At 52.6% G+C, this 127,365-nt stretch overlaps 2 protein-coding genes across 5 annotated transcripts; one reads left to right on the forward strand and one right to left on the reverse strand.

Annotated features, from left to right (window-relative positions):
• Positions 1-1,691: 1,691 nt before the first annotated feature.
• On the reverse strand, positions 1,692-79,076 carry CLIP2 (CAP-Gly domain containing linker protein 2). 4 transcript variants are annotated; one of them, XM_082432300.1, is made up of 18 exons: positions 78,726-79,075; positions 68,415-68,562; positions 59,924-60,114; positions 44,219-44,769; positions 31,714-31,838; positions 30,017-30,230; positions 29,178-29,375; positions 28,155-28,258; positions 26,101-26,161; positions 19,778-19,882; positions 17,183-18,118; positions 14,845-14,902; positions 11,879-11,962; positions 10,758-10,914; positions 9,053-9,212; positions 7,147-7,338; positions 6,798-6,860; positions 1,692-3,777 (listed from the first exon to the last, which is right to left on the reverse strand). In XM_082432300.1, the coding sequence occupies exons 3-18, from the start codon at positions 60,045-60,047 to the stop codon at positions 3,766-3,768; spliced, it is 3,144 nt and encodes a 1,047-aa protein (XP_082288426.1). In that variant the 5' UTR covers positions 60,048-60,114; positions 68,415-68,562; positions 78,726-79,075; the 3' UTR covers positions 1,692-3,765. The 4 variants fall into 4 exon arrangements, with proteins under 4 accessions (XP_082288426.1, XP_082288425.1, XP_082288427.1 ...); XM_082432299.1 differs by lacking the exon at positions 68,415-68,562; XM_082432301.1 differs by lacking the exons at positions 6,798-6,860; positions 68,415-68,562 and having other exon boundaries at positions 78,726-79,076.
• A 25,797-nt stretch (positions 79,077-104,873) lies between these two features.
• On the forward strand, positions 104,874-126,277 carry RFC2 (replication factor C subunit 2). Its single transcript, XM_082432396.1, has 11 exons — positions 104,874-105,030; positions 107,696-107,765; positions 109,926-109,967; positions 110,278-110,384; positions 113,949-114,050; positions 115,124-115,224; positions 121,853-122,010; positions 122,260-122,325; positions 123,089-123,169; positions 124,368-124,481; positions 125,854-126,277. The coding sequence occupies exons 1-11, from the start codon at positions 104,924-104,926 to the stop codon at positions 125,962-125,964; spliced, it is 1,059 nt and encodes a 352-aa protein (XP_082288522.1). The 5' UTR covers positions 104,874-104,923; the 3' UTR covers positions 125,965-126,277.
• The last annotated feature ends 1,088 nt before the right edge of the window (positions 126,278-127,365 follow it).

Genomic DNA, 127,365 nt, shown 5'->3' on the forward strand with positions numbered 1-127,365 from the left:
GTCAGAGACGCCCCCCCAAGGGGTACAGCTCTGAAGGGCTCAAGGCTGCCCTCCAGGTCTTTGACTTTGCACACACCTCCCTGAGTCCCCACCCCTGGGCCTCCTGCCCCCAGGCTTTGAGCCCCTGTGAGAAGGAGTCTCTGTGGCAGGCTGTCGCCACCACTTCACCCCTGGCGGACGGCCGCCCTCACCCTCATCCTCCTTCAGGTGTCCTCCTTTCATCCCGCACCTCCTGGATGCCAAGCCCTGGACAGATAAGGACTCAGGAAGCTCCTTCCGTGAGATTCAAGCCCCCCTTCTCCATCTGGCCTCAGGTCGCATGCACCCTCAGCCCCGCGGCTGTAAGGGCCAGAGACACCAGGCCCCTCGCCCTCCCCTTGACAGTCCCTGCCTGCCCACACTTCCTTCCTCCCTGCCCCCGCCCCCAGCAACCTCTCCTTCACGGCAGCTAACACAGGGTTACGTCGACTGCTGGCCTGGGAGCCATGAGCGGGTGGGGGGGGGTCTCTCTCTTCTCCGACCACGAGCCCCCAGCGTGGAGTTCCCACCGAAGGTTAAACTGGTCCCGGAAACGCTTTACCTCGGGGAGGGTGGCCCACTAAGCGCCATCGCCTGGTGGGTGACTGGCCTAACACGGTGCCTCGGGTAAAACGGAAAAAAAAAACCAATAAGTCACAGCGGTGTTTGGTAAGCCTCAGAGGAAAGGATCTTTGCAGAAGCTCTCTGAATTTCAGAACACTGGGCTGATGAGTTCTGGAAAGATAGAGACCATTGATATTTGAGGCGGCAGAAACCTAAGAATTGGCTGCCGTTTCAATCTATCCCAGATCTGTCCCCACCTCCAGACCTACTGTGCACCCCCCTCTCCATCCTGGCTGTGCCCCAGGAGCTGACCTCTACGGCCTCCAATAGGCTCCCTTGCCTTGGCTTCTGCTTGTGTCCAGCCAATGGGAGGGGCTGGCAAGAGCGGCGGGGGGTGGGGGGGTAGTAGAGACCCTCATAGGTTTCCTTTGCCCTGTCCACACCTGCGCACACAGCCCCTCCTTAAACTCTTATTCCCCCTCGCACGGTCCCACTGCTTCCTCCAGGACTCTGCTGATACAGTGCCTGAGAGAGAGCACAAAGCTTCTGGGTACATTCAGCTGTTAACCTCGAGAGCCTTGTTCAGTCTCCATGGGGGGAGCGGGGTAGGACCCTCAACTGCACAGCCTGCAAAATGACCATAAAGCTTGCAAAACGTTGACCATTTGATCCATGACGTCTTGCTGCAGGAGACAGGATTAGCTCACTGAAGTCTTAAGTGCTCACCGAACGCATCGAATTTGCGTTAGCTGATCCATCACTATTTTGTACATACCATTTTGTATTTTCGATTGTTCCTTGTGGGCCCACTTATACCTCCAACAGATTCAAATCCAGCCCCCCAGACCTCTCTGGCAACCTTGCCTGGCCTCTGCTGCTGCCCCCCATCTCTGGTTCTCTGCCTGTTCTTGCTGAGCTCCCTCTCCTCGGACATGGCAGCCACACCAGGCCCTCTGAGGCTCTCATCAGCCATTCACACCTGAGTAAGAATTAGCTGGCAGTCCACCAGGCACAGGATCAAGACACACTCCTGGCACCAGGGTGCCAGTGAGCTGAGAGAGGATGGGGGAGCCCAGGGAACCCACAGAGAGAAGCAGAAACTGCAGGGGTCCTGGACCTCAGTCACAAGCTTTATTGTCTCGAGCACGGACTCGCCACACTTCAACAATTCCACTTTGGGGAAGGGAAGGGTGCGGGAGGACTTGGGGAGGGGGCATGGCTGAGCGCACACTGGGCAGGCGCAGATGCTCACAGGGAAAGCGCTTGCCACCTGCCAGCCCGCCCTGGGGGCTCAGCCCCTCCCAGTGTGGGCTTTTGGCTGTTAGTAGACTAATCTCCAGTGGGCAGGGCGGCTGCCTGACTTTGCTGGAAAGAGTAGAATTTGACTCTGGGTTAAGCCACTACAGCGTTGCTTCTAGACCGTTGTTAATAAAACCGCATGCAAGAGCTACCGAAAGCCAACGGGGAGAGGGGAGGGGGCCGATGGGACTAACTGGCCACCCCCAGGATGGGCTGCTTTGGGGCAGGGACGTGAACACCACCCACCTGTACCCAGGAGCACTCAGAGGCTACCTGGGCTGCTGCCAGGGCACCAACTGCATACCTGTCCTGGTGCAATTCAGGAACGCCGTGATGGGCCATCAGACCCCCCCCCCTCTAGCCCCTAGTGGGAGAGGCCCCTGTGAACACTCTCCCTGAGCTGGGGGAGGAGGGGCAGGCCCTCCACGGAGACGCCGCAGGGTACAAGGCAGTCACCCGTGGGCCCTCCAGCTCTAAAAGTGGGGGCTTTGGGCAGACGCTGTCTTTTCCCACCACGCATGAGGCTGGAGTAACTTGGCAGGGCTTGAGAGGAAGCGGGGGAGGCGGGGAGATTTTTCTTGTCCCAATCATCCTCGGGTTCCTTTCTTGGTTACAGAAGACAGGGCTTAAAAAGCCCAAGGCAGGTGCCTTGTACCACTGAAAGGGGGCTGTTGGGATGTGTGCTCCTGTGCGTGTGTGGCCACGCGCCCTTGAAGGCTCACCCATGTGTACCCGGCTGTGTATGTGCACGGTGAGGTCGCAGGAGCATTTGCAACTTGTGCGGTCACGGCCCTGCCAGGCCTGGGGCTTGGTCCTGGAACCCGAGGGTGAGCGTCCACAGGTCTGAGTGTGGCTGACTGCCAAAGTCCCACCTACACGGCACGTGTGCACGCGTGACCCCTCTGAGTGTGTGTGTGCCAAGGGTCAGTGGGTGTATATGTCGGGGTCTGCATGGGTGAATCTGCAGGTGGCAGGCCCGGTTTCGGAACATCAAGTCAACCAGGGGACAGCATATTATTGACCAGTCAAAACATACCCAGAGCCCTAGTCCTGGGCCCCCCTGGGGCCGCCCTGCCCCAGCTCCAAGCCAGGTCACTGGGGGTAGGGGGTGCAGGAAGGAGAGGGGCTTCCAGACTTTCCTAATACTGTGGCTCCTGGCCTTGATGACTACCCTCCGGCCAGCAGCTCGGAGCTGTGTGTGCGTTGGGGTCAGGGTGGGAACGAAGGGCCTCACCTCCCAGCACTTTGAACCTGGGGCCTCACTGGGCAGATGGGCTGAAGGGAACTTGTACCACTGCATGAAAGAGGCTCAGTATGCGGGGACAAGAAGCCCTGGGGACTGCCTTGGCCTGGAAGCAGAAAAGGGGGTCCCCCACCTGGCTCCTAAGGGCTGGACTTCCCTCCTTGGTGCCTGAAGGAGAAGCTGGAGCCCTCCTCTGGCCCCTTCCCGGGACAATGGCTCTGGGGTCCGAGAGGGACCCAGGAGAAGAAGGGGAAGAAAGGGAGGGCAGGGACGTGCCCAGAGGGCCAAGATGGTCCTCAGGGCAGCTCCTTCTGGGGAGGGGGCCTGGCCGGATCACCTCGGCCTCCCCAAACCAACTCCAGAAACTGCCGGGGTGTCCAGGGTGTCCAGGGCGTCCAGGCTGAAGGTCCCGGGGGCCAGGCCGGGGCTGTACCGCCTTCTGTGGAAGGTCGTGCTTGAAGAAGCCTCCTGGTCCGGCAGGGGGGTCGGGGTGGGGGATTGTCCGCGGCGGTGGGTACGTTATTGTTACACTGTTCTCTTCTCCAAAGCGACAGTCCTGGCCCCTGCCTGGAGGTGGCGCCGCTGGGGCAGGCTGGAGGGGCTCTGGTGTGGACTGGGCAGTTCCACAGTGTCCCTCAGGGTCAGTGCTTGTCCTGGAGAGAGAAAGGGCTTGGTCAGCAAGTGTCTCAGTGGGCATAGGGACAAGCGGCAGAGGGGGTGGGGTGGGGCTGGGGGAGGAGACCCACCTGGGCCATGTAAAGGGTACAGCATGTGCAAAGGCCCTGAGGAAGGAGCAGTCTCTTTGCTGTGTGTTTGGGGCATGGTGAGACAGGAGGCAGGGTGGGAGCAGTTTATGAGAATTGAGGGGAAGAGGCGAGAGCAGGTGGGTTTTACAGACAGCTCTGAGGGCCTGCACGGAGGCTGGATCCGAGGAAAGGAAAACTGGTGCTGAGACCCCAAGCCTCAGTTTTCACGTCTGTAAACCAGGATGACCCCCATGTGCCTTGCAGGACAAAGCCGCACAAGGTCTGGACATCAACTCCCAGGGTGCCTGGTACAGGCAGCTCCTCTGCAGACACAACCCCACCACGTCCCACTACAGCTCCGTGCCTCCACTCTGCTCTCAGGTCCTGTGCAGGGTCCCCTCCTCCCCACACCCATCTCTCTCTCTGCTTCTCACCCACAGGGCCAGGCCCTCGGCAGATGCTGTGGCCAGGGTTCTCCTGTCTCTACGTGAGCGCCTGCGGCCGTGGCCCCACTGGCCAAGTTGGAAGGACAAGCCTTCCTTCCTGTGCTCCAGCCTCACTGGCCCAAAGGTCACACAGCGAGCCAGGGACAGAGCCTAATCGGGCTAGCACCTGGGCCCCAGGTGGGCTCTCTAACACTGTGGGTGAGTGTCAGTGGCTAACTGTGGGGTGGAGGCCACCAGCCACCCGCTTAAAACACAACACAGCAAAGACATTCCCAGCAAGGGAGTCAGGCCCATGAAGTTTCAGGAAACAAATTTTCCACCCACAATTTTATAAAACATAGACTTTACAAAGACTGCTTAAGGAAGAGAGAAAATATTCAGTGAAAAAAACCAAGAGGTGAAATTGAATATAGAGCACACTACCTACTCCATTAAAATAATTTAGGGAATTCGCTGGTGGTCCAGGTGTTAGGACTCCGTGCTTCCACTGCAGGGGGCCCAGGTTTGATCCCTGGTGGAGGAACTAAGATCCCACAAGCTGCGCGGCGTGTCCAAAAAAATAATAATAATACAATACGATACAGTACAATAATTTATGTGTTACTTTGCAACCATCACAGTAAAGACCAGCTCAGGCAAGATTCATGAATGGATGATGAATCCAGGGGACATCTGGGTGAGGAGCAGAGGATTCACAAGGTCTTCCGGGGTCTCCGCTGAATGCTCGTTAGGAAAGAACCAGCAACTATACAGCGGAGGAGTCATACAACACCTTGACCAGGTGATCAAGATTCACATGAGGAATGAAGGGCAGATGGACATCACACACCGCAGTCGTGATGCCCGGAGAAGAACATGGCACTGACTATGTATTCCAGCCTCAATCGTAGAACCTGGCTCTAATCAGCAGGAGCCATCAGACAAACCCCAAAGGAGGAATCTTCTATTAAAAAAGGAAGGAGGACTGTATTTCAAAAATGTCAATGTCGGGACTTCCCTGGTGGCGCAGTGGTTAAGATTCCACCTGCCAATGCAGGGGACGCGGGTTCGAGCCCTGGTCTGGGAAGATCCCACATGCCGCGGAGCAACTAGGCCCATGAGCCACAACTACTGAGCCTGCGCGTCTGGAGCCTGTGCTCCACAACAAGAGAGGCCGCGATAGTGAGAGGCCCGTGCACCGCGATGAAGAGTGGCCCCCACTTGCCGCAACTAGAGAAAGCCCTCGCACAGAAACGAAGACCCAACACAGCCATAAATAAATAAAATTAAAAAAAAAAATCTATATAAAAAAAAAAGTTAATGTGTACACACATCTGCAGACATATACATACACACATAACAATTCTCGTTATTTGCAGGAGTTCTGTTCTACAGAATCACACAGATGCTGAATCAGCAAATACTGAACCATCGCTCCCAGTGGAAATACAAAGTTCCTGCGAACCTCTGGTCTGACATTTTCGTTGATGGATCAATACGTAACCATGTTTCATGTGTGCTTCTGTTTAAAGACACCTCACTGAATATATATTGTTGACTCATTAATAACGAACTCAAGGCCAGCAGCACCATAACTCATGGCTGAACGAAGCTTCTCTAAAGTACTTTCTGGAAGGCACATTGCAGCCTTCTTGCACTTAGGAACACTAGACAGCTCTTCAGCAAGACTATTGGGGACCATTTTAAATGGCGGAAATCACCAAGAAAAAAGCATGAAAATGTGAAAACCATGTCACTAAATAGACCGTGAAAAGGACACTTGTTTGCAGAATGGGCTAAACAAGAAGGCAGCATGGTGTTCTGTATGAGCTCAGCTGGGAACATGCATGTCTGGTGGTTAAATTTTTTCTCCACTCTGCACGGGTGTCCAGGAATGACCAGGAAAGTGCCATGAGTATTGACTTTGGGGTTACAAATAAACGTTACCAAGTAGGTAAGTCTGCAAATACAGAATAGTGAGGATTGACTGTACATGCTTAGCAAAGTTCAGGAAGGACATCACTTAAAAATGTTAACCTTGGTCATCTCTGGGTAGAAGGGCTACTGGTAAGTATTTTTTTTTTTTGGCTTCACTGCGTGTCTTGTGGGATCTCAGTTCCCCAAGCAGGGATTGAACCCAGGCCCATGGCAGTGAAAGCATGGAGTCCTAACCACTGGACTGCCAGGGAATTCCCAGTATTTTCTTCTTTATATATTTTTAATTTTTTTCCCCAAAGGTTGCCCAGTAGGCATGTATTACTTTATAATAAAAGGTTTTCTTTTTTTTTGAAAGAGAAACAAGGTTAAAACAGCAGGATGGTAATTGAATCAAGTTTGACTACATTGGCCCCACTCTGTGAGTAACCCTATTGTAAAGCCTCTTGCACAATGTATCTTTGTATTTTTGGTGGCTTTTCAAAGTTTCTTCTCCAGAGAAGTCGGCCTGTACAGGAGGGCCGTGGGAGTGGCAGAGCATCTCCCCGGGGCCAGGGTGCCCCTTACCTCTTGTATTTGGGCCTTGTCTTGCTGGTGGATGCCATTTGCAGAACCGGAATTGCCGGTGGCCTGTAAGAGTCGAGGGCAAGATGCTGAGCAAGGTTTACCAGGCAGCATTTCCTGGTTTGTCCACTAGATGGCGAGGTCTTCCCAACAGGACCATCTCAGGATCCAAACTCTGAGCAGAGCCCATCAGAATAGGGGTCCCAGGACCCACCCTAGGAAACACAGGCCTCAGGGCATCTCCGCCCTTAGTCTGAGCTCCTCAGGAAAAAGCCATGTACCCCTTGGGCTGGGACTCCCAGGGCGCAGGGCGGAGTCTCTCCCCTCAGGACCTGGCTGAGATCCAGCTCACCTGGGACTTATCGGGGCAGCTCCTCATAGCCTCCATGAGCCTCTCCACCTGCTGAGCCTGGTCCAGCGCGTCCCGCAGGGCATCCTCTGTGCTCATCAGCTGGTGCTGCAGCCGCAGGAGCTCCGGTGACGAGGACGAGGACGGCTCAATGAGGGAGTAGCGCCTCTGATCCGACAGGGACTTCTCTTTGTCCTGGAAGCAGCAGGAGAGAGGAAGAGCGTGTGCACGCGTGTACGTGCTGCAGGAGGGTGGTCTCTCCTTTAGGCCGGAAACTCATCTGTCCCACCTCATCTCTGCGTCAGGCCTGAGAATCACCAGGATGCCCCTCAGGCCTCCCTCCCTCACCTAAGGGTCCTCTCTGAAGCATCTTCCTTGGCCCCCGTCCTCAATTCCCAGGCTCTGTCAGATGCTCCATATTCTTCAGGCCCCGAAACCCAGGACCCCTCCTCCCCCTCTTTCCTTCTTGCACCCCCCCGACTCCCTCCACACTGTTTATGCGGGTCCCCCCTCTTCACCTCTAGACCTACAGCCTCATCCCCGAACCTCTCCTCAGAACCCTGCCCTGCCCCAACCGGACAGGCCTTCCCTTCCCTTCCAAGTGCTCCGCAGCTGACCCCGCCCACCGTGGTACCTGGAGATGCACCTGCCTTGTGGGCAGACCAGCCTCCTCACTCCCACACGAAGCTTCCCTGCACTGCCCTCCCCGGGCCGGTGCTTCCAGGGCCCTTCTGCTCTGCTCTGACCCTCTCCCCAAACCTCCCTCCCCACCCAGACCTTCCTCACTCCAGGAGGTTTTCTAACAACCAAGCCCGTCCCTAGTTCTCCCAGGGGGGCAGCTCCGTGGCACTGAGGACAGTGCAGGGGGACATGGGAGAGGCTCTCCTAGGGCAAGGGGCAGCCAGTCACGTGTAAATTTGACCAGCCTGTGGCCCATGGAGACAGTCAGCGCAGCTCTGCCCCCTCCACGCGGCTCTGGGAAAGCCTTGGAATCAGAGCTCCTAAATCCACACCAGCCTCGGGGCCTTGGCTTCTGAGTTACGCCCAGGCTCACAGCACCACGAGGACCACAGAGGGCTCTGTAACCAACCCCCTGCTGGCCAGACCTGCCAGGACTGAAAGGCCGCAGGGCGGCTGGGCCTGGTGGTCCCCACACACACAGTTGGGTGCAGCCAGAGTGATACCCTTCTCCCTTAACCCTGTAGGCCCAGGGCTGCTTCCATGGCTGCAGGCCCCTCTTGTCCTTCCATCTCCTCCAGCGTGGCTGAGCCTGTGTGGCTGGGTGGGAGGGCAGCTGGGGGCTTTGGAGCAGCTTCCCCTGACAGCAGTCCTGTCCTCCCAGACCCTATCTTGTCAACGCTCTGGAGTTGACCAGGCCCAGGAACCGGCCACAGGCTCGTCCTGAATGCTTACCACAGGGGGATGGAGTGGGATGGTTCCCTCCTGTGCTACCAGCATCACTCGCCTACCCCACCGCCACCTCTGGAGACTGCTCAGTCAGGCCCCTGTTCCCCTCTCCTTCCTGAGATGGATGCATGAATCGCCACTGTCGGACCCTGAACAAGGAGCTGGTTTCTGGTTGATTACTCCTCTGGATGGTGAGCTCACCACCTGATGGTAGCCCATCCCACCTCTGGATTGGTGAGATTCTTAGGAAGTCTTCCTCTGCACTGCATCACCCAGACGGACACATAGCCGGCCACAATATCTACAAAAGGGGCCGCCCACAGCCCCTCCACCAGGTACCTTGCTGACCCTGCCTGTGGTTCTAGGGGATTTTGAACGCTCCCTGTGACTTGGCTATCCCTGGGGTGGCTCCAGGAGGTCATCAGTCTCCATGGCTGACAGCAGAGAGCCCCAGCCCCTCCCTGGTGTCCGCCATCCCCAGGCCGCCCCCTTCCCCACGTACCAGCCCGGTCAGCTGTTCCCGCAGGCCCCGGATGTCATCCTTGAGTTTCTGCTCCTTGATCCGCCACTCGGCCTTGTGGACCTCACGGCTCAGGTCCCTCTCAGGCCCCGGGGAGTGGCGATTGGCCTCCAGAAGCAACACGCGCAGTTCGTTCAGGCTCCTGAAGGGGGTGGGGGGCACACAGAACACCTGCACTCAGATGGGCCCCTCCCCTCCCGCGCTCCGCAATTTGCCAAGTGCCTGGAGACTGGCCACCCTGAGGGGGGACGCTGGCTACTAAGACAGCATCTGTGCCAGGAGGGGCCAGAGAGGAAATACAAGGCCTGAAACCATCTAACCACAACCCGAGAGGGGCCAGGATTCGGGGGTGGTACAGTCAAGAGGACTTAGCCTTTCTTAGAATGATTTTGAAGTTTTTTTTAAAAAAGAGAATATTTGGAAGTTTGGGATTAGCAGATGCAAACTATTATATAGAGAATATATAAACAACAAGGTCCTACTGTAGAGCACAGGGAACTATATTCAATATCCTGTGATAAACCATAATAGAAAAGAATATGAAAAAGAATGTATATGCATGTATAACTGAATCACTTGGCTGTACAGCAGAAATTAACACAACATTGTAAATCAACTATACTTCAATAAAATAAATTTTAAAAAGAGAATATAGTATTTGTTTAATTAAAAACTAAATAATAGAGAAGTAGAAATATGTTGTACATATGAAACTTACATAATGTTATAAATCAATGTTATCTCAAATTAAAAAATAATAATAAAGTTAAATTAAAAAAACAAAACATTTATCCAAGAGAGCTCATGTGGCAAGACATTTTAAATGCCTGATGTCAAATAAGTTTTATTTCCTATGTCAACTCTTAATCAACTGGCAGTAGCTGCCTGGAGTACTGTACTGTGGTGAGAATGATTCTGGGCTTTGCAGAAAAAGAGTGCAGTGATCAAGTAGGAATGTCTTCCATGGGCACGGCACGGGAGAAAAGGACACACACCTTCTAAGCTCTTTCCTTTGCTTGCATCTACTATAGAGGAGGGGAAAACTCCCTCTCTAGGTGGCCATGGGTAGTTGAGAACAAAGTGGAAGTCTGCTGGCACTGACCCTTTCCCTTTCCTCCTTCTTCCTGCTAGGAATGATGGCTCCTGATGGCTGGAGCTTCAGCAGCCACCCTGCAACCACGAGGGAGAGTCTAACAGAACCCAAGAGAACAAAGGTGTTGGCACTGATATCTTGAGCCACTGAACCAAATGCCAGCTACAGCTACCTCCAGATTTCTTGTTATGTGAGGAAAATAAATCTCTACTTGTTAATCTGCTGATCTCCCACTCCCATCCTAAGTACCACAGAAGCATGGAGGAGCTCACGGTGGCCTACATCAATCAAGAAGAGCTTCAAGGAAGAGGTGGTGGGAATCCTCAATAATTTTTAAGGGTTTCAAGGAGTCCCTGGGCCCAAGATGCTTGGGAACCACTAACCTTTCCTATAAGCTCTGCTTGGAGAACTGTGTTAAGAAGGATTCTAAGGCTTCATCGGAGCTTAGCAGTGCACAGTATGGTGATCATCAGTGATGCCAGCCATCTGTCCACCGGGTCTATCCCTGCCCCGCCTCTGGAGAAGACTGGCTAATATTAACTGGGTGGAGTGAGGGTCAGGCAGGTCTGACCACACAGCCCACGGCTGACTCACCGCTCCTTCCTGAGCAGCTCCTGGCTGATGAGGACCAGCTGGCCCGAGGCATCATGGGTCTTCCGGGACATGGCCTCCAGCTCCACCTCCAAGCGCCGCTTCTCCTTCTGGAGGGTGTCCACCTTCTTCTCTCCTGACCTGCACTTGCTCTCCAGTGCTGAGGGCCAGCCGGCAGGGCAAGGAGGGAGACCGTTGGGATCACCGTGGGAATCTATCCCACCTGGGGGCCAAGGCCCGGGCAGGGAGCAGGTTTCCCAGGGGTCACAGGGACAGACTCCACTGGGTGGGCCTCTCTCGTCCTGTAGGGCCAGGCAGCGAGGGGCCGAGAAGAGCTACTACGAAAAGCAGACCAAAGCTCCCACACAGTAGCCGGGCCCTCTGGTGTCAGGAAAGCAGTCCACCCTTCCCGAGACAGGGCCCGGGCATTTACACTGTTGCCTGGACAAGGAAAAGCTAACACTTCACCTTGGCCCCGGAGGAATCTGAGGTCAACTGACCTTTGTCGGGACCAATTATGCCACGTGAACGTGATGGGAACTGGATAGGAGTGGGGGTGGGAACCATTTCCCAGGATGGGGGCCGTCTCATGGACACCACCAATGGCATTCTGGCGGACAAGAAGCAGGGCCAGTTTGTCACCAAGTCACAAATTCCAGACCCCCCCGTCTCTCCCCAGTCTCCCCTCTGGCCTCATTCTCCCTGTGCCTTGCTTTTTGCTGTGGCCAAAGTCCTTCCCCCTGATTCTGAAATCCTGGTATTTCTTCTAGGGGCTGGTGCACAAATACTGTATCAAAAGGTAGAGAGACTGAAACCCAAGGGTCTTCAAGCCCAGAAAGTGAGAACTTGTGATGCAATGTCAGAACACAGAGAACACAGACCTGGCTCTGAGGAGAGAAGCTGGCTGGGGTCCCCAATTATATTATGGACCGAGTGTGGGCTACTGCTCCCCATTCACTGCTGTCCAGGTGGAAGCCCAGTGCATGTGAACGGGGCCAGGCCGCCTTCTCAAGGCAGAGTGGGGGAGGGCACCCTGACGCAGTACCACCCACCCCCTGCTGGACTGGCACACGGCATGGCCCAAAGAAAGCTCCCCGCATCTGCCTTGAAGGAGGGAGACTTACCACTTACTTGGGCCCTGAGCATCTCGGTCTGGGATGTTAAGGCTGTCACCTCTTTGTCCCTCTTGTTCAGCTTGTCCTGCAGGCCTGGGGTGAAGGGAGAGATGAGGGGCCATCAATACTCCAGGGCCAACACTGCGGTCCAGTGGGTGACGGGGTGGCCCTTCCATCAAAACCCTAAAATGGGGTCACACTTGGCCTCAAGAGTCCAAGTTCTTCCTCATTCCAGTGGTCCCTCTGGGTAACCCACCCTGAAGAAGAGGCACCGATACTGTGTGGTCTTGGGCAACTTAACTCTCAGAGTCTCAGTTTCCTCAAGTGAAGAATGGGGATAGTAATGGTGCCCATGTCACTTGGCCATGTGCATTCAATACTGGACAGCCTCAGAACAGTCATGAAAAAGATTCATGGAAAGTGCTAGAAAGGTATTAACTTTCTGTAAGTTAATTTATAAATTTGACATGATACCAATAAAAATACCAGCCAGATTGTAATTTTTGTGGAACTAGATAAACTGATTCTAAAATCGCTTGGAAAAAATAAGCAAGACTAGCCAAGAGAATCTGGCAAAAAACTTCTTCAAAGAGTTAAACACACAATTACTATATGACTTAACAATTCCGCTCCTAAGTATACACCCCAAAGAGCTGAAAACAGGTACTCAACAAGTACCTGCACATGCAGCACTATTCACAATAGCCAAAAGGTGGAAGCAACCCAAATGTCCATCGACAGGTGAATGGATAAGCAAAATGTGGTGATGCAAACGATGCAATGTTACTCAGCCATAAACAGGAATGAAACACTGACATGTGCTATAGCACAGATGAATCTTGAATATATTATGCTAAGTGAAATAAACCAGACATAAAAGGCCACATATTGTATGGTTCTTTCTATATGAAACATCAAGAATGGGCAAATCCACAGAGACAGAAAGCAGATTAGTAGTTGTCAGCAGCTGCAGTGAGGGGAAAATAGACAGTGACTGATAATGCATATGGGGCTTCCTTTTGGAGTGATGAAAATGTTTTGGAACTAGATAGAGGAGTGGTTGCACAATATTGTGAATGTATTAATGCCCCTGAATTGTCTGCTTTGAAATGGTTAATTTTATTTTAAGTTAATTTTGTCTCGATTAAAAACAAAAAAATGGCTGAGAGAATTTTGGAAAAGCAGAGCAGGAAGACTAGCCCTGCCAGTAATTGAAATATAAACAAAGCTTCAAAACACTGTAGAAATGGCACACGAAGAGACAGACAAGTCATTGGAAAGGAATCGAAAGTCTAGAAATAGAGCCAATTACCTGATGGAATTTAAAGATGGTAAATTTGGTTAATTCAAATCAGTGGAGGCAGGAGATGAGGCTTTCAAAAATGGTACTGGCAGGGCTTCCCTGGTGGCGCAGTGGTTGAGAATCTGCCTGCCAATGCAGGGGACACGGGTTCGAACCCTGGTCTGGGAAGATCCCATGTGCCGCGGAGCGGCTGGGCCCGTGAGCCACAATTACTGAGCCTGCGCGTCTGGAGCCTGTGCCCCGCAGCAAGAGAGGCCGCGATCGTGAGAGGCCCGCGCACCGCGATGAAGAGTGGCCCCCACTTGCCGCAACTAGAGAAAGCCCTCGCACAGAAACGAAGACCCAACACAGCCAAAAAAAAAAAAAAAAATGGTACTGGCATAAGTGGGTACTCTTGGGAAAAAAATAAAAATGGATCCTTACCTCACACCTTATAGAAGGGAGAATTCTAGATGGATCAGAGATTTAAACATAGAAAATGGAACTTAAAAGGTACTGGAGGAAACCACGGAATACATTAAAAAAATAATAAACCCAGGATCCCAGAAAGAAAAGACTGATTTTTAAAAATCTGCACGGCAACCACCACCCAAAAAAGAGTCAAAAGACAAACCACAAATGGGGCGAAAATGTTTGCAAAGTCATATATAAGTAGTTTCTAAAAATCAACAAAAAGATCAATAACCCAACAGGGAAAAAAATGGGCAAAGGATGCAAGGAGAAATGGCACGGGAGTGTCACTCACAGTAAGAGAAAGGCAAGTTGAAGCTACATCGGGTAACATCTTTTACAGTTGAGATTGGCAAAGATCAAAGAGTTTGATGAAATATTATGTTGGTGAAGCTTGTGGGGAAACATACTTTCAACCAGAGCCGGTGGGAGTTACAATGAGTTGAGCCAGGGAATTCCCTGGCAGTCCAGTGGTTAGGACTCTGCGCTTTCACTGCTGAGGGCCCGGGTTGAGCCTAATGGAGGGCAAGGTAATTTCCTACAGCAGGGTTTGTAACAGACAAAAACTGGAAACAACCCGTGAGCCATCAGCTAAATACACGATGGTAGCTCCACATGATGGAATATTCTGGACCATATAAAAGAATGTAGTGACAGGGAGCAGTCTCCAAGATACATTATTAAATGGGAAAAAAGAAGTAAGGGGCCCGAAGGAGTTCCCTCGTGGTCTAGTGGTTAGGATTCCACACTTTCACTGCCGTGGCCCGGGGTTCAATCCCTGGTCAGGGAACTGAGATCCCGCAAGCCACAGGGCGTGGCCAAAAAAAAAAGTAAGGGGCCTGAACAGTGTGGGAGGTGTGGCACCACCTGTGTTACCTCTGTGCTTGTATGTGCATAAACCATCTCTGGAAAAGAGACATGAGTTGGCCAACATTGTGCCTTTGTGGAGGGAACTAGGGGACAGAGAATGCTTCACCATACGCCCTTTGAACAATCTGAAGTTTATACCTCTTTTAAAAATAACAAAACCAAACATACAATCAGGTTCTCAATAAACTGAGCCTCCGCCCTCCTCACCTGGTGGGTGAGTGGCTGGTGCACGCAGTAGGCGGCTCTCACCAAACGGCAGATGATGCAAAACAAAGCGGGACCCAGCTCAGAGGCAGAACCGACCAGCCTTTCCCCATAGCCCCGCATCTCATCCGGCCCCGCGGCCACTCACCCTCCACAGTCTCCTTCATCCTCATCTTCTCCCCTGAAATGTCGTTGGACTCAATCATCTGAAAGGAGAGCCTGGTAAGGGGGACACTCGCCTCCCCCTCCCGGCCCTCAGCCCCAGCCAGCCCACCTCTCCCCAATTCAAGGAGACTTTCAGGGACTCGAGGAAGCAGGGGGCACAGATGTCCTTGGGCTGGCTTCCCTGACAAGAGGACCCCCTCTGCTCCCAGGGCCCCGGAAGGCTGTTTATGTAGCTTCCACGTGATCACCTCCTACCCTTTCCTTCGTGCAAACGCCTATTATATTAAACAGATGTCTCCTTCCCTGGGATGCCTACAGAGATTGGTCCTGGGACTCTGTGTCCACCATCATCCAGAGGCAAGACTCCCGGCCTTGGTTTCCCATCCATAAAGCAAGAATTGACCGCCATGGGGCAGCGTGTGCAGGGCACGCACTGGGGTCGGCTCCCGGAGGGACTTCAAGAAATGCTACTTCTTTTCTAACACGTCTTTTAAAAAAAATAAATCCAGAAGCCAAAGAAGAAAAGATCAACCAAGGAAAAAAAAAATATCTGCGTGGCAAAACATCAACAGGCTCCTTGCTGCCTTTTGGTAGAAGTTTTTGGTCCCCTGCCCAAGCTGGCTGTCCCCTGAGCCTGCAGTTTGCCAGATTCTAGCACTGCATACCAGGGCAGCACAGAGCTGAGCAGGCAGTCACCTCCATCCACCTGCCCCTCATACTCCTGCTTATACATCCCAAGCCCTGCTTTAGTCTCAGTCTGTTGTGATTAACTAAGCTTCCTAGATCTTTACTTACACACACTGCAGGGAAAATGAGGCACGCACTAAAATTTTTCCAAATTCCCATACTTACTACATGAGACCAAAAATTGAGTTGTCCCTGGACTTAAACCTTTGAATCTGGGAGGCATGTGGGTCCAGACCAAGTCCCCACGTGTGTGGAAATCAAGAGATGGGCATTCCTGAGATCACCACCCACTCCTTGGCCTGAGGTCTGTGACTGAGGGGCAGCAGGCCATCCTGTGGAACCACAGCAGCCCCAAACCTCCCCTGCTGAGGAGTCCAGGTCCTGGGGTCCCAGGCCTGACCCTCCTTGCCTGAGCAGCCAATCAGGTCATGTGTACACAGCTAACCTGAGGATCTTCCTTTTCTCTCTGCCCAGCATCCTGGGAGAGCACTTGCTGGTCCCTCCCTGGGAGAAGGGGGCAGAAAGGCCGATGCAGTGGGACCTTAAGGTGTGACACGGGCAGAGCTCCTTTTACAAAAAAGGCACCCCCTGTACGTGGAACTCCTGAATACTTGTTGCTCAATCGTTGAATACTGGTTTAAGTGTACAAAGGGAACCAGAAGCTCAGGAACCCCCATGGCTAATAAAAAGGCAACGATCTTGCTGCTAGCTGTCCTATCGTATAAGATTTGACTTTGTCATCCCGGGCACCCTCTGCTGGCCCTTAGACAGTGGGGCTGGACACAAGCTCTGCCACTGATGGACAAGAAAACCTGGGAAAGGTACTCTGCCTCGGAATCTCAGTTTGCTCATCTATGAAACGAAGCCTATATGGACATTGAAGGAGTCCAGGTGAGATAGGGCATCATAGAGCCTGCACCAGGTGTGGCGCCCAGAGCCACTCATAAGGCCCTTCCTGCCCCCGCTGGAGCACACGCCCAGGCTACCCGGGGTCTTGGCCTCCCCAGCATGCTCAGCTGGGACTTCTACATTTGGAGCAAAGCTGATCCCAATGGCAGCAGCCTCTCCAGGGTCCCGCTAGCCTTCCAGAGCCCGCTCCAGGGACCACCCCACTCTTGGGAAAGCGGCTGCTGAACTGTTGCTCAGTCTCATCAGGACTAGCAGGTAGGGGGCCGCCCTCGGGTCCCCTAGGTCGGTGCTCGCATTGGAGATGGGCAGGGTTTGCCCTCCACATCTCTGCCAGCCCAGTGCCAGAGCATCTGGTACTGGTGCCTTGGGGAGGCCCAGGAGCCTGCACAGGGGGACGTGTCTGGTGACTGGGAAGAAGGCTGTTCCCTGTGCCTAGATACACATCTCTCCAGGCCTGGCCTGTGGGGACCCAGCCAGGTCAGCTCAGACCGCCTCGGGGCCCCACGGTCACCCGGGCCTGCTGCCTTTCTAACAGAAGGACCTCCTCCTCCGAGCCAGGTGCCCTCCGATCTCGCACAGCGTGCTCCTGGGGGCAACAAGGACGCTTCCCTGGACTGGAAATAAAAGGTCAGTAGACGCCTAGACCCTCCCCAGCCAGGCCCTCGAGCCTGGACCGCTGCCGTCCACGGTCCCCGCACAGCCAGGCAGGAGGGGTGGCCGCCTACGTTGGTGTGCTGGGCCGAACACAGGGACTCGACAGCCTGGAGTCTGTTTTCAGTGGCCAGAAGCTTCTCCCGCAGCCGCTCGGCCTCCTGCTTGCTCTGGGCCTCCGAGCGCTGCAGCAGCTCGTAGTCTAGCATCTTCTGCTCGGCCAGGGAGATCTGCTCCTTGAGGAACGCAATGGCCTGCGCCTGGGCCCGGTACTCCACGTCCAGCTTCTCCAGCTCACGCACCCGCAGCTCGGCGCCGCGGCCCTGGTCCCGGGCCTCCTGCAGCTCCAGCCGGTGCTGGCCGGCCTGCACCTCCAGCTGGGCCCGCCAGTGTTGCTGCAGCCCGGCCAGCTCCTCCTGGGCCTCTTGCAGCTTCTGCCGCAGGCCCTCTTTCTCCTTCACGTGCATGGCCGTCTCAAGGTCGTGCTTGGCCCGCAAGTTGCCCAGCTCCAGCTGGTGCTCCATCTTGATGCCCTCCATCACGGCCTTCAGCTCCCCGATCTCCTTCTGCTGGGCACCCGGGCTCGAGTTCAGGGTGGCCTTGAGGTCCTCCAGGGACTTCTGGTGGTCCAGGGCCAGCGAGTCCAGCTTGGACTTCCAGTTGTCCATGAGCCCCATGTTCTCGCTGGTGGCCTGCTGGACCTTGGCCTTGAGGTCCGCCACCTCCTGCGCGTACTTCTCGTTGGCCGCCCGCAGCTTCTCCACCTCTGCCTGGTAGGCCCTCAGTGCCTTCTCGTACTTGTCCCTCAACATGCCGCTCTCCCTCTGGTGCTCCTTGCTGGCGGACAGCAGCCGCTCCCGCAGCCGCAGGGTCTCGGCGGCCTCGGGGTGGTCGGCGGGCGGCGGGCCGCAGTGTAGCAGGCACTGCTGCAGCTCCTCGATCTCCCCGCGCCGCAGGCTCAGCTCCTCCTCCAGCTGCAGCACCCGCGACTTCTCGGCCACTGTGGTCAGCTACCGGGAGAGAGGGAGACCGGGGTCAGCGGGCCGGCTGCAGGGCACGGGGGAAGGTCATGAGAAGGGAAGGACGCCCCGCTCCACCTGAGTGCCGCCCTGGCCACTGCAGCTCCCAGGGAGGCTTCCCCTGGCTTGTGTCCCAGTGACTCGGGGACTCCCTGGTCCCCGCTGCTCTAGGCGGTTTGGGAGAAATCAGTGGCTAAAGGAAACCATCTATTTGAGGTTATGGCTTTCTTCAAGTTCATGTTATTTTTAAAGGGCACACACAACAGAGGGAATTTCGCACTATCCTGCTCTAGAAAAGTTCCAGCCGGAATGAGTTGATTCACAGAGAGGCCTTTTGGAGGGGGTGGCCAAAGAAGGGTCCAGTTTAATGTTTAACGCAGAAAAAATAAATAAATAAAGAATGCTCTCAGACCCTCCTTCTGATGGAAAACTCTGAGATCAGAGGCTCCATCCACCAAAAACCTACTTCGACCGTGTCAGTGATCACAGATTTGGGTGCAATATATTTGAAAGTTTTAAATCTTTTACAAGCTTAAGAAATTTGTTTCTGAAGGTGAACTTTTTAGTTCAATAAACCTGCTTTTGTCTTTCTAATCAGGTTGAACCCTAGAGGAAGATGCCTTGGTGTGGAAGGCTCCAGCCTGTCAACCGTGACTGGGTCGGTTTCTTCAAGCAGACTCCGTGTACATGCATGTGTACTGCACACGCAGTCACCTGGCAATGGCCAGTGTGTGGACAGGGACCCGTGTGTGTCTCCAGACGCTCACGGACACACACATGCTCACTCGTGTACTGAGGCCGACCTGCAGAAACCAATGGTCACCCACCCTTCACCCACAGTCCATGTATGGTGGTTTTCCCCAATCTCTGCTCTGTGGCTGCTTAACTCCATGGCCAGGGGAACTGCAGCTGGGCTGTCCGCTGGGCTGACCAGCTGTTTGGATGTGTGCCTGCACGGGGGCCCAGCCCCCGGGGCACGCATGGTGGGCGTGGAGGGGCTAGCAGGGTCTGGAGACTGGACTCAGAACCATGCCCTGGGAATCAGGGGGGACTTCACTCCCACGCAGAGCTTTCCCTGGTCTAGGAACCACTCACATCCTGGGGCTGACACAGAGTCTCATGCCCTGGGGACACCCCACTCCCTCAAAGGCCCACCACTGCCCCAGCCCCAGGTCCTTCAGGTTGGCCCCTCATGCCATTCTATTTAAGACCCTCCAGGCTAAAGAAACCTGGATCCACAGTCTCCCAACCTCTGCCTTCCCCAGCCTGGGGAGAAGGGAGGCATGGATAGGTTGGCCACAGAAGGGGCAGAACGTTCCCAAGAGCCCCCGATTTCTGAACATGACAAAGCATGGTCACGGCAATGCAATGTCGGGGGGGCGGGGGGAGGCTCTCACAGAACATTCCCAGCCAGTGGGACCACGAGCTGGGGAGCAAAGTCCCAGAGAGCCAAGACCCCCTCCTCTCAACAAGCATCACATGGCCACGGAGCATAAAAGCACGTTCCTAAACCTCCCTAGAAGGGGCGCAAAAGGAAAAAAAAAAAAAAGTGAGGAGAGCGGCCAGAGAGAGAGAAAATAATAAAAACAGGGAAGCTGAAGGGGGCGTCAGCAGGCGAAGGCGCTGGTGGCAGGAGGTGGCGGCGGTTACCCTGTTGTCGGCTAATTCTCGGAGCAGCCGCTCGGCCTGCGCCTTCTCCAGTAGCAGGTTTTTCTCCAGCTCGCCAATGCGCGCGTGCTCCAGCTGCGTCTGGGTCTGGTCCACCCGGGGCGGGTGGCGAGGTGGGGACAGGAGAGAGGGGCACAGGGACAGGAAGCCGGAGAAAGAGAGAAAAAGAGAGAGAGAGGCAGGTCATCTTCTGTGCACAAGACAGGAGAGCAGGTCAAGGAAAGAGAGGCGGTCTGGGGAGGCGGGGCGGGGTGGGCCTGCTGCCCGCCCCTCACTGTGTCCCAGCTGGGTTCGTTTAAGGGCAGAGCACAGACTGCAGCAACCCTGCCCAAGCCGGCCCCTGGAAGGGGCGACAATGGGCACCCGGATCCCTTCTGTCACCCCCAGGTGGCCCTTCCCCTTGCAGCTCCGGGGGAGGAGGCAAAGCCTACTCCCCCCGCCCCATCGGGGAGCCTAGGGCTGTTTCTCATTTTAGGCACAGAATCCTGCACACAGGAAGCCCCCGTAAATGACCCCAGGATTCCTGGCCCCCAGGCCTGTCTTAAAGGTCAAAGAACCGACTGAATGGGAGGTTTTCAAATATACCCACACCATCAGGATGCTCCCGGCCAGGCCTCCTTAGTGGAGGCTGGACTGTGCTTCCCACCGCCCTGCCCCAAACCCGGCCCCAGCACTGCCCACTCCCCAGGCCCCGCCGAGGGCGCCTGGTCTCCCGAAAGCACAAGAGCACTTTTGTCTCCGCTTCACAACACCCGCTTCACACACTAACAAAGCCCGACATTCTCAGGGCATCCAGACTGGCATTTGGATTTCCCGTAACAGATCTGCGAGGGCAGCAGGAGGCTGAAGGCCCAGGGCATCCAGAGGGGTCTGGACACCAGGTTCTCCATAGGGAGAAGCCAGGGTCCTCCGTCTGCAGCCTCCCGCTCATCCCGTCATCACCAAGGAGAGACGAGGTGAAAGCATATCTGAGCGGCAGTTCAGGGGAGGCAGGGCTTAGCACTGTAGCATACCGTGTAAAAAGCAAGAATACACCCGACACGGGCAAGGGCAATGGTAACAGTGTAGACTCACAGTATCGTCCCAGAAATACTCGTGCAATTCATCAAGAGCTATAGAGACCTTTATGTCCTCTGGCCCATGATCTTATTCCTGTGAATTTTCCTAAAGGAACAAATGCCTCTTCTCTCTCTCCCCCCAAGAGGGCAGCATGCCCCAGTGCTAAAAAACAGCCCTGCTCAGTCTCTTCCAGAAAATTACAGGCTGAAGATGGTGCCTCAACCCCAGCCTTGCAGGGGCCATGTCACCCCGCTCCTCTCCTCTGATGATAGGCACAGCAATCCTGCCCGGGACCCACGCTAGACAGAGTCTGATCACAGATACCATACCTGTGGCCCCAAGGGCAAGAAAAGCCTCCAGCTTCACAATTTCATGGGCAACTTCATTTGGTAGCCCCTACAAAAGGACCCTTCACTGTCACTTTCAGAACTCCCAGCCTCCTAGTCCATGGGGGCACGGGAGAACCCAGAGGAGCTGCTTCAGGTAAATTCACCCATGGGAGCTTGGGGTGGGGGGAGAGCCCCTGAAGCCTAGATTTTAGGTGAGATGGATGACCTGGGCTTCAGTCTGCTCCAGGGATGCTGCCCAAGGCGTGAGCGGTGGGAGCTGCCACGCTTACACGCTGACACTCAGGGCGGTGTAAGGGAGGATGCAATTTCTGTCTCACGTGCCAACTTTAGAACCCAAGCCCCGCCCCCCTCCCACACACACACACACACGGGGTATCTCGGTTTTCCCCCTATCTCACAGCGGCCACTCCAGGGGGAAAACCTCAGGCTCAGAATCATCCAGCAACTTGGGGCAGCAGGAGGCCTAAACCTCAGACTTCCAGGTTCTAGAACCAGGGTCTCCCCAACCCCAAACCAGCCTGACTCCACGGAGAGGAAACATAGACTTCCAGCAGCAACACGGAGCAGTGACGGAAGCTCCTGAAGCGGGGGACTCCCTGTGTCCCTGCCCCCCGTCCAAATCCCGGAAGCTCGGTGAAGCCTGGCCTGAGCCCTTGACCTACAGCTTTCCCCCTTCTCCTTGCATGCACAGTGTCTACCCCACTCCAAAGCACAAAGTTACTGCCTTGGGACACCCCTCGGATAACAGAAGGCTGCTATTATTAATTGGGGAGGAGTTTCCCCAACTGCACCAGTGGCTCCTGAAGGTCAGAGGCACGTCGCCCCTCTTAATCTCCCTCCAGGCCTTGAGCTGCACAGCCAGTTCTCAACAAATAGCTGATTCTGAGTTCTGGCTCTTCCCCTTACAATGGGTGTTCCCATGCCAAGGAAAAATAACACCGAGGCGCTATTTAATTCACAAAACACTAACACAAAACCCCTGGATGATAAAACAACAGCAAAACCCCAATATCTTCAAGTCTCAGGTAGCCACCTGACATCCCCACCAGGGAGGCAGCAGGGAATGGCACACGTTTTCATGAGGCAACATGTTGCCACGCCCATTCAAGAACCACAAAACATGTCCCCAGCCTGTTTTCCAGAAGCATCTCACCATGCTGTGCCCTGCTCTGGCATCGGGGACAGGAAAGAGCACAAGACAGACAGGGGCCCCCCCAAGGGGCTTACATCCTGGGGAGGGATGCAAACAATATATGACCAGTGAGGATCATTTCAGACTGTGACTTGGCCTAGGAACAGAGCAAGAAGGATGAGGCAAAAGCAAGGAGGCAGAGAAGGCCTCTCTGAGAAATACAATTTAAGGGGAGACCTGCAGGAAAAGCAGGAACCGGCTGACCAGGGCAGGGGTGGAGGAGAAACGAGTGTTTCAGGCAGAGGAACCAGCATGTGCAGAAGCTCAGACAGAGCGTGGGGTGTTCTAGCTCAGACAGGAGCCCCACATACCTGGAGCAGGGCTGGGTCCCCAGGGTCGTCCCTGGGCTACAGAGCCCGGCTTTTATCTAGAGTAGCGTCACCAGATGTGTGAGCAGGGAAGGGGCAGGATCTGATTTATGTTTTCAAGAGATCTGGTCATATGATGTCTGCAGTTTGCTTCAGAATAACCTGAGAGAGGGCTGTGGATGGCGGTGAAACAGGAGTGGTCAGGAGTTGATCATCGTTGAAGCTGGGCGATGGGTAAATGGAAGTGCATCATACCATCCTCTCTACTTATGTTAAAAATTTTTCCAACGTTAAAACATTTTGAAGATTCTTTTTGAAGGCTATCTGGCTTCAGTGTGGAACAAGAGAGGAAACAGAGGGGCCAAACAGAGGGGTAACTTGTCTCAGGTCACCCACTGTGACCGGGTCCAGAAAGATGGCGGCGGGGATGAAGACAATTTTGGAGGCAAGGTCAAGTGGGTTTCTGATGGAAGGAGGAGGGAAAGAGAAGGTTCAAGATGAATTTTAGCTGCGGGGCCTGAGCAACCGTGTGGATTGTGGGGCTAATAACTGAGATGGGAAGGATAAGGGGGGCACGGGGTGAAGGGGAGGCAGGAACAAATGGAGAGACCTGTTTGGGACACGTTACATGTCGGGGGTGCTGTCCTGGGCTGAAGAGCATCTCCCCAAATTTCATGTCCACCTGGAACCTCAGAATGTGACCTCGTTTTGAATAGGGTCTTTGCACATGTAAGTAGTTACGATGAAGTCATACTGGGTTAAGGTGGGTCTGATGACTAGTGTCCTTATAAGAAGGTCACGTGAAGAGACACAGGAACACACAGGGAGGAAGGCCACATCACGACAGAGGGAGTGATGTGGCGGCAAGCCGAGGAACACCAGTGGCTGCCAGCCATCCTACCAGAGCTGGGAGAGAGGCATGGAACTGACCCTGTCCACACCTTGATTTCAGACTTCTGGCCTCCAGCACTGTGAGAGCATAAATGTGTGCTGTTTGAAGCCACTGAATTGTGGTAGTTTTTTCCTGAAGCCCCAGGAACTATTACAAGTAGCTGTCACTTGCTCTTCCTGGTGCAGATGTCCGGTGGGTATACTGGCACGGAGCTCAGGGGAGGACCAAGGGAATCATGGGCTTATAAAGGGCATTTAATGCCACAGACTGGACGCTCTCAGGGAGAGTGTAGACTGAGACTGAGCCCCTGGACAGGCCAACATTCAAGGTCAGGAAGGAGGTGAGAGGTTGGAATGGGGCACCTTGGGTAGCTGGGGGAGGACAGGAGAAGGACAAGCAGAGAACTGGGGCGACATAGCTGGAGGGGGACCAGAAGCTCAAGGATGTATTCTGGGTTTTATTTTTGACTTTTAAGACGGGTGAGGATGAGAGGGACTTTTGCCTTCTGGTCACCATGAATATAGTCACAATAAAAACAGCAGCAACGGGGCTCCACTGCCCTTGGACTGAATTAGCTGTCTGTCACTGTCTGTCCCACCCCCACGCCTCTCCCAGCCAGGGCTGATTGGATCTGGGCTGGACACCTGATCCAAAGCCAGCCAGCCCATTGGCTAGCCTGGGGCCAATCAGATTCTCCCAAGAGGACAGCTGGGAGACAGCGGGTGCTGGAGCCTGGGCGGATCCAGGAGGATGGGTGTTGGGGAGAAGGGAGCAGATGTACCAAGAGACTTGCAGACACGGTGACAGACAGACAGACTGACCATGAGTCATGAGAAGAGGGAGGCCCCTCAGTGGAGGAGAATAGGCTCCATTTCTGCTGCTGTTCCTCTTTCCGGTTCCCTGAACTGCCTGCCACTGGGGCTGTGAGACTTCCCTGCAGCCTTTCAGTAACCCCCGGATGACTGGAGTTAGCAGGAGGGGTCTCTGTTCTTTGCAACCCAGAAGCCCCCCCGCCCCCGCCCAGCCTCTGCAGGAGGGCCTGCTAAACATAACCACATGACCTGCCCCCTTGGCTAAGACGGAAACTTACACTGGAACACCCTGATACCAGGCTGGGGTTCCTACACCAGGTTGTGCCCCACTATCCATCCTTTAAGTTCAGGCGGCAAAACCTGCCCCAACAGGGACAGCTGTCAGTGACCCTAGATCACACATGTCCCTCCCCGAGCTGTGGTCATCCAGGGACAGGACAGCCATATGCACAATTTTGCTGGACGATGGAAGTCATAGGGGTCTTAACACGGCTTTTTCACAAAATCAGAAACCGTAATTACCCATTGGAGCTCAGACATGATCTAGTGCAGTGATTCCCAAAGCATGGTCCCCAGACTAGCATCACCGGCAACTTGTTAGAAATGCAGATTCTCGGGGCCCAGCCAGACCTACCGAACGGCCACTCAGGCCAGGGCCCAGCATTTCGTGTCTGAACACACCCTCTAGGTGATGAATTCTCAAGTTTGAGAATCACTGACCTAGTTCAACCTCCTCATTTTACAGAGGAGCAAACAGAGGCCCAGGGAAAGGAAGAGGCTGCCCAAGGCCAGTTAGGGCCAGGACCAGAGTGTGGAGAATGACTGAACTGACTGCCCCCTGCCCCATCTGATGATTCTGGGAGTCCTTGTCTTTTGTCACCTCCCAGGGAGCAGGAAGGGTCTCAGTGGAAAGGCACTCCTGCCCACCCAACTGTGAGAAGGCCTAGTGAGCCCCGTGGCCTCCAAATGATTTGCTGAGGAGGGCTGGTGTTTGTCTTGGGGGGCAGGGATCCTTAAGTGCTTTACTAATTGATGTCAGCATCCTGCATCCCTCAGCTCAGAAAGGGTGGCTGGATTGGAGAGTGAGAGTGAAAGGTCCAGACCCCTCGTCCAGGTGCTGTAACTGAGGAGGCGCTGTAACTGGCCATTCTTACGGGCTGGATGCAGGAGCCAGGAGTCCTGGGCCCTGGTCCCACTGGCTGCTGACTTGCTCCATGACTGGGAGGGTCCCTTTGCCTTTCTGAGCCTGTCTTCCCATCTATAAATTCTGTGACTCAACCACAAGCTACTTCCAGCCAAAATTTTATGTGGAATTCAAGACGAACAAAGGGCCCAGGGAACACCTTTAGGGCTACTGCCCAAGAAGGAAGGGACAGGGGAGCCTGGCCACTATGTCCTCAGGCCCAGCTCTGTGGATGCCTTGGGTCCATTCCACCCAGCTGCTGACACAGGAAGTGTGGCCCCTCTGGGGCTCCTGGAGCTGAGCCATTCCCACTTCTGACACCTGAGTCTCTCATGACCGCCACCCACCCCCACCCAGGGTATGATCTTTGACCCTTCCCCATTTCTCCCTTGTAATACCCCCTGCCCCCTCCCAGGGGCCCAGAGTTGCTGCCTAGACCTCATGGCCATTTGCCCTTCGAGGGCTGGGCCTGGGGTGCAAGCCTGGGGTAGGGGGCCTTTGACCATTACCTCCAGGTCTCCCTTGGTGATGGACTCCTCCTCCACTCGGAACTGCAGGTCCTCCACCTTCCTGCAGGGGGAGAGGGGGCTGAGTGAGCTTCACCCAGAAGGGTGGGCTTTGCCAAGTCAGCCATGGCAGAGAGAGCCAAGGCCACAGGTGGCCCAAAGTCCACACTCAGATTATGCAGAAGACACTGCCCAGAGCCCCAAGTTCCTGGAAACATCCAGCCCTCCCAATTTCCTGATCCATGCTCTACACAGAGAACACTGGTTTCTCTAAAATAGACACTGTTTTGGGAAAGATCCCCAGTGTTCTCCTTATTTGCTGCAAGAAATAAATCCTTCCTTCTGCAAAAAAAAAAAATATATATATATACACACACACACACACACATATATATGTATATATAAAATAGGAATGTTTAATGCAGCATCCTTCCCCCCTAGGGTGGTTGTGGAAATAAATGACAGAATGCATAGTAAATGGAAGCACTAACAGCTCTGTTTTCATCACAGCAGGGAACAGACATGCCACATGGAACAGTCTGTGGGGAAGGAGGCAAGGTGGGCTTCTTGCCCTACTGACCCCATTCTCATTCCCTCCCCTCAAAATCAGGGCCCAGAGTCCCAGCCCCCACTGCTTGGGCTGCTCCCTGATGTGGAGGGCTCCCAACGCCCTGCTGCAGGTGTGGGGCCCACCCTCAAGGAGACACACCCACCCACCCCCGAGAGAGCACAGGGAAGAGACACAGGCACATTACAGCTCACAAAGCTGCTACTCCTGGGGCCTCGTGACAGCTCCCAGCACACAGAGGATGAAACTAAGGCCCAGAAAGGGCCAGTGACCTGCCCAAGGTCACACAGCAAGTGCAGGGCAATGCTGGGACTTGCACCCAGGCCTTCCTGAACACAACTCCCACGACGTCTCAAAGATCTGTTTTTTGTTTGTTGGCATCAGGCACGTTGTCATGGGAACCAGATGCGTGGGCCCCACCGACCCTCTCAGGCAGATATAAATAAGCCCTCCTGTCTCCAAGTCAGACAGTAACAACAGCCCGTGGAGCACATGCCTCAGCTGAAAGCCCAAAACCAGACCCAAGCTGGGGGAGGTGGAGGGCTGGGTCTGGGAGGTGCTACTGTGCAGGGGAGCAGAGGAAGCTGCAGAAATCTGTGTGTCAGCAGCTAGGAGACAAAGACAGGCTTCTGGGCAGAGGGAAGCCCTTGTCAGGCCCTAGTCAGCTCTGAGCCCCACCAGGTGACCCAGGACCAAGTCAGGCCAGAGTCCCCACACAGAGGGAACACAACTCCCACTTGCCACTGGCAGGACAGAAAGAGCCAGTGGCACCATTAACAGGCTGGTGACCTCAGGCAAGTCCCTTCCCTGCTCTGAGCCTCAGTTTTCTCATCTGTGACCCGGGGGGCAATACCTGCCTCCTGGGCTAATTGTAAGACAGAGGGAGACAGAGCAGGTAAAGCTCCCAGCCCTGGGGCTGAGCCCCAGGGGCAAGGTGTTTCCAGGGGCCTTTTCCTGCTGCTTCTCTGAGCCTCGGTTTCCTGACACATGAAACGGGAATGAAGCTTCAGGACACGGGCTGTGAGCTCCACGCGAGGGACCTGATGCAGAAGGGGTGTTCCCTGTGCTGAACTGGGTCACGGGGTGGGGACATCGGATGCACGTCTCCCTAGTGAGAGGTCCCCCCGCCCATCTGGGCGTTCTCATGATGCTGCATGAGCCGGGCAGGGCAGGAACGGTGAACCCCATGTCAGGAAGGAAAACAGTGACGTATGTAGTGTCTCCCATGTGCTCAGTGTCATGCTGGGTGCTGTACTGGAGTTATCTTGTAAGTCCTCCCAACAGCCTGCAGAGATGGGGATCATCACCCCACTTTGCAGATGAGAGGACTAAGGCCCGCAGAGCTCATGTCACCAGCCCAGGTGACACAGCCAGTACGTGGTGGAGGCGGGGTTTGTGCCTGCTGGTCCTGAGCCTTGCTTTTCCTGGTCATCCTTAACGAGGCTCCGGGAAAGTGTCCCCCCAGGACCAGGACAGGAGTGGCACCTACCTCCTCTCCTCCTCCAGCTGGTTGGACAGGTCCACCTTCTCTTTCCGCACGCTCTCCACCAGCAGCCGGGCCCGCTGCAGCTTCTCCTCTGCCTCTGCAACATACTGGGCCCCGAGCAAGGGCCAGGACAGGGTCAGCCTCCGCCTGGGGACCGGGAGCCAGGTGGGGGAGGGGTGGGTGTGGAGGTGGTGCGAGGAGCCAGGCCTGGAACCCAGCCACCCCTACTCCCGTGCCAGCCCTAGTCTGACCGGAACCGTGGACCTAGATGTGAGGGAAGAGGGCCGGCTGAGTGCCAGGAACGGGAACCTCAGGTCCACCTGCCCCCAGTACCTGCCACCTCCCTCAGCCCTTGAGGGCCTAAGACCTATTGTCTTGTCAAGGCCCCTGTCACGGCACACACGTGAGCTTGGCCTTAAAAATTCCAGAACCCAAGGGAAGAGTGAGCCAGGCTCCAAATGGGGACAGGGGCCTAGGAGGGAGCTCCCATGTGGGGAACAAGCATCAGGGAAGAGTAGACACATGACAGCAGCAGAGTCAAGGCTATGGGCAAGGACTTCCTTCCCTGAAACCCAACCCAGGAATCTGCTCGAAAGCATGATCTGAAATGTGGACAGATGTACCCCAAAAATGTTTACATCAGTATTATTTAGAAAAAGTGAGGAATTGGAAAACAACCTAAACACCAGCAGGGGACAGGCCACGTCAGTAAGGACACAGCCCGTGACAGACGGCAATGCAGTCGTTCAAACGGGGAAGAATTTTCCATGACCTAGAAATCATGCTCGCACTATAGGAGGTAGGAAAAAGCAGGATACGCAAGTTTGTATCGAGGTTCTGGAGGTAGAATGTGGACCTACCATTGGAAGGAAATTCACCAGGAGGATGAGGGGTGTGTGTAACATGCATCTCAGTTTTCTCTGCACACCCCAAGTTCTCCTCACTGAGCGTGACTGAGGGACAAGACTGGCCCGAGGAGACCGCTGGTGCCCTCTGGGTGCTCCATGGCCCTGCCTGCCCACCCACCTGCTCATGCTGTGCCTTGAGCAGGGCGATCTCCTTCTCCACCTCACAGATGTGGCTCGTGGCCTTGGCCACCTCGGCCCGCTCCAGGTCCCGTTCAGCCAGCAACTGCTCGATGTGCTGCTGTTTCTCCTTCAGCGCCTCTTGCAAGGCAGTCGTGCCCGAGATCTTGCGGGCGTAGCGCGAAGAGGTCTCCGTGAGCTGCAGGAAGGCGTGGGTGCAGGCAGGACTCAGGGATGTGGATCACCGTCCAGGCAACCCACCACTACCCAGCAAGTGGCGGGCCGAAGTGCCTCAACTGCTGGGGTTTGCTTCCTCCCCCTCCCAGGGCCCTAGACACTCTGCCTAGGTATGTAAAGGGAATCATGATGTTTGCAACCCAGGGAACTCCCTGCTCCCAGGAGAGTCACAGCCCCTGGGGGTCTGCCTCATGGTGGGCTCCTTCACCTGGGCCACCTTCTCCTGGACTAGGAGGAACCTCCCGTGTAGACAGAGCTCTGCTGAAAGGGCAACCTCACCTTCCCTCCTCACCCAAGGTGGCTGTGCCAGCCTTTCTAAAGCACCTGCCCTGCACCTGTATAACCTGCGTGCACCTGTATTACCTGCCCTGCCTCTGTATGACCCTCTTTAACTCCCAGGGAAGGGCTTAAGCTACTGACAAATCGGTAATATAAAAATAACAATAAATGTAAATGGGTCAATTTCTCTGTTAAAAAATATGCACTTTCATCTTTGTTCAAAAACTCCAAACTGACTGATGCCTGGAATCAGAGCAAGTCAGGGGACAAATGGGTCTCTCTGTCCCCGCCCCACCCCCATACACACACCAGGGTATCCCTCACCAGGCCACTGCGGCTGGGCCGGCCCCCCACAGAGGAGGCCACAGAGCTGACGGAGCTGATGGAGGAACTGCTGGGACTGTGGGTCAGTGCCGAGACTCCCATGGCCATGCGCTTGGTCTTCTTGGCCTTGGCTGGGCTGGTGGATGGGAAGCCGATGCGGATTACCTTGTGGATGGGCGCGAAGAGACCAAATTTGGGCGGGCACTGGAAGTACCTGGAGAGGTAGGAGAGACCATGCTGCTGTCACGGCCCCACAGCTTGGAGCCTGGCCTGCCTCCCCTACCTCTTCAGAGCCCAGCAAAGAGAGGCTTCTCCTGAGGGACCCATCACCCACACCCTAAGACCGATAGACAGGACTCCCAGAAAGGGAATAGAGGTGAGCAGGGCCTGATATTCTGCATAGCCATGAACAGCGGTTGGGCATATTTCTGGGGGATGGGGGAATAACAATTACCGAGCACCTGCTCTATGCCAGTCCCTTTACATAAATGCTCATTTCGATCCCCCAACCACTCTATTGTTATCCATAGTTCACAGATGAGATTTAGGCTCAGAGAGGTTAAGTAACCTGCCCACAGTCACACAGCTGGTTAAATGGCAAAGCTGAGACTGGACCCAGTGGACTCCAAAGCCCACTATGCTTTGGCTCCCACACATCAGTCAGAGGCCCCCAGCCATATCTGCAGCCCCACTCTCATGGCTGCCCCTGGACCACCCCCAACCCCAAGGCTCTCTGCCCATGAAGCCCCCGAATGGAGAAGCAGAAGCCGGAAGGAGGCACCTTAGGGGTGGGGTGAGGATGCTGCTCAACCTGCCCCTGGATTCTGAAAGCAAGAGTAAGTTGAGAGAAACATCCGTCTTGAAAACAGGAAGGCAAGTGTTGCCACGGAACTCTGGATCATCTTCTCTCAAAACCTCTAGCCATGGATTCCACGTGGGACCAGGGACCTAGTTCTGTCCAGTTTCCCGCTCACCTTGAAACTGCCACCCCACCCTGCCTCTTCCCACATTCAGGTCTTTGTGCAGCCTGACCCCCAGCCTAGCACACCTTCCTTCTTAGAGCTGTCACAGCCTCACCTGGACGACAGAATCTAGCCCAGGGACAGCCAACACAGGCTCGCGGGCCACCTTGCCTTAGCCCCACATCCCTGACGCTGCTCAGCCATAGCATCAGCCCCCCCACCCTCAAAGGGCCCAGGCATGGCCTTAGACCCTCTCGACCCAGCATTCCTGGCAGTCAATTCCCTTTTATCAGAGATGCTGAGAAACCTGGGACCCAGCTGTGACCCTAACCTTGGCTGTACAGCACCAGGCAATGTCTGATTATTTCCTGTGTCACCCAGGGCAACTCTCAGAAGACAGGACCCCTGTCTCTCCTTTTCTGGTGCTCCCACCTCACTTAGTCACGGGTGGCAGGGGGAGGGGAACCCAGGGACAGATGACTCTCCTAGTGCTTACTCGTGACTGTGACCTTGAGCAATGACCTCTCTGGCCTTGGTTCTCTGATCTGTAAAATGGGGTGATATCCCACCACCTGCTTCTGTGAGCTGCTATGACAGAAGGGAGGTGGTAGCATCTATACATGGTGTCTGGCACAGTCACCCAGATGCTCAACACTGGCATTCTCAGATGCCCCAGCCCCGACCCCTGCACCCACCCCAGGAGAAGAGGACTCCCTTCCTCCCTCCCCACCATACCTGGTGCCCGCCACTGCCCCATCGTTCTTCCCAAGGGGCTCGTCCAGCTCCACACCACACCACTCGCCCTTGGCAAAGTCTGTCTCCCCGACGTACCGTACCACGCCAGTCTTCGTCCCACCAACCTATAGGCACACAGAGAGACTCAGGTCCAGAGGATGCAGTGGGAACTGTAGAGATGGCACAGGCACCCAGGTGCCTGGGCTCATCCCACCCCTCCCTTGCAGTGTGCAAGGGCCAGGGGAGATGAGGGGGAGGCCCAAGGACAGTTGGGAGGGGTACAGGTATAAACAGTGCTTCCCAGGGCTGTCCCGAGCAAGAGCTCTGGAGTCAGAAAGACAGACCTGCATTCAAACCCTGCCACTTACAAGCTGTGTGAGCTTGGGCAAGTTACCTAACCTCTCTGAGCTCCAGCATCTTCATCTGTCAAAATGGCTTTTGTGAGGATTAAGTACTAAATGTGCAGTGTCTGGAGCATACTAGAGTCTCAATAAATGTTATCCTTAAAAATGGTTTGGGGGTGGGAGGGAGACGCAAGAGGGAGGAGATAGGGGGATATATGTAATATGTATAGCTGATTCACTTTGTTATACAGCAGAAACTAACACACCACTGTAAAGCAATTATACTTCAATAAAGATGTTAAAAAAAAAAAAAAGGTTTAGGGAATTCCCTGGCGGTCCAGTGGTTGGGACTCCACGCTTTCACAGCCGAGGGCCCGGGTTCAATCCCTGATCAGGGAACTGAGATCCCACAAGCCGAATTGCGTTGCCAAAAGAAAAAAAAGAATGGTTTAAATGGGGGTTGCCAGGAGCTGGGCAGGAAGGGAAGTGGGGAGTTGTTGTTTAATGGGAATACAGTTTCAGTTTCGCAAGATGAAAAAGATCTGTTGTGCAACAATGTGAATATACTTACTACTAGTGAATTGTAAGCTCAAAAATGGTTAAGAAGGTAAATGGTATGTTACGTGTACTTTACCACAATTAAAAAAACTCACAGGACAGGCCAATAATCAGGAATATTACTATAACAATGATTTTAAAAACTTTCAATTCAAGTTATATATATACATAAAGTTTTATATATATATATATATATATATATATACACTTCCAAAGCCTTAAAAATTCCTGTAAGTTTCTCCATCTCTCCCCAGAAGCACTTTCACTCTTTAAGATGAAGCTTTTTGGTGTTGACCTCCATATTTCTAAATGACATGCTAACATTGCTACTTGTCAATTTTTCAATTTGGGGGTGACATCCATCTGCGTCTCATCGGGGAAGGGGAGGCGTTCCCTCCCCAGCACCAGGCTGCACACACCCCTACTGGGTTTCTACCCCTGCCACGCAGTGATGGCTTCATTTTGATCAGTCTCTAGGTTGACGGTGCTGGGACTAAGCAAACTCTACTCACAGATGCGGATGGGCAGATGCAGATACTTTTCCCTCCCAGCACCAATTTTTCCCTACAGATAGCAACTGTCTTTTATGATTGTTTGCCTAGTTTTTATGGCCCTTAAACTAATGTAACCTAAACTCTTTCAACTGCCTAAATCTCCAGAGCCCCTTTGTGAGTTGTGGTGTGTAAGCTTAGTTGCCCTGCAGCATGTGGGATCTTAGTTCCCCCACCAGGGATCGAACCCGTCTCCTCTGCATTGGAAGGCGGATTCTCTTTTTTTTTTTTTTAAGATTTTTTGATGTGGACCATTTTTTTAAAAGTCTTTATTGAATTTGTTACAATATTATTTCTGTTTTATGTTTTGGTTTTTTGGCCCCGAGGCATGTGGGATCTTAGCTCCCCGAACAGGGATCAAACCCGCACCCCCTGCATTGAAAGGCGGATTCTTAACCACTGGACCACCAAGGAAGTCCCTAATAGACTTTGTTTTATAGAGATATTTTAGGTTTCTGGAAAATTTGAGCAGAAAATACAGAGAATTCGCATATATCCCCTCACCTCTCGCCCCTACAGTTTCCCCTCTTATTAACACCCTGCATCAGTGGGGTGCATTTATTACAATGGTGAGCCAACAAATTGTTATTAACTAAAGTCCATAGTTTACATTAGGGTTCACTCTTGGTGTTGTACATTCTATGGATTTTGAGAAATATATATAATGACTTGTACCCACCATTATAGTATCATACAGAGTAGTTTCAGTGCCCTAAAAATGCTGTGTTCCACCTATTTATCCCTCCCTCCCCCGCCTCCTGATAACCAACGATCTTTTACTGTCCCCAGAGTTTTGTCTTCTCCAGAATGTCATACAGTTGGAATCATATAGTATGTGGCATTTTCCCACTGGCTTCAGTCACTTAATACTACGCATTTAAGTGTCCTGAATGTCTTTTCATGGCTTGACAGCTCATTTCCTTTTAGCCTTGAATAACACTCCACTGTCTGGACGCACCTTAGTTTATTTATCCATTCACCTACTGAAGAACATCTTGGTTGCTTCCAAGTTTTTTAATTAGGAATAAAGTTGCCAGAAATATTTGTGTGCAGGTCTTCATGCAGATATGTCAACTCATTTGCGTAAGTACCAAGGAGCAGGATTGCTGAATCATATGGTGAGAGTATGTTTAGTTTTGTAAGAAGTGGCCAAACTGTCTTCCTAAGTGCCTGTGCATTTTGCATCCTGGCCCTCCCCAGCAATGCACCAGAGTCCCTGTAGTTCCACTAAGGGACTGTCCCTCCCCACACCCCCACTGGGGGACAGGTTGGGCCCCAGTCTCCGGAGGGATGCCCCACCCGCTCCTTTTCCAGCACCTGAGGGTTATCTGTGAGGCTGGAGTCCCCGCTGGCCTGGGCCAAACACCGACTACATCTCGGGTCTCATAAAACAAGGGAGGTGGGCAGACTGAATTTATCTGTTTCTCTGGGATTTTCCTCTGAGGAAGTTAAAATAGGTGGCTCGTTTAAAATAAACCCATGCATCTCGCCCACAAGGACAGACAGCTCTGCGATCAGGAGGCTGGGGCAAGTACCCCCCATCTCACAGGGCAGCCGTGAGGGTCCAGTGAGGGGCTCATTTCCAAGGCCTGGAGCAGCACCTGCCGGGCCGCTGTGGCGCAAGAGCAGAGCAAGCGGGGAAGGAGGGGGTCCTGGCAGGAAGGAGGCTGCCCGGGAGAGACGGGCAGGTGAGTGGTGGCACTGGGACACCTTCAGGGAGACGAGGGGACAGAGGCGAGCAGCCCCTTTCGGTGATCCTCCCTTACCGTGTCCACGTCGCTGACCTCAACAGCTAGTGAGGGGCATCTGGGGCTCAACTAGCTTTGGCAGCATCGACATCATACACGTGGTACCTCACGCGCTCTCAGGACCACCTGGCAGGGCCATGAGTCATTCACTGAGCAGGAAGGTTTGAGCGCCTTCCTGGCACCGGGCTCTGTTGCAGGCACTGGGGGTGCAGCCATGTGAGCAAAACACCCCAACCTTCCTCGTCAGGGCGGGAAGCAGACAGCCCAGCAGTAAGTGAGTAAGTGCTGTCATTCCAGGAGGATGACAAAGGCTACGTGGAACAGCACAAGAGGGCCCCGTCTCCAAGAGGTGACCTTGGCGCAGAGGCCTAATGGAAGCAGGGCAGTGAGCTACGGGGAGCCCTGGGGTCAGAGTCCCAGGTGGAGGAGGTCAGCAGGGCACGGCAGAGGCACTGGCCTGGTACGGGAGCAAAGAGGAGGCCGGGGCGGCCGAGTGCAGCCAGGACGAGGGCGAAGTCGGATCATACGAGGGTGGGCGGGCAGACCACAAGGGTCTGGGGGCCATGGGAAGCTGGGTGGGTTTTATCCCACGTGAGATGGGGGCTCCTGGAGTGTTGGGCCCTGAGTGGGGGCAGGGAGACCAAGGAGGGGGCGGTTCCATTGCTGGAGAGAGGGGAGCTGCCCACAGAGGTGGTGGGCTGGGGACCAACTTGGGTGTATTTTGGAGGCAGCACCAGAGGCCTGATTATGAATCACGTGGTCAGGAGAGAAAAGCAGGACGTAAGGCCAACTGCCAAGTTCCTGGATTGGTCTGCTGGAGACACACGTGTGCCATTCACTGAGATGGGGAGGACGGGGCGGAGCAGGTCAGGGATGGGGGTTGGGTGTGTTATAGCTTCAACTGTGTTCCCCAAAAAGATACGCTGAAGACCTGACTCCCACGACTATGAGTGTAACCTGATTAAAAAATAGGGTCTCTTATGGGAGTTCCCTGGTGGCCTAGTGCTTAGGATTCCGGGCTTTCACTGCCGTGGCCCGGGTTCAACCCCTGGTTGGGGAACTGAGATCCCGCAAGCTGTGCGGCACCGCCAATAAACAAACAAACAAATACATAAATAAAAACAGGGTCTTTTAGATGTGATCACGTTAGGATGAGGTCATTAGGACGGGCCCTAATCCAATATGACACCAATATGGTGTCCTTATAAGAGAAGAGACACGGAGGGAAGAAGGCCACGTAAAGACTGAGGCAGAGATTCAAGAAATGCACCTATAAGCCAAGGAACGCCGAGGAGTGCGGGCAACACCAGAACCCAAGAGAAGGGCATGGAGCAGATTCTTCCCTTGATCCTTCAGAGACAGCATGGCCCTGCCAACACCTGGGATTTCAAGTGTCTAACCTCCAGAACTCGGAGAGCGTACATTTTTGTTTTAAGTCACCCAGTTTATGGTACTTGTTACAGCAGCCATAGGAAACTAATGCAGGTTAAGTGGAGATGTTGACTAAGGGCTTGACACATGAGACAGGAGATGGAACCCTGGGCAGTGTGATGCCCACATATGCTTGGACTGTCCTAAGTCACGGGCCTAGATGGTTCCATCAAGGGAGAGACAAGCGGAGGCTGGAGTTCTGACCTGATGCTGGGAAGAGGAAGAGCAGGGAGGTAGGAGGAACCAGGGGAGTGTGTGGAATCCCAGGAGGTGAGGGAAGAAAGTGCTTTTAGAAGGAGGCAGGGAGAGATGGTGGCCGATTCTGCTAAGAGGTGAAATAAGATGAGGACTGAGAACTGACCATCGTACTTGGAATGTGAAGGGCCCTGGTGGCCTTGCTGGGGGGGAGTTCCCTAGAGTGATCGGTGATGGGGAGAGAGCAGGAGGTGGAGACCACGGTCACGGACGGGCCTCTTAAGGGGTTTACCTGAAGAGAGGACAGAGAAATGGGCAAATAGCAGGAGGAAGACAAGGGGTTGGGGGAGAGTCGGGAAAGGGGGAATGTGCAGGGGAGGAGGGAGGCTGTCTGCAGGGGGCGGGTGGGAGGGGCTGGCCTCGGACAAGAGCTGGAGGTTGGGGTCCTGGACTGGACAAAACCAGCTGGAGGGAAGACAGAGTGCGCAGACGCTGGCGGGTCTGGTGGTGGACAACAGCCCTGTTCTTCCCGGGAAGCACAGAAGAGTCACAGCTGAAATGTGGGGGAGGGGCAGGCGCTGGCAATTTTTTGGAGAGAAGATGGTTATGAATATTACAGAAGAAGAGACTGAGGGTCAGAGAGGCTAAGCGGCAGGTAGTGAGTGGCCCAGCTGACTCCCCCAAGTAGGTCTGCGGGCCTCGGGTCCGTCCTCTCCCCAGCCCAGCACATGGGGGAATCGGTCATTTGTCCTCCCAGGCACGTGGATACTTTAAAGAAAAGGTGGGAGGGGGCAGACAGAGACTACTGCACAAACTCAGGCCAGAATTCCCCGACTGTGACCCTGGGAAAAAGGGAGACATTTCAGCACTGCCCTGGCAGTCCAGTGGTTAAGAATCCACGCTTCCACTGCAGAGGGCACGGGTTCGATCCCTGGTCAGGGAACTAGGATCCCACATGCTGTGCGGTGTGGCCAAAGGGAAAAAAAAAAAAGGGAGACATTCTGGAGTCTTCCTAGCCTGGGGTCAGTCTGACCTCCCAGGCCCTGCCCCTGCCCCTCTAGGAAATGGGAGGACTAAAGGCCACACCCTTGCCCCCTGCCATCCAGCCAGAAGCCCCACGACACACAGAGGAAGCAGGAGGCAGATCTAGTACCTCCTGGGCCCCCTGCCTTACCTGGCTCTGCCCCCCATTAGCACAGCCTGAACACGGAGGCCCAGCAGCCCTGTGTGCTCGGTGGGCCACCGAGTCCCCTCCTGCTCACCCCTCCCCGCTCCCAACCGACGCCAGCTCCCTCTGCCTGAGCGCCCAGGACAGCAGCCCCCAGGATGCCCCCTGGCCGGTCCTCACAACCCTCTCCCGTCTACAGCCAGGCCTCACACTGGGCATCACAGCACTTGCCCCTCAGCTGTGAAGACTCCGGGGTGAAGAAACAACACCCAGAGCAAGGAAAGAAAACCAGCCTTTCCCGGGAGCTCACTACACGCCGGGAGTCTTCCTTATTCTATTTATTTATTTGTTTGTTTATTTATTTATTTATGCCACACCATGGCATGCGGGATCTTAGTCCCCCGATCAGGGATGGTACCCATGCCCCCTGCAGTGGAAGCTCAGAGTCTTGACCACTGGACCGCCAGGCAAGTCCCTTCCTTATTCAATTTATACAAATCCTACGAAATGGGAATATCAGGCCCATTTTAAAGATGAGGAAACTGAGGCTCAGCACCCTGCCCTGGGACACTGCTGTGAGCGGCAGAGCTGAGCTCACGCCCAGGCCTGTACACCCCAGAGGCCACCTTGCAGCCTCCACACTACAGATGGCCCTGCTGGGTGTCTGTTCTCAGCAGAGTGGTGGGAACTTGACCGGGGCCTGAGGAGAGAGGGAGACACCTGCAGAGAGAAAACCTCATTCCTCATCTCTCAGGAGGCGGGTCCCACACTGCCCAGGCCAGCTGCCGAGGGGGCAGCAGGCAGGACACAGCCCTGCAGAGAACCTACCCACCCACTGCAGAGGGGCCGGGCTGCTCAGACTGCCTCGCGGGCTGGTACACGCTGGGTTATCTGCAAGGCCAGGCTGGCACCGGCAGGGAGCTGTGGGATATGCCGGGAGAGGGTGCCAGCAGTACAGGCGATTCCCTGGAAAGGTTTCTTGGTCCACCCTCCTCAGGATGCTTCTGTGGCCAGTACATGAAGGGACATAAAGGGGCAGAGACTTCAAGTACTTGGAGATGCTCCACTCAGATCCCGCTTCAAGGAAGCCCTTGCTGCCCTGCTGTGCGGAGCCCCTCGCCTGAGATGCGGCACTCAACATGCGGTGACTGAGCGAGGCCGGGGCAGAAAGGCCCGGACACGTTGGCTCAGCACAGGACGCTGTGATGGGCAATCTCGCTCCAGAGCTGCCCCAGGTTGGCCGAGACTCTGTCTGGCCTGCAGAGCAGTCTGACTTCTCCCTCTGCCCAATCTTTCACAGAAGTTAAAAGCCCTAAGAAACACCCCAAACCCCACCTTTGTGCCTACTTTTGGAGAACCCGACCCTCCACAGCAACCTATGGGCCATCTGACATCTTTGGGGGTCAGAGCTCTCCCATTACCCAATGACATCCACTCCTTGCGGCTTTGGCCCTGGGGCACCTCTTGGAGCCACAAGCAACCAGCCAGACCTCTTCCTTCCTGAGACAGCCTCCTCTGGTCCTTGCTAATCATACCCCATGCTGGCAACTGTAGCTGACCAAGATACTTCCAGCCCTCCACCTGGACTGCTGGATCCACTCGGGGTGGGGGGGATACAGAGGACATTCCAGGACTGGTAGATAGAAGCCCAGAGCTCCTGTTCCAGGCCAGCCCATGATGTGCTGTGTGACCCCAGGCAACCGCTCACCCTCTCTGACCTTCACGGTCCTTCCCTGTACAATGGGTGATTAAGGCCCGGTGGTCTCTGCCCCAGCAGGCCTGCCTGAGTCTGGATCAGCCCTCGGGTGGGGCTGTCTTCCTACCCCTCTTCTGTGCCACCAGTTCTCAAGCTGCCTTTCTACATAGTCTCGGTTCCTGCTTCTCCGTTAATTCCCCTGGAACGTCTCTTCTCTTCCACGACCTAAATTCCAAACTAATGGCTGGCTCCAGAGTCTGCCGCACCAGCCCTGCTGCCTCTGGAGCAACATCCCTAAAACCACGTGGACAGACCACTTCCTGGGATGGACCCTCGAGACTACACCTTGGGGGACACACACAGCAGCTATGTCTCAGGCCAGCTAGGCAGCCGAGGGCCCCCCATAGGCTCCCCGGGCCTGGAAGGTGCCCAGGGGTGCCAGGGTCCCACCAGACTGGGCCACTGGGCCTGGGTCCCATCTCAGCTGTGCCAGGCATGTTCTAAAAGGCTGTGTGTCCTTGGACAAGTCATTGCATCTCTCTGTTCCCACCTCTGCCATGTGTCCCAACTCCAGACACCCAGGATCCTTGAGTACTACCCCAAACTCACCCAGTCCGAGCTATGGGAGCACTCAGGGAGGGAGGATTTCAGAAGAGGAAGTTGGGGCGGAATAGAATGATTCGATGCTGGAGGAATTTCAGGGATTAGCCAGAAAGGTTATCTGTGTGTGTGTGTGTGTGTGTGTGTGTGTGTGTGTGTGTGTGTGTGTGTGTGTGTGTGTGTGTGTGTGTGTGTGTGTGTGTGTGTGTGTGTGTGTGTGTGTGTGTGTGTGTGTGTGTGTGTGTGTGTGTGTGTGTCCTGGGGCGGGGGAGTGGCCGAGGGCGGGAAGGACAAAGGCAGGACAACCCAGCTCTGCCACTTCCACTCTGGGTGCTGTGGGAAACTCAGGCCTCTGATTCTCATCCTCAGCCTGTAAAATGGAACAATGAACATCTGCGTCGTGGGCAGCTGGGGTAGTAAGAGGTGAATGCATGCAGCTCAGTGTGGAACTCCAAACCACACCTGAAAATTCTGCCAATTTGGCTCTGGCAGGCATGTGACAAGATTCCCAGTATTTAAGTGACACTATTCCAGGAAGGTCAGGCATGTTCCCCCTGTGTCACCCTCTCAGGGGTTCCTCCAGGGGCCAGGGCCCCTCAGGGTTGAAGAGGAAATGGATTCTGTGTGTAAAGTTCTTGGCACAAGGCTCCGCTCCCAGCAAGCACTCGGCCAGCGGAAGCCAAGGACATGCAGGCCGACGTGAGCCGCTGTGCGACCTCAGAGAGGCTCCCCGAGCTCTGAGTCCCTCCCTGTGCCCAGGACCCCATGGCCCAGGGAGAATGCCCACCCTTCATGGACTTTAATGCTGATACCAGCTAACACTTCACAGAGCTTACTTGGAGCCAGACCACCTTCTAAACACTACATATGCAGCAGGTGAAAATGTTTTTTTTTTTTGGCCACGCTGTGCGGCTTATAGGATCTTAGTTCCTCAACCAGGGATCAAACCTGGGCCCCGGCAGTGAAAGCACAGAGTCCTAACCACTCGACTGCCAGGGAATTCCCAGCAGGTGAACTTTTACCCCCCCCATCTTACAGGTGAAGAAACTGAGGCAGAGAGAGGATAAACAACTTGCCCACGACTATTTGGCGAGTACATGGACCTCCTGGGGTAGTGCTGAGGCCCAAACGAAACCAGGATCCAGAGGTATCACTGAAGAGCAGCGTAACTTAACGGACATAAATTCTGTTATTTATGTTCAAAAATAACAAATATTGTTCATGCCTTTGACCCGGGTCAGAAGCAGGTTTGTGGCAGGTGAAGCTAACGTAGCTTAGGTAATCAGAGCCCCTCACATACACCAGCCTCTCTGGAGGATCTGGTGGGGGAGGGCCCTGACAGTACATTCACGGGATCACATGATTTGTAAAATTTGCGAAAGCAGTATTTTTTGTATTGTTGTTTCCTAAAAAGCCCCCATCCTCAAATTGTATAAGCTCAGGCCTCTACCTCCATTCATGTCCAGGATATAATTTGTTAAAGGGAGGGGTAGGGATAGGAAGATGATGTGTCAGGTGTTTACAGAAGGCACAAGGGAGAAGTAGCAAGTCCCAGGGTCAGCCGAGCCAGCTGGATCCTGGCTGTGCACAGCGGTCCAGGCTGGAGGACTAACCCAAGGGAAGCTGTGGACTAGGGTGGGGCAGGTGGGGCTCCATCCTTGAGGTGAAAGTAAACCCCTCCTTCAAATTCCTCTCCCCAACCCACCAGAATCCAAGCATGTCCTGTTCCCAGGGCAGTCACAGTTGATGAGTGAATAAAGGAATGAATGGCCCAGCACCTCCTGACTGAGTGGCCCTGGGCAGGTCGTTTTCCAGGGCTGAGCCCAGTTTCCTCATCTGTAAAATGGGGAGATAACACCCATTGCGTAAGGCAGTGGGGAGAACCAAAAGAGACAAGGTGCAGAAAGTGCTGGGCGTGGATACGCCCTGGAGAAAGCAGTGTTTCAAACCAAAGGATGCAACCCAGTCTCAGGCTGGGAAGTCACTGGGGCCCGTCTGCTGCTACTGCCAACCCTGCTGAAGGGCTGCAGTCTGGCGGAGATTTCCAGAGCAGTGCCTGCCTCGTGCCAGCTTGAGTGCCCCCTGCTCAGTACGTCCAGTTCTCACTCCCTGAGGGGGCAGCAGGTGCAAGGGGAGTTCCAGGCAGGATCACACCGGGGTTAAGCCTCTCTCCTCCCCCAACCTGAGGAGCATTCAGGGATGGTGAATAACCCTAAAGGGCTCCACTGCCCACCCCACAGGGCACTCACATGACACTACCCAGGTCTTGCACAGCCAGAGCCCTTGGTAACTACGATGCACTTCCACGGCCAGCAGCTTCTCAATGATCCCAGCAAAAGTATCACACGGGAGTTATCTATGCCCGTCCTGCTGAATGGACAGATGATGAATGAATGGGAATGAGGCCCAGTTAAGTGAATCGCCCAGCATCACACAGCTGGCAAGTAGCAGCAAAGGCACGAACCTGGGCCTGATTTCCCTGCAGTGGCCATGGCCAGCAGGTGCCCTCAGATCCCAGGCATCCCCGAGGACAGCTCAGTGAGACTGTAAGCCAGCTTGCCTGACCACTCTGGGTTATAGCTGATAAGATGTCTGAACCATCCAACCTTGGGCCAGCAGTCTTTTTTCTTTTTTTAATTGGAGTATAGGTGATTTACAATGTTGTGTTAGTTTCAGGTGTACAGCAAAGTGAATCAGTTGTACGTATACATATATCCAGTCTTTTTTGGATCCTTTTCCCATATTGGTCTTTACGGAGTATTAAGTAGAGTTCCCTGTGCTATACAGTAGGTCCTTATTAGTTATTTATTTTATATATAGTAGTGTGTATATGTCAATCTTCCAATTTATCCCCCCCTTTCCTCCCTGGCAACCATAAGTTTGTTTTCTCTGTCTGTGACTGTATTTCTGTTTTGTAGATAAGTTCATTTGTACCATTTTTTTAAAGATCCCACATATAAGCAATATCATATGATATCTGTCTTTCTCTGTCTGACTTACTTCACTCGGTATGACAATCTCTAGGTCCATCCACGTTGCTGCAGATGGCATTATTTCGTTCTTTTTTATGGCGAATATTCCATTGTATATACATACCACATCTTCTTTACCCGCTCCTCTGTCAATGGACATTTAGGTTGCTTCCCTGTCTTGGCTACTGTAAATAGTGCTGCAGTGAACACTGGGGTGCATGTATCTTTTCAAATTATGGTTTTCTCTGGACATATGCCCAGGAGTGGGATTGCTGGATCATATGGTAGTTCTATATTTAGTTTTTTAAGGAACTTCCATACTGTTCTCCATAATGGTTGTACCAATTTACATTCCCACCAACAGTGTAGGAGGGTTCCCTTTTCTCCACATCCTCTCCAGCATTTACTGTTTGTAGATTTTTTGATGATGGCCATTCTGAGTCGTGTGAGATGACACCCCATTGTAGTTTTGATTCGCATTTCTCTAATAACATCTCAACATCTCTCAGTGATACTGAGCATCTTTTCATGTGCTTTTTGGCCATCTGTATGTCTTCTTCGGAGAAACATCTATTTAGATCTTCTGCCCTTTTTTTGAGTAGGTTGTTTGTTTTTTGATATTGACTGCATGAGCTGTTTGTATATTTTGGAGATTAATCCCTTGTCGGTTGCTTCGTTTGCAAATATTTTCTCCCATTTTGTGGGTTGTCTTTTCATTTTGTTTACGGTTTCCTTTGCTGTGCAAAAGCTTTTACATTTAATTAGGTCCCATTTGTTTATTTTTGTTTTTATTTTCATTACTCTAGGAAGTGGAGGGCCAAGGGTCTTGAGCACTCTGGTCCCCAGCCTTTTCCAGTATAATCCTGGCACATCCACGCTGGTGGGCTGGATCAATGGATATCAATGACAGCTAACATTTTGAGGGCACTAAGTATCAGGCACTGTCTAAAGGCATTAACATGTATTCACACATTTCAACCTACAAGGCAGGTACTATTAAAGTTCTCATTTTACAGATGGGAAGACTGAGGCCCAGGAAGGTTAAGACACTTGCCCAGGGTCACACAGTGACAGTCTCCAGGGTCCCCACTTTACCTGTCTCCCTGGTCACTCTGTGGTTCTGACCAGGAGTGGGTGCCCCAGCCCGGACCCCACCCGAGCCCCGTGGGTCCCCCGCCCTGCCCAGTCCTGGGGATCCAGTTCACTCACGTGGGGTGGAGTGCTTGGGGAGGGGGGACTCACCAGCACACGGTCTCCCAGGCGCAGGTCCTTGTCACCCCGCTTCACAGAGCCGCTGTCGGAGAGGTTGGAGCCCGACTCGTTGCCGGTCTTGACGGAGCTGTTGAGGACGCTCTCCCGCAGGGGGATGACGCGGCTGGTCAGCGGTGGCGTGGCCGTGCCCGAGTGCAGCGACAGGTTCTGGGTGGTCAGCGACTCGACCGAGTGCGCGTCGCTGCCCGAGCCCTCGGCCGCAGGCTGCCGGGTCAGCTTGGAGGGCCGCGTGAAGATGCCCTGCAGGGCTGGGCACTCGAAGTAGCGCACGCCGCCCACGGCGCCGTCGTTCTTGCCCACCGGCTCGTCCAGCACCACGCCCGCCCACTGGCCCGGCGCGAACTGCGTCTCGCCCAGGTACTGCACCACGCCCGGCTTCACGCCATTCACCCACACGCGCTCGCCCACCACGAAGTCCCCCACGAACTCGTCGCCCACCTCGGCTGCCTTGGCGCCGGGCTTCTCGGGGGCGGCGGGGGCCGCGGCCGGGGGGCCCGAGGCCTGCTTGTGCAGGGGGGAGCCTGTGGAGGAGGAGGGAGGCGGCGGTTAGGGCTCGGGTGGGGGCTGGACCCTCGGCGGTCCCAGGAGCGCGTAGTCCAGCTGGCCGGGGGGAAACTGAGGCAGGCGGGGCTGGGAGTGGGGCCTGGGGCGGGTCTCACTCCTCCTGGGCCGTAGGCATCCCCGGGTGGCTCCCTACTCTGCCAACCCCTCTGGAAAGTTCTAGGGAAGAAAGTTCTAGAGAAGCTCAGGACAGTGCCTCCTCTGAAGGCTTTCCACTGCTCAGGGTCACTCGAAATTGAGGGCAGAATGAACCCATGACCGAGGGTTGCAAGCTGCTACTTCCGCATCCCGGTGGGCTCAGGACCTCAGCTGTTACTTTGAGGCCGCCCATGGCCCCATGTGGGACTCAGGTCTTGTGGGGGGATCTCTGTGCCCCCCACCTTCTCCTCCAGCCAGTTCTGGGCCCCACGAAAGGCTCCTAACTGTTCCTTGACAGCTGACCACAGACATCTCAGAACAAGGAAGGAGCCAGAAAACCCTCTTACTCCACTCCTGAGTCTCCCTCTTCTTCCCGGTCCCCAAGCTGCAGCCCAAGCCTCAGGGCACACAGACCAGGAAAAGGGGGGGTGAGGAGGGTGGGAGGCGGAAGCAAGCACTTAATCTCACTCCTGGACTGAACTCCAGGCTCTCTGGCCTGAACTGGGTACCCTGATCCAGCCCCTCTTTACAGAAAGAATGACCCTGAGACTCAGAGAGGCCAGGGCCTCGCCCAAGGCCACACAGCAGCAATGGGGACTCAAACCCTCGGAGGGGGCCTGCCTCCCAGGCCTGGGCTCGGATGTGCTCTAGACTCAGAAGAAGAAGGGAAGCGGGGCAACCTGCTCACGATCACTCACAAGAGGACAAAGCAGAGCTCAAACCCACCATGCTCTGTGCGTGTCTGGCTCCTGGGCCCCACGCAGGGCCTCCTGTGCAAGTGGATGCTGGCAAGCCTGCCCATTTATACCTCAAGGTCTGGAGGCTGCCCCTCCTTCCTGCCAGACCAAGTATCAGGCAGGGAAGGACTCATCCTTTTCCTCCTCTACTCCAGAGGCTGACGGACTTGTCAAATACAGATGGGGACAGCAGGCAAGCAGACACTGCCATGCCCCTATCAGAATTGCCTGTGTTTCTGGTCCTTTCCACGGGGAGCCAGTAGAGGGGCCACAGGGGCAGCGGCTCCACCAGCATCCTCCTTGTACCCAAGGCCAAGGAGCCTGGGGCCGCAGGCCTGGCTGCATGCTGCCTCAAGCCTGGAAGGACAGAGCTTCTGGGAGATGAGGAAGCCACACAACTCCAAGGCAGGGCTGACATACAAGCTCAAGCAGGCAGGTTCTCCCTCTGGGACACTGGTAGTGGTGGGAAAGCATGTGATCACCCAGGGCCTGGGGAGCCAGGACGGGGGTCCTAACTGAGGGGCAAGGGGCTCCCTCTCAGCTGTGAGCTGGGCTCCTGGGAAATCAGTGAGCTTTGCTATTGAACTTGATTAACAACCAGAGTGATCACACCCATGAATTGATGCTCTGTGCTAAGAGGCAGACATACAGTAGCTCATTGGACCCTCACAGTTAACCCTGTGAAGTGATTCCATGATCCCATTTTACAGATGAGGAAACTGAGGCTTAGAGCTATCAGGTGCTTTATCTAGGCCCCCCAGGCAGGAGGCAGCAGAGCCAAGGTCCGGCCAACAGCCCCTGGCTCTTGGTGCAGGGCACTTTCATTCATCCAGGAAATGAGTACAAGGCACCCGCCATGCCAAGCCCTAAACTACAACCACCCCAATCTTGGACTCCTCTGCATGGACCCGTTTCCTAGATTCTGACCAAACCCTATAGTTCCCTTCGAGCAGGGAACAATCTCATCTTGCACTCCTTCCTGCAGAGGGATGTCTCCTTCTCCTTCTGTGGGACCCTGCACGGGACCCTGGGGGCAGGGGCAGGGGTCCCCAAGGCTCTTCTCTTCCACCTGTGAGATCCCACAAGGTGGAGGCCACAGTAGCTGAGGGAGCAGACCCTGGAGCCCCACCTCGGTCTCCTCACCTGCCCTCCGCCACGGGGCTGCTGTACAGTGATGGACACAAAGCCCTAGGGACGGTGCCTGGGTCACACAAGTGAACAAGTGCTGACCGTTCTTACTGTGATGAAAATGATTGATCCTCAAACTAAGGGATTAGAAAAAATTTACAACCACAGAAGGATCAGGGGGCAGAAGAAGGGCTTCCAGGCAAGTTCTGGTGACCTTGGACCCGTGGCTGTGCCCCCACCACACACACCCCCCCCAGAGCAGCCAACCTCGTCCTGCTGTTCCCTGTGCCTGGGCTGAGCTCCAGGTCCCTGGTTCTCATCTAGGACAATCCTGTTACAAGGAGCTTCTGCTGGGATCACAGCAGTACGGGGCCTGGGAACTCCACTAGGTCAGGTGGGCCCATTCCTTAAAAAAAAAAACCTGCTCTGAAAAGCAGCCATAGTGGGAGGAAGCCACAAGTTAGATGGTGCTCCGGGTCCCTTGTAACACTGCCCAAGCAGCCCGTGGGTCCTGCTAACAACGAGGGGTCAAGGTTATCATCATTGAAACAGCAGCTACCATTCATGAAGTGAGACTACTCGCCCTCAATTGCCTGGGTACTTTTTATATACATATATATATATATAAAAATGTATTTATTTATTTATTTTTGGCTGTGTTGGGTCTTCGTTGCTGTGCACGGGCTTTCTCTAGCTTCGGTGAGCAGGGGCTACTCTTCGTTGTGGAGCACGGGCTTCTCATTGTCGTGGCTTCTTTTGTTGCGGAGCACGGGCTCTGGACACACAGGCTTCAGTAGTTGTGGCACGTGGGCTCAGTAGTTGTGGTTCGCGGGCTCTAGAGCTCAGGCTCAGTAGTTGTGGCGCACGGGCTTAGTTGTTCCGCGGCATGAGGGATCTTCCCGGGTCAGGGCTCAAACCTGTGTCCCTTGCATTGGCAGGCGGATTCTCAACCACTGCACCACCAGGGAAGCCCTGGACTCAGTACTTTTGCTATATTATATTCTTATCTTGCAGATTAGGAAACAGAGGTTATAAAACTTGCCCAAAGTTACCCAGGGAGGAGCCAGGCCCACCTGGTCTGGCTCACAGCTTCCTTGTAAGGCAGGCATAGGAGGTGTCTAGCAGGTGTCAGTGCCTTTCCCATATCCATTTCCAGAACACTTCCTTATGCTGAGGGGCTCTGTGATGTCTGCTTAACAGAATGGCCGTGGCTCAGGTGAGACCCTGCCCTACCTGTTGTCTGTGCAGAGAGCACAGAGAAGGGTCCCAGGTCGAGGGGGACCCTGCGTGGCTATTCTTGGCAAGAACCTGCCTACTCAGCTGTCCTCCCAGCTGTCCTGGCCCAGGCAGACCCCCAGGTAATCTCCTTTCTTCCCCACCCCCATCCCTTCCAGAGGTCACAGGCCCCGGGGACCAGTTGTTTGAACAGCTGCTAAAATAAAATCCAGGTCACGAGCCTGGAGACCACACTTGGGTGTTCTGCTGCATTTTTCCTCTTTGGTGCCCCAGTCTCACAGGCACAAACTTTCACCCACTCCCCCACTCACCCCGGGGAGCTTGCAGTCGCCTGAGCTGGGCAAAGCGTGGCAACCCCGCTAGAGCCCCTTTCCCTCCAGGGAGCCATTAGTAACACACTGGCTGGGCCTGGCCGAGCCCCTTCCCATATCTGGGCCTCAGCTTCCCCATGGGACAACAAAGGGCGAGGTCAGAAATTGCTCAGGTACTGGCCAGCACTGACATTCTACGAGCCCCACCTCTCCTCCCAGAGGAGCTGTCGTGTGTCGTAGAGCTATGAGACCTGGCTGATGGGCTGAGCCTCTGGGGCGGTTCTGGAGGCTCCCTGAGGGCAGGGCCTGGGCCTCCCCGCCCTCCTAGTTCCTGCATGGACCGGCATGGGCTCGGCAAAACCCCAAGAAAGCAAAGGACAGCAACAGACTTAAACCTCACGCCAGCAGCTGATCCTTCCCCAGACACCAGGCACAAGGGAATTGACTGCTGGTTTCACGTTCAAAGTAGAACTTTGAAAAAAAGGGCTAAAGGACATGGTGTGGAGTGACAGCAGCTGGTGGCCTGGTCCAACGTGAGCGGGGGGCGCTCAAGGCGGGGGTGGTGGGAGGTGCCCAGATGAGAGCGCATCCTCCCCTGCTTCCGCAAGGACTTTGGTCCTGCCCTGCCTGGGAAGCGGAGACAGGCATTTTGCATACCTGCCGAATCTCAGCCACCAGGGACCCCATTCGTTGAGCACCCAGTGTCAAAAGTGGGGCCAGCAAAGGGGTGGGGGGAACACCAGGACCGCAGCTACAACTCAGCAGGCCTTCTGCCTGGCAGGAAGGCACCAAGGTCCGTGGGGCCCTGGGGTTGCGGAGAGAGGGCTCATTGCAAACAGAGGTGGGAGCACCTCCCAGAACCTCTGCCCTGACAGTCACAGGGCTCGTTCCCTCACCTCCTCAGAGAAGCCTTCCCTGACTTCTTCACCTAAAAGCCCACCCACTTGCAGCACCCTCTACTCACTTTATTCTTCAAGAGATTTACCCCATCTTCACCTGTGTACGTCTGCCTCCCAGACTTAAATGGAAGCTCACACGGGCTGTGTTTCCTCTCCAGCACCCAGCCTGGTTCCCCGCAGCAGGCCCTCAATGCAAGCTGCACTGCACTGCCGGCTCAGAACTGCGGCCCACCCCGGCTCTGTGCTGGGTGCATGGAATAGTCAACAATCCGAGCTGCAGAAAGTCGCTCCCATTTCTTCAGTCAAGGAATCTGAGGCTCACTCCAGGCAGTTTCCGGTTCACCTGGTCTCCTTTCCGCCTTTGTACCTCCCTGAGCCCTTCCCATTTTCCCTGTGTTTCCAGAGGAAAGCTAAGAACCCTCTTCTCCTTTTATTTATTTATTTTTAAAAATTTATTTATTTATTTATTTATTTATTTTTGGCTGTGTTGGGTCTCAGTTTCTGTGCGAGGGCTTTCTCTAGTTGCAGCAAGCGGGGGCCACTCTTCATCGCGGGGCGCGGGCCTCTCACTATCGCGGCCTCTCCCGTTGCGGAGCACAGGCTCCAGACGCGCAGGCTCAGTAGTTGTGGCTCACGGGCCCAGCTGCTCCGCGGCATGTGGGATCCTCCCAGACCAGGGCTCGAACCCGCGTCCCCTGCATTGGCAGGCAGACCCTCAACCACTGCACCACCAGGGAAGCCCCCTCTTCTCCTTTTAGAAGCAAACCTCCATCCCCCTTTGGTCTTCCCTGGGACCCCCCTCCCTGCCACCTCTCTCCTCTCCCGCAATGGCCCTCCGACAGAGGTCAGAGCCCATGGGTGGCATGAACACCGCCCTGGCCCACAAAACAGCTTCCCTCACCTCACCCCCGCCTGCTGCCACCCATTCTCCTTCCCAGCAAACAAGCTTTTCTCTCTCTAAATGTTTATTACATAGATCATTCACGTCCACTGCAGAAAAATTTTTAAACATAGTTACTGATTAAAAAAAACAAAAGGACCTATATAGTTCCATCATATAAACATAGTCACAGTTAACATCTTGGTGTGTGTTTTTCCAGGCTTTATCCTGTGCGTGTAGGGGCATGTGTGTGTGTGTGTGTGTGTGTGTGTGTGTATGTGTTTGTGTGTGTGTGTGTGTATGTGTTTGTGTGTGTGTGTGTGTGTGTGTGTGTGTGTGTGTGTGTGTGTGTGTGTGTGTGTGTAGTACTTAAAAGTCAAAAACACAAGCCAGGCTGTAGTTAGATATCACTCGGTCCTCTGCTCTTCCTGCAGTTGGTATTTTTCCATCCAGCAGTGTCTAGAAGGAAACCGTTCCATGCCCTAATAAGACTCTGCTTCCCAGTCCGTCTCTGACCCTCAGCTCCCGACCCCTCCCCGCTCTGGAAACTTCTCCTGCAAGGATCCCTCGCTGCACTGCAGGGGGCCCTTCCCAGCCTTGTGGTGCCCGGCCCTGCTGTCCATGCGCCTCTCAAGGCTCCCTGCTCCCGTGACAGGACTGGGGCCTCCCCAGTCCTCCACCCTGGCCCACCCTGGTGGTCCTCTCTGACGGGGCAGTCTCCATCCACTACTCTCTCCGCCTATATTCCAGCCAGTGCTGTGCTGGGAAAGTCTTAACTAGTTCTCCAAGAGAAAAAAACAATAATAATAATAACCCTGATTTTGTAGCCTTTGCCAATTTCCATAGTGTAAATTCTCCCACCATGATCCATCTCAAGCTACCAGCATGATGCCACTGAACACAGAATTGGGAAGAGATTATATATAGTATTTCCAACACAGAGTAAATAACCTCAAAGACACAAATGCTGGGGACTTCCCTGGTGGCGCAGTGGTTAAGAATCCGCCTGCCAATGCAGGGGACACGGGTTTGATCCGTGGTCCGGGAAGATCCCACATGCCACGGAGCAACTAAGCTCGTGCACCACAACTGCTGAAGCCTGCGCGCCTAGAGCGCATGCTCCGCAACAAGAGAAGCCACTGCAATGAGAAGCCCGTGCACCTCAATGAAGAGTAGCCCCCGCTCGCTGCAATTAGAGAAAGCCCGTGCATAGCAACAAAGACCCAACGCAGCCATAAATAAATAAATAACAGAACAAAACAAAAAAAACACAGATGCTACAAAATCTTACTAGTAGTAAATAGTAGCTTTTTTACCAGTAGTAAAATAGTAGTAGTATTAGTGGTATAAACACTACTGGGAGAACTACTAGAAGTCATGAGTTTTGAATATTTATTACCTATGTTTTTAATAGAATGTACTTAATTTTAAGTTCACACAATCTGATTGTTTAAATGATGGCTGTGTTTAATACCTAGCTTGCAAAATTCCTGACAATTTCACAACTGGTTCTCGTGAGCCGGCCTGGGCCAGCGCCAGCACACCATGGGCCCTATCCCAGCCCACACCCTGGATAGTGGCCCATCAAAGAACCGTCTAAATTATCTAGACCCTGTGAATGAGAGACAGGAAGAGGAGACAGAGAAGGACCAAGCCCCTGACCTGTCTCCAATGCAGGGAGCAGGTGGGGAGGGGCCAAGAGGCAGCAAAAATGCCCCTCTTCTCTGGTCAGTACCTGGGAACCCTGCTTTACACCGAGCTCCCCTATAAGCTAACGCTCTCCTGCACCATTAGCTACTGCTTATATGCTGCCACATTTCTGCTTTTTAAAAGACGTTAATAAATTCCCTTTGTAAAAGATCCAAATGACACAAAATGACGTAGAATGAAGCTGTTCTCCCCAGTCCAGATCCCTTCCCTGGCCGCCAGACCTGCCCTTCCAGTAGCTGCCTCCTCCTGGATGTCCCCCAGGACTTCACGTTAGACATTCTGAACCAAAGTGACCCCACCTCCAAAAGCTCCTCCTCTGTCCTCCCCATCTCAGGAGTGCCCCCCACCCATCCATTTACTCAGGCCACTAACCCTCATTGCTCCTCCCCCCGCTCCCACCACCCCCAAACCAGTTATTCATCAAGATCTAGCAATTTCACAGAATAACTCCTAAATCCACGCCTCCCTCTAGGGTCTCAGAGATCCCTCCCGAGATCAAGTCCTTGAGATTTCACACCTTGCCCAGCAGAGAAGCTTCCAGAACGGTCTCCAGCATCCAGTCTCCAGCCCCCTGTTTCAGGCCCTCCTCCAGAGCCGTCAGCATGAGCCCTCTGAAGGCAAACTCAACCACATCATCACTCCCCCGATTCATTTTCACTCTCTAGATGGGGATCACTTTTTATGTTAACCTTTGGCTTTTACGAGAAGCCCATGTTACTTGTGTAATAAAAAAACATAATAAAAAATGAAATACAATACTTGAAAAAGAAAATAATAAAATAATGTCATCTGTGGCCCATTTCCCAAGGAAATAATTTAGAAAGAAAAAACTGACTCACTGTCTTGTTATTCACAAAACAAACAAAACCTGGATTTAAGGGCCCCCCAAAATAGTAAGCAGTTATATAAATTATGGTCAAGTCTTTCGGATTATTAAGTACTCTTTAAAAACAATTTTTCCAGGGCTTCTCTGGTGGCGCAGTGGTTGAGAACCTGCCTGCCAATGCAGGGGACACGGGTTCGAGCCCTGGTCTGGGAAGATCCCACATGCCGCGGAGCAACTAGGCCCGTGAGCCACAACTACTGAGCCTGCGTGTCTGGAGCCTGTGCTCCGCAACAAGAGAGGCCGCGATAGTGAGAGGCCCGCGCACCGCGATGAAGAGTGGCCCCCGCTTGCCGCAACTAGAGAAAGCCCTCGCACAGAAATGAAGACCCAACACAGCCAAAAATAAATATTAAAAAATAAATTAATTAAAATAATAATAATAATAATAATTTTTCCAGGTTACAGCAGGAAGTGTTTATGATGTGATGCTTGGTGAGAAAGGGTTCAAGAGTGTCCCAATGCACAGTACACAGGCACGAATGCCTGGGGGTGGGGGAAGCGGGAATAGGAAACAGGATAAAAAGGGATCAATTTAAAAAACACAAGAGGGGCCTTGGAGGGACCCACAGTGATGATATGACATGCACCAAGGAGCATGATGAAGTTGGCCCTTTGCCCCTGCAGGCCAGAGGGAAAAAAGCGTTTCTATAAACGTTCCATAGAACATAGTTCAACAAGGTGTTAATAGGTATCATGAAAACAAAACCTTAATCTCCAAATTCAAACAAACTTGAGGAACAGGGGTTTAAGCAAAGTTAAGGTTACTTTGCTGCACGACTTGTCAGAGCCTTTAATGTGCGAATGAGCAGTGTGATGACTTAGGAAGGGCTATAAATAAGGTAACTACATAATTTATAATCCAAAACCAGACACGGTGGAGAGAAAAGAGGTGCTATTAATATAGTATCATGCCAAGACCACAAGCATAAACTAGGGCTGTCCCAGGCAGTACATGGTCACTCTGGCCTAAAATTATAGCATTTTTTTCTCTGTGTCACCTAAGGAAACCCTGCCTGCCCATCAGGCCAGCTCCACCACCCCTCACTGGCACTGCCACCCCATGAAACTCCATTCTTCCTTGGTTGGCACAGCCTGCCACCCAAGCTGCCAGGGTACGTGTCTGCACCCCACCCAGAACACAAGCCCTGGGAGGCGGGGTCCACACAGACCCCTTCTCCATCCCCGGAGCCCCAGAATGGGGCTGAAATATACCCTGGCCACGACCCTGACCTCCCCTCCTTGGTGGCCCCAACGCAACATACATAAATGCCCCACAAACCCCAAAGCAGCTTTCTGCTCTAAGACCCCGGCTCTCCTGGCAGGGACTCAACACCGAGGTCCAAAGGAAGGGATCAGGTCTCTAGAGCATTCCTCAAGGGAGCCAGCTTTCCCACCGTGAGCCCCCCAGCCCGGTCCACCCTCCAGTCAGTCCCTTGACAGCGCCCCGCCCATATGGCCTCTGGAAAGACCCCTCCCAACCCACTCTGACCAAGGCAGGGCCCGCCCCCTGTGGCCACCACAGGCCTGGCATCTCCCCTGCTATGCTGTCTCCAGCCATCCATTCCTGCAGAAGGGACCCTCTACCAGGCCGTTCCGGGGCGGGCCCCAGTCCCAAGGATTGCTCAGCGTCCTTCCTGAGCCTAAGGGAACTCAGAAGCCCCCTTCTGTTCCCCTTACTCCCAAACCAGGGGGACAGAGCCCCTACCCAGCAGACTCAGCTGAGGCCCCAGGGAGAAAAAGATGCGGGAGGCTTACCCTGGAAGGAGCAGAGCCAGCTCCCCATGGAGAAGCCCTGCTACGGCCACGCCAGCCACGGCAGGCAGGCAGGCAGGCGCTGGCAGCTGGGCCCCTGCTCTCCCCAGCTCCCCCTCCCCCCGCCCCCATTCCCAATCGATTCTGGGCGTCATCAGGAACATTAGGAGGCTGCCCTGCCCCCCGCCCATCCGCAGCCCAGCCACAGAAAAGCTCAGCTTGGCTTTCCCCATCCTGATGCCATTAAAAAGTTTAGGATGTGGTCAGGGGAGGAGAGCAGGAGAGCTGACCTTGAAGGGAGTGAGTGCCGCCTGGAGCCAGTGCTAGCTCTGCAGGAGCAAGGGCTGGAAGTTGGTCCCGGTTCTGCCCAGGCTTGCGCAGCATCTGGGACAGGTCAGTTAAAACAGGGGTGAAGCCACCTACCCTCGTAGGGAGCACGGGGATCAAGGTGAAAGACACAAACCTCCGGGGGTGCAGTGGAGTGGGGTCAGCGTCTAGGACTAGAGGCCAGCTGTGAAGCTCTGCGGGACCCCCCACCCCGGGCACGTCAGGCTGGCTCCCATGTCTGGAGCACCCACAGGGTGTGGGGGCACCCGGGCCCCAGCTCAATAAGCCAGAACTGCAAAGGTCTGGGCCCCTTGGGGGAGATCGATATATAGGAGGTGGACCGTGCCCCAAGTGGCCCGCTGCTTTTCTGAGGCGGACGCCCATGCACGCGCGTCCTCGACCTCCTGTGTCCTGGGTCCCCCACGTGTGCAAAGGCCACAGGCACACCGGGGGACAGCTGTGACCAACCTAACGAGAAGAGATCGCTCCTCCAACCCTGCCCATCTAGCCGGTGCCTGAGCAGAGTGTGGGAGTGGACTCAGGAGTCCAGCCACCCCAGCTGTCTCATCCCTGGGGGCAGTGGGTGCCAGCAGCCTGAACCAGCTTTAGACCAAGCCCAGCACGAGTCTCAAGCCCAGCCCTGCTACCCTCTGGCCCTGTAACTCCGAGCAACTCAGCTGAGGCCTCCAAGCCTCAGTTTTGTCATCTTTCAAATGGACAGAAGAGCAGTTCTCTCACTCAGTTGTTAATGAGAAAGAAATGTGATAAGACACCTGCTGCAGGGCCGGCCTGTGACACACAAGTGTCAAACGCCGTCCCTCCTAGATGGGAAATCTCTGGGGCTGGACCACAGGGCAAGGGATGGGAGAGGCCCTCCAAGGACCCGCCTGCCCCAGTGGGGGGCAAGGGCGGAGGGACCTCGACAGTCGCCTATGGTCTGTCCCTGTCCCTAGAGTCCTCCCCAGGTCCCTGCGGCCAGCCCTTCTTGTCCCAAGAGGGACACCCACGGCCTAGCCTGGCCTGCCCCCACCTGAGGCTCAGAAGCAGACCCCAGGAAGGACTAAGGGCTCCTGTGCACAGCCTGCCGTGGTTCCTACGACTGCCCAGCAGTGTTGGACCTGCCCGACCACCGCCGGCTGCTCCTGACCCAAAGGGAAGGCCTAACCCCAGCAGCATCTTGAGCCGCCAGCCCGGAGACCTGAGCTCCCCCCACATCTTCCTCAGGCCCAGGATAGGCTCCCAACCCCCAGGCGGCCTGGGTCACAGCTCCCCAACTCCCTTCCGGTCGCCACTCCTGCCCCGGCCCATTCACAACCCTCCCAGGCCTCTCAAGCCGCTCTCCATCCCCGTCCTTAGAGGTCTCAAGACTCAGGACTTTTGTAGCCACTACTGCCTCTGCCTGGATGCCCTTTCCCTGACCTTGCCTCGGCTGGGCGGGTTCCTGCTTGTCACTAAGATCTTCACACCAGTGTCACCTCCTGAGCGAGGACCCCCTTCCCCGCCCCGACTGCCTGATCTGAAGCAGCCTCCAGGGGGTCCATCCCATCTGGCTGAGCTGCCCCTGACCTAGAGGCCCCACCCAGGTTGTGGCCCACGGGTGGGTCCCAGACCGCCTTCCTGTGCACCTGCTTTGACCACCTCTGGGCCACCTCCTGGTGTAAGAGACCCCCTCCCACGGCCCCTCCGGTCCTATTGCTCCCTGTATGTCACCGCTCTGGGAACCGACACAGGCCGTGGGGGGCGGAGGCATCAGCCCAGGCCTGACCCTTGGCAGATCCTCTGCCCGGAGGCTGAGCTCATGCTTTGGGAGGCTGCCACTGCCCCGATTCCCAGAGCAACTGCCCCCCCTCCAACCACCATCAGGCTCCAGCCTCTGCCAGACCCTCTCTTGGTGCTCCAGCACCCACCCCCGGAGTCCCAGCCTCCCAGCCTCCCATGGGGGTGGGCACCTCCAGCACCTCGGAGAGCTGATGGCCAGTTCCACGGGGTGGGTGAGGGAGCCTGTGGGCCAGGAGTGGGGCCACCATCCTCCCCTGCTGCTGCCACACGTCCCGCCTCTGCTGGGACTCTTGTTATGAGACCTGGAGCAGGGACAAAAGCAGCTCTGGGCGGCAGAAATCTCCCTTCCCCTGTCACAGGGCTCCACTGCCCTGGCCAACTGCTCCCGGCTCTCTGCTCCCTCCCCCAGCCCGGGGGTCTGTCTCTCTTGGACCTGCAAAGGCAGCAGGTGCCAGAGCGGGAAGGAGGGCGGCACCAACCGCAGCTGCAGCCTTTTGCTGCCACCTTGTCCCTCGGCAGGGGGCGTGTCTCTGTGATCAATCGGGCATTCATGGAGTGGCGCCTCCTCTCCCGGCACAGTAACAGCCCTGCGGGGTTGGGGTCCAGGCAGAGTCAGACCACCCAGCCCCCACCCTCAGCGGCCCCCAGACCACCGTGCGGTGTGACCAGGAGGCAATCAGCAGGCCACACAGTGTGGTCCATTCCCCTTCCCTCGAGAGACCAGGATGTAGCCATTCAAAATGACAGCAAAGAGGACACTGCCCTGGCACGGGGGCGGGGGGCACTTCCCATAGAACGCAATCAAATGTGAAGCAGTAAGATGCAAGTTTGGATACAACCCATGACTTAACTGCTTGAAACAACAACATGTGAACAGAAAAAAAGACCAGAAGGAATATGTCACAGTGGTGGGTGTGATTAGGTTAAATGGAGGGGTAATGGGAGTTCCTTCTTTTATCACTCAAATTTTTCTGTAATGAGATTATGGAGGGATGAAAGGAAAAGAAATTACTCTTTAATGAGTCTTGTGCCTGCAGGCACTTTCCATTTATTAACTCACTTGATTCCACGAGAGAAATGACATTATCCCATTTGTGGCTCAGAGAGGTTAAGTAATGCTTCCAAGGTCACACAGGAGGGATATTAGAGCTGGATCAGAGCCAGAACTCAGGCCTTCTGGATCAGAGAGGAGGCAATGAGGAAAGAATCCAGAAGGTGCTAGGGGCTCTCTCCAGTGGAGAAGAGGGTCAGGGTCAAGCCTGGCTGGAGCCCTTCTCCAGCCAGTGGGCTATACAACTCCCACCCGCACTAGACCACTAGGCCCACTTGGTGCCTCTGCCCATGCTCTGTCTCCAGGCCCCACATCGTCGTCCTCCTCCACACTTACACTCCCCCCTTCCTTCAGGCTGAGCTCACTCACACTTCCTCCAGGAAGTCTTCCCTGCAGCCCACTCATGATGGTCAGCCCCTTCACCTCCCACAGCCCTGGCAGTGAGGGCAAACATCCTCGCCCGGGTGACCACGTGCCTCCTCACCAGTCTCCCCAGCCCCGCTCTTAACCCCTGCAACCCGCCCTCTGCCTGGTGCCCTGAGGGATGCCAACACCACCAGACGATCTTTGCTAACATCCTCCAACAGCTCCCATCACACTTAAAACAAATCCAGTCCCCCTGCCCTTCACCACCTGCCTCTGCTGCCCTCCCCAACCTCATTTCACACTCCTCTTTACCCAGACTTGTCTTCTTTCTCTTTTTTAACAAACAATCCATTCCTGCCTCAGGGTCCTTGTGTTACTTGTTCCCTCACCTGGAACAGCCTTTCCCCCTTGTTTTTTCCCCGCCTAGGTTCTTCTCAGGCTCAGAAATGAGGAAAGGAGGATTTGCCACCTTGAAAGGGGTTGTCTGGGCCTCCACATGAGCCTGTACCAGGCAGGGCTGTCCATGGGCCACATGACACGTCTTCCTCACCTTTCCATGCTAGCTGTCTGGCTTTCCCAGGGACCTGGTTCTGTCAACTGCCCGTGCCTTTGGCTCAAATTTCACTTGACCCTACCCAGGGCCCAGATTGCCCAGTCTGGCCTGTGACTGTTTTTGCCTCTCCAAACTTCTATGCCAATCAGATGACATGGACCCTGTCTTACCCTGCTGGCTGGAGTGTCGTCAAAGCGGGAATTTGTGCCAAAGATGTTCATCACAGCATTATTTACCAAAGTGAAAAATAAGAGGGCCTCCCTGGTGACGCAGTGGTTAAGAACCCACCTGCCAGTGCAGGCGACAGAGGTTCGAGCCCTGGTCCGGGAAGATACCACATGCCGTGGTACAACTAAGCCCGTGTGCCACAACTACTGAGCCGGCGCTCTACAGCCCGCGAGCCACAACTACTGAGCCCATGTGCCACAACTACTGAAGCCCACGCGCCTAGAGCCCGAGCTCTGCAACAAGAAAAGCCACTGCAGTGAGAAGCCCGTGCACTGCAACGAAGAGTAGCCCCCGCTCGCCGCAACCAGAGAAAAGCCCGCGTGCAGCAAAGAAGACCCAATGCAGCCAAAGATAAAATAAATAAAATAAAACAAATAAATTTATAAAAAAAGAAAAAAGCAGATTTTCAAGTTGTATATGCAGCATGATTGCAAAGAGATAAAAAAAAAAAAAATGAAAGGATATAAACCAAAATAGTAATAGTTACCTCTAGGGAAGATTATAGGCAATTTAACCCCTACATCAAACTTTCCAAATATTACAGAGTGGACTATCTTACTTTTTATCACTAGAAAAAGCCAATAGCTAACAGCTGTCCTCAACCCATTTGCCTTCAGAGCTGGTGCATCCAGCCCGAGCACCTGGCCTTACCCCTGCCCTGCCAGGAACCCTCTGCCCACCAGCAGGAGGACTAGCGGTTACACAAGTAAAGCTCAAATGGCACAGGTCTGGGTGGTAGACAAGAAAGCTGATGGGAAGATGGGGATCATCTCAGACCCTGGAAGGGGAATGAGTGGGGGCAGGGAGGCTGGCAGAGGCTGGAGTTTGAATTGGGCTGTGTTTTCCAGGCTGAGTGACGTGGGCAAGTTGCCATGCCTCCCTGGGCCTCCATTTCCTCATCCCTAAGGGAAGCCAACAGTGGTACCCGCCTCCCAGATTTGGAGGAGCGTGAAAAGGAACAATGCACATAAAGCATGTGTCACCGCCCGTTCATTTTCAAAGGGATGTGGTCAGACATGAAGAAGAACTTCTGGGAACTGCTGGCCTCCAGGCTGGTCAGGGAGCGGCCCAAGTTCCCTTGGCTCTTCCAGAAGAACCACTACCAACCCAGCTCCACCCTCGGCCCTGCGTACCTTCCTTGGAGCCAGCGGCCGTCACAGTGGCAGAGGCCGAGGTTGATCCAGTGGACGTCCGGCCCATGGGGCTTGAATGCTTCCCCCCGCGGCCGGGGGGCTTCAGGCCGCTGGGCTTCTGCATGGTGGTGCCACTCGGTGGGCAGAGAAGGGTCCGTGCAGGTCACGTGCTCTCCGCCATCGTCACTCACCTGTGGGCAGAGAACAGGAGGGATCACATCACAACGTCACCAGATGGCAGAGCACCCCTGGCCCCGTGAGGCAGGGACCATGTTCACCCCCATTTTCTAGATAGGGAAACTGAGGTACAGAGAAGTGGCTGCAGGCGTGGGCCCAGCATGGCGGTGGCGCTGCCAGGACATGTGTTCCAGTCTGCCAGACTCTGGGTCGGGCACACACTCGCTCTTACATCCGGGACCCAGGAGGTGAGAATCGGGAGCAAGCCGGCTCAGGGGTCTACGGCACAGGCTGTATTAACCCCAGCAGCCCCTTAGCAGGACCATGCAGGCCAGCACGGCCACCAACAGCTGAATGCAGCTCTCACCACATAGCACTGGCCAGCAGATTCTGACATGCGTGGGCAACCCAGTGGGTCACTCTCCAGCGGCCCCCAGACCCCCTAGGACCAGCCAACAGCTCACATCCCTCAATGCAGGCTGGACAAAGCAACATCTAATTTGATCAGCCAGCCTCACCACACAGGCCATACGCCAGCTTTGGGTTCACCATCCAGCACTCACCCACTCCACCCCAGGTGCGGGGACACACACACAGAGGAGCTTACACCTGCCTCAACCCCCCGCCAGGATGGACTTGCTGTGCCCTCAGCCTGCCCTCCCGCAATTACAGCTCCCTGTTTTCATGACTAAGCAGAGAAGGTTGCGATGCATATGGCATATAGGGCGCTGGTGTTTGACAAAGGGGACTCCTGAGAGGGGAAGCCCCCAATCTCCATGGTGATCAGCTCAAGTCACTTGCAACCAAAGAAGTTCTGACTAATACAGAAGCCAACCCACAATGCTCACAGCAGGAATATGTGTCCCCAGGTGACAGAAAGATGGGACTGGCTGCAGGGGAGTTGGGGGAGAGGCAGAAAGGACAGGCCCACATCCCCTACTCCCCCACTGTCTTGTGTGCACACCCTCTCTTGTACTAGGTATTCATGTAGGGCTCACCATAGGCCAGGCCCTGTCCTGCCCCAGAGCCGCAGGCAGGATGCGTCCTCCACCTAGGGGAGCACACTGTCCAGTGGGGAGAGGGGATGCAGAGCACCGCGGACGGACAGAGGATTCTGGGAGAAAGCGTCACCCCCTCAGGACCTCGGGAACAGGGGAAACCAGTGCCTTCTGGACATTAAACTCATGCAGTAGGGGAATGCCACACCCTTTGCCCGTCCAGCCGTATCCTTATCCCACTCATGGTCACAGAATATTATTCCTTTTTAGAGAACCCTTTTCTCTTTTCTTGATCCATATGACTTATATGAGCTGACCCCCCATCCCCACACCTCGAGTGGACACATGACCCAGGCCTGGCCAGAGCCCCATGGTTAGCTGAAGGAAGATCATGGGACCCAAGGAGCATCAGGGCCTGGATTCTGGCTGGAACCTTTAGGAGAAGGTGCTCTTCTGGCTCTGGGGCTGCCTAGGTGTGGGATGAAAGCCAGGAGCTGCAGGATTACCCCACAGAAGAGACCGCCAGGGAACAACGCCAACACAGAGAAAGCAGGGCTAAGTCCCAGGATTTGGAGGGCCTGGATCCAGCTGAACCTGAAGCTGGTCACTTGAGCCCTTCACTTACATCAGCCAACAAATCCTGACACACACAGGCATTGTTGTGTCTTTTTACCTAATTCTCTTTGAGGGACGCTGTCACTTGCAACCAAAGAAGTTCTGACTAATACAGAAGCCAACCCACAATGCTCACAGCAGGAATATGGGTGCCCAGAAAGGCTCCCAGGCCAGCAGGATGAGCCAACAACACTATTACCGTCCTGGCATAGCCATGGGAAGGATGAGCTCCTCAAACAGGGTGGTTAGACATAAGAGCAAAGGAAAATGAGCTCCTGCAAGGCACAAAGTAGTGGCACCTACATGCCCAGGTGAGCTGATGGGAGTATGAGGCATGCCTGCCAGCCTTGGCCTGCCCCCCAGAGTCCGCCAAATCCAACATTCTAATCCCCTGACCAACTCCCTGACACCCCAGGAATTCTGGAGCCCAGGAGTCGCTCGCTGTCAGGCTTGGGTCAAGCTATAAATCATATATCTAATAAAGGTCATTTATTCACCAACATATAAAGAACCCTCACAACTTACTAATAAGACCTAATAAAAAAATGAACAAAAGATTTGAATACTCATTTCACCAATGAAGATACGTAAACAGCAATAAGCACGTGAAAAGATGACCTACATCATTAGTCACAAGGGCAATGTGGATCAAAGCCACAATGCGATACCACTTCACGCAGATTAGAAAGGCTAAAATGAGAAAAACTGACAATACCAAGTGCTGATGAGGATGTGGAGCAATCAGGACAGATTGCTGGTGGAAATGAAAAACGGTGCAACCCCATTGGAAACCAGTTTGACAGTTGCATAAAAAGTTAAATATATACCTACCGTATGACCCAACCACCCAAGAGAAATAAAAGCATATATCCGTACAAACATTTGTAAAAAAAAAAAATGTTCATAGTGACGTTCTTCACAATAGCAAAAACATGGAAACAACCCAAATGTCCATCAACTGGTGAATATATGAACACAAGGTTCATCTAGACGATAGTACACAGTTGTCCCTTGGTATCCTTGGGGAACTGGTTCAGGATCCCTGTGGTTACCCAAATCCAAGGATGCTCAAGTCCCTCATATAAAATGGTATAGTGCAGTCAGCCCTCCGTATCTGCAACTGCAGAACCCAACTGTTGATATTTGCAACAATATGGATTAACCTCTAAAAACATTATACTAAGTGAAAGAAACCAGACACAGAAGACTACAAGTAGTTTGATTCCACTTATTTGAAATTTCAAAACTATAGACACAGAAAGCAGATCAGCAGTTGCCAGGGGTTGAGAGCAGGGACTGACTTCAAACAGGCACGAGAGAACTTTCTGGGTGGTAGAAATGTTCTAACACTGGATTGTGGTGATGGCTGCATACCTGTATGTTTATACTAAAAGTCATCAAACTGTACACTTAAAATGCATAGATTTAATAATGTGTAAATTAGATCTCAACTTAAAAAAAAAAATTCAATAAAAAATGAAATCCTTGGACTTCCCTGGTGGCACAGTGGTTAAGAATCCCCCTGCCAATGCAGGTCATACGGGTTCGAGCCCTGGTCTGGGAAGATCCCACATGCTGCGGAGCAACTAAGCCGATGTACCACAACTACTGAGCCTGAGCTCTAGAGCCCGCATGACACAACTACTGAAGCCCGCGCACCTAGAGCCCACACTCCACAACAAGAGAAGCCACCACAATGAGAAGCCCGCGCACCTCAACGAAGAGTAGCCCCCGCTCGCCGCAACTAGAGAAAGCCTGTGTGCAGCAACGAAGGCCCAACGCAGCCAAAAAAAAAAAAAAAAAAAAAAGAAATCCCTGAAGGCTCCCCCTAGTAGTGCGATGGCCTTCAAGGCCCTCCTCAACACCTCCAAGGCCCTCCCTCACCCACTACACTCCAGCCACACTAGCTCACACTAAGCACACTCCAGTCTCAGGGCCTTTGCACATGCTGTTCCCTCTGCCTGGAATGCTTTTCCTTCAAATATCCAGTGTGTTGCTCATCTCCTCCAAGTATCTGCTCCAATGTCTCCTTCTAAGATTACAACCCCTCTCCAGCCCTCCCCTGCTTTGTTTTTCTCTATTGCACAAGGACAAGACTTGAGTCTGTTTACTGTGGTATCCTTAGCACTGATGGGATGCCTGGTGCCTATAGGTGCTCAGGAAATCACTTGAATGGATGAATGATGCTGGCTTATGGGGATGAGAGGCCCGGGAGGCCCCCCTCACCTCCTCAGGGCCCAGCCCGCAGGACTGAGTTGATTGTAGTGATCAGCCCAGCTGGCCGTCTGACATCACAGCTTTTCATGCAGCTGGTCTAGACTCCTCACTAGCCCACGTGCCCTCTGAGACAGGGACCAGGCGTCATAACTGTGTCCAGCATTGGAGGCTCCCCAACCAGCCTTGCTGCCGATGACCCTGCATTTCCTCACCACTCGCCTGACAGTCTCCCACCTCCCAGACTCTGCCTGTGCCTTTTCTCCCACCTGCTTCACTTCACCTATTCCAACCACATATGGAACACTTAGCTCGATGCCTCCTCCTCCAGGAAGTCTCCCAGGACCTTTGACCCAGAGACCTCAGGATCACACACTGAGCCAAGGAGAGAGGATACCGTTCTCCTACCTTCATCATGCCTCCTGGGAGCCCACGGGTAACCCCAGGTGGGGCTACGGTCTCCTCTCTGAGAACCCAGCCCCAGCATGGCGCCTGGCACAGAGCTTGTGATTCGGAAACCCCGTATGAGAGCACACATGCTACGGCCCAGAGGACAAAGGCCTTCAAGGCCACAAATCCCCAGGGACACTGTTCTCACGGGAGGCTTCTGGAGACTCTCACACTCACCCTCCTGCCCTCCCAGACCCTGATGACCCAGCGGCGTCCAGCGTGAGGAACCTATTGTGTGCCAGGCCTTACACCCTGATGAGGCGGTGGTCACCTTACAGGAGGAACACCCGATGCTCAAGAAAGTGCGGGATCGAGCCCAAAGTCACACGTGGCTCAGCAGCTGGGCTGGAACCAGACCCAGGTCTAGCCCTCCGCCTCCCTACACTGCCTGGCCCAGGCCTGGAATAACATTTGTGAGACCCCTGGCCTCTGGGGAGAGCGCCCACGTGCCTCACGGACAAAGGAGACCAGAGGAGCTGGCGGGAGAGAGAAGAACCAAGGCTGCATTACTTGGCCCACCCCAGTCCCACCCCTGCTCCCGTGCAGGCCTCCGGTGCTGGGGGAGCACAGGGAAGGGGAGATGGAGAGGAGAATGGTGAACAGGAAGAGGGGGAGGGGCTCCTTTATGACTCAGCCCTGCTTGTGGGACAGAGGAAGAGAGGGGTTTCTTGGAAAAAGCTGGGACGTGGGGATAAGCTGGCCTCTGGCCACACTGCAGCCGATGGGGGAGGCCTGGGAGGAAGTAGATTTCAGTCTCATGGAGTCCAAACCCCAGACCCACCACGAGTGGCTGTGGGACCCTGGCTCAGCACGAACCTCAGTGTCATCACCTGTAAAATGGGGGGGGGAAAGCACTGCTGCTGCGTGGGGAGCACGGATGAGCGAGTCCGAGGAGACAGCCCCACGAATGTCCCTCTGTGCCCAGCACGCAGGCTGTGTGGAAATGGCAGCATCACTACGATCTGGTCTCTATTACGTTCTCCAAAGGCCCGGGATGCACACCCCGCCTCCCCCAGGGAGCCGGGGCCCCGACGAGGCGGGAGTGGGAGAGGCGAGCAAGGGCGGGTGGCGTTCAGACCAACAGGCCCCCTTTGTGCCGCCCTCAATTACCATTTACCAAAGACAAACCCGGGCTGCATTTCAGGGTTTCCATTTCAGCTGCCCTGGGGGTGGCGGGCTGCAGCTTCGGGGGTGGGGGGCGGGGGGGATGAGGCCCAAGAACTTTCCACCAATCAGCGGCCCAGGGTGCGGCCCCGACAGCAGGGGGAAAGATGCCAACTAGGACAGTGGAAAGCCCATGTCCTTGTGCCAGCGTCGCCCAGAGGGCATGGGAGGCGGGCACCAGGAAGCAGGCTCCCAGGACCAGACCTCAGCTCAGAGACCTCGGCCAAGAGCCACACCCTGGGCTCTCTTGTTGCCCAGCAGAGGCAGCTCTCCGGGGGGCTGCTCCTCCTCCCCAGCCCAGGGGTCCCAGCAGTTGGGGTGCCCATGCTCCCCCCACCTCCTGAGCCTGTGACCCATGTGCCGGGCCACATGGTAGCCAGGGATGGACTTAGTGTGGCCCCTGCCCACTCACCGCAAGCCCAAAGGGTCCAGACCACAGCAGCGCCACGGGGCGAAGGAGGTGGGAGGAGGAGGGCTGTAACCGGGAGCACGGGGTGGGGGGCTGGGTCCAGGCTGGGGAAACGGCGGGGCACAGACTCCGCTCTGCCAGGTCAACCAAACAGCTAAGGATTTAGACTGCCTAAAATGTGCAGGGGGTGGCTATCCAGAGACTGAAAGGGACCCCTGGCGGGGGGAGGGGGTCTCCCAATCGTGCCCAGGCATCAGGCTGAGGGGATGAGAAGCCACGGAGGACATCAAGCAAAGGATCCGGCAGATCGGATGAGCATTTCAGCAAAACCTCTGGGAGCCAATGAGGATGACGGGGGTGCTGTGACAGACAGGGACTCCAGAGGCCTGAGCTGAGACAGAGGCAGGGGCTGGAGGGGACAGAGCGGGGACAGATGCCGAGCAGGTGACAAGTACTGGTGGAGGAGGGCAGGTGGGAGGGAGGCAGGGCTGAGGATGGCAGAAGGCAGGAGAACCTCTCAACACCTGGAGGGACCTGGGAGCAGGAAGGGGCCAGGGTGGGGAGCTCATCTGGGGACAGTCTGGGTGTGAAGTGACTGAGGCCTGGGGCGCCCACCTGGTGTGTAGTATATGGGGCTGGAGGCAGAGAAGAAAGGGACCAGAGGGCACCGACCTGACAGCACCCTGATGACAGCCGGGCCAGCTTTCCAGGAGAGGATGTTGTTAGGCTGGAGAGCAGCTGGGCCTCCCCAGTCATCAGGGAAATGCAAATCCAAGCTGCAAGGAGATCCCGTTTCCCACCCAATCAGATGGGCGAAAAGTCAAAAAGCCAGGTGATACCAAGTTGCTAGAAAGGCCTCGGGGAAAGGGCCGGTGGGCCAAGGGCTGGGCGAAGGGCGGGCACAGCCTGGGGGAGCAGTGCAGGTGCAGTGGAGACTCAGCCGGGGACCTTGGCCGAGAGTCCTGGAGGCGCCTACACGGGGCTTATCCACAGCATCCCGTGCAACAGCCAAGAAATGCAGTTTCGGGGATGGGAACGGGGCTGGGGTCGGGCAACTGGGGCTTCATTTCTATTTGTAAGATTTGCTTCTTCCTCCTCCTCTTCTTTTTTTTCTTTTAGGCCGTGCCAAATGGCATGTGGGATCCTAGCTCCCCAACCAGGGAAGGGATCAAACCTGCCCCCCCTGCACTGGAAGCGCGGAGTCTTGACCGCTGGACCGCCAGGGAAGTCCCGAGATTTGCTCAAGTCCTGCAGGCTGTACATGGGAGTTCACTGTGCCCTGTCTATTCTTTTTGAGTGCCTAAAATATTTCAGAACATTTTTTAAGTAAAAAAAATTTAAAGACAGACACCAGGGGAGGCGGAGAGGAAACAGTTCCTCCCCTCCCCATGCACACCCACCAAGAGGAATGGGGGGCAGGCCCCAAACAGAGTGAACCCCATGGGTGCTGACCGCCAGGCTCCCAAAGGCGGACCCCTATGTGGGCGTGGCGTGGGCCCCCCAGCTGCCCCACGGGGCATCCCAACACTCCCGCCTGCAATAGAAACCCAGTGCTACCCCAACCCGCATATCCAGCAGGGGCCCCAAGGGCGAGTGTGACCACCGTCCCCGTGAGCCTCAGCCCAGCCGGCACCCACTGCTTGTCCCATCCTGCTTGGAAAAGAGGCCCATTTTGTTCGCATGCGACTGAGGTTCAGGGAATTTCACCCAGTGGTGAAGCGAGAATCCCCACGTGCAAGCAGAGAGCAGAGCAGAGCTGGGAGAGCCCCCTCCCTGCGAGTCCTGCCAGCTCACACCAGCTGCCCCTCAGGCCTGGGAGAGCGGAGGAGACGGCGCCTGTCTGCCCGCGCCCCAGCCCCCCACCCACCCCTGCTCTCCCCCGGTCAGTGAGGCCGCGGGGCGGGCTGCGTGAGCCCAACATTCACACAGGGGCCGGCCAGCAGCGGGAGATGGGACGGGAGACCCCAGGAAGAACGGGGTGGTGGTGGGCCCGGCTTGGGGCCCCGAGTCGCCCTGGGAGTACCCAGGGGCCTGGAGGCCATCCAGAACCAGTGTGGGGAAGGGACCCGGCCAAGCCGGGCTGGGGCAGGAACCCAGGCCACACCAGCTGATATGGCCTCAAGGACGGGGAGGGAGGACGACGCCGGGAAGACGGCAGGGCATGCGTGCCAGCAGCTCGGACATGGAGCGCTGGGGCACCCACGGGGCTGAGCGGGGAAGGGCAGACCGACCTAAGAGCCCCAGTCGACTCCCCACTTCCCTGGCACCTGCCGGGGGAAGACAAGCAGGGGCTGAGGCCGGAAGGCTGGCATCCAGTCCCACACACTCACCATCCTACCATCCTCACGGCCTCTGAGCTCAGGGCTGTGGTTCTTACTTTGTAAAGTCAGCTGGTATCTTCCGTGTCCTGCCCACCCCCGGGGTGACTGCAGAGCCCTGGGAAGGGCCACCCTGTCAGTCCTACCTGAGCTGGACACACTGGGGTGTGGCCATCCTCCCCTCGAGCTTGGAGTTCAGATCCTGTCTCCCGGCAAAGGGGATCAGGGCTGGGAATTGGTTAGGACTCCGCGCTCTCACTGCCGAGGGCCAGGGTTCGATCCCTGGTCAGGGAACTAAAATCCCATAAGCCATGTGGGGCAGCCAAAAAAAGAAAAATAGAAAAAAAGGATTAGGGCTGTGTCAGGTCTAGGGAGGGAAGGAACATCAATATACTTCCCTGTCTTACCCACACACACATGCACGCACACAGCTGGCATGCTCAGAACCAGGGCACAGCCATGGCCCCAGAACCCACTCCTGGCTGTGTAGCCACCCACAGCCCCAGCAACTGGACATCTGTAGCCCTCCTGCTACTGGCCCAGGACACTGGGCAGGCATCACCCTGGCTCTGCTGGATGGGGTCCCCTATCAGGCCCAAAAAGAAGGGCTGGGGAACAACACACCTCAAGTTGCCCCCTGACCCACCTTTATTCCCGTTTCACAGAATGGGAAAACTGAGGCCCAGGGCACAGGAGTGAAGCAAACAGGACAGTGAGAGTCAGCTGCCCAAATGAAGAAAACCTGTGCTGGCCAAGAAGGTCCCTGAGACCAGACAGAGTCAGAGGCCCAAGGAGGGGAGGGGCCTGCTGAGGTCACCCAGAGATCAGGGGAACAGGAAGGAACGGGCTCTGGTATCCTGCCTTCCAGGCCAGGATGCTGACCCAGTCATCTTTCACTGATGCCTCCTTCACTTCTGGTTTCCATGGCAGCCCCATCCAACACATCCAGGCCAGGGCAGCTGCAGGAAAGTCACCCCCATCTCCTGGGTTCTCCTCCCCAACCCAGCCTGCTGGGGTGGAATTTGCACACGCAACTAAAAATTACCCCTGAGCAAAGGAGAGTCTTTACAATAAGTGGTGCTGGATCAAATGGACAGCCATGTGGGAAAAAAATCATGCTCCCTTCTGCGGCTGGCAGAGTAATGGCCCCATCCCCAGTACTTGTGAACATGTCAGTTTACGTGGCAAAAGGGAATTAAGGTTGCAGAGAGAACAGTTGCTAATCAGCTGACCAGAGAGAAGAAGATTATTCTGAATTGTCCAGGCAGACTCAATGTAATCACAAGGGTCCTTATATGTGGAAGGGGGGCGGCAGGAGAGAGAGAAGCAAAGAGATGGCAGCCTGCAAAGGAACCGGTCCAACATTGCTGGCTTTGAGGATGGAGGCAGGGGCCAACAGCCAAAGGATGCGGGAGGCCTCTAGAAGCTGGAAGAGGCTTCTAGAAACAGATTTTTCCTTAGAGCCTCTAGAAGGAACGCAGCCCTGCTGACATCCTGCTTTTAGCCTGGTGAGATCCATTTCAGACTTCTGACCTCCAGAAGTGTAAGATAATACATTTATGTTGTTTTAAACCACTAAGTCTGTGGTCATTTGTTATAGTAGCCACAGGAAACTAATACACTTACTTCACATCGTACACAACAATCAACTCCAGATGGAGAGCAGATCTAAATGTGAAAGGTAAAACAATACAGTTTTTAGAAGTAGACATGAAAGAAGATCTGCCTTAACACTGGAGCAGGCAAAGATTTCAACCCAGGAAGTGCTGAAAATAAGGGAAAAGATGGATAAACTGGACAATATTTAGAGCTTCCGTGCATCAAATGATACCAATGGGGGTGGGTGGGGAGGGAGAGAGAGAAAGAATTTGTAATTCCTGTATTGTACAAAGGATTCCTATTCAGAATATGTAAATAACTCCAAAAATCGAGTTAGAAAAATCAGCAAAAGACTTGAACAGGCACTTCACCAAAAAAAAAAGGGGGGGTGGGTAATCAAAAGACCAATAAACAAGTGAAAAGATGTTCACCTTCATTAGCCATCATGACAACACTGCATCCACCGGAATGTATAAAATGAAACACGGACCACACCAAGTGTTGGTGAGGATGTGGAATACCCAGAACGCTCATGCACTGCTAGTAGGAGTGGAAACTGGGGTAAGCAATGTGGAAAACAGTCTGGCATTACACACTACAGCTGAGCATGACCCAGCAATCCCACTCCTAGCTATGCCACCACGGAAAAGTGCACATACACGCACCAAAAGATATGGACTATTCTTAATACTCCCGAACTGAAAATAACCCAAATTATCCCTCCATCAGAATGAGTAAATAAGTGGTGGTTTATTCACACAATGGAATAAAGCACAGCAATGAGAATGTACAAACTATCAGTACAGCCAAATGCAACAATATGTATGAACCTTGTGAATCCTGAGTGAAAGAAGGCAGATGTAAAAGTGCTTAGAGTGTGACTGTATGCTTCCATTTAAAAAGAAGTTCAGGACTTCCTTGGTGGTGCAGTGGTTAGGAATCCGCCTGCCAATGCAGGGAACATGGGTTCAAGCCCTGGTCCGGGAAGATCCCACATGTCATGGAGCAACTAAGCCTGTGCACCACAACTACTGAGCCTGCGCTATAGAGTCCGCGAGCCACAACTACGGAGCCTGAGTGCCACAGCTACTGAAGCCTGTGCGCCTACAGCCCAAGCTCCGCAACAAGAGAAGCCACAGCAATGAGAAGCCTGCGCACCGCAACGAAGAGTAGCCCCAGCTCGCCACAACTAGAGAAAGCCTGTGCGCAGCAACGAAGACCCAACGCAGCCAAAAATAAAAATAAATAAATTAAATTAAATTAAAAAAATAAAAATAAAAAAAAAGAAGTTCAAAGGCAGGCAAAATTTATTAATGGTGCTAGAAATCAGGGAAGGGGGTCACGCTTGGGTGACCTGGAGAAGGGATGAACCAGGCAGGGGGCCATGGTTACCAGCAGGGCCAGCCAGGGCTGCTGACGGAGGGGAAAGAAGGGGGGGAGGAGGGGCAGAACTTAGTGGTCCCAGGGGTGAGGTCAGTCGCTAACAAGCTCTCAAAGTCAGTGTTTTCTTTTACTGCTTCCAGAAAGGCACTCCCCACCTCAATGCCCCCCAGCCACCAAATTCTGGCGGAGTGCCACCGCCACCCCATGCACACTCTGTCACATCTGCAGGCCTTTGCACACGCTGTTCCCTCTGCTAGAATACCCTTCCTCTCATTCGCTGGCATAATCCCTAGCCTCTCTCACTGAGAGCAGCTTTAAAAGGCAGGTTCTTTGCATATCTTGTTGGTTTCAGGACTCGCGGTACCTAGGACAGCGCCCAGCACATAGAGAAGCTCAAAAGATGTCTAAGGAACACATGAATGAATTAAATGCACTCCTCTGCCTCCATCATCCTTCCCATGTTGACTTGGAGGCCCACAATAGCTTGTCACACCCCATGGCCACACTCACCAGTCGGCTTGGAGCGATCTTTGGAAAGGACAGAGAGGACTAACTCACATTCTTCTGAATCCCAGCACCGAGCACACCCGACACAGAGCCAGTGCTCACCAGTGGATCCAACAAACAAAGAATCAGGTAGTGAGCTCCCTGTCTCTGGAGGGAATCAAGGAGAGACCGGGGCCTGCTCTCAGGGTGGGTTCCTGCTGCCCTGAGAGGCTCTCATGAGCTTGCACAGCTATCATTACTGTCAGCAACATTAATCAGAACCTGCTGAGCCCCGCCCCACGCCCCCAGGGCTGGTCCACTGCAGCAGTGCTCTTCACTGCGCCTGACTCTGAACCTGTGCGGTGTGCTGGGTGTGGCGGTTCAGAGGGGATGAGGCTCTATCCCCTGCCAAGCTGCTTCAGCCCAAGGAATTCCCAGACCAGTAACATTTGCTCTGCTGCAGGCATGTCGGAGCCCTTTACAGATATTAACCTGTTCAGTCTTCACAGCAGCCCTGTGAGGAAGATACTGTTGGGAGCTCTACTAACAGGGAAACTGAGGCCCAGAGCTGGCAAGTCGCTTGCCCGGGATGACACACTGAGCAGCGGCAGGTGGGAATCGAACTCAGGCCCTCTGGCCACGGAGTTCACTTTTTTTTTTTAAATTAATTTACTAATTTATTTTTATTTTTGGCTGCATTGGGTTTTCTTCATTGCTGGGCATGGGCTTTCTCTAGTTGCGGCGAGTGGGGGCTACTCTTAGTTGCGGTGCGCAGGCTTCTCATTGCGGTGGCTTCCCTTGTTGTGGAGCACGGGCTCTAGGCGCGCGGGCTTCAGTAGTTGCGGCTCACGGGCTTAGTTGCTCCGCGGCATGTGGGATCTTCCCTGACCAGGGCTCGAACCCATGTCCCCTGCATTGGCAGGCAGATTCTTAACCACTGTGCCACCAGGGAAGTCCTGGAGTTCACGTTCTTAACCACTGCTCTTTACTTCCTCAGAACTGGGACCAATGCTCCTCCAGGCACAGGGTTGCAGGAACAAGGGAACAGATTTAAGCAGGAGGTCATGAGGCTGCCCCACGGCCCTGGGTGACAAGGCCGTGGTCCGCAGCACCTCTGCCAGCTGTCCTGGCCCCCACCCGCCTCTGGCCTGTTTCCTGGGACCCCTCCCACCCAGCACCCTGATTCCAGCTTCCCTGAACTTCTCATTGCTCCTGAAGACACCCCAGCCCATCACCTGCTCTGCTGGAATGCCTTCACCCCTCTTCTGCCCCTTAGCCAAGTCCGGGAGCCAAGTGGGTGTGTCCGGAGCTCTCTGCACACCCCTGTATCACAGCCCCTGAGGCCTCCTAGCAGGATGGGGATTCTCCAGCAGGGACCAGTCTGGCTCCTGGCTCACGAGGTCTCACCCACCCCTGGAGCCCATTAGGCCCTCATGGAGGGGGCTGGCTACGAGCATCAGCCCCAGCTCTTGGCTCCCACAGCTGTTGGTAAGGACCCTCCAGGAGGATTAGAAAGATCAGAAGGTGGCCGCCTTCTTCCCCCCCACAGCCCCCCCCCCATTCTAGACGTTGCTTCACGGGGACCCTACCCCAGAACCAGGACCACGCTGTCCAGCCCCTCCCTGGAGCTGCTGCCTCTCACTCAGGCTTTCATGTTATATATAGCAGCGGCTTACACGAGACAATGTGACAATGCGAAGACACTCCAAACTCCTTATCCCCCTCGATCCAGCTGCTAGAAAGCTCAGAGTCAAATTACCGCCGATAGAAGGTGCCGAAGCTCCTCCAGCTTCATCTGATGTTTGCTACCCAGGGTTTCTCCTTGCTCTGATTTTCTCACATCCTTTTCATCTCGTTATACCGCATTTATCTTTGTACGTCACCTCAAGTCCTTTCTGGAATCGGACAAAGAACACACGAGACCCTTTCAGATGCCTTCCCTCCTCTGCTCGGAGTTCCCAGTGCCCAGCTGAACAGGAAAGAAGCTGAATGTGAGCTGATTGAGCGAACTTACAAGCAGATGAAGTTATGCAGGGAACAGTCTACAGCAGAAAAGGGAACAGCAAGAGCGGAGTCAGGATACAAGGTAGAAAAAAAAAACCCAAAAAAAACAAATCGGAAAACACCAAATGTCATTCCCTCCTTCATCGCAGGGTCCGACAACCAGATGCCCGACTTCACAGTGGACTTGGAAGAATGGTGGGCTCCACGCTGAACACCCCCACCGGACACTCGACACCCTGCCGCCCAAACTTCTCCTTCACTTTTCTCTCCCTGTGCCCATACGGAAGGCACTCCCTGTCTACCCAAGTCCACCCATCCTTCAGGACGCGGCCCAGTCCTTTTCCCCCGAGAGCCTCCTCAGCCATCCCACCCACCCCGTGCCCTGCCTGAGCAACCCTCGCTGGGACTTGAGCCACTCCCGGGGCAATGACCCCACTGGGCAGGGAGGCTCTTCTGCTCTGGCCTTAAAATGTTCCTCAAAGATGCTGATGTCGTTTACACTTTCAGGAAGGGGGCTGATGTCTTCCTAATTCAGCAAAAGCTCCTCAAAGGCAGGGTCCAAAACTAAGGTGTACTGTGTTCCCCACACACCGAGGGGCTGGCTTCCGCCCAGCCATCACCCGCTCTCACCCTCGATGCTGCAGGTTGGAGGGCAGGACTGGGGCACCCCGGGGAGGAGATAGGTGCAAGCAGGAGCAGTTCAGCCCTGGACACCACAGGGTCACCTCCTTAGGGAGGAGAGATGAGAAAACCAGGCCCTCGTTGTGAGCCTCAAATTCCCCCCTCTCAGGGTAAAGAGGCCAAAAAGGCACAGATGGAAGTGAATGAGGAGCGAGTGTATCTCTGGGCTGCAGCTGGAGTCAAAGGTAGGTTCCAGGGATGGAGCCAGAGCTACTCCGTGAAGACAGAATCCGGTAAGTGCACGAGGCCCCAGATTTATGTCTTGTTAATAAAAACCACCTGATATGCTCTACTTTCTATTCAGAGGGGTAATATTTCATTATCATTTTGAAGCGTTTCCTCTGAAAACTTGAGTTCTGTGTTACTGTTTCTGTGAGCCTGGCAGCGCAGCCCAGAGGAAGGAGTGGTGGGACAGGGTGGGTCCCCTGCCAGCAATCGCCACCCGCCCCCGCCAGTTCCCAGGCGCCGAAGGGAGAGCACATCCTCTGCCCCTGAGCCCGGGGCAGGGCGGGGGAGGGGGCGGGAGGCCTGCGGTGGGCTGCCAGGGACGGTGAGGCCACCACTCACCCGTTCTCCCCCAGCACACACCCCGCGTCATAACTGCAGCTGACACTGTACCAGCTGTGCCCAGCACTGGCTCCCACCCCCAGCCCCAGAGACCACGTGGCCTGCCCCCGATCAGCGGAGGGGATGGGGTGGGCGCCCTCACCCAGGCTGGGCCCATACAGCTCTCAGGCACCCAGAGACAGAGGGGAGTGCCCCTGGGTGGTCCTGGAGCCTCAAGCTGAAGCCACCATTCAGGGCGGCCACGCCAGCAACCCAGAGAGAGCAGCCTACAGGGAGAGGAGAAGGGAGAGAGGCACTGGGAGAGGATGAGAAAATGAAACCACAGTCCAGAGAGAGGAAAGTCGGAGGAGGGGCTGCCTGCCAGCTTCCCGGGTCCTGGGGGAGCCAGGCCGAGCCAGGCCGCCTGCAACTGTTTCCTGCAAAGTTCCTTTCCTCTCAACTCCCCTTTCACTTAACCTAATTGGAGGCGGTTCCTGTTCCCTGCGAAGACATGTGTCAGGGCCCTCCCCCCTCTTCCAGCTCAGGGCCAGGCCTGCCCATCAAGCCAGGGTCACTGGTCAGTTTATAAAAGGTGAGGCCTGTCTGGGTAGAGCCTTGCTGGGAAGGCAGGGCACAGCCAGCTGGGGGTGGGCCCTGAGAGCCAGATAGTGTCTGGACTTAGTACTTGAGCCAGTGGGGTGGAGGTGTTTGAGGAAAGCACGGCCAAAACCTCGCTTTCGGAAAATGAACCAGGTAAGTAGGTGAGTGGGGTGGGGGAAGGAAGCAGGTCTCCCAAGCACACAGTAGGTGTTTAACAAATGTGTGGAGGGTAAACAGGGAAACCTCTCCACATCTTAATTTCCTCATCCGTAAAATGGAGGCGATGGTATCAAGATACCCACAAACTAATACAGGCACTCAGAGCTTCAAACAGTTCCTGGCAGAGTAAGCATTCAATATGCATTGGGTTTGTTTTTTTTTTTAACCAACACGAAGGCTGACATTCTCCCCAAGGACCACCGGGCAGGTGCTTTGGTCTGAATGTGTCCCCCCCCACCCCACTTCATAGGTTGAAATCCTACCCCCCCAGGGAGACAGTATTAGGAGGTGGGGCCTTTGGGGGGTGATTAGGTCATGAGGGTGCATCCCTCATGAATGGGATTAGTGCCCTTGTAAAAGAGACCCCAGAGAGCTCCCGAGCCCCTTCCACCACGTGAGCATACAAAAATAAGTGCGACTCGGAAGAGGGTCCTCACCCAACCGTGCTGGCATGCTGCTCTCAGACTTCCAGCCTCCAGAGCTGTGAGAAATAAATGTGTTGTTGATAAGCCATCCAGTCCTAATATTTTGTTAGAACAGCTCAGACTAAGATAGCAGGGAACCAGGAGGGGTGAAGAACGCAGCTTCTCTCCTCTGGGTGTTGAAGCAGAGGTAGGGTAGATGGCATCAAGAGGGCAGGATCAATCTTTAGGGTGGCAAGGCCAGGGAGGAAAGGTCAAGAGAAAACTGTCCCCCACATCGTGGACCAGAGCAGAAGGAGCAAGGATGGCCAGGGCTGTGGGGATGGTGGTCTTCCCATCACCAAGGGAGGCTGGACCAGAGCAGAGAAAACAGCCCAGGGAGGAGGCTGCATTGAAGCAGAGAACAGCAGGGCCTTGGGCAGGGCTAAAGGCAGGACTACCTGACAATGCACAAACAGCTGGGGAGGGGATGGGCCACTCGTGGGTGTGGATGGAGGCTGGAGGGCCACCTAGTACAGCAGCGACAACAAACACCGGGCATTCTCTCCATCACAGTACACACTTTGCATACATTCATCCATTCAATTCCCTCAACAACCCTAAAAGGTAGATACCTTAAGTATCCTCATTTTATAGATGGGGAAATTGAGGCAGAGAGAGGTATAGTGACTTGTCTGAGGTCACACAGCTAGTAAGTGGCAGGGCTGGGCTTTGAACCCAGGCTGTCAGGCTCCAGCATCCAAACTCTTAATCGCCAGAGTGGACAGCAGATGCTGAAAAGGCTTTAGTGCCTCTGTGGGTGGCACCCCTTGGGATTTCAGGCTCTGGATAAAAATTTCAGGCACCTCCTTCCCAGCCTGCTGGCTGCACCTGGGGGCTTATGGGTACAAAGTCCTGTGTGCTGAGGCTCCCCCCAGGTCTCCTCCGCCAGACTCTTCTGCCTTTGAAACCCCTCTCCGTCCCATCCCCCTCCACCTGTCCCAGAGCCTGTATCCCGACACCCCTCCCAGGCCAGGCACTGCAGATGCCAATGCATCCGGGGCTTTTGGAGAAGGGCGTCTAAGGAGCCCCACATGGGAGAGTAGGAGGGACAGAACAATCCCTTCCCTCAACAGAACCTCCCTTGCCTTAAACCTCATGCCCCAGTCACCCAAATCCTTTGCTGCTCCTCTCAGCCACCAGCCACCAGGTCTCCTGCCTCCTTTTCTGACTCCTGTCCCCTGCCAATGCTCTTTCCCCTCCCTCAAGCCCCCTGTGGCATCCTGACAGCAAACTTCTACAGTGAGCTCTATCAAGCTCCCTGCTCCACCCCATCCTCCAGGTGTCCCTCCTCTGTGCTCCCAGCTCCCCCATCACTGCACTCGTCAAAGGCTGCTGGGCTGTGCTCCGTGGGAGCAGCGAGGCTCCAGTCCTGTGTACCTGTCAGCCCCTGGCAGTGCGGGGCCAGGTGACAGCAGCTGGATGAATGAAGGGCTCATTGTTTACATTACAACTGGTTGGGAGTCTTGCCCCACGTGGTACTCCCTGCACCCTCCCGCTCCTCTGCCCACAACCCTAAGCCAGCACCACCCCCACTAGCCTCCCAGGGCATCTTACAGGGGGGAGGGCAGCCCCCCCCATATTGGACTCCCACTTCTCACCCATAAGGGAGAGGCGGCATCTCAGAGGTTGGGGGATTCGCAGCTGGGTGTGTGACTCCCCACAAGGTGCCCGCTCCTATCCAGGGTGGGGCTGGGACTTGCATGGCACTGCCCAGTGGGCACCCGCCCCGCCCAGGCCCTGCCTGAAGGACCTAAACGGGAGGGCCCTGGAGGCCCAGCGAAGCATCCTCCGCGCGGCCACGGCCCCTCCCTGTGGGGAGGGCAGAAAATGTGCTGCCTCACCAGCCATGAGCGCCAGCTTGGAGGGGGGGCACCCCTGCGGAAAGCCGCCCCACCCCAGTCTCCCCCTGTCCCCCTCCGCCATGCACTTCAACCAAGTTGTGCAAAGGGCATTGGCCAGGCGACCCCAGCCAGCGGAGCGGGGGCTCCATGTCCTCCCAGATCCTGGGGCTGCGTAGCCGCGCCCACCAGGCTCACCCCACCACCACCCTCACACCACCCCCTCCGCCGGGCCTGTGAGCCCAGAGCCCCGCGGCGCGTCCAGCCGCCCAGCGCTGCCCTTGGGAGGAGGAACGGGCGGCTCCCCAGTATATGTGCCGAAGCCCCGTTGCGGGCACCGAGGGTGCCGGTGATGCCTTCACCGAGGGGACCCGCAGCCCGGGAAGGGTCCGCCAACACCAGCAGCGCCCCCTCCTCGCCTGCAGGCGACGGGGAAGTTGGGGGTGCACCCAGGACCAGCTCCCGCTCACGCCCACCCGCCAGCCCCCGACCCTTAGACCTCCCCCACGCCCCGACAATGCCTGCGGGCCGGCCGCCCCGCTTCGGACCAGGCCGGGGCTACCGCGGCCTCCCGCGTCCCTCGGTCCTTTGTTGCCCATCGAGCCCCCTCCCTCGGGGTCCCTCCGGCTGCTCCTACCTTCGCCCTTCCAGCATCAGGCTGAGCGACGGGTGTCCGGGGACCCGGCCCCCTCCTCTCCCGGCCCGGGCGCCGCGGGGACAGAGGATGCTGCGGCCCCTCCCCGCGCGTCGCTGCCCACCGGCTGCAGCCCCTCCTGGCGCCCGGGGCTCCGCGTTCGCGCTCCGGGGCCGGGCCTCGCGCCGCGTGTGCGGCCGGCCAGGCGGCGGCGAGAAGGCGGGAGGCGCTGACCCTGGCAGCCCCGGCCGCCGCTGACCCTAGCAGCCACGGCCGCCGCCTGCGCTCCCGGTGGCCGAGCGGAGCGGAGCTGAGCGGGAGCGGAGCGAGCGGCCGGGCTCCAGAAGGGAACAAAAGGGGCCGGCGCTAGGGCGGGCGCGGGAGGGCGGGGCCTGGCGCGGCGGGGGTCAGGCGCGCGCTTGCGCGGCCTCGCGTTTCTCGGGCTGCGGCGCCGCGCCGCAAGGGGGCGGGCGGGCGGAAAACGGAGTGGAACCCTGTCTACCGCTTCCAGCGGCAGTCAATTGTGGAGCGTCTGAGGCGCGCCAGCCCCCACCTCAGCTCTGGGCACCTATTGGTGCTTTAGTCGTGTTTGGCAGAAGCGCATCCTTCAGCCTTGCTCTGCTCACAAGGATGTCCCAGATGGGGAGGTTTCTGGAGTTTCCGGGAAGGCTTCACAGGGGAGGTGACGTTTGAACTGGACAGGAAGGGATGAAGAGGAGACAGGGTAGCTGACGTGCGAACTCCAGGTCCTACTGAGCTGTCTTGAGACCAAAACGGGTGGGGACAAATGGCACGGATGCCTTGGTGATTTTCTCCCAACACTAGTTTGGAAAAAGTGGTACCCAAGATACAGATTGAACCCTGCACCATCCTCCCCCGGCAGGAGCTGGCTCCTACAATATCAGAGGATTGGGATAGCTACCCGCCTACCCCCCATCCCCTACCCTCCACCCCCTCCCAGGTAGGTCAAGGGCAGAGGCTAAGTGGCAGTCCAGGGATGAGAAGTAACTGAATCCCAACACCCAAGGTGCCTGGCTGTGGTTGGCCTCTGTGCCTTTGTTCTCCCTTTTCCCCTTGATAAGCTAACCTCAGTTCCTTTGCCCTTGCTGGTTCCTCGCCACTTTCTCGGTTTCAAAGAAAGGATGGCCTTCAAAGCCCATCTCAAATTCACCTCCATCTCCCTTGCATATGGGAATGTGGGTGTGTCGGGGGAGGTGTGGTCTGTACAGTGAGACTGCGGAGGGCAGGCACCAGGCCTGCTCTTATTTATGTGCCCTGTGAATAAGCGCACTGCCTGGCCAAGGGTCGACATTCAATGACACGTGTTGAATGGATGAATTTGCTAAGCTGCTACCAACCATCCCTCCACTGGTATCCATAATCTCTGAGAAATGAATGAACCTCTTTTTTTTTTATTTTTTGGCCGCGCCGCGCGGCATGCAGGATCTTAGTTCCCCGACCAAGGATGGAACCCGTGCCCCCTGCAGTGGAAGCGCGTAGTCTTAACTGCTGGACCGCCAGGGAAGTCCTCTTCACCTCTTAAACTGAGTTTCCCCACTGATAAATTGGAGATAGTGTTTCACTTCAGTTCAGCAAATGGGTCATGATATTGCTGATGGAGGGTGGGCACTGGACCAGCCCTGAGGAGGTCTCCGCTGGTCAGGGGAGCCAGACCTGGAGACCAAGGTAGGAGGAGGGTGCGGAGTGAGCCCAGTGGAGAGGAGGCTTCTGGAGGAGGTGTCAACAGGGTGGGAAGGGAGTGGAGAGGGCTGAGCTCAGGAAACATGGAGTGAATTGTTCCATGTGGCTGGGATGGACGGTCTTGATACTGAGACATAAGACCTGAGGCAAAGTGCAGTGGTAAGAATCCAGCTCCATCACCTACCAGCTAATGGGCAATCCTCTCTGGGCCTCAGTTTCCCCCATCTATAAAATGGAGCTAGTGACACACTTACCTCCTAGGGCTGTTATCAAGGTTGAATACGTTAATCTATGTGAAGTGCTAAAAACAAATAGTGCCTGCATTCATGAAATGTGAACTTTGTTTCAAATGGCGAGGTTAGAAAAGAACTTGAGTGCCTATTAGGAGTTTGGATTTTCTCCTGTGAGCAATGAGTTCTAACAGGGACTTCTCTCACCATGGAGAGGAGGAAACACAAAGAGTAAAAGGGCAGGGCTTTTGCAGGTTACTCTCCTCTGAAGATTCTGCCTGGGAATTAGTGTGGGGTAGGAAGGGAGCCCAGGATGGCTACAAAGGCCAGGGGCGTCCTGATGACAGAAAGCAGATAGGACTCAATCAGAAACAACTCAGAAAGTTCTGGGACTTCCCTGGTGGTCCAGTGGTTAAGATTCTGCACTTCCACTACAGGGGCGCGGGTTCGTTCCCTGGTCGGGGAAGTTCCACATGCCTTGAGGTGCGGCCAAAAAAAAAAATTATTAAAAAAAAAAAAAGGAAAGTTCTCCTGGCAGCCCGTGGGAGCAGGCTGAAGCCCTAAGAGACCAGCTGGAAGGCTGGGAGGCTCCAGGCTAGAGCTGGGGGGCTGAGATTCTGTTGGGGAGGGGAGACAGCACAGGAAACAAAGGGAGAGGCCCAGGCCAGGGGTTCTTATAAGTTTTTAGAGCCACACATGCCTTGGAAACTCTGAAATCCATGGGGACTCTCCCCAGACACATGCAATATGCTTACACACATACACGCATGCACACATGTATGCGCACACGTGCACGCGCACGCACACACAAACACACACACACACACACGGAGTTTTGCAGACAGGTTCAGGCAGTTCACAGATCCCTGAAGCCCACCTGGTCTGTACACCCAGGTTCTAGGGCAGGAGAGAGAGCTCAGAACAGACAGGGGGTAAGTGGGGTGTAGCAGAAAGTGTGTTTTGCCTGAACTGGGGCAGGGCCGGGGTGGGGGGTTGACCCAGATCAAATGGCATCTGGGCCCTACCTCTCCCTTCTTTGACACCTGAGGCTTCTGGAACCAGGAAATTGGATAAAGTTCCCAGGACACCAGCCCATCAGGGATGGACTAAGAAGCTTCCTTGTTGGAAACAAAACCACCATTTAGTCCTGGCCCCTCCTTGTACAGGTGGGGAAACTGAGGTCTAAAGAGAGACAGGGATTTACCCAGGTGCTGCTGTGACGCACCTGAGCTCACCTGTGCCACCTGGCAAGTTCAGTCACCCCTCTCCTGCCCTCCTCCCACCCCGGTCCCCACCGGCCCACCTCCCTCACTGACAGCCCTCCCCCTCACCCAGTTATTCAGAGCAGCAGGGAACACCACAGAGTACTAGCTTCCCCTCACCTGAACGGTGGGCAGAGCTGCAAAGGGGCAAATCACCTGAGAGGTTCTGCCCTTGCTGCTGCCAGGCTTGTTGTACGTGAGAGAAGATCCGCTTCTATCTTGTTGAAGCTTGGATTGGGGTTTTCTGCTGTAGATGTGGAGCGTGGAACTGGGCACGATGCCCTGGACATCAGGCCTGGGGATGGGGGGGAGGGGGGAGGACTGGGGGAGGGGGCTCTCCCCATAGACCTCTCACCCAGCTCTTTTGTCTCCACAGAAAGTGCTGATTTGGCCATCTTCTTGCTGACACTGGCCATGACTGGCAGCCCCACAGGAGGGGGAGTTTCATGGGAAGAGCACGTTGGGAATAACTGTGGGGCCAGGGCAGCGCTCTCGCGGGGGCCCGCGGTGGGGCGAGAGGCCTAGCTGGCCTGCAGGTTGCTGCCTCCCTGGGATACTTTTTATTGTATAATTTTTTAGGACCAACAGGACATTCACATGATAGAATATTTTATAGCCTCTGAATTGCTGTTTACAAGGAATTTGTAATAAATAACATGGGAAACACTCCTGGATTTATATCAAATGGAAAAAAATTGTACAGATGGTACAATCTCAGCCTTGTAAACCATCAAGGGGGAAAAATGTAACCGTGGTAGCCTTTGGGTGGGGGGAGCCAATGGGATTTTTCTCTTCCCTTTTCTGCGTTTTCCTACAAGCATGTGTTACTTTTAGAACTAACAAAAGAAATGTAAACCCAAACCCGTGTCTGTTCAAATGGTTGTTTGGATGTTGTGTCTCTGTTAAAAACACACAAAAACATTGTTTGGATGTTGTTGTGGCCTTGAGCTGGGAGTGACATCACCATGGAGACATGAGCTGAGGCCACATCACTCTGAAGGCCACACCCTTACTTTCAAATGCAAGGAAGATGCCTGAGCCCAGTTCTTACTCAAGAGGAAGCCGTGCCCCCTCCCTCCGCTTGGTACAGGCTTGATACAGCCCGTACCCAGGCTCGCTGAGTGACCCAAAGCTGGCATTTCTGACTACTTATTACAGAAGTCGTATGGATTATGGAAATCCACAAAGACCACCCAGCGGAGAACCAGCCAAGGCTGTTTATTCAGCGCTTGCTCTAGCGAGGGAGTCAGATGCATCACTCGCATTTGGCAAAGAGTCACAGGCCAGGAGTGGGAAGGCTTCAGAGAGGACCAGAGGGAAGGTTCGGGTGTAGGTTTTTTTTTTTTTTAATAAATTTATTTATTTGTTTTTGGCTGCGTTGGGTCTTCGTTGCTGCATGCGGCTTTTTCTAGTTGCGGCGAGCGGGGGCTACCCTTTGTTGCAGCGCGCAGACTTCTCATTGCAGTGGCTTCTCTTGTTGTGGAGCATGGGCTCTAGGCGCATGGGCTCAGTAGTTGTGGCTTGCGGGCTCTAGAGCGCAGGCTCAGTAGTTGTGGCACACAGGCTTAGTTGCTCCGCGGCACGTGGGATCCTCCCGGAACAGGGCTCGAACCCGTGTCCCTTGCCTTGGCAGGCGGATTCTCAACCACTGCACCACCAGGGAAGTCCTCGGGTGTGTTTTGATTGGAGGCTGTTGGCTGGGGAGACTGGAGGCTGGGTAACTAGAGAGGGATGAATATCACCTCTGTGATTGGTGAGGGGAGCACATTTGGCTTTCGGGGATTGGCCCTAAGCTGGAAGTAGGGGCGAAAACTCAGGAAGCTGGCAGTTCTTGATCGAGCCTTGGCCATTCAGGGCCCGTTGCTCCGGGGGTTACCATTTGCCTTCCCGGACTGGAGGCTGCAGGCTGTGAGTCTGTTCTGTTTTGTGGTCTGGCCGTTGTCCATTTGTCTATCCAGTCTGTCAGTATTAACTCCTGTGATCCTCACCAAATACTCTACAGCTGGTGGGATTACTGTATCATTTTAGACAAAAGGAAACCGAGTCACAGAGAGGTTAAGAGACGTGCCCAAGGTCACACAGCTTGTGAGTGCAAGGTTAGCCAGGCCCCCGGGGTTCAGAGCCAGGCTCCCTCCGGCCTGTAAGGAAAGAGCAGGGAGATAGATGCCACCTTAAACTCCAACCTGAGCTCTGTTTGCTCCCCGGCCTTATGACCCTGGGCAGGTAACACAGGAATCCTGCCTCCTCCACAGGGCTGCTCGCAAAGTGCCAGTTCCAGGCGTACACTTTGAGTGCCTATTGTATATGCTGCATTGATGACTCGCTGCATGCCAGGCACCCTTCTAAGCACCTGAGATTCTGTAAGCTCACCTAATCCTCAGGACGCCCCAGGAACAGGGGCTGTACCCACCCCATTTACAGGTGAGGTTCTGAATCTCGGCCAGGCTCACAGGCAGGTAGGGAGAAGCACCCGGTGGGATCCAGGCCGCCCAGGGCCAGAGTCCATGTTTTAATCCCTGCATTTCCTGCCTCTCAGATGAAGCAGTGGTTGTGAATACGCAGCAGGGGGGCACCTGTGACCCTGGGGTGGCACAGGTCCTCCGCTGAGGCCTGATTGGCGGGGGAAGGCGCTTCTCCTTGGGCGACTCCTGCATGGGCTCCTTCAACGGGGGGGCCTTGGAAATGGGGGACTGTGGAGGGGAGAAGCCACCCCCTCCGTGGGTGGACAGCGCCCACAATCACTGAGAATCGGGTGACGTGCGGCTAAGGACTTCGCTGCCGCCGTGGTTCCCGCTGGGGTGGTTCCCGCTGGGGTGGAAATCTGCCTCTCTGGGTAGAGGCCTTAGGTGCCTGTGCCTGCCACACCCCTGGGGTTACTTCCTCTCTGGGTCCCCAGCTGGGCCACAAGCACCCAGCCTCCTCTCGCCAAGGGAAGTCTCTAGAAGGTGCTGCCTGCAGGGCCCCTCTGCAGTCCCTCGCTTTCCAACCAAGGGAAAGAGCCTTCCTTCCCAGCTGCTATGCCTCATCCCTCTCTCCACGTCCCCAAGTTTGCACATCTGTGCATTGCATCATTCGGCCGAGGTGGTAACACACCCTGGAATCATGTTTATTCTGTTTCTGTGAGCCTCTTGCCCGGGGAGACTGCCAGTGTCCTTCTCCCCAGGACGCTGGCTGCTGGCCCCTGCTCCCTCCAGGGCCGCCTGCCCCTCACAGGCTGCACCTTCTCTGCAACCCCCGCCTAAGGGGTCATCTCTTTTGGTTTGGGTCTTTTGGGTCCTTCTGAGAAGTCACACCAATCATCAGTCACCCCACCCCACCAGAAACACAAAACTTGAAACTGACAGAAGGTTACCAGTTTGTGATTTTACCATAAAAAGACGCTGGAAAAAAACAACTGGGCTATCACCATCATTGCCTGAAAGAAGGGACGTTTTAGCACCAGAAAAAGGTAAGAACTTCATTTTGGAATAAAAGATAGCCCTTTGAATTAAGTAAACCTGGCTTTCTGGAAAACTTTCGTTCACTTTGCGGCAGATGGAGGTCAAAGTTGGCAGCTATTCCTGGAATGTCTGGGAACCAGTGTCCTAAGGAGGCTCACACTGGCCCAGGGCAGTGACATTCCCGGTCTCACCCCTCCTGGGGCTCTCGGCCACCTTGGTTGCCTGACAGAATTGCACTGCCTAATCTGGCTTTTCTTAGACCAACCCACACACCCTTCCATCCTCCCCACCCTACCTTCTGGCACCCTCTGAGCTTTGGTGTCATTCCACCCCCAGTGTCTGTGAGCCAGATGTTTGGGGAGAAGCTAGGAGGTCATTTGTCCAACCCCTGTTGCTTTTCAGCAGGAAAGATAAAGTGCATTAGACAAAGCATCATTAGGAAAACCACCAGCAGACTCCTTACTCTACAGCTCACCCCTGCAGCTTCATCATTCTTAAACTGTCCCCTCATCCCACAGATGTGGTCCAGGTGTGCATAACATACAACAGTTAGAGCTCATATTCAAACTGCTAGTGTCCCAGCAACAAAACCCCTTTTTACTGTTTTTAAATACTTTCACCACTTTTCTGCCCAGTGTGTGGCTACAAAATTGCTTTGAAAAGATGCAGACACACTTTCTCAGTATAAAGTAATAAGAGCTCTGATGAAGTTGTGGGCAGAGTGCTTTGGGCCACATCTAATTCTCAATGCATGGAGTCAAGGGCAGCTTCCTGGAGGAGGTGACAGCCCAGATGTGTCTGGAAGGATAAGTGTGGTGGGCAGGTAGAGGGGGCAGCTCAAAAGCGATGTTGGGAGGAAACTTGAAGAGCTCAGCCCGCAGAGCACCAGGGAACTGGGACTGAGGTGAGGGTGGAGGAGCAGCCTCAGTCTCCTCGTCTGCAAAATGGGAATGACAGGCTCCACCTCCACCTGCACGGACAGACAGACAGACAGGGTTCAAAGCCTAAGTGCTCTGATGGAGTCATGGTCAGGGTGCTTGGGGCCACGTCTACCTCTCAGTTGCGGGGCTAAGAAGACAGGGAATTTAGGGCAGTGGGGCCGTGTCTGTAAAGCATTGCCACGCCTGTCTTTTCCTGTTGGTTGGGCAAGAAGAGGCAGACGCAGCAATGTTGGCTCAGAGTGGGCAGCTCTGATCAAGATTTAGCAGGGAAGAGAGGAGGAGGGGACCAAAATGAGCATTTTCCGTCTTTGGCAGGAGGGAGGGTGTCTGTGAATGTCATCAGTGAGCTGGTTCCTCTCCTCCTCCAGCCTGGAGAGCTGAAAGCAGCTCCTGCACAAACCCTCCATGGGACTCTGAGAAAGACACCTAACAGTTTCCTGCCTCAGTTTCCCCACCACACACCACTGCTCTTTTTTATCACGGCCAAGCTCCCCCAGCCCTCGCCACAAGGGCCCAGGGCTGGTGCCAGTGCAGCGAGGAGCCCCGGTCCTGCAGCGCCTCCGACGTGCTCCTTTTTCTCTCTGCAACTCCATCCTCCCAGCCAGCGCCCTGAGCTGACGTGTCCAGAGGCCCCAGAGCAAGTGAGAGGGGCTGTCAGAAATCAAGAGGGTATCATTTACCAAAGCCTCCCCAGAGTTATCCACCAAAGGGCTCCATCTATCAAATCAGGGGGTGCCCACCTGCCCACACCCAGCCTGCAGCTGCAGTCTCCCCAAGTTTCTTGTCCACAAGGATCTCTGTCTGAGGTCCAGTGTGTTGCTCAAGGCCACCCCTCCCCACTCTTGTGCCTGCCAGCTCCCCACAGGTGAGGGTGCGTTGGAGACAGTTCACCAGCTGGGGACAGATCACCCTCTAGCCCCTTTGCCCCGGGTTTGGGATCAGCACACTGACCCTGGTCTCCTCCCTGGAGCCTCGTGGAAACACCGAGATCAGAGTCACAGCAAGGCCCCTAGACCAGGGTAGGGGTGAGGGGTGGAGGTGGGGCTGTCTCTAGATCAGGGTGGGAGTAGGGTGGAGGGTCTCTAGGTAAGCGTGGAGGTCGGGTGGGAGCGTCTCTAGATCAGGGTGCAGATGGGCAGGTGTAAAACAAGAGAAAAAATATATTGGTCTCTGTCCCCCAGCCCCTGGCACAGAGCTCCTAAAATTCTTGCAATTTCCTAAGTGATAAGAGCACCAGGACCATCTTTCGTGCTGTTATTCGGTATTTGACCCCCGGGTCCTGACACAGGGCTCCTGAAACCCTTGGAGTTTCCTGGGTGACAAGAGCATCTTCTGTTCTAATGAGCCAGCTCTGGGTGGGCTCCTGGATGGGGGGGCCGGTCACCGGAAAGAACAAACCACGATTAAAGGCTTAGAACTTTCAGCCCCACCCCCGTAATCCTCCAAGAAAGGGAGAGCGGCTGGAAATGGAGTTAATGGTCGACGGTGCCTACATGATGAAGCCTCCATAAAAATTCCCGAAGTATGGGGTTCAGGGAGCTTCTGGGTGGGCGAACACATCCGCATGCCAGAAGGGTGATGCACCCCAGCTCCATGAGGACAGAAGATTCTGCACTTGGGACCCCTCCAGACCTCGGCTATATGTATCTCTTCAACTGGCGGTCCATCTTTATCCTTTATCATATCCTCTATTATATAATAAACCAGTAAACATAAGTGTTTCCCTGAGCTCTGTGAGCTTTTCCAGCAAATGACTGAACCCAAGGAGGGGTCGTGGGAACGTCCAATTTACAGCCAGTTGATCAAAAGCACAGGTGACAACCTGGACTTGTGACTGGCATCTCGGGGTGGTGGTGGGGGACAGTCTCATGGGGCTCAGCCCTTAACTTATGGGCCAGATGTTTGGGGAGAAGCTAGGAGTGCTAACTCCAGGTAGAGAGCGTCAGAATTGAGTTAAATTGTAGGACCCCTGGGAATTCCCTGGTGGTCCAGTGGTTAGGATTCTGCTCTTTCACTGACGAGGGCCCAGGTTCAATCCCTGGTCAGGGAACTAAGATCCTGCAAGCCACGCGGTGCGGGAAAAAAAAAAAAAATTTGCAGGACCCCCAGCTGGTGTAGCAGAGAAAATTGCTGAGTGTGGGGATCCCACACATCTGGTGTCAGGAGTGCAGTGAAGTATCGGGTGGGAATAAAGGAGACACATAAGGGGTTTTTCCTACAGTGGGGAGGGTGTAAGTCAGGGTGGGGCTGGGGGTGGTCTTTAGATCAGGGTGGGGCTGTAATCTTGCGCTCTGCTCCCAACTCCCTGTGTGATTTGGGGGCAGAGTTCTTTTTTTTTTTTTTAATAAATTTATTTATTTATTTATTTTTGGCTGCGTTGGGTCTTTGTTGCTGTGAGCCAGTTTTCTCTAGTTGCGGCGAGCGGGGGCTACTCTTCGTTGCGGTGCGCGGGCTTCTCATCGAGGTGGCTTCTCTTGTTGCCGAGCACAGGCTCTAAGCGCGCGGGCTTCAGTAGTTGTGGCACACGGGCTCAGTAGTTGTGGCGCGCGGGCTCTAGAGCGCAGGCTCAGTAGTTGTGCCACATGGGCTTAGTTGCTTCACGGCATGTGGGATCTTCCTGGACCAGGGCTCGAACCCGTGTCCCCTGAATTGGCAGATGGATTCTCAGCCACTGTGCCACCAGGGAAGACCGGGGTCAGATTTCTGCCCCCACCATCCTGGTTCTTGGTTCATAAGATGGGAATATGGGTGGGGAGGTGGGTGGTAAATTGCTTTTGGTTTTGATCATAAAATATCATGCATATAAAGCACATTTGTAGGCATGGCTTAAAGACAATAAAAAGAACAACTATGTTAGTAACCCCTGGCTTAAGAAAGTAACATTCCCTGGACCTTTGAACCCCCTACACCCACCTCTCCAACCCATCCCCTCCCCAAAGGTACCTGCTTTCTTGAATTTGGATTTTCTCCCATTGCTTTTCTTTTCTTTTTATGTATATGCCCCTCAAATGATGCTGTGTTCGTTGTTTTTGTTTATTTGTTTGATCATTTGTTTGCTTTGCTGCTTTCAGCCTATATGTAAAAAGAACCACGTTGTAGGTATTCATCTGCGAGATTTCCCTCATGCAGCTCAAAACAGTGTTTGGGATCCGTCCACATGAATGAGGGTGGCCACTGTCCCCCAACACACTCACCTGTTCCCCGGCTGATGGACCGTTAGGTTGTTTCCAGTTTGGGGTCTTGTTTAGTTTTGTTCTGGTTTTGCTCATTTGTCCCTGTCTCATGGCATGTGCATTCAGGAGGGAAATTTACAAATTCCTGGAGGACGTGCGCCCTCACATTCATACGATGAGGTCGGATTGTCTTCCCAGTTGGTTGTACCAATTCACAACCTCAGAGCAGAATATAAGTTTCTTTTGTCTGGTATCCGTGATGACATTTTGTATTGTCAGACCTTTTAGTTTTTGCTGTCTTGTAGTTGTAAAAGAAAAAACGGGGTTTCCCTGGTGGCGCAGTGGTTGAGAATCTGCCGCCAATACAGGGGACAAGGGTTCGAGCCCTGGTCTGGGAAGATCCCACATGCCGCGGAGCAACTGGACCCGTGAGCCACAATTACTGAGCCTGCGCATATGGAGCCTGTGCTCCACAACAAGAGAGGCCGCGATAATGAGAGGCCCGCGCACCGTGATGAAGAGTGGCCCCCCTTGCCGCAACTAGAGAAAGCCCTCGCGCAGAAACGATGACCCAACACAGCCATAAATAAATAAATAAATAAACCCAAAGTTAAAAAAAAAAAAAGTTGTGCCATTTAAAAAAAAAAAAAAGAAAAAACAAAACCAAAAATAAACACAAACAAACAAAAGCTGATTACAAGTGGGGTTGGGCATCTCTCAAAAGTTGGTGGACTGTGTGAGTCTCCTTTTCTGTGAAATAGTTATCCATGCAAATGTCCATTTTCTATGGGGTGGTTTGTCATTTCTCGTAATGATTTGTAGGATTATTTACACTATTCCTTTATCAGTTGGAAGAATTGTCAAAACCTCTGGTAGTTTGTGGCTTTTCATTTAACTCTGTTTATCATGTCTGTGAATGGATGGAAGTTTTAAATATGAATGTAGTCAAATTTATCATCTTTTTTCTTCATGGTTTAAGTCTCTGGGGACCTTCTTTAAATCAGAGATTTTCAATTTACTTTTTAGCAACACGCCTCTTTGTTCTACAGAAGCCACATATGGATCCCAACACAGAATGCCCCTCCCCTTCCAGGGCCAGCTCTTTCTTTAAAGAAAATTTCTTGGGCAAACTATCATACACCAAAGACCTAATTGCCATGGAGAGTAATGTTACATTTACTCAATAGTTTGTTAACACTTTTCAATAGTTAACAAAATAAACATGTAACGTTCAGTGTCTAAATAAATGAATCTTTATAACAACAACAATAACAAAACTCAGAAAGGTAAAGACGAAAGAAATCAATGACACCACTGCAAACGCTGCCCAAGGTAGCCCGGGGCATGCTAGCCACCTGGCCACCTACACGCCAAGGTCAGGCTCCAGGATGACTCTCTTCTTCTGCCATTTTAATTTTTTTCCAGATAAAATTAAGTTAATTCACTTTACAAAATTATTCTTTGCTATGCAAAGTCATTTCAGAAAGTTGGTAAGTAAGGACATTCTTCTGGAGATCTTGAGATGCAAAAAGCCCAGAGCAGGCCTCCAAAAGATGAAGAGCTTCCAGGAAGCAGGAGGGCAGGGGCAGTAAACGAAGCCTCTCCACTCAGATGGGCTTCTCAGACGTGAACGGCTGCATGTCGGGGTGTGGGGGGCTGCGAAACTGATCCCCTCCTTGCTGGCGGGTAGTGCCACCTCAGCCTGGGACCTGGGCTCCAGCGCCCCTAGCAGGGAGGTGAGGGACCCTGGCAGCCCCACCTGGTCTTCCCTTCCACCTGGGCCCTGTTCCGGCTGTCTGTTAAAATCTAAGTATGGCCATTTGTCCTCCAGCTGGATGGTTCAGCCCCCGGTGGTGCTGAGGCAGGTGGGCTGGGGTGGAGAGGGCATCGCCCCGGTGCCTGGCCCGCTTTTTGGCCTGGAGGCCCCTACTCAAGGAGCCTGGAACTGAGAAAGAGTCCATGGATCCTGTTTCCCCTCCCACGGCTGCAGCCCGTTCTCTGGTATATTCCTTCCTTCTCCTTCCTACCATCTAACCGGACTGAGGCCACAAACACCTGGGGCCCCTCATTCTCGCTCCCTCCTTTTTGCCTCAGAGAGGAGATCAGATGACACCTCGGACCCAGGTCCCGGGCACTTCCTGGGAAAGGGGACACAGAGGCGGTCCAAGGCGTCTAGACAGAGGCTGCGGGCAGAGGGGTAGGAGGGGTGTCCGGGGAGCAGCAGCCTCTCTTCAGATCCCGGTCCTGCCACTGACGGTGTGATCCTGGATGACGACCTTCACTGCTCCGTGCCTCAGTTTGCCTCTCCGGGAGAGCAAAATAAGACAGCATTTTCTCCAGGGCTCTGCACACAGCGCCTGGCTCTGGCACGGCTGCAGGTCCTCTGGAGGGGGTAGTAATTATGCTCTCAAGGAGCAGGGGTGCCAGGGATTTGTACCAGCGGCCCAGGAACCCCAGTGGGAGAGAATGACTCCAGTGCATTGCAAGGGCCCACCCAGCTCCAGCCAGCCAGGCTCTCCACACGCCCCCGAGGCTGATTCATCCCCCCATCAGCCCTGGTGTCTGCCTGCCCCCCCCCACCACTCGCTCCGCACCTCCCCACGGCACTGCCTCCCCATCAGCTGGAGGGCTTCCGGTGCTCCTGCCTTTCCTGCTTCTCTCCCGTGCCTGGTGCTTCAGCTCAAATGTGGCCACCCCCTCCCTGACTCCCACCCTCGTGGGAGGGCAGATCCGGCCCAGGGCTGTTTGCAGACTCGAGCCCCTCTCCTCTCCTCTGAGCCCAGGGTGAAGCGCGCACAGCCTGGCCTCCGGCAGGACTAATTCTAGTAGATTCCCAGATGGTCCATTTAAGCCAGGAATGCTTGACTTCCTGTTTTGTTTTCCGTCAGCAGTTCTAAACCAGAACTTTCTTTCCCACAAGTAGTATTTCCTCAGGTTACTAACATTGTCACCCCACTTTGAAAACGGGGGAAATTTGGGGGACTTTTTATTTGGATCCGAATTAAAATTAAGACCGTCCAAGGAAGCAGCGAAGGTTTAAAGCTCAGATCTGGACCTGTGACCTGGGTTCAAACTCCACCCCCGCCTTGAGGCACTTGCTGGCTGCCTGGCTTTGGGCTAATTGATCAGGGATTTGTTCAGTTCTCTCCTGTATAAAAATAGGAAGAAGGATTTCTCTGCTACAGACTTGTAGAGATTAAATAAAATGTTGCAGGAAATAGCTTCGAGCGAGCACAGAGCCTGGCGTAGGAAAGACACTCCTTGTCCAAAGAAACAAAACTTCTCCCCGACCCACTCCCAACTCAGGTTTTATAGAGAAGTCGGAACCGAGAAAAAGACCACGTGAGAGGTAAAAATTCCCGACAAGAAAGGCTGGCGAAGAAATTTTTTAAAAGAGAAAGTATCTGAAAGGCAAGGGAGAAAAATTGCTGAGGCTCGAAGAAGCAAGTCCAGGCACCAACCTGAACCCGTCTCTCTAATTAAGGAAGAATTTTGAGTCATTTTCCAGGAATTTCCACATCTTTGGAAGGAGCAAAGAATGTGAAATATCCAATCAACCTATAAGATCTCTATTACTCATGAGGAAGTTTCTATGGGTATTAAAAATATATGTATATATACTGCATATTGCCAAGTGAAAGAGCCAGTCTGAAAAGCCTACATACTGTATGATTCCAACTATATGACATTCTGGAAAAGGCAAAACCACTGCGAAAGCAAAAATATTAGTGGTTGCCTGGGACTGGGAGGGAGAGGAAGGGAGGAGGATTGAATAGGTGGAGGACAGGTGATTTTTAGATGCTGAAACTATTCTGTTAGATACTGTAATCGTGAATACATGCATGACACTATGCCTTTGTCAAAATCCATAAAACTGATGAACATAAAGAGTGAACCTTGGGAATTCCCTGGTGGGTTCAGTGTTAGGACTCCAGGCTTTCACTGCCGAGGGCCTGGGTTTGATCCCTGCTCAGGGAACTAAGATCCCACAAGCTGTTCAGCGTGGTCAAAAAAAAAAAAAAAAAATCAAAAACCAAAAACCAAACAAACAAAAAAGAGTGAACCTTAATGTAAACTATGAGCTTTACATAATAATAACGTATCAACGTTGGTTCACTAATTATAATTAATGCACCACATTAATGCAAGATGTTAATAATAGGGGAAGCTGTGTGCCAGGGAATAGGGTATAGGGGAACTTCTCTGTATTATCTACTTAACTTTCTGTAAATCTAAAACTGTTCTGAAGAATACCGTATTAATTTAAATTTTTTGTACGTGCCGGAAGTGTGATGCAGTGGAAAGAACATTGGACCAGGTGACAGGGAACCGCTGCCGATTATCACCAATTCGTTGAATGGCCCTGAGCAAGCTCCTTGCCCTCTGAGCCTGTTTCCTCATCTTTAAAATGAGGGCTTTGGGCTAGATTATCTCTAAACACCCCCCTCTGGCTATAACATGCTCAGACTTTAGCATTTCTGAAGGATAAACAAACGAAAGTCTTGAGTTTCTCAGGGAACAGCCTTATGAAAAAAGTTCCAGGTATGTGCCCTGCAAGTAGTTTAGTTCCAGGAAGCCTCAGATAGTATAGAAACAGCCAAATCTCCCGCCCCGGGTCACCTTGACCGGCCAATTCAAATTTCCTCCAAATACCACGCGGGAGGCGACAGCAACCGAAACGCTAAACTGCCTCTGGTCCCTACCAGCTGGCGGGGGTTTCTTCCCTCCTTGGCTCGGCCTGGAAACTCATATTTTATTCATGAAAATTGAGGCCCTGGGAGGCCTCGGCATAAACAGGATGTAAATATTTGCGGGTGCTTGTGGAGAGGTGGTATTTGATCGGGGACTGTCCAAAGTGGGGACCTCCCAGACAATGCTTACTTGAGACCCGCCCACCTCCGTCTCCTCTATAGGTTGGGAGTGGGGGGCATGTGCAGGCTCCACCCCCCCGACTGGAGACCGGGTTTGGGACTCCAGTGCCCTCCAAGTGAGTCGGGATGCCGCTTAACCTTACGGTGCGTCCCGTTCCCCTAGTCCCTGGGTCCCTTCATCCCCTCTTCCTCGGTTTGAGACAGGATTGGCTTTCTGGCACTCGCAGAAGTGCCTGGCCTCCTCTCCAGCCCCTCACCTGAGCTTCCTGCAGCTGGGCATCCTTTGTCTCAGGTACTTAAGAGTGTCCCTAACACCCACCCCCCACCTCCCCTGTCATTCCCCAAACTGTACCTTCTCAGGGTGCTGTTCCTTTGTTTTTTCCAATTGCTCCACCCGGTGCGAACTCACCTCTGTGAGCTTCAACTGGTCTCTAAGACACTCCCTCCAGATGTTTGCATGGACTACACCCTTTCCTGGAACCCAGGGCACCCCATCTCTTGGGCTCCCCCAGGAGAATAGCTCCCTCTCAACTATCAGGCCCTGGCCTGGGTCCTGATGCTTCCCCTCCAAATCTGGGTTCAGAGTGCCCCTCCCCACATCCATGGCCTGGGATTTCCCTTATTGTAGCACCTGCAATGCTGAGCTAAACTCTTCCTCATCCGTATCCCACACTCTGATAGGGCCCAGACTCTTTGTTCCTAGTTCACTAAATAAATATTTGCTGAATAAATGAATGGATGGATGGATGGATAGATGGATGGATGGATGAAGAGAACTCAATTACCACCTGTGTCTGTGGCCATCTCTTCTTTTTTAAAAAAAATAAATTTATTTATTTATTATTTTGGCTGCATTGGGTCTTTGTTGCTGCACGTGGCTTTCTCTAGTTGCAGCGAGCGGGGGCTACTCTTTGTTGTGGTGCGTGGGCTTCTCATTGCGGTGACTTCTCTTGTTGCAGAGCTTGGGCTCTAGGCGTGTGGGCTTCAGTAGTTGTGGCTTGTGGGCTCTAGAGCGCAGGCTCAGTAGTTGTGACGCACGGGCTTAGTTGTTTCACAGCACGTGAGATCTTCCCGCAGCAGGGCTCGAACCCGTGTCCCCTGCATTGGCAGGCAGATTCTTAACCACTGCATCACCAGAGAAGCACTGTGGCCGTCTCTTCTTGCTACCACCCTCGGATGGAACCCTTCACTCCCGCGCATCTGCTCCATGGATGTCAGACCCTACTCTTTTAGGGCCTTACACACACTGTGCACCAGCCTTTCTTGCTGTGTCTCCTCACCGCCTCACCCTTCAGTGTACTACACATCCCTGCACCCAGGACACTTCCACCTGTGAGACACATCCTTCATGGAACTGATGCCCTCGGGGCTTCCCAAGGAATGTGGCATGCTTGTGTGAGCATGAGTGGGCATGCTGGGACTAAGCTTTGTTTAAAATGTTCATGATGCCTTCTTCAGATGAGACCCATGCTTGGCTATTTCTGGGATTAGGGGAAACATAAAATATACCCCCCAAATTGGAGCACCAGCCAGCTAGACTGGACCAACATGAAGCATTCGCAGTGGATGTGGTATTGAAATGGTGGACATGACCTCACATTGAGAAATAATGTCCTGGGGAGACTGTTACTGAAAGAAATGTGAAACTGCTTAGATGAGGTTTTTTGAATGCAGTTAATCAACCCCTAATTGATCCTGTGAGGACACACAGTTTTCTTCAGTATAGGCCTTCTTTTTTTTTTTCCTATTAAAAAAAATTTTGGGGGGGCCAGGTGGCTTGTGGGATCTTAGTTCCCTGACCAGGGATTGAACCCGAGCCCTAGGCAGTGAAAGCACAGAGTCCTAACCACTGGATCACCAGGGAATTCCCAGGATTTCTTAAGTGGGTTTCCTGATCTGGCAGTCCAAATACCCCATGCCACAGAGTACCCAACAGGAAGCAAAAAAAAAAAAAAATACCCCACAGATCAGCCTAAAGAGCCTGCCCTGGCTCTCACGTTCCTGCTGGGAGAATCTCCCCACCCCTACTCACACTGCTTCCCCCTCATTTATTGACGCCTTAGCAGAGGTTCAGCCCAGCTGCATGCCCAGGCCCCCAGACCTACTACATCAGAAGCTCTGGGGTGGGTCCGGGCCTCTGCATTTGTGTAAAACTCTCTAGGTGATTCTCTGCAGCCAGGCTTGAGCAAAAACATGCTGTCTCATTAATCATCCTCATACGTTAAAATGTAGTAATTTTAACATTACTGATAGGGACAGAGTAGGTGATTAAATAGTTAATCCCACTAGGGGATTATAAGTAAAGAAAAAATTATGGGCGACCCTGTAAGTTAATGATCACTCAAGAAAGCAGGTTTGCTTAACCACAAAACCAAGCAGGCTTGCTTAGCAGCAAAACCATGCAACAGAAGCATGAGACATGCCCCCAAACAATAAACGGTGGAATGAGACCCACATCCTGCCCAGTGAGCTCAGTAAGTTAATGATTCCTAGAACATGCTTCTCGGTACCCAAGAAAAACAAAAATATAAGGAAAAGGTGACGTTATACTGAAACCTGAGATGATTTACCATATTTTAGTATATGTTACTGCCTTTTGGCTCTTTTCCATTGCACCATGACAGTCCCGGCTTGACCACGTAGGGACAAAATAACTCCCCCACCTGACGTGGAGGAGGAGCTGATGATGGAAGCTTAATGTCTACTCAAGAATGAGGGAGAAGGTGGTCTTCTCCCCCTCCCCACTTTTCCTTTGATTATAAAACTATAGCCCACTAAGTTCTCAAGGTGGCACTCCCTTGCCCACCCGCTTGTATCTCTCACAAGTGTCGTATACTAATAAACTCTTTCCTTACTTGTCACTCTGCCTCTCGCTGAATTCTTTCTGCCCTGAGACAGAAGAACCTATGCTCTACTGAGTACTGAGACGCGTTCTGCCGGTTTCATTACTGGTGGCGAGATTCCTGAGAGCCTGCATTTCTAACCTGCTCCCAGCTGGTGCCCATGCTGCTGGACCCTGGACCACACTTGACGTGGCAAGACTTTAGACAGAATAATTTTCATTTGAAATAAGATATTTCGGACACAAGTAGCTCACAGGTAACTCTTGTTGTAGAAGATTACAACTAACAGAAGTCCATGAGAGAAAGAGTTCCTTCTCCGATTCACCAGCAGCCCCTCCACACCACTGCCCTCCCCAGAGGGAAACACAGCTAACATTTGTTGTTTCAGGCTGAGACACAGTTTCTTTTTAAATGCATTGGATTATGTTTTTCCTGTGAGTTTTTTTTTGGGGGGGGCACACGGAGATCTTTCCATTTCAGCATATGTAAATGGCCTTCATTTTTAAGTGACTGTACAGCATGAATATACCATAATTTACCTACTCATTCAACTACAGATGGACATGTCTATCATTTTCTGTTTGTTTCCATTCTAAACTGTTGCAATGAGGGAATTCCCCGGTGGTCTAGTGGTTAGGACTCCACGCTCTCACTGCCAATGGCCTGGGTTCAATCCCTGGTCAGAGAACTAAAATCCCATAAGCTGCTCAGTGCGGCCCCAAAAAACAAAACAAACTAAACAAAAAACCGCTGCAATGAATATCCTAGTGCATATATCTTTGAGAATATGTGTATTTCCTTCAGACAAGTTTCTAGAAGCAAATTCTGGTCCAAAAAATGTATAGTTCTAAAGCATCAGGACTTCCCTCGTGGTGCAGTGGTTAAGAATCAGCCTACCAATGTAGGGGACATGGGTTGGATCCCTGGTCTGGGAAGATCCCACATGCCGTGGAGCCACTAAGCCTGTGCGCCACAACTACTGAGCCTGCACTCTAGAGCCCTAGAGCCACAACTACTGAGCCCGTGTGCCACAACTACTGAAGCCCACGTGCCTAGAGCCCGTGCTCTGCAGCAAGAGAAGCCACCGCAATGAGAAGCCCATGCACCGCAACGAAGAGTAGCCCCCGCTCGCCGCAACTAGAGAAAGCCCGCGCGCAGCAACGAAGACCCAACGCAGCCAAAAAAATAATAATAATAATAAAAATAGAAATAAAAAACAAAGCATCCCTAGAAACTGACACATTGCTCTCCAAAAGGGCCTTATAATTTGTACAGAACAGAAAAATGGACAAACGACAAGTCACAGAAGAGGAAATGTCAAAGGTCAACACACATATTAAAAGGAGCTTATCAAGGAAATGAAAACTAGGGAGTTTTCTCGCAGTCCAGTGGTTAGGACTCCACGCTTCCACTGCGGGGGGCTGGGGGCACGGGTTGGATCCCTGGTGGGGGTATCCTGCATGCCTAGCGGCATGGCCAAAAAAAAAAGAAAACAAAATGAAAATTAAAACAGCAATTATACATACACATATGTTATCATTTGCAGATAATATGTATATTACATGTACTATACGTGTGTGTGTGTGTGTGTGTGTGTATATATATATATACACACACCAGATTGGCAAAAAAACAGAAGTACTGTCTCTCATCTCTCATTTGCATAATGTTAAAATGTAGTAATTTTAACATTATTGGTGGAGGGCTAGCCGGGACATAACTGAACGAACTTCATGTTCTGGTCCCCCATCCACTAGCGGATTGAGAGGTAGCCACACGGAGGCCAGGGCAGACAGACTGACTGAGAACAGGAAGAAGGGAGAGCTTGGATGAATAAACAAACAGAACAAAATGAGAAGTAAAAAATCCAAAGAGACTAACGATCTGGGCTGTCAAGTGTGAGGACAAGTGGTCCAGCACACCCCGCAGCCCTGGGGTCAGCCCCCCATCACAGCACACAAGTCACGCAGCCTCTGTAGTGAAAACCCTAAGGCACCAGGAAACATTCATCCGCTTTTATTTTAAGAAGGCAAGGAAGCGTGTAAAGCAGTTTTCAAAATTTCCCGATTGTTAAAATGTAACGAAACAGTTAAAATGAAAAATTTACATACAGAGGGCACTGAACTGGAACCACATTTTTGTAGACTAGCTGGTTCTCTGGGAGGGTTTTTAAAGGACTGTTACTCGGGATGTGCCTAAAGCAGGGTGGGCTCTCTGAAATCCCCAGTCCCACTCCCTCTAAAATGCCACCTTGTGAGGAAAAATGAAGGTCTTTTAAAAGGTGCATCTTAGGGTCCTGTGTAGGCATCTTCCCCCTGCCCCTCAAAATGGAGGTGTATGGGGGCCTAGGACCCAAGATTTTCCGCTGAGAGGTGTAGACGTTTAAAAATCAGGCGTCCTCTGGACACTCTTGCTCAGGAGCACCGATTTAAACCTGAGCTGTGCTTCCTTTGAAGGCTGAGCTCACAGGTCATCTCCCCGTGGGGCCTGGGCCACTCCAGCCGCAAGTGCTCTCCAGGTGCGAGGACCTTCCGATCATGAACTTCTCGTTGGGCTTATTTTTGCATCTCCCACTGTGGTCAGAACAGTGCTCCCAGAACAGAGCTCACACAGGGCCGGTCTTCTGTGGACTGACCATGTGAGACTCACATCCTGGCTCAATAGCTAGGACTGTCCTGGAAAAATGGGCCGCCTTCTCTGGGACGCCTGTGGAGAGAGCCGGCTGGAGGTCACTCCGTGACCTCGTTATCCGGAATGACAGGAGCAGGTCGCAAATTCAGAGACACCAGATTCAGGGAGAGACTCCAGGAGAGACAGAGACAGGCAGGGAGGGAGGGCCTTTCAGGTGGCCAGTGCACCTCCTCTGCGGGCAGATTGACCTTGACCCCAGGCCATCAAGGCCCCCAGGATGCCACGATGTCCTCAGAGAGGCAGACTGAATCTCAGTGACCCTTGGTTCTCTCATCTGTACTAACAATAGTACTCAAGCATTGATTAGCACTTAACAAAAATTACCTCCTGGTACTGCGGTAGGAACTATGTTGGTACACGCTGCAGGATACAGTGACAACACCCAGGGGAAATGGGGGTTTTCTGGGGCCCTGAGACAACTTCTGCGCACTGAAATTTTATTTGCAAAGTTACTTAAGTTTTTTTTTTTTTAATTTTTGGCTGCGTTGGGTCTTCGTTGCTGCGAGTGGGCTTTCTCTAGTTGCGGAGAGCGGGGGCTACCCTTCATTGCAGTGGGTGGGTTTCTCATTGCTGTGGCTTGTCTTTGTTGCAGAGCACAGGCTCTAGGCGTGCAGGCTTCAGTAGTTGTGCCACACGGGCTCAGTAGTTGTGGCACACGGGCTTAGTAACTCCGCAGCATGTGGGATCTTCCCGGACCAGGGATAGAACCCGTGTCCCCTGCATTGGCAGGCGGATTCTTAACCACTGCGCCACCAGGGAAGCCCAAGGCAAAATTTTAACATCTGTCTTGGTGGCGAGTACATGAATGTGGATATTATTTTCAGTCTATTTGAAATGTTTTACAATTTAAAATTTAGAAATTGGGACTTCCCTGGCGGCCCAGTGGTTAAGACTCCATGCTTCCACTGCAGAGGGTGTGGATTCGATCCCTGGTCAGGGAACTAAGATCCTGCAAGCCGCTCAGTGCGGCCAAAAATAAAAAAGTATCATCATTAGAAATTAAAAGATCACAAAAAAACACAAACAATTCTGCACTCATTTCCTCCACATGCACGCTTTCCTCCCTCCAGACCACCCGAGGCACGGTAACCAGAGAGATCGAAACATAAACTGGGTCGCGCGGCTTTTACCCAGCCTCCCCCAGGGGCTCCCTGCTCTTGTCCTGCATGCTCTGGCCCCTGCAGGCCTCACCTCTCTCCAACCCCAACACTCACTCATCCCAGATCCATCTGTCCGTCACTCATCCCTTCAGGACAAATGGAGCACTTACGCTGGGCCAGCACTACAGGCAACGGGGAGAAATGATGACCAGGACAGACAGAGTTCCTGTTCTTAACAAGCTGTCATTCTAGGAGGGGAAACACACAATAAACAAGGCAATAAACCCAGATAATCGTGGGTAAGTACAATAAAGAAATAAACAGAGTGAGAGGGAAGACAGTCATGGGAGAGAAGGAGGGGGTTAGGAGGTGCCTGCCAGGCAAAGCCAACAGAGATTCAGGGTTCAGATCTCAGGTTAAATGCCTCCTCCCCAGCAAAGCCCTTCCTGGCCTCCCAGGTGAGGTGGTACCCTAGGGCTGATATCCTAACAACCAGTCAGTGCTTCTTCTAACACATCATAATCACAGCTAAGTAAACGTATGATTGGCTGCCTGGTGTCCCTTTCCCTCCTTACAAGCCCCTTAGGGACTGAAGCTTGCCCTGTTCATACATCCAGTGTCCATAACAGTGGCTGTAGGCTCTCAATCAATATTGTTAGACAGAAACCAAGAGTCAGGCTAAATGGTTTCCAGCTTCCAAATCCCGCACATCTAATCAGAGCAATTCCCGAGAACAAATCCTTATACTGTAGATATGTTTAGGATATATGCTTTTTCACTACATAATGAGCGTTAGTTTTTTTTGTTTGTTTTTTTGTTTTTTTTTTTGAGTGTTAGTTTTAATATTGAAAATGCTAATGAGAATGTTAGAAAACTCTACCAGTGATGGAATACTGCGGTGTCTGAGGGCAAACAATTATTTCAGTGATAGTATCACCATTAGCTAATATTCATAAGGAAATCCACTGGAAAACAACAAATGAATTTTTAAAACTTCAGTGTAAACAAAGCAAACAGCATCAAGTAGGTTCAACATTCTGGGTCAATGGAGGCTACGAGTGGGTGGAAAGCTGGAATATCTGGCAGTCCTGGTCCTGAGATGCCACCAGATTTCCAACCCCACATCCTGCAATGTCACGTGAGAAGTGAGCTGTACTTCAATGGTCAAAGTCAAGGTGTCATCTTAACCAAGACTTGTTGCCTGTCCCATTTGATAAATTTGACTGAAAGCTTCTGGCTTTAGGTAAAGGATTTTGTTTTCAATTTTATTTCCTTTCGACATCTTTCCTCTTTTCTCTAATTGCCCTCTTGTGATAAGAGTCTGGGAGCTTAGCCTATATGTGAATTCAATTTCCTGGGATTTCACAGATTTGTCAGGAGAGAAGTGGAAGATTTGCTTGGACTCCTCTTGCCCTTTTACAAGAGCCTGTGGTTTCCCCAACACTCCTTGGTCCCCCCATGTGGCTGTTGTGTGGCCCTAGGGGAGTGGCTGGAGCTTTTAAGATCTAAGCTCTGTCTGGGCCCAAGTCCAACAAATCACAGAAGGCTCAGACTAGAAAAAAGAAAAAAATGTCCTGATGGTGCAGTTCTGCCTCAAAGGTCATCTCCTTCTGATTCTCCTGGTATTCCAAGCACACCAATGAACGCGCCCTCTAGAGTGGGGTTTTTGGAGAACCAGGAAAGGGGAAAGAATTATACACCATTTTCTGCATTTACTGAAAATGTTTAGTTTCTAAACCGTGTACGTGGTGGGACATGTGTGTGTGAGTGAGAGCTGACTCTAAGGAAAATGTGAATATTACCACATGGGAACAATCCCAAGGGAAAACCACAAAGAGACATTTCAAAAAAAGTTTATATTTCAAGAAAATTTGTATTTTCTCCTCCAGAGAAATAAAGGGCCTGTGAATAGTGACTCTAAAAATACACAGGATGGCTCTGTTAGTTTAAAGGGGAATGGAAGAGATATAGCCAACTTCAAGTATTTTTTCCCAAATCATATAAAAGGGGAGAAGAAAAACACTGAGTTAGTTTTGAACCCGGAGACTTAAATAATTACCAGCATTAAAACAAACTGCTTCAGAATCTGAGTCATTTGAGGTTCCTGCCCAATTGGCAATAACTTGAAAAGAATGAGGAAGCACATGTTTTCTTCCCAACCCATAGAACACAATTGTAAATTGTGCCCACCGCCTTGAACTTGCTAGCCTGGCTGCATAACTGGAAGAAGCAATTGGCAGACATCAATTCCATGCCGCTTATATACAAGGGAAGAAAATAGGAATCGAGGGGCAGGTCCCATGTCCTCAAGGAGCTAAATAAACACTCAGGTTGGAAAGATGAAGCACAGAATTTACACACGAAAAATGAATAGAACAGCAATGCTGTCTTCCCCAATAGATTTCCATAATGGGCTGGGTTTCTTGAGGGAAAGAAAATTGAAAAATAAGGATAAAAAGAGAAAACAATTACTTGCAGTATAAATTCTGGAGCGCATATTTATTTGAAAGACCAATCAACTGCCTAGAAGAGAAGTCTTCTCCCTGTAATATATACATATTTTAACTGATGATGGAAGGAAAACATTCATGGGGCTTTAATCAGTTCTCTGATGAAAGCAACCCAGTTCCTCGCAGCTGACCCAAGCTGTTCTGGAAACATGGATCCTTACTGTTTATTAAAGATACTCATATTGAACACTTACAGAGCACCAGGCCTTGTGCTAAGCAACAGGGTAGAGATGAAGAGGTCCCAATCCTTCCCTTCAATTCAGACTTTTGTTTTTGTTTTTGTTTTTTTTTGGCAGCTTGCAAGATCTTAGTTCCCTGACCAGGGATTGAACCTGGGCCCTCGGCAGTGAAATCACAGAATCCTAACCATTAAAGTCAGATTTCATCCCGAAATTATGATGCAATACGGTAAGTGCAATAAAACAGAATTTTATATGAACTGTTTAGGCAACATGGTGGGTTGGCTCCACCACTTACAACCCAAATGACACTGGACAAATGAGTCATTCTCAAGCCTGTTTCTTAATCTGTAAAACGAGGATAATGTGAGTATCCACCTCGGGTCTAGTGCATAGTAGAGGACAGTAAATATAATCACCATTCGTTATTTTTATTAGTTGTTATTATTATGTTAATTAGGCAATGGGAGGAAAGATTAGTTCAACAGGTAGAAAACCAGCCCAAAAGAATACTCAAAGCGCTTGTGAATATGCAGTATCTATTTTTCTGGAATGAAACTGAGTCACATTTTACAGAGAGGCAGTTCCTCCTCTGCAAAATGAGAGTAATTCTCATTTTGTAGCATTATGAGAATTTCCTGATAATAAACGTCAAGTTCCAGGGTGCAGGAGACCACCCAATGGGAGCTAGTGTTCCGCATGGGGACATTCTGAGCAATCGGGAAAAGTGGGCAAGGGCAGGTCCCAGACGTCGGCTCCGGCCTTCCGCCGTCCAGGACCGCTGGACATCAGTCCCTGTCCGTGTCCGCCGTCGGGTCCTACGTTTGGGCGGAATGTCCACAGGCTCCGGCTTCTCCCTGCACCCGGCAGGATGCTCCCACCCTGCCAGGCCTGCCTGGCGTGCGGCCCCACCTCCGTGCAGCCGTTCCCCACGGGCCGCACAGAGAGGGCCACCCCGACAAATCTCACAAAGACGAAAACCAACGAACGTCCCTTCTTGGAGAGACCAGCCTTCTTGGAAGGCGATGCGGTCCGGTCTCGCCTTCCCCTCACTACCCAGACCGGACACCAGGTCTCCCATAGCAACTGCGGTCAATAGCAACTAGCGCCCCCGCCAGGCCAGTGCCCTCTGCGCAGGCGCAGAAAGGGGCGGGCAGAAGGCTTCCGCTCGCGCCCAGAGTCCCTCGGAAACAAGGGGCGGTGCCTGCGTGATGGCGTCATGGGGTGAGGTCTCGGGCGGCGGGAAGAGGCGGCGGGAGAATGGAGGCGCAGGAGAGCGGCGGTGGCAGTGGCGAGTGCGGGGCCCAGGACCCTGACCCGGCCCCCAGCAAGGCCCCCGGCAGCGCCGGCCAGTACGAGCTGCCGTGGTGAGGATCCAGGCCATCAACGATGGGTTCTCTGGACGTGTGGGTGGGCGAGTGGCGGGCCGTGTGTCCCGGGGTAACCCAGGGGCGGGAGCTCATTTGGGGGTCACCTGAGCGGAGCAGGAGGCCCCGGGGTGGTGTCCAGTAGATTATTATTTGAAGAAGGCAAGGGATGTGGGTCGCTAAGCCCACCTGGGGTGGAGAGTGACCAGTCTGTACTCTGGAAGCGGGGTCTTGGTCAGAACGATGCTAATTGTGATAATAGCCGCCCGCTGCGACCACCCACTGGGCACCAGGCGCTGTGCCAGCCGCGACTCTGATGGTCGCTCGGCGGGAAGTGTCGGACGCAGATTCGGAATCGGGATGGTGTGAAGGCACCCGCCTGTTTTCCGTGGCTTGCTCACTTTAAACAGCAGCATCCTGGGCAGCTGGGAGGAAAGGTGACGTGGGAAGTCACCTGCCAACTGGCGCAGGTGTAGGGCAGGCTCTCCACTCGGTTCCCACTCCCTGTGCGCACCTCTCGGAACTCTCCACTGGGCGTGGGAATGGTTTCCTCCCTGTCCGCTGCGTATTCCCATCCCTCCAGCCCACCCCTCTTCTTGGCGAGAGCAGATACCTAAACGAAGGGCAGTATAGCTTACTGGAATATCTACGCTGCGCTATCCAGTCCCCCCGCCACTAGCCACATGAGTCTGGTGTTAGTCCGAATTGAGATGGGCTTGTAAGTGTACGATACACACCGTATTTCAAGGACTTAGTTTTAAAAAATCTCATTAGTAATTTTTATATTGATTACATGTTGAAAATGATAATGTTTTGAATATATTAGGTTCTCTAAATTATATTAGTAAAATAACTTCACCCATTTTCTTTTTACCTTTTTAAATGTGACTACGAGAAAGTTTAAGATTACATATGTGGTTTGCATTATAATTTTCACACACGACCCTGTTTTAGATGCTTAAGATACTTAAGTGTGCAAAACAAATTCTGTTGTCACAGAGCTTACATTTGATAGAGAAAGACAAAGTAAAAAATAAACAAGTAGACATATATTTGATGGTGACAGCTTCTGTGGAGTAGATCGCTATGGTGGTCAGGGAAGGCCTCTGATGAGATGATATTTGAGTAAAGACCTGAATTCAGGAAGGAAGCCATGTCGCCATGGAGGCAGAGAGAGCTTTCAGTCAGGGAGCAGCTATGAAGGTCCTGAAGGAGGAGTATGTTTGCCTTGTTCAAAGTCTAGCTGAGGGGGGCTTCCCTGGTGGCACAGTGGTTAAGAATCCGCCTGCCAATACAGGGGACACGGGTTCAAGCCCTGGTCCGGCCAATACAGGGGACACGGGTTCAAGCCCTGGTCCGGGAAGATCCCACATGCCGCGGAGCAACTAAGCCCGTGCGCCATGACTACTGAGCCTGCGCTCTAGGGCTCGCGAGCCACAACTACTGAAGCCCGCGCGCCTAGAGCCCGCGCTCTGCAACAAGAGAAGCCACCGCAATGCGAAGCCCATGGACCACAACGAAGAGTAGCCCCCCGCTCGCCGCAACTAGAGAAAGCCCGTGCACAGCAATGAAGACCCAATGCAACCAAAAATAAATAAATAAAATAAATTTATTAAAACAGAACAAAATCTAGCTGAGATTTCAGCTCCAAACCTTCCCAGGTGGCGATTCCTCCCTCCTCTGGGCTTCCACAGCCCGTGGTTTTTATAAGCAGTTTAGCATTGTAGTGGGATTTGCCAAGCTGTATCTCCCCTCTAGTGGGAAAGCCCTTGAGAGCAAGAACTATGTTTTGCTCATGTCTGCACCTTCTACCTTCCTCCCGTTGAGTGTGCTAACTCCTTAGACACCTCTTGGCACCGGGAGGGGGCTGAGTATGAAGAATAAATGAGGAGAAACAAGAATGCTCCATCTGCTGACCTTGGAGGAGAGCTGTCTCTGTTTTCTGCAGTATGTGGCAAAAAAGCTTTGCATGCAGCTCCTTCTGGTGCAAAACCAGTACCTGGAGGGAGTACAAGCTAAGAGTGAATCAGGGAGTATAATAAAGGGCAGAGGAAATCCTGATGGTCAAATCATTGCAAATCTACTTCCACTTCTCAGAGCCAGAGAAAGTCACTTTCTCTCATAGCATAGCTTGCTTAGTAGAAGAAGTATTGGTCTGAAAAGGCCACTAGGCTGTCCAGTCCACACAGCCTAATAGGATCACAGGATAGGCCTGCGGTTTCTGTCTAGTCAGCCGTGCTGGGCACCTGGCACAAGTCTGCAGACACTGGCAGGTAAGGGATGAGAAGGGGGCCCAGTTGCATCCATGTCTGTCAGAGCAAATGATGTCAGTGCCGCGTGCGCTGGACCTCTGTTGTGATGGGCAGACTGTGTGGCCACACAGTGTCACATTTCTCCAGATGGCCTGCTCTGGCCCTTCTCCAGCACCAGCAGGTGTTTCTCTGCTGTGGCGGGTTTGAAGTCTTGGGTGCACAATTCTCATGCGCTTGACTTTTCAAATGGCACTCGGGCATCTCTTTAAATTTAAAACCTGCAACCATTTGATGTATTTTTATTGAATGTATATCATCTTCTGACAAAGCTCCCAGAATTGCCCTTTAGTGCTTTCTTTTGGGTAGCGTGAAAATAGCCGTGTCAACATCTTTATGCATTTTCTTAAAAACAGGGTTGAAAAATACAGACCAGTAAAGCTGAATGAGATTGTCGGGAATGAAGACACCGTGAGCAGACTGGAGGTGAGTTTTTAAAAGAGGATCTTGCATCTCATTATTGTGACTTTGATAAGCTCGAGGCATTTGGAGGAAGACAGCCAAGATAGCGAGCTGGGGGCTGGCCACAAATCCAGAAGAATTAAGGGAATGGGAGACGTTCAGCTTGGAGAGGAATCTAGAAGACAGGGTGGGTAACTTCAGATGTTTGAAGGACTGGCTCTTTGGAGAGGGCTTATCAGACTTGTTCTGTATTCTTCAAGAGCAGAGGTGGCAAACTTTGTCTGTAAAAGCCGATGAATAGATATTTTAGGCTTTGCAAACCATATAAAGTCTTTGTCAAATATTCTCTGTATTTTTTTTTGGCCGTGCCGCGTGTGCAGCTCATGGGATCTTAGTTCCCCGACTAGGGATCGAACCCGCGCCCCCTGCAGTGGAAGCGCAGTCTTAACCACTGGACCCCCAGGGGAAGTCCCTTTGTTTATTTTTTAAACAACCCTTTAAAAATGTGAAAACCATTCTTAGCTAGGGAGCTTATAAAAACGGGTCTCAGGGTGGACCACCCCCACTCCCCCCACCTTCCTCTCCATCATAATTGCTAAGCCCTGCCTAAAGCGACTAAGTGACAAGGCAGCAGACTTCAGGATGACACGAACCAGGAGCAAGCAGAAACATTCAGCAGTAGAGCAAGCTTTGAATTCCCAGCCCTAGAGGTCTTTAGGCAGAATCTAGAAGCCCAGCTATTTGAGACATGACAGAGGCTGTCTCTGCAGTAGCTGGGGCTTAGACTTCAATAGCTACCAAGGTTATTTATTTATTTTACAGACTTATTCATTTGGCAAATATTTGAATATCTTCTCTGGGCTAGTTACGGTGTGGTTTTAGGAACCGTTGATAAAATGGTGAACAGACTAGACCTGAGCCCAGCTCTGCGTGGGATTTACACTCGAACCGGGGCAGCATTAAAGTCGGCAGGCCATGTGATAAGCACTCTGCCAGGGGACGTACAGGGGCTGTGGGGGCATGTGGGTTAGTTCAGGGAAGAGTTAACCTGCTTACAGAGTCCTAATTCCCAAATGGAAGAAGTGACACCAAAGCTAAGTGAGTGGGAGTCAGCTAGACTTGGGGGGTCGGGGGTGGAGAGAGGGGAGGAAGCAGGAACAGCATGTGCAAAGGTCTGGAGGTGAGAGAGAACATGGCTTATTCTATGGGGGTGGGGGTGGGAAATGCCATCTGAGTGGAATACAGAGTAGTGCCTTCCCGACGTGAATGGCATACGAATCGCCTGGGGATGTTGTCAAAAATGCAGGTTCTGATCTGGTAGTTCTGGAGTGGGGTCAGAGAGTCTGCATTTCTGACAAGCTCCCAGGAGGTGCCAATGCTGCTGGTCTGTGGAGCCCACCAAGTAACGAGGCTGTAGAGCATGTGTACTGGGGGGTGGGAGGGGTGAGCTGGTGAGGTGGGCAGGGCCTCGCGAGCCAGGTTTAAGGGTTTGGGTCATCCAAGAGTTCCAGTCAGGTAAAAGTGTTTTCAGAGATGTGTATTTTAGAAAATTGGTTATGTTACCGTGTGGGAAATGGATTGGAGTGGGGCAAGATTAGAGGCAAGGAGACCAGCCAATGGCCTGTTGAAAGCAATGCAGGCAAGAGGTAATGGGCTAAGAAGAATCTAAAAAAGAGTAGATATATGTATATGTATAACTGATTCACTTTGCTGTACCCCTGAAACTAACACAACATTGTAAATCAACTATACTCCAATAAAAATTTAAAAAAATAATAATAATAATTTTTAAAAAAGAGGTCATGGGCTAAGAAAGTGGCAGTGGGCTGAAGAGAAGGAAGTGGTCTCCAGATAAAGGAGAAAGAGGGGCCCAGCCTTTGTCATTGAGGGGCTGCATGGGGTGAGGGAGAAGGCCAGTCAAGGATGACGGTGACCTCCAGGTTCCTGGTGTGGGCGGGAGGGTTGATGCCGTTGACAGTCCACGGAAGGGGAAACATGGGGGGGCCTCAGGTTTATAGGGGAAAGTGTTGAATTCAGTTTTGAATGTGTTGACCTGAGCGTTCCACGGGGCATCCACATGGAACAGTTTGTAGCCATGTTTGCTACACGGTCCTGTGTGGTTGGGGAGACCTGGCTCCTCAAGTTTGCAGATGAACCAGTTTTAACGAGCATTTCTTCCTTCAGGTCTTTGCAAGAGAAGGGAATGTGCCCAATATCATCATTGCTGTGAGTACTGGGTCCTGGCCCTGTCGGACGTCTTGGAGTCTGGTTTTCGGCCCCTCTTAAGCGCTTTCTCATGTACAGAGCTTCCTCCTCAGAGAAGCCCATGATCACCAGAGCCCATACCATTCCCACCTCCCACTGGTCAGGCCTGCGGGTTGGTTGCTGTATTGATCTGGTGTGTGCTATGGGTTGGGGTCGGGTTGGGAGGGTTCTAGGCGGGGGGTGAGCGCAAACAGTGGTGAGCAATAAATCGGGAGTTCTCGTTACGTTCATTCTGTTGGCTTGAAGCACTTACTGGAGATCTCATTCCTAGGGCCCCCCAGGAACCGGCAAAACTACCAGCATCCTGTGTTTGGCACGAGCCCTGCTGGGTCCGGCCTTCAAGGATGCCGTTTTGGAGCTCAATGCCTCAAATGACAGGTACACCTGGGAGTTAGGCCTGAAGGGTGGCGAGTGTTTTACATTTTGAGCTGTCATAGAAACAACCTTTTTTCAGGTCTCTGTAGCACTTATAGAGCTTGGTTTGCTGTTTGTGTTTTCCTTTAATCTTTCCAATGAAAGAGAATGGGGATTGCTGGCTTGTTGATGTGGCATCATAAGCACTTGACTTATTGGTTTAGTTTTTTTTTTTTAATGGAGATTTTAAAAATTACTTTTAATTGTGCTGAAATACACATCGCATAAAATTTACCATCTTGGGACTTCCCTGGCAGCGCAGTGGCTAAGAATCCGCCTGCCAATAATGCAGGGGACACGGGTTCAAGCCCTGGTCCGGGAAGATCCCACATGCCGCGGAGCAACTAAGCCCGTGCGCCACAACTACTGAGCCTGTGCTCTAGAGCCCACGAGCCACAACTACTGAGCCCACGTGCCACAACTACTGAAGCCCGTGCGCCTAGAGCCCGTGCTCTGCAACAAGAGAAGCCACTGCAATGAGAAGCCTGCCTGCTGCAACGAAGAGTAGCCCCCGTTCACTGCAACTAGAGAAAGCCCGCACGCAGTGATGAAGAGCCAACACAGCCAAAAATAAATAAATAAATAAATTTATTTTTAAAAAAAATTTACCATCTTAACCATCTTTAAGTGTACAGTTCAGTGGCGTTGGGTACATTCACATTATTGTGCAACAGATCTCCAGAACTGTTTTCTTCTTCCCAAATGGAAACTCTATACCCATTAAACAACGACTCCCCATTCCCCTCCCCCAGCCCCTGGAACCCACCATGTGACTTTCTGTCTCTATGAATTGACTATTCTAGGAACCGCCCACAAGTAGAATCATACAGCATTTGTGCTTTTGTGACTGGCTTATTTCACGCATATTTCAGGTTCCTCCATGTTGTAGCACGTGTCAGAATGTCCTTCCTTTTTCAGGCTGAGTGGTATATACCACCATGTTTTGTTTATCCATTCAGCTGACAAGGGGCACTTGGCGTTGCTTTCATCTTTTGAATATTATGAACTGTGAATAATACTGCTATGAGCAGGGGTGCACACATATCTCTCCGAGACCCCGCTTTCAATTCTTTCAGATATAGACTCAGAAATGGAATCACTGGATTATTTGGTAATTCTGTGTTTCAATATTTGAGGGACCACCGTACTGTTTTCCATAGTGGCTGCACCATTTTACATTCCCATTGACAGCACACAAGGGCTCCCTTTTCTTCACATCCTCACCAACACTTGTTATTTTCTGTTGTTGTTAGTAACCATCCTAATGGAGGTGGGCTGCTGGTTTACTTTTTTTTTTTAAATTTATTTTTGGCTGCGTTGGGTCTTCGTTGCTACACGCCGGCTTTCTTTAGTCACATCGAGCGGAGGCTACTCTTCGTTGCGGTGAGTGGGCTTCTCACTGCGGTGGCTTCTCTTGTTGCGGAGCACGGGCTCTAGAGCGCAGGCTCAGTAGCTGTGGCGCACGGGCTTAGTTGCTCCGTGGCATGTGGGATCTTCCTGGACCAGGGATCGAACCTGTGTCCCCTGCATTGGCAGGCGGATTCTTAACCACTGCGCCACGAGGGAAGTCCCCATTACTTTTTTTTTTTTAACATTAAATTTACCATCTTAACCTTTTTGTTTTTATTAATTAATTTATTTATTTTCGGCTGCACAGCGCGGCTTGTGGGATCTTAGTTCCCCGACCAGGGATTGAACACCCACCCACGGCAGTGAGAGAGCCGAGTCCTAACCACTGGACTGCCAGGGAACTCCCCCAGTTTACTTTTTAGACATGGGATAGTAGAGGATTATGAAATGAGGACCTGTTGAATAAAATGCCTGCAAAGTCTGCCTTTGGTTATCCCTTGGGGACATGGTTCTCTACTCTGCAGCGTTTTCCGGGTTTTGATGATGTACACTAGACCTGAAACGGGCTCTGTCCTGTGAATGCAACTAACAGCTAGCTCCTCGGCTGCCATGAACACGCCTGCAGTCGAGCCGTTTTGTAAATGCCGATTCCAGATAGCAGATACCAACAGAAAACTTTGAAAACTTTGGTGGCTGTTAATTTTGTTGAAGAGAGAATGGCCCATAATTGCAAATATTTTCAATTTTAGATTTATTAGAGGGATCCATACAATGGCTTTTTTTGGTTCCTTTATCATCTGTTTCCTTCCAGGAACCTTATTATACACACCTGCCTTCAGCTTTTGATCACTTACAAACTGTACCCTGTAAATGTGGGTGTTCGAATATCATCAAAGATGAACGAATACTGTCACATGTTCTTTTTTTTTTAATACAGTTATTTATTTATTTATTGGCTGTGTTGGGTCTTCGTTGCTGCTCTCAGGCTTTCTCTAGTTGCGGCGAGCGGGGGCTACTCTTCGTTGTGGCACTTGGGCTTCTCATTGCAGTGGCTTCTCTTATGGAGCATGGGCTCTAGGCTCACAGGCTTCAGTAGTTGTGGCACGCAGGCTCAGTAGTTGTGGCTTGAGGGCTTAGTTGCTTCAAGACATGTGGGATCTTCCCAGACCAGAGCTCGAACCTGTGTCCCCTGCATTGGCAGGCAGATTCTTAACCATTGTGCCACCAGGGAAGTTCTGTCACATGTTCTTTTAGCAAAACAGGATGGTCCAGGTTCTTGTCACAAGACATTGGGGAGCTAAAGTCCTTCCTGTTGAGTGACTAACTGGGTGAAAATATGTTTAGTTTTTGTCCTTAGAAATATGTTCACGCCTTGATTCTTAAGTTTGAGAAAATTCATGGAGGATTTTGGCATCTGAAGACTTGTAGTCTGAAATTTTGTTTATGTGATCAATTTCACCATCATCATCAGAGTCTAGAATCCTGCTGTCTCTCTGCTTCATTTTCTGACCTGTCTAATAATGATGAAACATCTTCCGCTGTCATTTCTTTTCTCTGACACTATGGGTAGAAAATGAAAAATTTTGAATTTTCGGCTGTGGTCAATGAAAGCTTTCAGATAGTGTATCTGAACTACTTTTGTATCTTCCAGAAAGATAATGTAGTACCTCACGAAACAATAAAAAACTGAAGGATGAGGCAGTAGTAACAGTTTTTCCGAATATTGCATCGATCTTCTAAGCATTTCCATCATTCTTTCATTTTATTATTTTAGTCTTTTTTAGCATAGTTGGGAATAATTGATGAGTAATGATGAAATAAGTACTAGGATGATGAAGTAGCAAACATTTTAAGATATAGGAAGTGTAAGATTACTGAGACCCCCAAAATGTATCTTAGATTATAAAGAGTCCAATGGACCCGTATGATAATTGCAAGATAAAATGAGTTTCATTCTGTTTTTAAAAAGTAAGTAAATGTTTTCCTTTGTTCTTCTGAAGACCTCCAAGAAGGAATAAAAGTAATGAATGACAATCCCTATAAATAGTTAGATTGCCCAAAAAGAAACTGAAAAACTAAAGTTGGGTCCATGATGGTGTCCTGAGGGTTAAAAGTCCCCGTGAAGGTGAGTGAATTGGTCTCAGAAGGTGACAATAATATTGTGGCTCATTGTTTCAGGGGCATTGACGTTGTGAGGAACAAAATCAAAATGTTTGCCCAACAGAAAGTCACCCTTCCCAAAGGGCGACACAAGATCATCATCCTGGATGAAGCAGACAGGTAGAGTGCTTTGCCAAGAATTTTTTACCTTGATCTCTAAGTCTTTTATCTGGCTGTATTAAATCAGGAGGAAAAGCTCTCACCTTTGCACTTCTGTGACAGATTTGCTTATTACATCTTGAAGAGAAATTTAATAGAGGCCTGAGCCTTAAACCTGATCTTAATTAAGTAACTTACAAACATTTGTCTAAGACAGTTATTGTGTTTGTTCCAGCATCATTTACATGCATAATTTAAATGATTTTTTTAAATTGTGGTGAAATATATCTAACAGAAAATTTACCATTTCAACCATTTTAAAGTGTACCATTCAGCGGCATTTAGTACATTCACAATGTTGTGCAATCATTATCAGTATAAATGAAAAAATGTTAAGTGCTGTTTAGAAAAATAACAGTAATTCATGTTCTTTGAAGAAATTTTTAAAGATATGGGTAATTTCTTGCTTTATTTTATCTCCTGTTTTTCTACACTGTGCATTTTTACATAGTTGAGATGATAATTATAATTTTTGTATCCTGGTTTTGCCTTTTAACGTGAAGAGCAGAGTTCCATGTTATTATAATCTTGTTGTGAACATAGGTTTTAATTGCTGTATTCTGTTGCATTCTGTTCCATAGTGGGGATACACCTTAACCATTTTACTGTAACATTATTTACAGCAGTAATAGCCGCTAACATTTATCCAGCACGTATCTGTAAGCATTTGCATTATGCCAGGTGCTCTGCTACACACTTTACGTGTTATTGTTTTATTTAATTGTCATAACAACCCTCTGAGGTGGGCAGTAGCATTATCTCCTTATAGGCGATGACATTGAGGCTCAGATAATTTGCCTAAAGGTCCCACAGGAGTGGATGAAGGAGCTTTGAGGTGAGCCCAGGCAGCCTGCCTGCAGGGCCTCTGCTCTGTCCGCGTGCAGCCTGTCTGCGTGAGACCCGCACGGGGTCCCGGAGAGAGACTGAGCATGCCCAATCAGGAGTGTAGGCTTCCCAGGGTCCGTAGGAGGGGATTTGTGTCCCGTGGACCTTGGGTCCCAGCTGCAAACCGCCCCTTGTGTTTTTCTTCTCAGCATGACTGATGGAGCCCAGCAAGCCTTGAGGAGAACCATGGAAATCTACTCCAAAACGACCCGCTTCGCTCTTGCTTGTAATGCTTCGGATAAAATCATAGGTGAGGGTCGGCTCTGCGTGGCTCGGGGTCCATGTGCCGTTCACGTTGGCTCTTTAGCCGCAGAAGAGAAGGGGCTTTTTTATCGCCTGCCGTGGCCTGAGCACTGTATAATCCGCTTTCTCATTTAATCTTATATAATTCTATGCCGAGGTATTATTAGCTCCACCTTAGATATGAAAAAAACATGGAGCTCAGAGAGGTTGAATAGTTTGCCCAAAGTCTCACAGCAAGCCGAAGAGCTGGGATTGGAACCGCAGGTCTGTCTGACTCTTGCATCACAGGCACACGTGATGTTTTGGTATCCTGTGCGCAGTGTCACGGTCATGGCCCCTGTGCAGACGTGCTCTTGCGCTTTCTGTGTGTCCGGAGCACTTGGCACACAGTGTGTCTGCACGCTGGGTTTTGTCATTACCAGGAGCTGCCTCCCCTGCGAAAGCTCACACGCTCATCTTCCTGACCTGGCGTTGGTCCTTCCAGCCCCCTCCCTCCCTCCCTCCTTCCCTCCCAGCAGTCTGTCTTCTTCCTCACCGCTTTGAGCCCTCCCGCCTCAGTGTCTCAACTTCCTGCCGGTTTCACGTCCTTCCCTTTCTGATACAGACTGCGAGCACAGTCCAGCTTTTTTTCACTCTCTCTCTGACCATTTCTCACAGCTCTCTTGTCCCTCTGTCCTTGCCTCACGTCCGCCCTGCTAACCCCCAGCCTGTGTAAGCTCAGCCGTCTGGCTCCTCCTTCTCCACCCAGACAAGTGTGGTACCAACCATGATGCCCCCCACAGAGTCATTGTCTCCAGCCCCAGTGGGCTCGTGTCCCTTGACCTTCCCCAGGTCATGAATCTGTTCCACAAACATCTACTCTGTTCTTAGTAGGTGTCAGGCACCGGGCTAGTGCAGAGCAGACAGAGTTTAACAAGAAACGTTCTCTACCTTCAAGACACCCACGGTGCAGTGGAGGAAACTGTGCTAAAAGGTCTTGATTTATGGCCGTGTATGTTGCTTGTCTCCTTACCAGTGGTAGGACCGGTCTGGGAGGGCAGGAGCCGTGTTATACTTAAAGAACTGCCCCCACCCCACAGTGCATTTTTTTTTTAATTTAAATTTTTATTATAAATTTTATTGTAAAAGTGAAATGAACAATATCCTAGAAGTCAAAATGCTACCTACAGTTAATGGCAAGAGTAGGGAAACTACAGAGTCCAGGTTTTACCAAATAATGTTCAACTTTCCAGATCAGCAGCTTAACTGGAAACAACATGAACTTTGTAAGCAAACAGATTTCACATCAAATCCCTGCTCCCCTAACTAACAACTGAGTCAAACAAGGTAGCTGTGCTATCTTTTTTTTTTTTCAACATCTTTATTGGAGTATATAATTGCTTTACAATGTTGTGTTAGTTTCTGCTGTATAAGAAAGTGAATTGGCTATATGTATACATATATCCCCATATCCCCTCCCTCTTGCCTCTCCCTCCCACCCTCTCTATCGCACCCCTCTAGGTGGTCACAAAGTACGGAGCTGATCTCCCTGTGCTATGCAGCTGCTTCCCACTAGCTATCTATTTTACATTTGGTAGTGTATATATGTCAATGCTACTCTCTCACTTTGTCCCAGCTTCCCCTTCCCCTTCCCCGTGTCCTCAAGTCCATTCTCTACATCTGCGTCTTTATTCCTGTCCTGCCCCTAGGTTCATCAGAACCATTTTTTTTAGATTCCATATATATGTGTTAGCATACAGTATTTGTTTTTCTCTTTCTGACTTACTTCACTCTCTATGACAGACCCTAGGTCCATCCATCTTACTCCAAATAACTCAATTTCGTTTCTTTTTATGGTTGAGTAATATTCCATTGTATATATGTGCCACATCTTTATCCATTCATCTGTCATTGGACACTTAGGTTGCTTCCATGTCCTGGCTATTGTAAATAATGCTGCAGTGAACATTGCGGTACATGACTCTTTTTGAATTATGGTTTTCTCAGGGTATATGCCCAGTAGTGGGATTTCTGGGTTATATGGTCGTTCTATTTTTAGTTTTTTAAGGAACCTCCATACTGTTTTCCGTAGTGGCTGTATCAATTTACATTCCCACCAACAGTGCAAGAGGATTCCCTTTACTCCACACCCTCTCCGCGTTTATTGTTTGTAGATTTTTTGATGATGGCCATTCTGACCGGTGTGAGGTGATACCTCATTGTAGTTTTGATTTGCATTTCTCTAATGATTAGTGATGTAGAGCATCCTTTCATGTGTTTGTTGGCAATCTGTATATCTTCTTTGGAGAAATGTCTGTTTAGGTCTTCTGCCCCTTTTTGGATTGGGTTGTTTGTTTTTTTGATATTGAGCTGCATGAGCTGCTTGTATATTTTGGAGATTAATCCTTTGTCAGTTGCTTCGTTTGCAAATATTTTCTCCCAGTCTGAGGGTTGTCTTTTCGTCTTGTTTATGGTTTCCTTTGCTGTGCAAAAGCTTTTAAGTTTCATTAGGTCCCATTTGTTTATTTTTGTTTTTATTTTCATTTCTCTAGGAGGTGGGTCAAAAAGGATCTTGCTGTGATTTATGCCATAGAGTGTTCTGCCTATGTTTTCCTCTATGAGTTTTATAGTGTCTGGCCTCACGTTTAGGTCTTTAATCCATTTTGAGTTTATTTTTGTGTATGGTGTTAGGGAGTGTTCTAATTTCATTCTTTTACATGTAGCTGTCCAGTTTTCCCAGTGCCACTTATTGAAGAGGCTGTCTTTTCTCCATTGTATATTCTTGCCTCCTTTATCAAAGATAAGGTGACCATATGTGCATGGGTTTATCTCTGGGCTTTCTATCCTGTTCCATTGCTCTATATTTCTTTTTTTGTGACAGTACCATACTGTCTTGATTACTGTGGCTTTGTAGAATAGTCTGAAGTCCGGGAGCCCGATTCCTCCAGCTCCATTTTTCTTTCTCAAGATTGCTTTGGCTATTTGAGGTCTTTTGTGTTTCCATACAAATTGTGAAATTTTTTGTTGTAGTTCTGTGAAAAATGCCATTGGTAGTTTGATAGGGATTGCATTGAATCTGTAGGTTGCTTTGGGTAGTATAGTCATTTTCACAATGTTGATTCTTCCAATCCAAGAACATAGTATATCTTTCCATCTGTTTGTATTATCATTTATTTCTTTCATCAGTGTCTTATAGTTTTCTGCATACAGGTCTTTTGTCTCCTTAGGTAGGTTCATTCCTAGGTATTTTATTCTTTTTGTTGCAGTGGTAAATGGGAGTGTCCTTAATTTCTCTTTCTGATTTTTCATCATTAGTGTGTAGGAATGCAAGAGATTTCTGTTCATTAATTTTGTATCCTGCTACTTTACCAAATTCATTGATTAGCTCTAGCAGTTTTCTGGTAGCATCTTTAGGATCCTCTATGCATAGTATTATGTCATCTGCAAACAGTGACAGTTTTACTTCTTCTTTTCCAATTTGGATTCCTTTTTATTTCTTTTTCTTCTCTGACTGCTGTGGCTAAAACTTCCAAAACTATGTTGAATAATAGTGGTGAGGGTGGGCAACCTTGTCTTGTTCCTGATCTTAGAGGAAATGGTTTCAGTTTTTCACCATTGAGAATGACGTTGGCTGTGGGTTTGTCATATATGGCCTTTATTATGTTGAGGTAGGTTCCCTCTATGCCTACTTTCTGGAGAGTTTTGATCATAAATCGGTGTTGAGTTTTGTCAAAAGCTTTTTCTTCATCTATTGAGGTTATCATATGGTTTTTCTCTTTCAGTTTGTTAGTATGGTGTATCACATTGATTGATTTGCATATATTGAAGAATCCTTGCATTCCTGAGATAAACCCCACTTGATCATGGTGTATGATCCTTTTAATGTGCTGTTGGATTCTGTTTGCTCGTATTTTGTTGAGGATTTTTGCATCTATGGTCATCAGTGATATTGGCCCGTAGTTTTCTTTCTTTGTGACATCTTTGTCTGGTTTTGGTATCAGGGTGATGGTGGCCTCGTAGAATGAGTTTGGGAGTGTTCCTCCCTCTGCTGTATCTTGGAAGAGTTTGAGAAGGATGGGTGTTAGCTCTTCTCTAAATGTTTGATAGAATTCGCCTGTGAAGCCGTCCCCCCAGTGCATTTTGCACAGGGCTCTGCGTGGATGAGTCTGTGTAGAGATTAGAAACTGCAGTTATTGGTGGAGAAAGGTCTGGCCCTCGCTTTTCATGAAATTAATTTTTCTGGTATATATAGATAGCATTCTGATTATTTTTTAATTTCTAAAGGGATATAAGAACCATGTAGACCAAATCTCTAAAGAAACGTATTGCTTAGCTTTAGAGGAAATGGTTCATGATTAAATCACTGCAGAGATGATTTTTGAAACTGTCAGTAACAACCTCACCTTAGCTCCTGGAGTTATACCAGTTAAGGGAGAGCCCTGCTTTCTTGGAGGAAGGCTATGCCTGCTTTATTCTGACGTGTATCTGAATTCGCAGCTTTTGGTACTTCTCCAAAGAGAAAAATCTATGAAAAATCTATGAGTTTGCATATTAATTGCTTTTAGATAAGAATTCCATTGTGGTTTTTCTGTTTCGTTTTGTTTGTTTGTTTGTTTGTTTTACTTTTTGGCCGCGCCAGGCCGCGTGGCACGTGGGATCCTAGTTCCCCGACCAGGAATCGAACCCATGCCCCCCTCATTGGAAGTGCGGAGTCCTAACCACTGGACCACCAGGGAAGTCCCAAGAACTCCCGTTTCTAATTGGTCTTTCTCTTGTCTGTGCTGATAAGCCAAATATGTAAATAAGGTTCTGTCATGAATCTTCCAGATTTCAGATAAATTGAAATGAACTCTTAGGAAAGCTGTTCTTTGAAACGTCTCATCCATTGGACAGATGTTGAGCACGGTATTTTATGTGCACAGCATCTCCTCTGCCCAAGGCACAGTGGAGGCTACAGACCTGTATGAGCCTCTGTCCCTGCCCATCAGGGGCTCACACAAGACGGGGGGTGCTTCCCAAAGCCAGCAAGCCCTGAGCCATCTCAGGTCCTCCCTTTTTCTGCTCACCACCGCAGCCAGCCCCTCATCAGAATCAGATCCAAGGTCATCCCACCTCCCCAGTGTCTTGAGCCCCTACCCCTCCTTCCCTCACTCTAGGTCTGGCCTCAGTTTCTCCTCTTCACTGGTGCAGTGTCCCTGCAGCTTCTCTGCACCTGAGTCACCAGCTGGCTGCCGGGGTCTTCTCAGCACAGGTCTGACCCTGCCACTCCCCCACTGAACCCTTCAGTGGTCCCTCATTGCCCACACAGCCACGCCCACCCCCATCCTAGCACACAGGAGCCCATTACCTGCAGCCTCATTTCCTTCTACCCTGTGTGATGCAGCTGCACAGTGCCTCGTGGTTCCCCAAAGCCCCTGTGCCGTTGCATCACTCTTGCCTTTGAATGTGCTGTTCCTTTTGCCTTTCCGGCCTGGAAAGCTCGTCCCTAAAGGCCCAGCTCAGAACTCACCTCCACCGAGCTGATCGCTCTCTGGCTGGGCTCCTGGAGCCGTTCCTACGAACCTCTTCCATGGCCGCGTCCCAGGGTGTGGGAACTTCCCTGTTGATGTTCACTCCTCTATCCCGGCAAACCTGAGCTCTGAGGGGCCAGGGCCTGGTCGTGGTATTCGTCCGCTGCATCCCTGGGGGAGGTAACTGGTTTCCTTAATGCACACAAACTAACAGGAACATGTTCCTTGAAAGTGTGTGTGAGAGCAAAGGAGGGGCGGTCACTTCAGTCTGGGGTGGTCTGGGCCGGCTCCACGAGGAGGAGGGTGGGAGAAGAGCTTTTTCAATGACAGTTGTGATTTAAGTGGGAAGAAGCTGGGAAAGGACATCCTTGGTGGGAAGAGCTGCCAGGAGAGCACAGGTCGATTCTTCCATGGGAGGCACGCGGGCTTAGGAGAGGAGAGACGGGTGAGGTTTGCGGAAGATTTTATGTAGGAGGGTCAGAGGTGGTCTGTACTGTGACCTTGGTGGGCAGTTGAAGGGTTTGCCTGGGCAGGCAGAGGTGACGGATCAGAACATTCTGAGGAAGGCCAGTGGGGCAGCAGAGCAGGATGGATCAGCGAGAGACACACTCGGGGCTTGGAGGTCATGGAGATGCTATTGCCGTAGTCTGAACTGAAGGTCAGGGATCGCATCCAGAATTCGGCATTCATCCATCTGGTGGTTCTCATGTGCATCAGAATCGCCCGTGGAAGCTTAAAGAAGCCACGCAGGTGCCCTGTTCTCACCCCAGACTGGCTGGGTCGTGACCTGCCCAGAAGGGCCCAGACGTACCTCATACACGGTGGTTCAGGAGTCCACCTGGGCCAGCACTCACTCTCCTGTGGGCTGTGGCACGTGGATGTCTCTATCCTGGAGGATCTTTTCCCCTTCTGGAAGCCCTGGCCAGCCAACGTCAGCCTGGGCAGTCCTAGCTGAGGCCACTATTGGTTGATATTTTGAAATTGAGCCCTGTTTGCCAAGTCCCTCTTGAGCACTGCGGGGCAAGGGTTGTGGTGCCAGCATGGCCGGGCCACGTGGCTCGTGCGGCTGCTTCCGAGTAACTGAAGGACCAACGGGGTCACACCGTGCTTTGCTGGGGAGCCCGACTCTCTTCCTGTCTCGTCCAGAGCCCATTCAGTCCCGGTGCGCAGTCCTCCGCTACACCAAGCTGACCGACGGCCAGATTCTTGCCAGGCTGCTGAACGTCATCGAGAAGGAGAAGGTGCAGTCCACGGACGATGGCCTGGAAGCCATCCTCTTCACCGCCCAGGGTGACATGAGGCAGGTGCGTGCGCCGCCGCTTGGGCGCCGGCCTCCCGGGCTTGCTGCACCCCTCGTCTGGGGGGAGAGGGGGGCGACTGCTGCCTGGGGATGAGCGTAGCCAGACTGGGGAACGTTGACCCGATACACTGGTGGGGCCTCGGGCCAGTGGGGAGCAGGCCTGCAAGTGGGGGGGTAAGCTTGGATCCCAAGAGGGGAGATGGGGCGGGCGGAGACTGAAAGTCACCCTGGCCTTGTTTCCGTTCCTCGGCAGGCACTGAACAACTTGCAGTCCACTTTCTCGGGATTCGGCTTCATCAACAGTGAGAATGTGTTCAAGGTAAAAGCTGGCGTGGGCATCACAGTTGAGAGCGTCGTTTACCTGCCGGGGCCAGCAGAGGAGGGCGGGTGGGCGGTGTTGGGAGGAGGGGCACAGACTCGCCCCCTGGGGGAGCAGGGAGGGGAGCATGTCCTGCTCCCCTGCCACTGCGCAGAGCAGGAGGGGCTGGGCTGCGGCATGGTGTGGGTGGCGGACGCGCCCCGCTGCTGCGGCAGGCCCGGGGCTTCCACGTGCGTCCCGTTTGGTCCTCACACATCCCTGCACGCAGATGTTCTCATCATTCTGGGGCTGAGGAAACAGGCCCGAGATCACGCTGAGGCTGGGGGCCGTGTCCAGGGCAAGCCCGTTCCTATTCCAGGTGGGAGATGGGCCCCAAAGACCTCCCAGTTCTTAAGTGGATTCAGAGAGTCCACTGGGCAGGTGATCTTCCCAGTGATGCAAGACAGGTGACTCGTGGCTTTGAAGCTGCCCCTTGAGCGTACATTCCTTCTTGGCTCTTGTGAATTCATCTTGTGTGAGAAATCTGTAATGATGATGTCAGAGGCTTTTCCTCACCGCACTAGGTCGACACCGAAGTCTATTTGGTGACGACTCTGGTGGTGGGAGAGGCATTCCCAAACCTGGTTCTGTTTGCTGGAGACTTCAATGTAAACAGCAAGTGAAGACGGTGGGTACCTAGGTTGCCCAGACGTGGGTCTGCCAGGGCTCCTCCTCGGATGGTCCCCCTCAGCCCCAGACCGGCCTCTCTCTTCTGTTTGGTCAGGTCTGTGACGAGCCGCACCCCTTGCTGGTGAAGGAGATGATCCAGCACTGTGTGAGCGCCAGTATCGATGAGGCCTACAAGGTGGGTCTCCTCCCCCTTTCCTGACACGGGGGGAACCTCTCGCTTCTTGAGCCGGGCAGAGAGGGCGCTCCCTGTGCTGGGGACTTTGCGCCACCTCATTCTTAACGGATGCTAGGAGTTGGGTACCCTCTACAGGTGAGAAAACTGGCTCAGAGGCTAAACTCGTTGCTCTAAACCACACTGCTTAAAAGTAATAGACCTGGAATTCAAAGTCATGCCTTTCTACTCGAATTATATTCTCTGCAAGAGGAATGTGTCCTCCTAGGACATGAGGAAAGAACGGCCCAGTTCCTTGCTTTGTAGAGAAAAGCCATCTTTCTCTCTGTGGAGGGGAGCTGTTCCCCCTCTATCTTCCTGAAGAGCCTGGGAATGGGCGTCCTGGGACCCAGAGCCTGGTCCTATGAGCAGATTCCAGTGGGCATCGTGGGGGTGTAGGTGACCCTCAAGTCCACATGGGGGGCACTGATGTGATCTGAGGCCATTGATGTGATTGCAGCCGGTTTCCCTCCCCATGCTGCCACCAAACTAAGCTAGAAGCTGAGTGGGTTTAGAGCAGAGCTCGACCTCTCGTGAAACTGGCGTGCAAGGCGGGGAGACCCAGGCACGTGGCCTGAAGGGCGCCGTCAGATTTATGGAGACGGGGCTTCCCCACCCCCTGCATTTGCCCCAGGGAGCCAAGGACTCCAGACCCTGCAGTTGGGGTGGGGTGAGCGTTGGAACTGGGGCCTGGGGTTGAGAAGGCAGGAGGCTGAGACCACAGCGGTCATCTCTGCCCTGGTCAGGATTTGTTCAGGCCTAATTGTGCCAGGGGTGTTCATTAATAACAGTGGCAGCTCAGAGAGCGTAGCAGACACTCTGGGGTGCTTACTGGGACGATTAAAAAGGCTTTTTAAGAGCCTTGGATAAAGACGTTACAGGGTATGGTGGTAGACCGTCTTGCAGTATGGTTTAAAACATTTGCGATACTATCTCTCTGCCTGCTGGGAAGATCGATCACCCCACATGACCTAAAGGGTGCGGCCCACCAGCAGGGCCGCTGCGTTGGGCCGATTCTCAGAAACACTCGTGCTGTCTCAGATGACCTGTCTGCTCCCAGCTGTGTGACGGGCCTGAGACTGGTGTGGGTTTGACCTCACTTCCCCCAGTATCCTTGTTGTTCACAGAGTTACACGGCCTCCGTGTGTTTTCTTTTGTCTAGATCCTCGCTCACCTGTGGCATCTTGGCTATTCCCCAGAAGACATCATTGGCAACATTTTTCGAGTGTGTAAAACCTTCCAAATGGCAGAATACTTGAAACTGGAGTTTATTAAGGTTAGTGAGAGTAGAGCAATGCTTCTCTCGTCAAGAATGTGGGCCACGCTGAGGTTTTGTCTTACTCACAGGCCAGGTGCCTGGAAGATGCTTCCGTCAATGCCCGGTCATCCTGGAGGCTGGGGGTTTGCTTAAGCCAGTCCTGCCAGGCAGTGACCTAGTGTTCCTTGGAATGACTCTCTTTATGAGAGAGGTATTTATGTGTTTGTTGTTTAAGTGAGATTAATTGAGGTGTAATTTAAATAGAGTAAAATTCAGCGTCCTGGGTGCGTTCTGTCGACAAAAGCATTCGGTCTTGTGAACACCACTACAGTCAAGATATGAACAGCTCTGTAATCTCCCCAGATGTATGGGCCGCTCTGTAGTCAGCTCGTCCCCCTAGCACCTGGAAACCACTGATCTATTTTCTGTTTGGGGGACAGAGTTTTCCAGAAGGTCATACAAGTGGAATCAAGCAGAACGTAACCTTTTAAGTCTGGCTTCTCTCACTTCACTTGATGCATTTTGGATTTGTTCACGTTGTTGCCTGTGTCGGTGGGTCCTTCCTTTTCACTGCTGAGCCGTGTTCCCTTGTGTGGACGTCCCACTGTTGTTCACCAGTTGAAGGACATTTGAGTTTCCAGATTTTGGTGACAATGAATAGAACCACTATAAACATTTGTGTACGTGAACTGGTGTGAACATGAGCCCCAGTTTTCATTTCTCTTGGGTAACTTCCCAGGAGCGAGATTCCTTGGTTGAATGGTGATCGAAGGGTTAACTTTATAGGAAACATCCAAACTTTTCCAAAGTGGCTATAGAATTTTGCCTTTGTATCAGCAATATGTGAGCATTCCAGACGATCCCCCTTCTGGTCAGCACTTGGAATGCTCAGTTGGTCTTTTTTAAGCCATTCTAATAGGTGTATAATAGTATCTCATTATGGCTTTAATTTGCATTTCCCAATAACTAATGATGTCGAGTACTTTTTCATGTGCTCATTTGACATCCATGATCTTCTTTGAGGAAGTGTCTAAGTCTACCCATTTTTAAATCGGGTTGTTTGTGTTCTTATTACTGCGTTTTGAGAGTTCTTTATATATTCTGGTTGCAAGTCCTCTGTCAGATACGTGTGTTACAAATGTTTTCTCCCAGTCTGGCTTTTTTTTTTTTTTTTTTTTCTTTTTCATTTTCTTAGCAGTACCTGTCAAAGAAATATCAGCATCCTTTTAGGAAATAAATTGAACTTCTCAGAGTTCATTTTCCAGCTGGAGTTTGAGTTCACTGCATCAATTTTGAGCAAACCGTTCGCTTAGATGTTCAGATTTCAAAAACTAAACTTCCTCCCTCACTTATTAACCAGATTTAAATCTGATTTTTTTTTTTTTTTCAGGAAATTGGATACACTCATATGAAAATAGCGGAAGGTGTGAACTCCCTTCTGCAGATGGCAGGGCTCCTGGCCAGGCTGTGTCAGAAGACAATGGCCCCGGTGGCCAGTTAGAGCAGAGAACGCGTTCGCTGGGTTATGGGTCCTCGACACTGAGAGGCAGGAGTCACAGCCTTCTGGTTTGGAAAAAGTGCTGCCTTGGACGCCCCTGGAGTGCATCTTCCTGGCCGTCACCTTGCTTCCAGTACGTCTCCCCTGCTCCTGGAGCGTTTACCCTCAGCCTCAGACTCGTGGTGGGATGACAGCTTGGAAAGGCCCCAGAGACCCTCCAGGGCCCAGTACCCGATCTGTGCACGCGTTGGCATTTTAGTAATAAAACCGTACAGCTTTGTCAGCAGAAAGGTGGCAGTGCAAGGCTGCAAGGAAAGCTGGCTTCCTGTCTCTGTGTATACGCCCCTAGCATCCTACAGGTAGAAAGGTGATTTCAATAATAGACTGGATAGGCTAATCTCAATTTTTCTAGAAGCCTAGAGGACAATCCCACAGGGTGAAGCAGGGTTTGCTGTAATTTATCAGCTTCTCAGAACAGCCCGGGGCCCTGAGCCCTTCAGAAAGGACTTGGCAAGAATCACGGAGGAGGATGGTGCAGAATCACGGAGGAGGATGGTGCAGACAGGCAAAGGGGACCCTCCCACCAGGTCGCCTTTTCTGTGCAAACGGGTGTACTCATTTGCTTTAGAATTTCCCAGTGAATTTTGCATTAATTTGTAGAATTGCTTTTTCTTTTTTGGCAAGGTGTTATTTTTTTCCATGTTTAAAAATTATGAAAAACATCAATTGTACATAGAGAATGATACAGTGACCTTCCACATACTCACCATCCATCTTAACAATTTTACCAACACGTGGCCAGTCTTGTTTCCTCTGTACCCTACCCCAGCACCAGCGTCCTACCCCACTCCCAGATTGTTCTGAAGCAAATCCCAGGCAGGGTTAGACACGTGTCCAGACCACGTTGTTGAACGGATACAGGAAAGGCTCCAAGGTCACTGGTTCTTTGCGGTTAGGGTTTTGATTAAGAGGGGGAAAAAAAATTAAGGCCCTCAGAAACTGCAGGGTGAAGTTTTACAAAAATACTTTGGCATACCTTCTCAATCTTTTTTATTTTTTATTTTTTCTGGCGCACGGCTTTTGGGATCTTAGTCCCCCAACCAGGGATCTAACCCAGGCCCCTGCAGTGAACGCGCCGAGTCCTAACCACTGGACCACCAGGGGAATTCCCTACCTTCTCAATCTTATTTTTTGTCTGGAGCCTTGGGATCCTTATGAGGCCAAGGGATGCTGTGCCCGTCGTGCAAGTGAGACCCCAGCTTGCCACACTCAGCGACGGTGGGGCAGGACCCCCTCCCGCTGGAGCCTCACTGCAGCCCCACCACACCTGTGCCCAGGCCTAAGCTGTCCTGTCCACGTCGTGAGGCCAGGACTGCGGGGTGTGAAGGGACAGGTGGCCAACAG

This window comes from Balaenoptera physalus, assembly GCF_965194825.1.
Source record: "Balaenoptera physalus genome assembly, chromosome: 16".
NCBI classification, from domain to species: Eukaryota; Metazoa; Chordata; class Mammalia; order Artiodactyla; family Balaenopteridae; genus Balaenoptera; species Balaenoptera physalus.

Bases quoted from the DNA above. Each gene is read 5' to 3' on its own strand.
- CLIP2 (XM_082432299.1), bottom strand. From the start codon at position 60,047: ATGCAGAAGCCCAGCGGCCTGAAGCCCCCCGGCCGCGGGGGGAAGCAT. The intron at 26,162-28,154 runs GTAGGTGCCACT...CTCCCCCTGCAG, and splicing joins CAGCTGGAGGAGGAGAGGAG to GAAGGTGGAGGACCTGCAGT. The intron at 18,119-19,777 runs GTAACCGCCGCC...CTCTCCCGGTAG, and splicing joins GAGAATTAGCCGACAACAGG to CTGACCACAGTGGCCGAGAA.
- RFC2 (XM_082432396.1), top strand. From the start codon at position 104,924: ATGGAGGCGCAGGAGAGCGGCGGTGGCAGTGGCGAGTGCGGGGCCCAG. The intron at 105,031-107,695 runs GTGAGGATCCAG...TCTTAAAAACAG, and splicing joins GGCCAGTACGAGCTGCCGTG to GGTTGAAAAATACAGACCAG. The intron at 124,482-125,853 runs GTTAGTGAGAGT...TTTTTTTTTCAG, and splicing joins TGAAACTGGAGTTTATTAAG to GAAATTGGATACACTCATAT.